General features: G+C 42.0%; 5 protein-coding genes across 6 annotated transcripts; 4 read left to right on the forward strand and 1 right to left on the reverse strand.

Annotated features, from left to right (window-relative positions):
- Positions 1-44549: 44549 nt before the first annotated feature.
- LOC129855428 (regulator of G-protein signaling 21-like) lies at positions 44550-48572 on the forward strand. Its single transcript, XM_055923080.1, has 5 exons — positions 44550-44900; positions 45580-45646; positions 45752-45843; positions 46595-46761; positions 46960-48572. Exons 2-5 carry the CDS (start codon positions 45636-45638, stop codon positions 47134-47136), a joined length of 447 nt encoding a protein of 148 aa, XP_055779055.1. The 5' UTR covers positions 44550-44900; positions 45580-45635; the 3' UTR covers positions 47137-48572.
- Positions 48573-58637: 10065 nt separating this feature from the next.
- On the forward strand, positions 58638-59767 carry si:ch211-117l17.6 (regulator of G-protein signaling 8). Its single transcript, XM_055923085.1, is given in 6 exon segments — positions 58638-58714; positions 58817-58912; positions 59031-59086; positions 59192-59358; positions 59589-59748; positions 59751-59767. Coding segments are annotated over 6 exon segments (573 nt in total).
- Positions 59768-62094: 2327 nt separating this feature from the next.
- On the forward strand, positions 62095-65004 carry LOC129855430 (regulator of G-protein signaling 21-like). Of its 2 annotated transcripts, none has more exons than XM_055923083.1 (5): positions 62095-62415; positions 62759-62818; positions 63185-63246; positions 63420-63586; positions 63829-65004. In XM_055923083.1, the coding sequence occupies exons 1-5, from the start codon at positions 62330-62332 to the stop codon at positions 64015-64017; spliced, it is 564 nt and encodes a 187-aa protein (XP_055779058.1). In that variant the 5' UTR covers positions 62095-62329; the 3' UTR covers positions 64018-65004. The 2 variants fall into 2 exon arrangements, with proteins under 2 accessions (XP_055779058.1, XP_055779057.1); XM_055923082.1 differs by having other exon boundaries at positions 62099-62415; positions 63182-63246.
- Positions 65005-76856: 11852 nt separating this feature from the next.
- Positions 76857-79134, forward strand: LOC129855432 (regulator of G-protein signaling 2-like). Its single transcript, XM_055923084.1, has 5 exons — positions 76857-77008; positions 77118-77201; positions 77435-77496; positions 77737-77903; positions 78100-79134. Exons 1-5 carry the CDS (start codon positions 76950-76952, stop codon positions 78292-78294), a joined length of 567 nt encoding a protein of 188 aa, XP_055779059.1. The 5' UTR covers positions 76857-76949; the 3' UTR covers positions 78295-79134.
- A 4144-nt stretch (positions 79135-83278) lies between these two features.
- Positions 83279-97302, reverse strand: uchl5 (ubiquitin carboxyl-terminal hydrolase L5). The gene is made up of 11 exons (XM_055923081.1): positions 97016-97302; positions 95873-95936; positions 95666-95771; positions 94917-95042; positions 94382-94443; positions 94019-94149; positions 93131-93194; positions 92875-92977; positions 91797-91910; positions 91557-91655; positions 83279-84179 (listed from the first exon to the last, which is right to left on the reverse strand). The coding sequence occupies exons 1-11, from the start codon at positions 97089-97091 to the stop codon at positions 84135-84137; spliced, it is 990 nt and encodes a 329-aa protein (XP_055779056.1). The 5' UTR covers positions 97092-97302; the 3' UTR covers positions 83279-84134.
- Positions 97303-136141: the final 38839 nt, after the last annotated feature.

Here is a 136141-nt window from a genome sequence, read left to right on the forward strand (position 1 = left end):
GAGGACCAAGGTGAAGCGTGGTAAGTATTCATAATACGTTATTTTAATAAATATGAACACTCTAACAAAACAACACCACGACAAACGAACAGTTCTGTAAGGTGACGAAAAACACTACACAGAAAATAATCACCCACAACTCAGTGGGAAAACAGGCTACCTAAATATGGTTCTCAATCAGAGACAACGATAGACAGCTGCCTCTGATTGAGAACCACACACAGTGTGTATGAATTTGTAGCCAATATTAGGAAGTATCAGTAAAGACAGCAGTGGGTTCAAAACTATCTGGATGTGAATCGATAAACGATAGTATTAAGGGCTTAAAGGCTCTCTCCCAGGTTGATGTGGTTTTTAGTGGACAATGTGGGCTAAACAATTGCCAGTGACTATGGCAATCGCCATGTCTGAAATCTGTCTGGCCTACTACTTACTAAAACTGCATACTGTGTACTAATCATACTACATACTATTGAGATGCTGTTAAGTAAAACTGTATGCAGTAAGCCACACATATCAATAAACTAGACTCATCCATGCTGAGAATGTGTCATCAAATGCGCAATTGCGTTGTTTCCCGCCATTTGTTCATTTTGGTACAGCGGGTCTCATTATCATTCAAATAGAAGTGGATCGGAAACAAGGGCTCTCTATCTCAATAGTGTGCAGCTAATCTCAGTTAACCCAGAAATTAAATATTGCGTAATTTGGTCGGCTGCGTGATTTAGTTCTGGGTCCATACTGTTAGAAATTGGGAGTTCCGCTTTGCGAAGTCTCCACCATTGCAAAAGGAAACGAAACGCAAGTACGGCTTTTCAGACACGGCCAATGACTATTCTCCTCATCTGATGTCCAAGGTGAACATTGTCATATCTGGGAGTGAGGTGGGCATTGATCAAGAATGGGACTGTCTGAAGTGTGTTAGATAAAAGCTACCTGCAGCTGGGCGAAGGGTGAACTGTAAAGCCCTTTCTGACAGGTTTTTGTTAAAAGTGTTAGATAAAGAAAATTGTGTTGCTTGATTGATCTTTGCCGTGTATTTCCGTGTAGCTGGGCCTAGGAACAAGTATTGTGATGTAGTGAAGGGCCACATTCTCAATCTCAAGTTAATGTAGCTGCAAAAACACCCTGATAGCCCATGGAGAATGGTAAAAGGAGTTGTCTATATTTCTCAATGTGTCCACTGTGGTTTCTTACAATGCCTTTCAACCAAAATTCCCCTATTCTTTTGTGCCTGACTGGACCTATATTCAATCTCCATTTCAGCTGTTTGTGTCAAATTGAGTTTTTCTGTGTCGATTAAGCTTTAAATGCCCACGAAACAAATTATTCTATAGCAGCAGTGTTCCCTTTACTGTGCATTACCTTTGTCCCTCTCTGTGTCTGAAGTTCCCTGCTGAGATTCACACAGTGGATAAAAGCTGTAGCTCTGACAGCCTTTCACCGCAAGTGGCAGACAGACAGGGGGTTTCTGAGAGGGCCGAAGGGCAGCTTGGAGGTCACTAAGAAAAAAAACTTCCTTCTTCTGCTTAAGTGAGCAGAGCGGGATCTGTATGTGAATGGCGATGGTACCATCGGAAATTAATTGGTGATTTGATTGCATTACATTACATTGCAGTCATTCACATGGCAGCCTACAATCAACAGAGTAGCTCTCTGAACTATGCAAAGAATGGATTTAAGCACTTTGTGTTTCCAGCACCAGGCTCCAAACAACCAAACCATTAGGACAGAAATGCTGAAGTAAACATCCATATTCATGCAATATGTAATTTATTTCCAAAGGGTTTATCTTAGCTTATTTCACATAGTGAAATACAAAAAAACATTACACAACAGATTTTCAGTCAGATTTGTAATTTAGTTACTAGTGTGCATCCGTCCCTTTCAGAGAAGATGAAAAAGCAGACTTTTGTTCATCGGTTTGCCCTTGTCAGTGCTCATCTTTCACTGAACTCTTTCTGTGGCTACCTGTCTGTTCAAAGCAGGCTGTCCTTGGCATCCACCCTGACAGGCAAAGCGTTGTCTTCAGTAGGGGTAATGCTACCGGCCATTGATGTTTACAAAAGAGAACAAAATGTTGCAAAGGTCAAAGTGAATCATTGAAATAAATATTTGAATAACTAAATGGATAGAGTGTGGAAATGTTCTGCTTAGCCAGAATGTACGAGCCCATAATCCATTTCTTTTACATAGAGGTGACAAGTTTTAAAGAGGCAAAACACAAATGTATTTGGTTAAAAAGCATATTCTAATCAATGTGTAATTCACTCATTTCTGCTAGCTTCATTGTACAGTATTTCCTGCCTAAACCTATTTGTGGATGTGGGGTAATTATTGTGAGTGGAATTGCAAAGGAAACACTATAGAAAAACAATTGGTGTTCCACAAAATGCCTCCATTTTATTTTTTTATTTTGCTCCTAAATTAACGGTTGTGAGGAGAATGTGTTTCAGGATGCAGCAATTAATGGTTTCTGACATTGACATCTTCAGAGCTGGACTCTCCTCTCCAGACACCAGCTACAGTGGCTTGCGAAAGTATTCACCCCTCTTGACATTTTTCCTATTGTGTTGCCTTACAATTTCGAATTAAAATTGATTTTGTTGGGGATTTGTATCATTTGATTTACACAATATGCCTACCACTGAAAATGCCAAATATGTTTTATTGTGAAACAAACAAGAAATAAGACAAAAAACAGAAAACTTGAGCGTGCATAACAATTCACCCCACGAAAGTCAATACTTTGTAGAGCCACCTTTTGCAGCAATTACAGCTGCAAGTCTCTTGAGGTATGTCTCTATACGTTTGGCACATCTAGCCACTGGGATTTTTACCCATTCTACAAGGCAAAACTGCTCCAACTCCTTCAAGTTGGATGGGTTCCACTGGTGTACAGCAATCTTTAAGTCATACCACCGATTCTCAATTGGATTGAGGTCTGGGCTTTGACTTGAACATTCCAAGACATTTACATTTTTCCCCTTAAACCACTCGAGTGTTGCTTTAGCAGTATGCTTAGGGTCATTGTCCTGCTGGAATGGTGAACCTCTGTTCCATTCTCAAATCTCTGGAAGACCGAAACAGAATGTCCCTGTATTTAGCGCCATCCATCATTCCTTCAATTCTGGACAGTTTCCCAGTCCCTGCTGATGAAAAACATCCCCACAGCATGATGCTGCCACCACCATGCTTCACTGTGGGGATGGTGTTCTCGGGTGATGAGAGGTGTTGGGTTTGTGCCAGACATAGAATTTTCCTTGATGGCGAAAAAACTAAATTGCAGTCTCATCTGACCAGAGTACCTTCTTCCATATGTTTGGGGGGTCTTCCACATGCTTTTTGCGAACACCAAATGTGTTTGCTTATTTTTTTCTTTAAGCAATGGCTTTTTTTTCTGGACACTCTTCTGTAAAGCCCAGCTCTGTGGAGTGTACCGCTTACAGTGGTACTATGGACAGATACTCCAATCTCCGCTGTGGAGCTTTGAAGCTGCTTCAGGGTTATCTTTGGTCTCTTTGTTGCCTCTCTGATTAATGCCCTCTTTGCCTGGTCCCTGAGTTTTGGTGGGAGGCCCTCTCTTGGCAGGTTTGTTGTGGTTCCATATTCTTTCCATTTTTTAATAATGGATTTACTGGTGCTCTGTGAGATGTTCAAAGTTTCAGATATTTTTTATAACCCAACCCTGATCTGTATATCTCCACAACTTTGTCCCTGACCTTTTTGGAGAGCTCCTTGGTCTTCATGGTGCCGCTTGCTTGGTGGTACTCCTTGCTTAGTGGTGTAGCTGACTCTGGGGCCTTTCAGAGCAGGTGTATAAATACTGAGATCATTTGACAGATCATGTGACACTTAGATTGCACACAGGTGGACTTTATTTCAAGTCTCTCACTGTTGCCGCCTGTTATAGACCCCCCTCAGCTCCTAGCTTTGCCCTGGACACCATATATTAATTGATTGCCCCCATCTACCTTCAGAGATAGTTCTGTTAGGTGACCTAAACTGGGATATGCTTAACACCCCGGTAGTCCCACAATCTAAGCTAGATGCCCTCAATCTCACATAAATTATCAAGGAATCCACCAGGTACAACCCTAAATCCGTAAACATGGGAACACTCATAGATATTATCCTGACCAACTTGCCCTTCAAATACACCTCTGCTGTTTTCAATCAGGATCTCAGGATCTCTCTCTATCCTTCCAATATCATGGAAGAATATTGACCTCATCCTGTCAGTAGAGGATGCCTGGTCGTTCTTTAAAAGTAATTACCTCAGCATCTTAACCTGTCTAGGATGAGGGTGCCGCTAGCGGCACTCCCCCCCCCCACCCCCACTGAAAAACCAGTGCCGCGAAATTCAAAAAAAATATTTTTTTTAAAATATTTAACTTTCACACATTAAAGTCCAATACAGCTAATGAAAGACACAGATCTTGTGAATCCAGCCAACATGTCCGATTTTTAAAATGTTTTACAGGGAAGACACAATATGTAAAGATGTACATCTATTACCTAAAAACACATTAGCATAATCCACCATCTTTTATTTGTCCACCAACACCAGTAGCTATCACCAATTCGGCTAAACTAAGATATTTATAGCCCCTAACCAAGGAAAAAACTCATCAGATGACAGTCTGATAACATATTTATGGTATGGGATAGGTTTTGTTAGAAAAAAGTGCATATTTCAGGTAGATGGCATAGGTTACAATTGCACCCACCGTCACAAATGGACTAGAAAAACTACATTGAGCAACGTGTTTACCTACTTACTAATCATCAAACATTTCGTAAAAATACACAGCATACACTAATCGAAAGACACAGATCCTGTGAATACAGACAATATTTCAGATTTTCTAAGTGTCTTATAGCGAAAACACAATAAATCGTTATATTAGCATAGCACATAGCACATAGCAGCCCAGCATTGATTCTAGCCAAAGTGAGCGATAAAAGTCAACATCGCCAAAATATATACATTTTTTCACTAACCTTCTCAGAATTCTTCAAATGACACTCCTGTAACATCATATTACACAATCCATATAGAGTTTGATCGAAAATGTTTATATTTAGCCACCAAAATCATGGTTAGACAGTGTGAAATGTAGCCAAGCTGGTGAGAAAATGTCCGTGCGCCACTTAGACAGTGATCTACTCTTATACATAAATACTCATAAACGTGACTAAAAAATATAGGGTGGACAGGGATTGATAGACAATTGAATTCTTAATACAATCACGGAATTACATTTTTTAATTTATCCTTACTTTTCAATACAGTTTGCGCCAAGCGAAGCTACGTCAAAAAACATGGCGTCCTAAGCCACTAACATTTTTCGACAGAAACACGATTTATCATAATAAAAATGTCCTACTTTGAGCTGTTCTTCCATCAGTATCTTGGGCAAAGGATCCTTTCTTGGGAGTAATCGTCTTTTGGTGGAAAGCTGTCCTCTTGCCATGTGGAAATGCCAACTGCGTTCGGGATGAACTGGAAGCGTGCCCAGCAATTCACAGCGTTTCAGAAATAAATGTCCCAAAATCGCACTAAACGGATATAAATTGCTATAAAACGCTTTAAATTAACTACCTTATGATGTTTTTAACTCCCATAACGAGTAGAAACATGACCCGAGTAATATTACTCCCTCCACTAATGCTTGGAACAGGTGCGGGTCGGTGTCCTCTAGGCGCATGACGCAGCTCCAAAAGAGTGACTAGCCTCAGGGTTTTTTAATTTGTAGTGCCTGTGAACGCGCAATCGACCCCATTCAAATCGTCATCACGTAAAGGCATCCAGGGGAAGACGTAAGCAGTGTCCGTATACTCATAGCAATAACAGTGCCCTTTTAACTGACTCCAGATCAGGGGCCAAAATTTCTGAAATCTGACTCCATGTCAGGGAAATTGCTGTAGAATGGGCTCTGTTCCACTTAGAGACAAAATTTCAACTCCTATAGAAACTGTAGACTGTTTTCTATCCAATAATAATAATAATAATATGCATATTGTACGATCAAGGATTTTGTGGGAAGCCGTTTCAAAAATTACACGATTAGCATAAATAGTCACAACAGCGCCCCCATCCTCAACAGGTTAAATAAGCATGCCCCTTTCAAAAAATGTAGAACTAAGAACAGATATAGCCATTGGTTCACACCGGACCTGAATGCCAGCACAAAAAACATCCTGTAGCGGACTGCACTAGCATCGAATAGTCCCCGTGATATGCATATTATCAAGGAAGTCAGGAACCAATACACACAGTCAGTTAGGAAAGCAAAGGCTAGCTTTTTCAAACAGAAATTTGCATCCTGTAGCTCTAACTCCAAAAAGTTTTGGGACACTGTAAAGTCCATGGAGAATAAGAGCACTTCTTCCCAGCTGCACACTGCACTGAGGCTAGGAAACACTGTCACCACCAATAAATCCACGATAATCGAAAATATCAATAAGCATTACTCAATGGCTGGCCATGGTTTCCTCCTGGCTACCCCAACCCCGACCAACTGCTCCGCAACCCTTGCAGCTACTTGCCCTGCAGCTACTTTCCCAAGCCTCCCAAGCTTCTCCTTCACCCAAATTCAGATAGCAGATGTTCTGAAAGAGCTGCAAAACCTGGACCGTAGAAATCAGTTGGGCTAGACAATCTGGACCCTCTCTTTCTAAAATTATACGCAGCCATTGTTGCAACCCCTATTACCAGTCTGTTCAATATCTCTTTTGTATCGTCCGAGGTTCCTAATGATTGGAAAGCTGCCGCGGTCATCCCCCTCTTCAAAGGGGGTGACACTCTAGACCCAAACTGTTACAGACCTACAGTTGAAGTCGGAAGTTTACATACACCTTAGCCAAATACATTTAAACAAAAAAAATCTAAATTCCTGACATTTAATCCTAGTAAATTCCTGTCTTAGGTCAGTTAGGATCGGCACTTTATTTTAAGAATGTGAAATGTCAGAATAATAGTAGAGCGAGAATGATTTATTTCAGCTTTTATTGTTTTAGTCACATTCCCAGTGGGTCAGAAGTTTACATACACTCAATTAGTATTTGGGATCATTGCCTTCAAATTGTTTAACTTGGGTCAAACGTTTCGGGTAGCCTTCCACAAGCTTCCCACAATAAGTTGGGTGAATTTTGGCCCATTCCTCCTGACAGAGCTGGTGTAACTGAGTCAGGTTTGTAGGCCTCCTTGCTCGCACACACATTTTCAGTTCTGCCCACAAATTTTCTATAGGATTGAGGACAGGGTTTAGGGATCGCAACTCCAATACCTTGACTTTGTTGTCCTTAAGCCATTTGTTCACAACTTTGGAAGTATGCTTGGGGTCATTATCCATTTGGAAGACCCATTTGCGACCAAGCTTTAAGTTCCTGACAGATGTATTGAGATGTTTCTTCAATATATCCACATAATTTTCCATCCTCGTGATGCCATCTAGTTTGTGAAGGGCACCAGTCCCTCCTGCAGAAAAGCACCCCCACAACATGATGCTGTTTTGGAGCAGTGGCTTCTTCCTTGCTGAGCGGCCTTTCAGGTTATGCTGATTTAGGACTCGTTTTACTGTGGATATAGAAATCTTTGTACCTGTTTCTGCCAGCATCTTCACAAGGCCCTTTGCTGTTGTTCTGGGATTGATTTGCATTTTTTGCACCAAAGTACGTTCATCTCTAGGAGACAGAATGCGTCTCCTTCCTGAGCAGTATAACGGCTGTGTGGTCCCATGGTGTTTATACTTGCATATTATTGTTTGTACAGATGAACGTGGTAACTTCAGGCATTTGTAAATTGCTCCCAAGGATGGACCAGACTTGTGGAGGTCTACAATTGTTTTTGGAGATCTTGGCTGATTTCTTTTGATTTTCCCATGATGTCAAGCAAAGAGGCACTGAGTTTGAAAGTAGGCCTTGAAATACATCCACAGGTACACCTCCAATTGACTCAAATTATGTCAATTGTTCTGGAATTTTACAAGCTGTTTAAAGTTAAAGGCACAGCCAACTTAGTGTTTGTAAACTTCTAACCCACTGGAATTATGATACAGTGAATTATAAGTGAAATAATCTGTCTGTAAACAATTTTTGGAAAAATTACTTGAAGTAAATGTCCTAACCGACTTGCCAAGACTAAGAAATTTGTGGAGTGGTTGAAAAACGAGTTTTAATGACTCCAACATAAGTGTTTGTAAACTTCCGACTACAACTGTATATCCTTCCTGCCCTGCCTTTCCAAAGACTTCGAATGCCAAACCCTAACCAAAACAGACAGATCACTGACCATTGTGAATCCCACCGTACCTCAATCCCGTTTCTGAGCTGGTCACGGGTGCACCTCAGCCAACGCTCAAGGTACTAAACGATATCATAACCGCCATCGATAAGAGACAGTACTGTGAGGCCCTCTTCATCGCCCTGGCCAAGGCTTTCGACTCTGTCAATCACCGTATTCTTATCGGCAGACTCAACAGCCTTGGTTTCTCAAATGACTGCCTCACCTGGTTCACCAACTACTTCTCTGATAGAGTTCAGTGTGTCAAATCAGAGGGCCTGTTGTCCTGTCCTCTGGCAGTCTCTATGGGGGTACCACTGGGTTCAATTCTCGGGCCGACTCTTTTCTCTGTATATATCAACGATGTCGCTCTTGCTGCGGGTGATTCCTTCGCAGCCAACACCATTCTGTATACATCTGGCCCGTCTTTGGACACTGTGTTAACAAACCTCCAAACAAGCTTCAATGCCATACAACACTCCATCTGTGGCCTCCAACTGCTCTTAAACGCTAGTAAAATTAAATGCATGCACTTCAACCGATCGCTGCCCGCACCCGCCCGCCCAACTAGCATCACTACTCTGGACAGTTCTGACATAGAATATGTGGACAACTACAAATACCTAGGTGTCTGGCTAGACTTTAAACTCTCCTTCCAGACTCATATTAAACATCTCCAATCCAAAATTAAGTCTAGAATCGGCTTCCTATTTCTCAACAAAGCCTCCTTCACTCACGCTGCCAAACATACCCTCGTAAAACTGACTATCCTACCGATCCTTGACTTTGGCGATGTAATTTACAAAATAGCCTCCAACACTCTACTCAGCAAACTGCCGTCTATCACAATGCCATCCGTTTTGACACAAAAGCCCCATATACCACCCATCACTGCAACCTGTATGCTCTCGTCGGCTGGCCCTCGCTACATATTTGGCGCCAGACCCACTGGCTTTAGGTCATCTATAAGTCTCTGCTAGGTAAAGCTCCGCCTTATCTCAGCTCACTGGTCACCATAACAACACCCACCCGTAACACGTGCTCCAGCAGGTATATCTCACTGGTCATCCCCAAAGCCTACACCTCTATGGCCGCCTTTCCTTCCAGTTCTCTGCTGCCAATGACTGGAACGAATTGCAAAAATCGCTGAAGTTGGAGACTTATTTCTCCCTCACTAACTTTAACCTGTTTGGCGTGCAAGCCCGACGTCGGTACATTTATGACAACAGCCACTTCAAGTGCAGGTCGCGAAATTCAAAAGATATTTTTTTTTTATATTTAACTTTCACACATTAACAAGTCCAGTACAGCATATGAAAGGTACACATATCGTGAATCCAGCCAACATGTCCGATTTTTAAAACGTTTTACAGGGAAGACAAAATATGTAAATCTATTAGCTAACCACGTTAGCAAAAGACTCCACTTTTACTCCATCAGTTTTTGACTCCATCAGTAGCTATCACAAATTCGGCCAAATAAAGATATAAATAGCCACTAACCAAGAAACAACCTCATCAGATGACAGTCTGATAACATATTTATTGTATAGCATATGTTTTTTTTTCGAAAAATGTGCATATTTCAGGTATAAATCATAGTTTACATTGCAGCTACATTCAGAAATTGCACCGAAAGCAGCCATAATATTTACAGACACCAACGTCAAATACCTAATTACTCATCATAAATCATTTCTGAAAAATACATAGTGTACAGCAAATGAAAGACAGGCATCTTGTGATGCCAGACAATATTTCCTATTTATTAAGTGTTTTACAGCGAAAACAAAATGTAGCATTATATTAGCTTAGCACAATAGCCAGAAACACTTGGGCGCCGGCGACTACGACAGATATATGAAATAACATCATAAATTGGGTCTTACTTTTGCTGATCTTTAATCAGAATGTTGAACAAGGTGTCCTTTGTCCAGATGAGTCGTTGTTTGGATTCAGAATGGCAACTTTCTCTCTCTATTTAGCAAGCGCGCTAGCCGGGTTGCACGGATCTCTCCATGTAAACAAACGGAAGAGAACGGAACACGGCAAAACTCCCGAAAAAATTTCAATAATCTGATGAAACTATATTGAAAAAACATACTTTACGATGATATGGTGACATGTATCAAATAAAATCAAAGCCGGAAATAATAGTCGCATATAACGTCAGCAAAACAAAAGGCAACCCCACTGTCCAAATTGCGTTCTTCAGAGTACCGGAAATTGGGTACACGTCATTCCAAGAGGATTTATTCCATCCCAGATCGAGATAATCACCTCATTTCTTCTCTCACAGCCTTCTTGACACCCAGAGGAAGGTGTATGACGTGTATGTATACTAATAGGTCTTGTGCCCATGTATAGGCGTGAAGAAGAACAGAGCATCGATTTCAGACGTTCCACTTCCTGGTCAGGAAAAGTGCTGCAGAATGAGTTCTGTTTCACTCAGAGAAATAATTCAAACGGTTTTAGAAACTAGAGAGTGTTTTCTATCCAATAGTAATAATAATATGCATATTGTACGAGCATGAATTGAGTACGAGGCCGTTTGAAATGGACACATTTTATCAGGCTACTCAATACTGCCCCTTGCAGCCATAAGAAGTTTTAAGCATCAGCTATCTGTGCAGCTTACCAATTGCTGCAGCTGTACACAGCCCATCTGTAAATAGCCCATCGAACTACCTACCTCATCCCCATATTGTTTTATTTACTTTTTTCCCTCTTTTGCACACCAGTATTTCTACCTGCGCATCATTATCTGCACATCTAACACTCCAGTGTTAATTTGCTAAATTGTAATTACTTCACTACTATGGCCTATTTATTGCCTTACCTCCTTACGCCATTTGCACACACTGTACATAGAATTTTTATATTGTGTTATTGACTGTACATTTGTTTATTCCATGTGTGTCCATGTGTAATGCTATTTCATGTGTGTTGTTGTTTGTGTCACACTGCTTTGCTTTATCTTGGCCAGGTCGCAGTTGTAAATGAGAACTTGTTCTCAACTGGCCTATCTGGTTAAATAAAGGTGAAATATATATATATATATATATATTAAATGTAACTAATTATGTGACTTCTGAAGGTAATTGGTTGCACCAGATCTTATTTAGGGGCTTCATAGCAAAGGGGGTGAAAATATATGCACGCACCACTTTTCCGTTTTATATTTTTTTAAACAAGTAATTTTTTCATTTCCCTTCACCAATTTGCACTATTTTGTGTATGTCCATTACATGAAATCTAAATAAAAATCAATTTAAATTACAGGTTGTATGCAACAAAATAGGAAAAACGCTAAGGGGGATGAATACTTTTGCAAGGTGCTGTATCCCTGGCACTTTGCTGCATTTTAATTCTCTCAGCTGACATCTGCCACACTCCCTGTTGGTAAACCACGAGGACTATTCTGAGATACAGAGAATGTGACAGGGCAATAAAGATAACAGCTTGACTTTTTGTTGAACACAGCGTCCACAGTGCTAAGTGTTTGAATGCTGTGACGATCGTGCTGCATTTTTCAATCTTTAAATAACTTTGTGTAGGAACAGCTGTATAGAGTGTTAGGGATGGTACAGTACAGGCTTCTGCTCCTGATAGGATACTTTAGATCATATGTATGCCTAATCTTACTGTAAGTCATTACACTGAAAGAAAGTAAGGAAGAGAAGTGGGGGGGCAGAAAGAGATACAGACAATGAAATTCTATTTATTTTATTTCACCTTTATTTAACTAGGCAAGTCAGTTAAGAACAAATTCTTATTTTCAATGACGGCCTAGGAATAGGTTAACTGCCTTGTTCAGGGGTAGAAGGACAGATTTGTACCTTGTCAGCTCGGGGATTTGAGCTTGCAACCTTTCGGGTACTAGTCCAACACTCTAACCATTAGGCTAGAATGAGAAAATTGTATTCAGCAGGAATTGATTTATAATTCAAGGCCTTTCAATGCTAGCATGTGCACCTGAGGATTGATGTAGTCAGAGAAGTATAGCACGATTCCAGTCTCTTATAATTATTTCTATACATTGAAACTTTTCAGTCTCCCTAAGACTTTTCATAAACTTGTGAATCAGTATGCACACTATTCAATACAATACCGTATGTATAACTGTGTGGCTCAGATTATGTCACTAAATCTTCTGCATTGTGGCAATGCTACCGCTACTGAGTTCCTGTGGAAAATAACAATGCCTGGAGCTATATGCAGGTATTCCAGGGAGGCAGCACATCTCCGATTTACATCAATTCTTGGGAAATTGTGTAAGGTGTCTATCAAAGAGTCACCCATGAGCTGTGGGCACCCATCACATCACACGCTATCTGTCACCCAGATCGCTTATCTGCAGAAGCAGAATTCTCTCTAGGCACCAAAAATTATTTGAAATTGAAAAAGTAGCAGTAAAATCAATTCAAACCAACTAAAGAAAAGCTACTGAACATGTATAGCTGTGGTTGTATTGATAGAAAAATGCAGACAATGTTGTAAAGGAACTGATAAGTAACAGTTCCCCGTAAATTCATGTCTGGTCCTGTATGGAACAGAGTGACAGATTCTATAGAGGAAAAAACGTTCACCTTTCGATAGTCTGCCAATGAATGAGATTGCCTTGACTTGGGATAAAGAGCATTTACCTCATCTAGCTCATCAATTATCAGAAGATATTAGGGTCATATTAGGGCATAAATTAAATGGCTAATGCTTAGATGTGTAGACTAATTGCTTTAAAATTGGGATGAACAATTTTAACTGTTCACCACTTGGGATGAACAGTTAATTAAGTATTTTTCACTTTGAAAACTGCAAAAAACAAAGAACTAGTTATGTTGGTGACAAAAAAAGCAGGCTAGAGTAGCTGTGAATCCCTGTCCATCTTATTCTGTCTCTCTGAGGGATTGGAGCTTGCACCATGATGTTGCCACCGCCGGTTTCCTCATAACCAATTGGAAGACACAGCGGGTATAAACAGTTTACAATCATAACAAGATGTTCATGTTGTGCAAACAGACAGACACACAGGTTTAAGGAACTGATAATGAGAACAGACCATTTATCTAAAAGCAGGCATATTATACCACAGATTATCAATAACTTTTGCCAAACATGCAGAACTGCTGGTAATACGTTTTGATACTTTCCCCCCATGTGTGTGGATTCGTGCTGAGTATTTTTAATAATCACGTGGGGGCTGAGGCAGGGGTAAATTGATTAGGGATACATTGAGTCTGAAACAGCAAGAGACACAGCTTGCCTCATTTCTCTGTGCATTTGTAAAGCAGAGAGAGAGAGAGAAACAACTGAATTTCCCCCGATGGAGGAGAAAAATGTATTGTATTATTTCCAAACTGTCAGCAGTTTAATATAATGCTATAAAACAAAATACAGCCACTGCAACAGCAGGAAGTAAATGCATCATGGGTAGCATGGTGGGTGGTAATAATTTTGTAGAGGCGGAACTCATACATTGAAATTCAGTCCATGAAAGAAACAGCCCCAGATTACAGTTTGATCACATATATTATCCCCCTCTCTCTCCCATATTGCAGTCGCCCACTCCCACCAGAGTGACTCAGAACCCAGGTGCCATTGTACTTATTCATCCCACTGGTTTATGCTTCAGCGTGGTGTAAACTCTTGTGTTATTAAAACACGTCCATAGGATATCATTTACTATGGCCCAGTGAACCTAGAGAAAGGCCAACGTGTTTAAATTCAGTTTCTTCGCTTGCCACCACTACAAGGTACATATAGTAGGGGTTGCAAGACCTGCCATAATTGGTACAGCAACCTCTGGCCCTCTCTCATTTTCATACATACTTCAGGGATGAAGCAATTGCTCTAAATATGGAAGCTAGGTCATGTTGCGTTGCCGTGCAGAGGGTTTGTGTCGTGTGTGTGTGTGTGTGTGTGTGTGTGTGTGTGTGTGTGTGTGTGTGTGTGTGTGTGTGTGTGTGTGTGTGTGTGTGTGTGTGTGTGTGTGTGTGTGTGTGTGTGTGTGTGTGTGTGTGTGTGTGTGTGTGTGTGTGGTAAATCTAGTGTGTGAAAAGAGAACGAGGGTGTGTGGCTTCCCTCCCGTCTGTTGCTGTTCAGTCCTGTTGGCCCTTGGGAATACACTGGTTCTGGGCAGGAGGCAGGGAGTGTCAGGAAGGAAATATGATTTAAATACTAGCAGTGAAATGGGCAATATCAGATTAGAAGCATAAAGTATATGTGTCCTAGCCCTTAAGACACAAGGGTTCACTCTGCCCAAGCTTTGATGTATTCTGGAGAATTGTTTATTGTTGTATTTTCCTCCCCTGACATGGGCATTAATATCATGCTCCCCATTGCCTTGTTTCTCTGCTCGTGACTCAGCGTGAGGAACAATCATGTTCCCATATCCTCCCAGGTCTGTTTGTTATTCCAGGTCAACTGGAGAAAATAGCTGGTGAATTATGGCTAAGCTTCCTGTGATGGATGAGGATTTGGTCCCATTTGAAAGACAGAGAAAAAAATCAATGTGCTTGATCATTTGCAGAGTGACTGAGGATGAAGTCTCATCAGCAGTGGACAGACCTGTCTGAAGTGAGCACAGTGTCGTGAGGTGCCGGGAAGAGATTAGGATTACCTATGAATCTCATCTCAAGTCTTGTGTGTGTCTGAGGAGGGCCAATCAAGATGGTTTAAGAGGTTTACACACTCCACCAGCCTCATGGATCTATCTATAAGCATAACTTGGAACTGTCATATATACAATGCAGATGTCCTCACTTGATGGATTTCCCATGTGGCTGAAACAATGGCACTATTTGGAAAGGATCCTTCCTTTCTTTCGCCCTTCCTCCATTCCTTACTTCCCTTCTTCCTTTCCATCCTTTACTTTTATTTTTTTTATTTCTTTGTTTAATCACTGATCTGTAGCTTGAGTCATAAAAGTGTCCAATTATTTTCCGAAAACTAAAATTCTTAACCACAATGTAAGTAACCAAATGTATGTCCCTCTAACTGCCCTAATTGCCTCTGCTGATCCCACAGCTATTGTATGCAGCAATCATGTGACTATGAACCAGAGTTCTGTTAGCACTGAGGTGGTGTGCCCTAGTACTAGTAACTCTACATATCTGGATAATACGTGTGAAATGCTTGATAATGTATGTGATATAAACAGAGAGGTATATTTTTTGTGTGATTTCAATATTGACTGGCTTTCATCAAACTGCCCACTCAAGAAAAAGCTTCAAACTGTAACCACTGCCTGCAACCTGGTTCAGGTTGTCAGTCAATCTACCAGGGTACTTACAAACAGCACAGGAATGAAATTATCAACATGTATTGATCACATCTTTACAAATGCTGCAGAAATTTGCTTTAAAGCAGTAACCAAATCCATCGGATGTATTGATCACAATATACACTCAGCAAAAAAAGAAACTACTGTCCCTGACAGTAAAAACACCAAAAGAAAGGTGCCCAGGGTCCCTGCTCATCTGCGTGAATGTGTCTTAGACATGCTGCAAGGAGGCATGAGGACTGCAGATGTTGCCAGGGCAATAAATTGCAATGTCCGTACTGTGAGACGCCTAAAACAGCGCTACAGGGAGACAGGATGGACAGCTGATGGTCCTCGCAGTGGCAGACCAGCACAGGATCACCTGCACAGGATCGTTACATCCGAACATCACACCTGCAGGACAGGTACAGGACGGCAACAACTGCCCGAGTTACACCAGGAACGCACAATCCCTCCATCAGGGCTCAGACTGTCCGCAATAGGCTGAGAGACTGGACTGAGGGCTTGTAGGCCTATGGGCACAAACCCACCGTCGCCGGACCAGACAGGACTGGCAAAAAGTGCTCTTCATTGACGAGTCACGGTTTTGTTTCACCAGGGGTGATGGTCGGATTTGCGTTTATCGTCGAAGGAATGAGCGTTACACCGAGGCCTGTACTCTGGAGCGGGATCGATTTGGAGGTGGAGAGCCCCTCATGGTCTGGGGCGGTGTGTCACAGCATCATCGGACTGAGCTTGTTGTCATTGCAGGAAACCTCAATTGTGCGTTACAGGGAAGACATCCTCCTCCTTCATGTGGTACCCTTCCTGCAGGATCATCCTGACATGACCTTCCATCATGACAATGCCACCAGCCATACTGCTCGTTCTATGCATGATTTCCTGCAAGACAGGAATGTCATTGTTCTGCTATGGCCAGCAAAGAGCCCAGATCTCAATCCCATTGAGCACGTCTGGGACCTGTTGGATCGGAGGGTTAGGGCTAGGGCCATTCCCCCCAGAAATGTCTGTGAACTTGCAGTTGCCTTGGTGGAAGAGTGGGGTAACATCTCACAGCAAGAATTATTCCATTCCAATGTGAGGAGTACTGGAAAGGTGTGACTCCAGGTTACAATAGGCCATATGTATACAGCAGATCGCCGATTGTCCTCACTTTGATTACGCTGTAATAACATAGACCGTGTACCATGACCAGGATCTCTATTAATTTAAGTGAGCAGATTACGGATTTCAGGAGGAACGTGAAATTGCGTGTCAATTCATAAACCATGTGCCATGGAATTGGTACATCGAAATCTTTTCCCAACTATTTTGCAATCTACATGGCACAGCTGTCAATTTTTTGGTCCTCTTAACCTCTACTTCATCACCCTCCCGGATCCGGGATCCTCCTCATCAAAAAAGCTGATTAGCATAGCCTAGCCTAACGGGACAGGGATATTATATAATTTTCATGACATCACAAGTCCAATACAGCAAATGAAAGATAAACATCTTGCAAATGAAAGATAAACATCTTGTGAATCCAGCCATCATTTCCGATTTTTTAAATGTTTTACAGCGAAAACACAATATGTATTTCTATTAGCTAACTACAATAGCCAAACACACAACCGCATATTTTCACCATGTTTCCACCGCATAGGTAGCTTTCACAAAACCCACAAAATAGAGATAAAATTAGTCACTAACCAAGAAACAACTTCATCAGATGACAGTCTTATAACATGTTATACAATACATTTATGTTTTGTTCGAAAATGTGCATATTTGAGGTATAAATCATAGTTTTACATTGCAGCCACCATCAAAAATAGCACCAAAGCAGCCAGAATAATTACAGAGAGCAACGTGAAATACATAAATACTCATCATAAAACATTTCTGATAAATACATGGTGTACAGCAAATGAAAGATAAACATCTTGTGAATCCAGCCAATATTTCAGATTTTTTTAAGTGTTTTACAGCAAAAACACAAAATAGAATTATATTAGCTTACCACAATAGCCAAACACACAACGGCATTTATTCACCGCAAAGGTAGATTTCGCAAAAACCAGCAAAAGATATAAAATGAATCACTAACCTTTGGAAAACTTCATCAGATGACAGTCTTATAAGATCATGTTATACAATACACTTATGTTTTGTTCGAAAATGTGCATATTTATAGCTACAAATCCTGGTTATACATTGTGAATACGTAGCAACGATTCACCAGAATCTCTGGAGATATTTTGGACACTCACCTAATCTGACCAAAGAACTCATAAACTTTACATAAAAATACTTGTTGTATGGCGAATGAAAGATACACTGGTTCTTAATGCAACCGCTGTGTTAGATTTTTTGAAATAACTTAATTTACCATAACATACAGCTTGCGTTATTGTGAGACAGTACTCACCAACACGGCGGAGAATAGGAGTCAACATTTTACACAGAAATACGAAATAACATCATAAATGTTTTCTTACTTTTGCTGAGCTTCCATCAGAATGTTGTACAAGGAGTCCTTGGTCCAGAATAAATCGTTGTTTGGTTTTAGAATGTCCATTTCTTCTGTCGAATTCGCGCCACAATGCTAGCCAAGGTTGCTAACATTACCATCCTCTTGGCGCAAAGAACGGAAAACTCCAAAAGTCCCAATAAACGTTGAATAAACTGATAAAACTCAGTTGAAAAAACCTACTTTATGATGTTATTATCATATGTATCAAATAAAATCAGAGCCGGAGATATTCGCCGTGTATTCCGAACGCTTTTCAGAAGACAATGTCGAGGTCTCTCGCAAGCCGTCGAAGACAAAGAAAATACCGGACCTGTCATTCCAAAAGCTTTTGTTTCGGCCTCAGATCAAGCTAGACAACCCATTCCACCTTCTACTGCCTGATGACATTGAGTGGAAGGCGTATGAAGTCCATGCATATCAATAAATAAAAGCCAGTTGAATAGGCAGGCCCTGAAACAGAGCCTCGTTTTCAGATTTTTCACTTCCTGTATGGACGTTTGCTGCCAAATGAGTTCTGTTTTACTCAGATATAATTCAAACAGTTTTAGAAACTTGAGAGTGTTTTCTATCCAATAGTAATAATAATATGCATGTTGTATGATCTAGAACAGAGTACGAGGCCGTTTCATTTGGGCACGATTTTTTTCCAAAGTGAAAACAGCGCCCCCGTATTTAACCTGTCTAGGATCAGCGTGCCGCTAGCGGCACCCCCCCCCCCCCCCCCCCACTGAAAAACCAGTGCCGCGAAATTCAAAAAAAATATTTTTTTTACATATTTAACTTTCACACATTAAAGTCCAATACAGCTAATGAAAGACACAGATCTTGTGAATCCAGTCAACATGTCCGATTTTTAAAATGTTTTACAGGGAAGACACAATATGTAAAGATGTACATCTATTACCTAAAAACACATTAGCATAATCCACCATCTTTTATTTGTCCACCAACACCAGTAGCCATCACCAATTCGGCTAAACTAAGATATTTATAGCCCCTAACCAACAAAAAAACTCATTAGATGACAGTCTGATAACATATTTATGGTATGGGATAGGTTTTGTTAGAAAAAAGTGCATATTTCAGGTAGATGGCATAGGTTACAATTGCACCCACCGTCACAAATGGAATAGAAAAACTACTTAGAGCAACGTGTTTACCTACTTACTAATCATCAAACATTTCGTAAAAATACACAGCATACACGAATCGAAAGACACAGATCCTGTGAATACAGACAATATTTCAGATTTTCTAAGTGTCTTACAGCGAAAACACAATAAATCGTTATATTAGCTTAGCACATAGCAATTAGCAGCCCAGCATTGATTCTAGCCAAAGTGAGCGATAAAAGTCAACATCGCCAAAAGATATTAATTTTTTCACTAACCTTCTCAGAATTCTTCCGATGACACTCCTGTAACATCACATTACAACATGCATATACAGTTTGATCGAAAATGTTTATATTTAGCCACCAAAATCCTGGTTAGACAATGTGAAATGTAGCTCAGCTGGTCAGAAAATGTCCTTGCGCCACTTAGACAGTGATCTACTCTTATACATAAATACTCATAAACGTGACTAAAAAATATAGGGTGGACAGGGATTGATAGACAATTTAATTCTTAATACAATTGCGGAATTACATTTTTTAATTTATCCTTACTTTTCAATACAGTTTGCGCCAAGCGAAGCTACGTCAAAAAACATGGCGTCCTAAGCCACTAAAATGTTTCGACAGAAACACGATTTATCATAATAAAAATGTCCTACTTTGAGCTGTTCTTCCATCAGTATCTTGGGCAAAGGATCCTTTCTTGGGAGTAATCGTCTTTTGGTGGAAAGCTGTCCTCTTGCCATGTGGAAATGCCAACTGCGTTCGGGATGAACTGAAAAGCGTGCCCAGCTATTCACATCGTTTCAAAAATAAATGTCCCAAAATCGCACTAAACGGATATAAATTGCTATAAAACGCTTTAAATTAACTACCTTATGATGTTTTCAACTCCTATAACGAGTGAAAAGATGACCGGAGAAATATAACAGGCTAAACTAACGCTTGGAACAGGAGCGGGTCGGTGTCCAGCACGCGCGTTACGCACCAAGGAAAGACTTGCTAGCTACAGGGTTTTTTAATTTATAGGGCCTGTGAACGCGCAATCGACCCCATTGGAATCGTCATCACGTAAAGGCATCCAGGGGAAGACGTAAGAAGTGTCCGTATAGTCATAACAATAACAGTGCCCTTTTAACTGACTTCAGAACAGTGGCCAACATTTCTGAAATCTGACTCCATGTCAGGGAAATTGCTGTAGAATGGGCTCTGTTCCACTTAGAGACAAAATTTCAACTCCTATAGAAACTATAGACTGTTTTCTATCCAATAATCATAATAATATGCATATTGTACGATCAAGGATTTTGTGGGAAGCCGTTTCAAAAATTACCCGATTAGCATAAATAGTCTAAACAGCGCCCCCATCCCCAACAGGTTAATCTGAGGCCGAATAAGAGCTTTTGGAGTGACAGGTCAGCCATTTTGTCAATTTTCCACGGCGCGCGAAGGAGCTCCACATTGTCTTCTGAAAAGCGTTCGGTATACACGGCGAATATCTCCGGCTCTGATTTTATTTGATACATATGAGAAAAACATCATAAAGTAGGATTTTTCAACCGAGTTTGATCAGTTTATTCAACGTTTATTGGGACTTTTGGAATTTTCCGTTCTTTGCGCCAAGAGAAGATGGGCATGTTCGCGCCACATGGCTATTCCAAGGTTGCTAATTCGACAGAAGAAATGGACATTCGAAAACCAAACAACGATTTATTCTGGACCAAGGACTCCTTGCACAACATTCTGATGGAAGCTCAGCAAAAGTAAGACACAATTTATGATGTTATTTCGTATTTCTGTGGAATATGTAGAATCCAACAGGGCGGAGAATATGTGAGCGCTGTCTCACAATAATGCATTTTGTATGTTGTAGTGAAGTTATTTAAAAAAATCTAACACAGTGGTTGCATTGAGAACCAGTGTATCTTTAATTTGCTGTACAACATGTATTTTTTAGTAAAGTTTATGATGAGTTCTTTGATTAGATTAGGTGACTGTCCAAAATATCTCCGGAGATTTTGATGAATTGTTGCTACGTATTCACAATGTATAACCACGATTTGCAGCTCTAAATATGCACATTTTCGAACAAAACATAAATGTATTGTATAACATGATGTTATAAGACTGTCATCTGATGAAGTTGTCCAAAGGTTAGTGATTAATTTTATCTATATTGCTGTTTTTGTGAAATGTATGCTGGCGGTGGATAAATAGCTTTGTGTGTTTGGCTATTGTGATGAGCTAATATAATTCTATATTGTGTTTTCGCTGTAAAACACTTCAAAAATCTGAAAATATTGTCTGGATTCACAAGATGTTTATCTTTCATTTGCTGTACACCATATTTTTCATAAATGTTTTATGATGAGTTTTTATGTATTTCACGTTGCTCTCTGTAATTATTCTGGCTGCTTTGGTGCTATTTGTGATGGTGGATAAAACCAGGATTTGTAGCTATAAATATGCACATTTTTGAACAAAACATAAATGTATTGTATAACATGATGTTATAAGACTGTCATCTGATGAAGTTGTTCTAGGTTAGTGATTAATTTTATCTCTATTTGTGGGTTTTGTGAAGGCTACCTATGCGGTGGAAACATGGTGAAAATATGCCGTTGTGTGTTTGGCTATTGTGGTTAGCTAATATAAATACATATTGTGTTTTCGCTGTAAAACATTTTAAAAATCAGAAATGATGGCTGGATTCACAAGATGTTTATCTTTCATTTGCTGTATTGGACTTGTGATTTCATTAAATTACATTATATAATATCCCTGTCCCGTTAGGCTAGGCTATGCTAGTCAGCTTTTTTGATGAGGATGCTCCCGGATCCAGGATGGGTATGAAGTAAAGGCTAGCTAACATTGAACCTGGTTGGTTAGCTACCTGCAGATTCATGTAGGGTGGTAACGTTATGAGTTGGGATTATGGTTCATTGTTTAGCTAGCTAGCTACATGTCTAAACTAAAGACTCCACTATGCAAGTAACCATTTCACTACACCTTCTGTATTGTGTGCATGTGACAAATAAACTTTGATTTTATTTGATATAGTATGTATTTACCAGAAATGGTAATGTGAAGAACATGATGAGCACAAAAGTCAAATTAGGATATAACGTTAGTTCAACAAGATAGTGTCCAAGTTCTAAAATTCTCCAGTAGAATGCCCTTCCTTTTATTTGATCACATTTACAACCGTAAGGTATTTTATGTAACTGGCTCGCCATTAACTTGTAAATTATGATCTTGTTGTGAGTTTATTTTCCTGTAATAATGATGACAAATTAGCTAAAGTGAAGACGTTGTCAGCTATATGATATGATCATTATTTGAACTGGCTAGCCAGTTAAGTTAACATTAGCTGGCTAGCTAACAAGTTAGAAACGAACCAAAACATTGTTTAGAAAGTTGCTTTTAGTTGCCTGGTTTGTATAAATTGACATGACATAGACATATTTATTTTTAAACAGGTGGGTTTATTGGTGTTAAAATACAGTAGTTATGCTATTTTGGATGACCAGGCTGCTGATGTCATGCAACCTGCAGTTTTTGTGTTAATACTTTTTCATAACGACAACGACAAGTTTGATGTCGGACGACATTAGAATGTTCATGATGTCACTGCGACAACTGTCGATAGACGTAGTATAAACCAGCCTTTAGTCTTTGGTTGTTTGCTCCACAGCCTCACATGTGAATGCTTAAAGAGATGAGTGGGGCTAAGGCTGAATGGGTGTAGACAAAGAAGGGCTCTCCAGTACGCCTACCAAAACATTTTCCTATAAGTGAGGTTTCAAGTTTATCAACTTTCAAAGCAGAATTACTTTCCCATTGTTCCTCAACTGTAGTGTATGATACAGTATATCATTTTCTAGCTCTGAGTCTCTACTTTTATCCAATGTAAAAAACACAATTTCAAAATGTTGCTACATAAGACCGAGTCGAGCTCGTCGGTCACATTATTTCATTTATTAACATAATACATGATACATATACTGTATCATAACTATTGCATAATAAATCCCTCACATTTTATGGCCATGATGAGTTCATATTCCCGAAGTTGCCGTACAAGATATTACCATCCTCATCTCTCATTTCATTGGGCCTATTAGATAGACTATTATAATTCCAATGCTCTGTGAAAGGGAGCACGGTTTATAACATACAGTAGAATTTAACAGGGGAACAGATAGTTGATCTTTTGCATTGAAGTGTGTAGGCTTACAACTGTAGTATAGCCTACTGTAGTTTTTTTTTTAAACAGTAAGCAATGTTTCAGATTTCGCTGGCAGTGCAGCATATTTAGGGTCGGGGGAAAAGTAAATGCAACATTATTGAATTCAAACTATTTGTTTACAAGTCCACAACAATTTTCAATTGTTTCTGTCTTTCAGAAATGGTCAGATAGGCTACCTAAAATGTCACTGCAAAAGAAAACATTCTGCCAAAACCTCCAAAGACATTCGATCAAGTTAGCCATTGCCATTTCCTTCAGATAATGTCTTGGCCTAATTCCAATACTTCCAAATTATACAGCAAATAAGGGCATTATTGTCGCCATAAAAGATGAATGATGGGAGTTTTTCAGGCAGAGTTTTAATGCTCGTTCACATGCTCACAGTTTTACGACATGTCTGATTTATAACGGGAAACATGTGCAAGTTTATAAATCTCCATGTTTTTGTGCATGCAGTCTTTTCAAAATGGCGCACGTAGATATAGTGTAAAATGTACACAACGGTTATAAATTTGGCCCTTGGGCACTGTCAGTAATATGTGTGTGCAAAACTGTATGTTAGTGTGTGTCTGACCTTCCATTCAGCTATACCATTAGTAGGGCTCTGTCAAACGGCTTACCAACAGAGGACCACAGTGCAGTGGGGAGGGCACAGGGCAATGGAGTGCAGAAAGCCAACCTGTGGTGCGTTCCAGACCGACGCACACACCTGCTGATCATTCTGACACCAACATGCAGGAGGCCTGTCAGAGATCCATGGCATGGTGCTCTGAATGTTTTTGCATTAAACACTGTAGGAAAGAGGTGGGCAACCCTGAAAACAAAAGCATGCATACATGCTGGCTGTCGCTGGCTAAGATTGTTCACCCCTGCTTTAAAGAATTGTGGCATAAAATAAATATACCTAGTGTCATGACGTTGGGTTGGGGGTAGGTTTACGACAGTCATGAATACCTCTTTCTCCCTTTTTCTCTCTCCCCACTATAACTGATGTGACATAAGGAAACCCATGGGTTAACATAGAGATTCTGGGTAACATCAGAAGTTGGGGGAAATGAACTATATTCTGGTAATCCAACCAACTTTACATATGCGGTGGTACTTAAGGTATATTATGTCAGTTCGGTTGCCCTCTGACACATTCTCATCAATGATAGAATGACATAAACGCTACTGTGAAAAGTCTAAACGTCAGAGGTATCGGATTCACATGGAATTGTTGTTTAATTCAAATGTTTGAATATGACATTGTTTGTGAAGAGGTGAAATGTAATTTTACCTTCCAAATGAGAGATCTGTGTTTTCATAAATTTGGCTTCTGTTCAACCAGGGGCCCGCCCCTGTGAAGAGACCTGGGTAATAAACCTTTCAGACACACCCCTCTCCTCCACTATAAAAGCCATTTTCCCAGAAGATAACTTCCTGTTCCGGGTACTCTAGGATGACGATCCAGGGTCAGAATGGTTCAGATAATCACTATAGATGAAGCCAACATCAGCATGGACTTTGATTGTGAATGGTATGAACTTTGAACTCGTATTCACTACAGAAGTGATATCTCCTAGCCTTTGAGTTAGCAACAGCTAAACGCAGGTTCGGAAGGACAGTCCAAGTATCCCGTCTAATACACACGTGTTCCCGTGACTACCAGAGACCATCTCCAAAGGACAGAGGACTCGGGTTGGCGATACGGCCTTCCATCTACCACCAACCTACTGAAGCGCAGCTCAGAGTAAATATGTATTGCATTTTCTTCTTCAAATGGGCGGTAATTTAGAATGCATAAGATACTATATTTACGAGAGCACAGCTTTTGCCCTGTTCCGAGTCTCCCGCGCTTTCACTAAGACTCAGCCCCTTTTCTTTGTGTAACAAGCTGCCATATCTACTCCGCCCGCTAGGGACGTTTTCTGTATGACGTAATTTGTGATCAAGTTATGATTTAATTGTATATGTGTGATTCTGTGTGATTAGTTAGGTATTTAGTAAATAAATAATTAAACCCAATTTTGTATTGCTGATTCAACTTGTTAGCCAGGATTCTTGCAGATAATCAAGGACTTACAACTTTCAGATGAGACTGAATGTAATGACGATTAATGTGACTGCTATTTAGTAAAATATTACTAAATCTTTAAGAGTTTATTCGAAAGATAACAGCTCTATAAATATTCTTTCGTGGTGTCCCTCTCTAGTTAATTAATATTTACATGATTAGTTCAATCAGGTAATATTAATTACGGAGAAATTATTTTATAGAATAGCATGTCATAGCAATCAATCTGGCATAGTCAAAGACACGACACTAGTGACGTGTGTTTTATCCTGTATATGAAAACAACAGCATATCTATTATTAAATCTGCTGCAACAGCTAACAGGTCCTGTATAGTTACCAATAGGATCAAGAGAGATCAAGAATCATGGCTATTCACCTCTAACATGTGACTAATTTCAGGAAACTTGGTGTACGTAGCATGTCACAACTTCACAGGAGAGTAATTTGAACGTTATTTTAAATGTTTTGGGGGGGTCTCTCGAGTGGAGCAGTGGTCTAAGTCACTGCACTGCAGTGCTAGCTGTGCCACTAGAGATCCTGGTTTGTCCAGGCTCTGTCGCAGCCGGCCATGACCGGGAGACCTATTGGGCGGCGCACAATTAGCCCAGCATCGTCCGGGTTAGGGGAGGGTTTGGCTGGCCGGGATGTCCTTGTCCCTTCGCGCTCTAGCAACTCCTGTGGCGGTCCAGGTGCTGACATGGTCGCCAGGTGTACGGTGTTTCCTCCAACACATTGGTGCGGCTGGCTTCCGGGTTAAGCGGGCATTGTGTCAAGAAGCAGTGCGGCTTGGCTGGGTTGTGTTTCAGAGGACGCACGGCTCTTGACCTTCGCCTCTCGCGAGTCTGTACGGGAGTTGCAGTGATGGGACGAGACTGTATCTACCAATTGGATCCCACGAAATTGGGGAGAAAAAGGGGTAAAAAATTATATGAGTTTGGATTGGTCTGCCATATAGCAGTGTTGTTGTCACGGAACAAGTTGACTGAGTTTTGAAATCAGTGGAATGTCTTGTAGAAGCAGAGAATGATAAGGAGATTAATATAATTCTTGCATTTGATTGCAAATGCAGAGGGAGTTGAAAAGAGAACACAGGCTGCTGTATAAAACACCTGTCTCCGGATTACATTTTCAAACTAAGGGTAACAATGGCATCAGTGACAGAGAGGGAAAAAGATCTGAGGATTCTTTTGGCATTGTACACGGTCAGTGTGAACCAGTGTGACTTGACACAACGGGCCAAGCAAGCTGTACAAACAAAATGGAAACGACACAGGATGTCTTATTTTAATGAAAGGGGTTGCAGTCTGCCATGAAGCGTTCATCCATGTATTCAGGTAAGAGTCTAGCTACAATTTCAGATATTATACATTTCTAATTTTGTCAGAAAGTTGTTTTCATTGCAAGTTAAAGCTTACTGTTAGCTAGCTGACGTTAGATGGGTGGCTCGCTAGCTAACATTATGTGTATATGATCTGTATGTAGTAACTAACTAGCTAACATTGAACCTATTTGGTTATTTTTAGCTAGCTATGACAATCGGTTTGTATTGCTAGTACTCAATGGATTGGGATTGGATGATGGATGGATGGATGGATAGATGCCTTTCACTGAGCTGTGTCAAGACAGACAGGAGTGAGACAATTAATTTATCTTAATGTGATTTTGTTGTTTGCAGGTGCACTACCACAGTCTGGACCTTCACTTCCTGATCACAGGCCACCAAGTTTGCCCCCGACTGGTGCTTCGGCCTCATCAAGCAGCACTTCAGAAAGACCAGAGTGAACACTTTGTCTGAGATGGCTGGCGTTGTGAAGGACAACACTGTGCATGGGGTCAACATCCCACAGCTGGTTGGACTGGAGGATGGTACGGTGCTGGTGGAAAGCGATGGCTGGCAACAACACCTGACTCTGTACTTCAGGCCTCTGCCACAGATCAAGCATTACCAGCACTTCAGGTGAATATCATTTTCATTGCATTGTATGAGGTTATACTTCTTATCTAAACTTGGGAGGTGAATTGATGTTGTGCAAGGTTGTAATGTATTCTCAATTTTCTTTGTTATATCCTGTTTTACAGCTTCGATGCTCTGGAGCCTGGTGATATTGTCACCTAGGAGCGTTCGGACTCAGTCGGGACCAGGTTTCAGCTGCTGCACAACGCTGACATATTTCCTCTCAAGCACCACCTGGACTGGACACAGCTAGACAAACGTATCTTTTTGAGAAGATCAGGGAGCTTTGTGACGAAGAGTCTATGGACATCACATATCCTGCACCAAAGTCAAGGGCAGGACAGAAACAGGCTCTCCGAATACAGATTCCCTTGTTCATGCGTGGTTTGGACAGACCAGTTCATCACTAGTAGCGAGTTCACAGTCATCAGCACTATCTTCAGTGCCTCTATTCAAATGAATCTCAGCTAACACACACACAATTTCTTTATCCTGCTGCTCAGCCACTTTACCCCTGATTGTATCTATATAACTACCTCATTTATCACTGATATCGTCATTGATATTGTTCTTGTACATACTGTATATTATTTTCTTACTATTGACATTATCTATTTCTGATATTGCTACTATGCAAGTAATCATTTCGCTGTACCGTTTACACCTTGTGTAGAGACAGATCCACTTAGCAAGATGTGGCTGGGGGTTATAGCATTTATTGAAAATGTGTCTGAGTAAGCGTCATCTAATATTTATGAAATATTTTCATCTGGACACATTTTGTTTGCCTGGAATTTTTCCATATTGTAGGCTACTACTTTTACCACTTTTAATCTTAAATATACTACTCACTGTTTAGCATATGACCTCACATGTGAATCCTTAAAAGATGGATGGGGCTGGCTTAAGAGGATGTGAACAATGCTGAATGGGTATAGACAAAGGAGAGCTCTCCAGTAGGTACCAAAACATTCAAAGGAACTTTGGTAAAAGTTTATCAATTTTTAAAGCAAAATTACTTTCCCATTGTTCCTCAAATGTAGTGTTTGATATAACATTTTGTAGCTCTGTATCTCTGCTTTTATCTAATGTATAAAACACAATTTCAAATTTTGCCAAATAACACCGAATCAAGGTGGTCAGTCACATATGTCTGTGTTGTTAGACCACAGAACACCCTGCTATGAGGGTCTGAATGAAAGAGAATATAATGTATTATTGCCTACATGTTATATCTTTTCTCTTCTCATCCATCTGTCTGCTGAATTACCCATTTAGACCCTAGTACAGTCCTTGTACTTGTCAAAAGGGAAGGGACCACAAAGCCTTTGTAATGTGAAGTCTACCATTAGCCCCCTCCACACTCTCTTATGTGTACTTAAGCTACAGTATATAGAGTACAAGTCAAAAGTTTAGACACACCTACTAATTGAAGGGATTTTCTTTATTTTTACTATTTTCTACATTGTAGAATAATAGTGAAGATATCAAAACTATGACATATGGAATCATGTAGTAACTAAAAAAATGTTTAACAAATCCAAATACATTTTATATTTTAGACCCCAATAGCTTTGCACCCTATTGGCATTCTCTCAACCAGCTCACCTGGAATGCTTTTCCAAAGTCTTGAAGTAGTTCCCACATATGCTGAGCACTTGTTTGGCTGCTTTTCCATCACTGCGGACCAACTCATCCCTAACCATCCCAATTTGGTTGAGGTTGGGTGATTGTGGAGGCCAGGTCATCTGATGCAGCACTCCATCACTCGCCTTGGTTAAGTAGCCCTTACACAGCCTGTATGTGTGTTTTGGGTCATTCCTCTGTTGAAAAACAAATTATAGTCCCACTAAGTGTAAACCAGATGGGATGGCGTATCGTTACAGAATGTTGTGGTAGCCATGCTGGTTAAGTGTGCCTTGAATTCAAAATAAATCACTGACAGTGTCACCAGCATAGATCCCCACACCATCACACCTCCTCCTCCATGCTTCACAGTGGGAACCATACATGCGGAGATCATCCGTTCAACAAAAATCTAAAATGTTGACTCATCAGTCCAAAGGACAGATTTCCACCAGTCTAATGTCCATTGCTCGTGTTTCTTGGCCCAAGCAAGTCTCTTCTTCTTATTGGTGTCGTTTAGTAGTGGTTTCTTTGCAGCAATTTGACCATATAGGCCGGATTCACGGTCTCTGAACAGTTGATGTTGAGATGTATCTGTTACTTGAACTCTGTGAAGCATTTATTTGGGCCTTATTGTGAGGTGCAGTTAACTCTAATGAACTTATACTCTGCAGCAGAGGTAACTCTGGGTCTTACTTTCCTGTGGCGGTCCTCAAGAGAGCCAGTTTCAGCATAGCGCTAAATGGCTTTTGCGACTGCACTTGAAGAAACTTTCAAAGTTCTTGAAATGTTCCTGATTGACTGACCGTCATGTCTTAAAGTAATGATGGACTGTTGTTTCTCTTTGCTTATTTGAGCTGTTCCCTGCCATAATATGGACTTGGTCTTTTACCAAATAGGGCTATCTTCTCTATACCACCCCTACCTTGTCACAACAACTGATTGGCTCAAACACATTAAAAAGGAGAAATTCCACAAATTAAGTTTTAACAAGGCACACCTGTTAATTGAAATGCATTCCAGGTGACTACTTCGTGAAGCTTTTTTTGAGAATGTTATCTTCTTAAAATTAGATTTTATACCTAATCCTACGTGTCTGGGAATGAGATTAGGTGTAATTTGACTAACATGACATCACTTTAGACAGTATTCCAATCCTTTGACCCAAAATGTCACCCTTTATAAAGCACATGTTTATATCATATTCAACACAGTGGGTTATGTCACATTTGACACAGTTATGCCACATCTATGAACCCTTTATAAACCTCATGACATAGGGTTACAGATACTTTATAACACGTTTATGTAGTGCTTATGAAGGCAATGTGAAGGCTTTATGAAGCCTTTACAAGCTGAACATCATTTAAAGCGGGAACCAACAATCTATGTTTTACAACAGCAAGAAATGAACAAACTCTATGCCCTGAGGCAAAATTTGCCTGATATTGCCTAACTACCCACTAAATGTGTTGCAGATGGCTACTGCAAGAACATTTCATCACTAAACTGTCTTTTAAGTAAGCCAAAAAATCTTTGACTATTGCTGTGCTTTTGTAAACGTTTAGAGAGAGACCTTCAGAATTTGTGTTGCTGCTTTTACTTCAGGATAAAAGAGCCCATTAGACATTCATTATTTCCTCATCCATTACGTATTACTCACGTACTTGATAACGTGGATTGTTAATGGAGTTACTCTTGTTGATGAAGAGTTTCTGCCCATTCTCTTCCACCAAGACATTCATCACACAGAGAACAACTTCTTATTTCTAGTAAGCTTCAGTGAGGAGGACGGAAGCAATGGCCGCTCTGACAAACTATACAAACTATACCATACAGACTAATATTTACACATGGCTCCATTAGATAAACTGGCGGCTAATTGTACCATTCCACAACTCATAACAACTAGTGGCCTCCATTAGCGCCAATGTAATTAGTTGTAATTTGCATCATTAAAGAGCAAACAATGGCCTAATCATTTATGAATACTCAATCAGAAGATAATTACCGTAACTTGATCTGCATCTTCAGGCGGCAGGCTGGAAAGGAGAGGAGGAGAGAACGTAGTCAGATTACAGGACATTATCTATCTCTCTCTCTCTCTGTGTGTGTGTGTTTGTGTCTCTCTCTGTGTGTGTGTGTGTGTCTCTCTTTCTCACAGCTGAAACAAACACACTCTAATTTAGTCACTGGGAAACAACTGTGTTTGTTCATGTCTGGTGGCTTGTCATGTGAAATTGTAAAAGATTCGTCCTTCTCATTCGAAAATCAATCAATCACATTTATATATAAAAGCCCTTTTTACAGCAGCAGATGTCAAAAACTGAAAACCAGCCTAAATCCCCAAACACCAAGCAATGCAGATGTAGAAGCACTGTGTCTAGGAAAAACTCCCTAAAGGCAGGAACCTAGGAAGAAACCTAGAGAGGAACCAGGCTCTGAGGGATGGCCAGTCCTCTTCTGGCTGTGCCGGGTGGACATTATAAGAGTACATGGCCATTAAGGCCAGACTGTTCTTCAAGATGTTCAAACATTTATAGACAACCAGCAGGGTCAAATAATAATCACAGGTTAGCACCTCAGGAGTAAATTTCAGTTGGCTTTTCATAGCCGACCATTCAGAGGTCGAGACAGCAGGTTCGGTAGAGAGAGAGAGAGAGAAGGAGAAAGAGAGAGGGAGTTGAAAATAGCAGGTCCCGGACGTCCGGTGAACAGGTCAGCGTTACATAGCCGCAGGCAGATCAGTTGAAACTGGGGCAGCAGCACGACCAGGAAGTCCTGAGGCATGGTCTTAGGGCTCAGGTCCTCCGGGAGGGGAGGGAGAGAGTGAGAATTAGAAGGAACCTATTTAAGTTCACACAGGACACCAGATAAGACAGGAGAATTATACCAGATGTACAGTAACATACTGTCCCTAGCCCCCCAGCACATATACTATTGCAGCATAGATACTGGAGGCTGAGACATGGAGGGTCGGGGACACTGTGGCCCCATCCGACGATACCCCCAACCAGGCAGGATATAACCTCACCCACTTTGCCAAATCAAAAAACCCTCCCGGAGGACATGAACCCTTCAGATGGTTTGGGATGAGTTGTACCGCAGAGTGAAGGAAAAGCAGCAAACAAGTGCTCAGCATATGTGGGAACTCCTTCAAGACTGTTGGAAAAGCAGTCCAGGTAACGCTGGTTGAGAGAATCCCAAGAGTGTGCAAAGCTGTCATCAAGGCAAAGTGTGGCTACTTTGAAGAATCTCGAAAATAAAATATATTTTGTTTTATTTAACAGTTTTTTTGGTAACTACATGATTCCATATGTGTTGTGTCATAGTTTTGATGTCTTCACTATTCTACAATGTAGAAAATAGTCAAAATAAAGAAAAACCCTTGAATGACTAAGTGTGTCCAACTGGATTCGGAAGGTATTCAGACCCCTTGACATTTTCCATGGTCACTCTGACAGCTCTAGAGTTCCTCTTTGGAGATGGGAGAACCTTCCAGAATGACAACCATCTTTGCAGCACTCCACCAATCAGGCCTTTATGGTAGAGTGGCCAGATGGAAGCCCGTCCTCAGTAAAAGGCACATGACAGCCAGCTTGGAGTTTGCCAAAAGGCACCTATAGGACTCTCAGACCATGAGAAACTTAATTCTCTGGTCTGATGAAACCAAGATTGAACTCTTTGGGCTGAATGCCAAGTGATACCTCTGAAGGAAACCTCGCACCATCCCTACGGTGAATCATGGTGGTGGCAGTATCATGCTGTGGGGATGTTTTTCAGGGGCAGGGATTGGGAGACTAGTCAGGATCGAGGGAAAGATGAATGGAGCAAAGTACAGAGAAATCCTTTATTAAAACTTGCTCCAGAGTACTCAGGACCTCAGACTGGGGGTGAAGGTTCCCCTTCCAACAGGACAAGGACCCTAAGCACACAGCCAAGAAAACGCAGGAGTGGCTTCGGGACTCTGAATGTCCTTGAGTGGCCTAGCCAGAGCCCGGACTTGAACCCAATCCAACATTTCTGGAGAGACCTGAAAATCGCTGTGCAGCGACACTCCCAATCCAACCTGACAGCTTGAGAGAATCTGCAGATAAATATGGGAGAAACTCCCCAAATACAGGTGTGCCAAGCAAAACAATCTAAAAACGTATTTTAAAAACGTATAATGGGATATTGTGTGTAGATTGATGAGGGAAAAAACTATTAAATCCATTTAAGAATAAGGCTATAACATAACAAAATGTGGAAAAAGTCAAGAGGTCTGAATACTTTCCAAATGCACCATATGTGTCACGATCATTGTTAGAAATGGACCAAGGTGCAGCGTGGTAGGTGTACATATTAATTTACTAAATGAACACCGAAAAAACAACAAATACAAAACGAAACATAACGTCTAGTAGGGCTAAACAGCACAGTACCAAAAACAAGATGCCACAATGCACAATGGGGAAATGGCTGCCTAAATATGATCCCCAATCAGAGACAACGATAAACAGTTGGCTCTGATTGGGAACCATACCAGGCCGACATAGATCCATATATTCACCTAGATAACCTACCCTAGTCACACCCCGACCTAACCAACATAGAGAATAAAAGCTCTCTATGGTCAGGGCGTGACAATATGTATGTACAGTTGAAGTCGGAAGTTTACATACACTTAGGTTGGAGTCATTAAAACTCGTTTTTCAACCCCTCCACAAATTTCTTGTGAACAAACTAGAATTTTGGCAAGTCAGCTAGGACATTTACTTTGTGCATGACACAAGTAATTTTTCCAACTATTGTTTACAGACAGATTATTTCACTTATAATTCACTGTATCACAATTCCAGTGGGTCAGAAGTTGACATACACTAGGTTGACTGTGCCTTTAAACAGCTTGGAAAATTCCAGAAAATGATGTCATGGCTTTAGAAGCTTCTGGTAGACTAATTGACACCATTTAAGTCAATTGGAGGTGTACCTGTGGATGTATTTCAAGGCCTACCTTCAAACTCAGTGCCTCTTTGCTTGACATCATAGGAAAATCAAAAGAAATCAGCCAAGACCTCAGAAAAGAAATTGTAGACCTCCACAAATCTGGTTCATCCTTGGGAGCAATTTCCAAACGCCTGAAGGTACCACGTTAATCTGTACAAACAATAGTACGCCTGTAAAAACCCCATGGGACCACCTAGCCGTCATACCGTTCAGGAAGGACACGCGTTCTGTCTCCTAGAGATGAACGTACTTTTGTACGAAAAGTGCAAATCAATCCCAGAACAACAGCAAAGGACCTTGTGAAGATGCTGGAGGATACAGGCCCAAAAGTATATGTATCCACAGTAAAACGAGTCCTATATCGACATAACCTGAAAGGACGCTCAGCAAAGCAGAAGCCACTGCTCCAAAACTGGCATAAAAAAAACATGAAAAAAAAAAAGCCAGACTACGGTTTACAACTGCACATGGGGACAAAGATCGTACCTTTTGGAGAAATGTCCTCTGGTCTGATGAAACAAAATAGAACTGTTTGGCCATAATGACCACCGTTATGTTTGGAGGAAAAAGGGGAAGACTTAAAAGCTGAAGAACAACATCCCAACCGTGAAGCACAGGGGTGGCAGAATCATGTTGTGGGGGTGCTTTGCTGCAGGAGGGACTAGTGCACTTCACAAAATAGATAGCATCATGAGGAAAGAAAATTATGTGGATATATTGAAGCAACATCTCAAGACATCAGTCAGGAAGTTAAAGCTTGGTCACAGATGGGTCTTCCAAATGGACAATGACCCCAAGCATACTTCCACAGTTGTGGCAAAATGGCCTAAGGACAACAAAGTCAAGGTATTGGAGTGGCCATCACAAAGCCCTGACCTCAATCCTATTGAAAATGTGTGGGCAGAACTGAAAAAGAGTGTGCGAGCAAGGAGGCCTACAAAACTGACTCAGTTACATCAGCTCTGTCAGGAGGAATGGGCCACAATTCACCCAACTTATTGTGGGAAGCTTGTGGAAGGCTACCCGAAACGTTTGACCCAAGTTAAACAATTTAACTTCTTAAGGCTAGGGGGTGCTGTTGTCACTATTTATGGTAATCGTGTAATTTTTGAAACGGCTTCCTACAAAATTCTTGATCGTACAATATGCATATTATTATTATTATTGGATAGAAAACAGTCTATAGTTTCTATAGGAGTTGAAATTTTGTCTCTAAGTGGAACAGAACTCATTCTACAGCAATTTCCCTGACATGGAGTCAGATTTCAGAAATGTTGGCCCCTGTTCTGGAGTCAGTTTTAAGGCCAATGTTATTCCTATGAGTATACGGACACTGCTTACGTCTTCCCCTGGATGCCTTTACGTGATGACGATTTGAATGGGGTCGATTGCGCAATCACAGGCACTATAAATAAAAAAAACCTGTAGCTAGTCACTCTTTTCTTGCTGCGTCATGCGCGCCTTTTCAGTGGGGGTGGGGGGGGTGTGCCGCTAGCGGAACGTGTGTCCTTGAAAGGTTAAAGGCAATGCTACCAAATACTAATTGAGTGTATGTAAACTTCTGACCCACTGGGAATGTGATGAAAGATATAAAAGCTGAAATAAATAATTCTCTCTACTATTATTCTGACATTTCACATTCTTAAAATAAAATGGTTATCCTATCTGACCTAAGACAGAGAATTTTTACTAGGATTACATGTCAGGAATTGTGAAAAACTGAGTTTAAATGTATTTGGCTAAGGTGTATGTAAACTTCTGACTTCAACTGTATGTATATATGAAGCATATTGTATTTACAGTTTTATTCACGTTTTCAAGTTCTGGTGACAAATATTACATTCTGATTATTGCATAAATTGACATGGATACCTATGATGTGTGTAAAATACTTTTTTGACGGTTGTACTGATTATAATGAGCTAATGCTAAGCTATTTGCCAGCTATGTGTGGCGCCATGTCTGTTGACATTATACATTGCATTCTGGGTGTCACATAAACGTCTGTCAGACCAAATATATTACAAGGAGGTGAAGGAATGGTTCACTCATCTTTCGAGTAAACTTCCGGAAGTGAATGAAGGGAAGTGAATGATTGTTGATGATACACCCCTTCAACATGCATACTGCAATCAGACCAAACCCATCTTGTCTCCTCTTATTAGCTTTGATTAACACAGAAAAAAACATTGCAGCGCGCACAAACTACCCATCGTCAGATTACTTTCGATTTCTAGAAAGTGTTTTACTCAATTATTTCGATCGATGTTGAGCTCACCCGTGATGTGATGAATTATAAATAGTAATTGCTGGTTTCTGTCAGCCGAGAGTACTCTAAATATGACCTCTTGTGTTACATCAATCTTTCCTCAGTCAGCGCTAGGACTAATGTAGCCAACATTGTCTGGTTTGGATGATTGTGTTATGCTGTCGCTACTTCTGTGAATGTCTGAACATTGCATCCAAAAATAAACTGGTCACATTCAGGACACAACTTTGTAAGGACTGTGTATGTGCAAATGTTTCTGTGGAAAAACAGTGTGGCCAGCTCAAATGTTGACTGTTGCGTCAATCGAGTAAGTAAGTGCTCTAATCACACCGGTTTGAGCTTACACTGCAAGGACCACTGTAGAATGATCACACCTGTATGTTGGTACTTGTGAAAAGGTTAAAGGTCGAGACCGAGTCTGCGTCTCTCAAATGGATAGGCAGACCATTCCAAAAAATGGAGCCCTGCCTCCAGCTCTTCGCTTAGAAATACTAGGTACAATAAGGAGGCCTGCGTCTTGTGACCGTAGCATTCATATAGGTATGTACGGCAGGATCAAATCAAAGAGATAGGTAGGAGCAAATCCATGAAATGCTTTGTAGGTTAGCAGTAAAACTTTGAAATCAGCCTTAACAGGGAGCCAGTGTATAGAGGCTGGCACTGGAGTAATATGATCACATTTTTGGGTTGTCTGAAACACAGGCATTCTGGGTGTCACATATATTTTGGGGCTTCACCATGTTTAATCGAAATGTACAGCTGTATTTCGTCCGCATAGCAGTAAAAGTTGACATTGTTTTTCTGAATGACATCCCCAAGAGGTAGAATATATAGTAAAAACAATAGTGGTCCTAAAACTGAACCTTGAGAAACCCCGAAACGTACAATTAATTTGTCAGAGGACAAACCATCCACAGAGACAAACTGATATCTTTCCGACAGATAAGATCTAAACCAGGCAAGAACTTGTCTGTGTAGACAATTAGGGTTTCAAATATCTCCAAAAGAATGTGGTGATCGATGGTGTTAAAAGCGGCACTAAGGTCTAGGAGCGTGAGGACAAATGCAGAGCCTTGGTATGACGCCAACACAACGTAATTTACCACCTTCACGAGTGTAGTCTCAGTATTATGATAGGGTCTAAAACCAGACTGAAGCGTTTCGTACACATTATTTTATCTTCACGAAGGCAGTGAATTGCTACGCAACAGCTTTTTCGAAAATGTTTTACTTCATCACCAAAAAGTAGAGGAATGGGAGATTTGATACATTTTCAGGATGAAGGTTTGATTTTTTCAGGAGAGGCTTTATTACTGCCATTTTTTGTGAGTTTGGTACACATCCGAAGGATAGGGAGCCATTTATTAAGTTCAACATAGGAGGGCCAAGCACAGGAAGTAGCTTTTTCAGTAGTTTAGTTGCAATAGGGTCCAGTAGGCAGCTGGAAGGTTTAGAGGCCATGACTATTTTCATGAATGTGTCGATAGATACAGGATTAAAACACCCGAGTGTCTCCATTGATCTCAGTTCCTGGCAATTCTGTGCAGATTCAGGACACTAAGCTTTGCAGAAATAGTCAGATTCAAAGAGGAGTCCGTAATTTTCTTTCTAATGTTTATAATGATCATGATCTTCTCATCGAAGAAGTTCATGAATTCATCACTGCTGAAGTAAAGGCCATCCTCTCTTGGGGAATGCTGCTTTTTAGTTAGCTTTGCGACAGTATCAAAAATACATTTTGGATTGTTCTTATTCTCCTCAATTAGGTTGGAAAAGTATGCTGATTGAGCAGCAGTGAGGGCTCTTTGATATTGCAAGGACTGTCTTTTCAAGCTATTCGAAAGACTTCCAGTTTGGTGAAGCGCCATTTCCATTCCAATTTGCAGGAAGCTTGCTTCAGGGTACTGGATTTTCTGTATACCAAGGAGCTAATTTCTTGTGACAAAAGTTTTTTATTTTTAGGGGTGTGACTGCATCTAGGGTATTATGCAAGGTTATATTTAGATCCTCAGTTACGTAATGATTTTTGTACTCTGAAGTCCTTGGGTAGGTGGAGGAAGTCTGGAAGTGCATCAAGGAATCTCTAGTTTGTCTGAGAATTTATAGCTCTGCTTTTGATAATGCTTGGTTTGGGTCTGAGCAGATTATTTGTTGCGATTGCCAACATAATAAGATGGTGGTCCGATAGTCCAGGATTATGAGGAAAAACATTTAGCTCCACAATATTTATTCCATGGGACAAAATTAGATCCAGGGTATGCCTGTGGCAACGCGTAGGTCCGGAGACATGTTGTACAAAACACACTGAGTTGATGATGGCTCCGAAGCCCTTTTGGAGTGGGTCTGTGGACTTTTCCATGTGAATATTGAAGTCACCAAAAAGTAGAATATTTTCTGCAATGACAACAAGATCTGATAAGAATTCAGGGAACTCAGAGAGAAACACTGTATACGGCCCAGGAGACCTGTAAACAGTAGCTATAAAAAGTGATTGAGTAGGCTGCAAACATTTCATGAATAGAGCTCAAAAGACAAAAACGCAGTCTTTTTTAAAAGAAATTATTGAAATTTGCTCTCATAAATATTAGCAACACCTCCACATTTGCGGTATGCGCGGGGGATATAATCACTAGTGTAACAAGAAGGAGAGGTCTCATTTAACACAGTAAATTCATGAGGCTTGAGCGATGTTTCAGTCAGGCCAATCACATCAAGGTTAAGATTAGTGATTAGTTAATTGACTATGAGTGCCTTGGAAGTGAGGGATCTAACATTAAGTAGTCCTATTTTGAGATGTGAGGTACAGTATTATCACAATCTCTTTCAATAATGACAGGAATGAAGGAGGTCTTTATTCCAGTGAGACTGCCAAGGCGAACACCGCCATGTTTAGTTTTGTCCAACCTAGATCGAGGCACAGACACGGTCTCAATGGGGAAAGCTGAGCTGACTACACTGACTGTGCTAGTGGCTAACAGCCTGCTGCCTGGCCTGCACCCTATATCATTGTGGCGCTAGAGGAGTTAGAGCCCTGTCTATGTTGATAGGTGAGATGAGAGCACCCCTCCAGCGTGGATGGAGTCAGTCAATCCTCAGCACACCAGGCTTGGTCCTGTTTGTGGGGGAGTCCCAGAAAGAGGCCCAGTTATCTACAAATTCTACCTTTTGGGGGGGTCAGAAAACAGTTTTCAACCAGTGATTGAGTTGTGCGAGTCTGCGGTAGAGCTCATCACTCCCCCTAACTGGAAAGGGGCCAGGGACAATTGCTCGATGACAACACATCTTTCTAGCTAAGTTACACACTGAATATATGTTGCACTTGGTGACCTCTGACTGTTTCATCCTAACATCGTTGGTGCTGACGTGGATAACGTTATTCCTATACCATCTACACTTGCCAGTTTAAGTCTCAGCCAGCAACATCTTCGGATTAGCCTTTACGTCGGTAGCCCTGCCCCCTGGTAAACAATGTATGATTGCTGGATGATTATTTTCAAGTCTAGTATTGTGGGTAATGGAGTCGGCTCGGTCTCCGATTCGTTGCTTAATTGGGAGAACCGGTTGAAAGTTTCTGTTGGCTGAATGAGCGACATTTTTCCAGAAGCCTTAAGAAAGTAGTCAGGCTGCGGATACTGTGCAGGGGGATTTATACTACTATCTGTACTTACTGGTGGCAAAGACACTGTTTCATCCTTTCCTACGCTTAAATTGTCCTAACGATTGCGTCTGAAGCTGGGCTTGCAACTCGCCTATCCTCACTATAAGGTGATAGTTCATAGCGTAGCATAGCGTTAATGTTTCTAATTCGTTTTTTTCTGGTCTGGTGGAACTCCTGTAGAACCATGTCCAGATAAAGTGTCTGGGGTGAAAATGTTGAACGAAAAAATTTGAGCGAGGAAAGAACTAAGACTTTGTTAAATATGTTAAATGAAGAGTTTTGATTAAATGGTTTAAAAAATTTAAGTTTGGCAGGGATCCAAGTAGCACAAACAGCACAGTACCACAGAGACAAAGGGCAAAATTATTAAATGAGATTACGGAGAACAAATACATAAACAGCAAAGACTATGTTGAATATGGATATTGTACAGCGGCTGTGAATGTAAGTGTTACTCTGGGGTGAGCCTGCAGACAGACTGATGTTATTGAGGATAAACGCAGACCCACTGAGACTGACAGATTACATATTACATACCTACAGCCAGACAGCAGCAGTAACCCAGACAGACAAAAAAACACATTAAATGGGAATCCTGAATGAGAAAAGGTTATAAGTATTTACATTGCTGTTCTCCATCGGAAGTGCCAATAAGGGAAACAATAAGGAAAGGACTTGTGGTTGAACACAATGAGTGCATCCAACTACATTAAACGTAGCCCTAACCAATAGGTGTGTCCTGCCACTGAGACACATAGAGCCAAACATTAAGACCATGGAGCAGTGGTAGCTGAGCTTTTAACATGAGCAGTAGCGGCCACAGCAACTCTGTGCTTGGCCAGACCCACTGTCAGAGGAGGAGGAGAGGGAGAAGGAGAGAGAGAGAGAGAGAGAAGGAGGATAGGGAGAGAAGCCTAATAGAGACAGAGCTCCCCACAGTGGCTGATAATATGTTGGTTATAGGATGTCAGCTGTGGATTTGGCGATGCATTCAATCAGGTACTATACTGTACACCAAATGGAAAAAAATGCATAGAGTGTATGTATGAGTGTGTCTGTGGGTCAGAGAGAATGAGAGAGAATGAGAGAGAAAGAGAGAGAGAGAGCTTTATGTAGAGCATCGACTGTTAGATGCATCCTCCGCTATGGTAATGTTTGAAACAGTGGAGAAAGGAACTCAGCCAGGCCGCCAACGTACCGGAGAACAAGCGCCCACGGGTGGACTATTCAGCCTCTACATCCATCCAGTCCAGATTTATATACCCCCCAGAATGATCCAATGGAGAGCCGCACCTTGAATTGCTTGTTGTGCCCCCTACCTGCTCGGAGAACGAGCGAGGCACATTGCTGTGGGTGGGTGAGTGTGTCTGTCTGCCCATGTGTCTGTGTCCGTCTGTCCGTCTGTGTTTTAGTGTGTCTCTGTGCACTGTGGCTGTGGCTGGCGCAACCTCGCCGCAACCATAACCCGAGCTCCTTGAAACGTCCCGCGGCTATGTTCCTCTGCATCACCATGTTGGCCCTCTTTGAGGGATTTGTTCGGCCTAAACACACTGAGGGAGACTGGGGGCAACAAGGAGCAACCAGCCCCTTTGCCAGCTAGTTTTCAACCAGCCAGCCTGCCCCTGTCCTTGTGTGTGAGAGAGGGAGAGAAGGATGGGGGGCGAGCAAGCAAATGAGCGAGTCAGGCCCTGGAGTTGAGCCCTCTCGGCAATCCTGTCCTGAGTCTGGAAATCCAGACACGCTCCCGCTTGCACCTCTGTGCCTGGGACCCCCCCGATTGTGTCCCAGCCCCGTCATCGGCAGGAAGGGTCGTGCTGCCTCAAGAAGTGCCCCACCAGCGGCGTATAGGTGTGCCTGTGCGTGGCGATGTTGTACAGGAGCTGAGCCATCCTCATCTGCATCGCGCCGCCTGTCTCCCCTATGTATGTCACGCCGCACAGGCGGCAGCGGATGCCGTACACACAGTTGGCCGTGTGGAGGACCATGGTGACGAGAAGCGGATTGGAAGCATGGCCCTCGTCGAGGCATAGAGGACGTTGAGCAGCTGGCGGAAGTGCTCCCCCGGCACCTCCCGCCAGCCGCTCATTAAGAAGCCTCAGATAGCTCCGCACCAGGAGATCCCGGAGGTCGGAGTTCTTCATATAGGCAGAGATCCTCCTATAGGCAGAGATCCCCCCGCCACCGCACCACCGGGAACGAGCACCTGGCCGACTGCAGGAAGCCCCGCTGCTGCGAGCAAGGTGTTGACCGCATGCTGGAAGTCGTCCTGTCGCTTACAGATGCAATGGAAACGCAGCAGCTGGGACTTGGCCAGGCCTCTGAAGGTGTGCCATGGGTGGTAGGTGGACAAGGGTTGCATTTAATTACATTTTGAGAGAGAGAAAGAGAGAGAGCGAGAGAGAGAGAGAGAAAAAGAAAGAAAGAGGATTTAGAAGGAAATAAAGTTGTTATTGTTACATTGGAAGTGAACAGGGATTTTTTCCCAGTACGCCTGGTGGTCAAATGCTATGTAATTAGGGAGTAGTGTTGCCACAGAGCAACCAGAACAGAACAGAGGAGAGAGAAGAAGAAGGCTGCTGGCTAATCAACTCTCCAATCAGTATGGGGTGCTAATCACCATGAGTCCATGTGAAAATGCAAATCAGATTAATTAAAAATGGATGTCCCAGTCCTGTTTCTCCTGTCATAACAAAAGATAATTAAAGTCCCAGTGCAGTCCAATTTTTTCCAGTGTTTTATAAATATTTCCACACTATGAGGTTGGAATAATACTGTAAAATTGTGATAATGCGCATTAGTGTAAGAGCTGTTTGAAAAGACCACATGAAATTTCTACCTGTTTTGATGGGATGCAGTTTAGGCCTGCCTGGTGACATCAATTATTTAATCAGCCAATAAGAAGGAGAGTTCCAAACCTCTCTACCAATAACAGTTAGTTCCCCTCTCCACTCAGACTACTCCCAGACAGTCCTAGCAAAATTATTGTTTGAGAAATTGCTCATTTTAATTGAAAACAATCACAGTAAGGTATTTCATTGTTACCCAGAAATGATTTGATATTGAGATAAAATCGGCTGCATTGGACCTTTAAGAAATAATAAATATATTAAAATCTATTGTTCGTATCCGCTCTCTCCATCTCTTTATGTTTCTCTCTGTTTTTCCATCTTTCTCTGTCTCTCATTTTCTCCCACTAGAGAATGGATTTGAGTGAATAGAGAGATTTGATTGAGAATCAGTGGAATGTTATTTTCTTCTTCTTATATAAATAAGTTCTCCTCAGGTTTGATTCCGTACACATGGAGAGCAGTGGTGGTTATTCAAATCAGGAGTTGAGCTGATTCAAACTTCTTCAGGGAGTCTATGTTGCCTCTGCAATAGAAGTTTACACACTGTTTACCTAAGGTGTCATTTACACTTGTGAAATCTTTGTAGCTCATTAAGAAATCTTGAATAACTTGACACAGTGTTGTAAAACATGCATTATCTACTGCAGAAGTCTGCTTCAAGGGCGTAGATGTTGCATATTTTACAGGCATCATTTATCACTCATGTACCTGGATAATTCCCAGCTGGACCACCTCTCATCTCCAGTGCAACCCTTCCCCTTTACTCAACATCTCTGCTCTCCTTCCACTGCAACCTTTCCCCTGGTCATTGTTGCATAGGAGTAATGTACTCTCAAATACATAACCTGGTGGGATGAAGGTCAATAAATAAAGGTAAAGAAATGATTTCATCACAAGCCTCAACAGGACTGAGTGTTCTCACCTTGTGAATGGATGAATAGAGGGAGGTTGGCTGGAAGATGAATGGCTGTTTCATTCAGCTTGGCAGAGGCACTGAGCCCAATGGATAAACTGGCCTTCACCTGCCCTTGTACACAGCAAAGCCATGGACATAGTTCAGAGGGAATTAATGCATGACAAATACATGACAAATAGGAAAAGGGCTAAGATGGGTTTTATGTCTGCTCCTGGACACAGACCAAGTGAAAGGCTGGGGGAAACCACATAGAAGAAGCATGGCAAATCATGACCATGGAGGCCAGCATGTGTGTAAAGGCTTTTGTAACATACCTGATTCAAGCACTATCCACCGAATACATGGTCTTAAACATTGTCCACGGTTAGTTGAATCAGGTGTGTAAGTGCTGGGCTGTAGAAATGCCTGCATACATTGTGGCACATAGCCTGTGCAAGATGAAGCACAGGCTCATATCTGACAGCTTTTGTTTGTGTAGTCAGGTTTCCAGCTGCAGCAGTCACAGAAGCAGTGTTTTTATAGCACCTGTTCTCATTCTCCCACAGCGTCTCATCGAGGGCTCACAAATCTGCCGAGAGGGGTGGACAGGTAGAGACACTCCGCTGCGTCTGTCCCCAAAGCTGTCGCTTGTCCCCCTTGCTCACTACACTGCCAGTTGTTCTGTCATCAGTCATTTTCATAGCCCTCGTAACTGAGGGACGACGGTATGTGTCCCCCCCCCTGTCTCCCTCACTCCTTCCTTCCTTTCTTCCTCCTTCTTACCCCCTCCTCTGCTGCCTGTCTTCATAGGAGAGTGATGGGCAAATGGTTTATCGTTGAACTGAGTCGAACATCTCTCAGATTTTTCAAGCTTCCTTGATTCCCACCTTGGGAATTCCAAAATGCACAGTAAAATCTCTGAATCACCTCTTAACCCTCCCATCTGCCAATCCTCCTCCCAGCCCAACATGTGGATACTTGTGTGTTTTAGCCAGAGGGGAATAGCAAACGGGGGAATAGAATAGGGAAGTCCAACTAGAAGTAGGAAAAAAATCAGACGTTGTTGAGCATATCGACCAGTGCTAATTTTTCAGGAGTACAAACTCATTTTCAGGGATTTTGAAGGGATTTTGGATAACTATATATATACATTGTAAGTACGAGCTTTCTACTTTTATTTTCCTGTATAGAGAAATAGAGAAAACCTGGGGTTGGGACCGTTCCTTTCACATTCCTTTAATTCTGTACTGAACATCAACTGCCTGACCTAAATTGTTTTGCTGCTTTTGTTTGCATTTCTAAGCACAAAGGAATTATGCTTCATTGTAAGTGATTAGCAGTTCATATATCGTGAGTCTGATACAGAACACTGATCACTGATAAATGGTCAAACATGACAGATTATTGCTTGTTTTAAACTATTTTGACATGGGGAATGCTCCTTACTTCCGTAGCAAACTGTTGGTTACTGATTTCGGAGTAATACTTGTTATCTATTAATGAATAAATAATCATAATGGATGATCAGTGTCTTCTGAAACATCAGCAGATTCTGTCAGCTGAAGTTTAGAGGTTTTCTTTTTCCGTCCCATAATTCATAGCGATACTGTCCGGTTGCTGTTCTGCTTCTGCATTTTTTGGCACAAAAACATCTTTGACTAGACAGGCTTCCTGTGCTCTGTTGCCTCTCTCTCTCCGTCTCTCTCTCTGTGTGTCTCTCTCTGTCTCTCTCTCCCCCCGTCTTTCTCTATCTCCCTCTCTCTCTTTCTCTCTCTCCCTCTCTCTCTTTCTCTCTCTCTTTCTCTTATTTCTCTGTCTATCTCTCATTTTAGATCAGCTGTTTCCATCCTCCATCTCTCATGTTAGGTCGAATATCAGGCACAGGGGCATGGACAGGAAGTAAGTCAACATCATGTTCTGCTTAAATGTAAACCATTGGAACATCATCATCATCATCATCAATATCACATTCATCATCAACAACAATCAATTAAGAGTCTCTAGGCTTTTTTGTTGTTTCTGTAGGGCCCCCAAGCCCCCGAACGATGAAGTTGTGTCATGGCGACAGTCCCTCAAAAAACTTCTGGAGTGTAAAAGTAAGACAATGTACTCTTCTTTACTCTCTCTCTTTCTCTACTGATACTGTTGATACAGTCCTACCAAAGCAAGTGCAGAGAAGTGGTGCCAGTATAAGTCTGAAGTCCTTGGAATAGGGGGGACAAGCTGGCTGCCATTGTACATATTTTGTCTTGTGTCGATTTAAGTCAGTTCTCCAGCTGTGATTTATGTAATGCAATTAGTGTGAGTAATGTTGGATCACGCAGTTTGTTGTTTGTTTGTGTTCCCAAAAGACTAATAACAATTGGCACAGCTGCACAGATCTTTAAGTAAGCTAAGCATTTTGAGAAGGCTACAGTAGGTTACAGGACACAAAGGACAACTATTCCCATATGACATCTAAAATAATGACTCACTTACATCTAAAACAACTGTAATGTTTTTTTGGCATTGTACATTTAACACCCTTATTCTGTTGTATATTAATTTACTGTAACAGCATTGGAGGTTGCAAAATAACAGTAGAGGACCATTTTAAAATGGAAACCCAGAACATCTGTTGTTGTGCTTGAGCAAACATATTCCTTTAATAAGTCTCTGTCATTTAGGGACTCACTCAAACTAAACCAGTTTGACAACTTCGTGGGCCAGCCTACTCTCTCTCTAAACCTGCAGGTCATGGGTAGTGGCCATGCTCACATGTGTGTGCCTGCCTGTGTGAATGTGAGTGTGATTCTGTCTGTAATTCTAATTTCACACCCTTCTCCTTTTTCTGTCTCTACTGTGTAGCAGGGCAGTTGGCCTTCAGAGAGTTCCTGAAGACAGAGTACAGCGAGGAGAACATCTTGTTTTGGCTGGTCTGTGAGGAGTACAAGACCATCACCTCCAACACTGAGATGGCTGAAGCAGCGAAGAGAATCTACACAGAGTTTGTACAGGTCGACGCCCCCAGACAGGTGCATAGAGACATCAGATGGAACATCTCTTTTGGTGTAACTTCATCTTCTTCCTTTCTGTCTTTCTGTCTTTCTTTCATTTTATCTCTCTAGCTCTCTCCCTATAGCTGTCTCTCGGTCTTTCTCTCTATCTCCCCCTTTCTCTGTCCAACATAATGGTTTCACAAAGACAATGTTTCATTCATTACTCAATTCCAGATAAACATCGACTGTGAGACCAGGCAGGAGATTACAAACAGCATGTCTCAGCCGACCCTGAGCTGCTTCGACAAGGCACAGAGAGTGATATACAAGCTGATGAAAAAGGACAGTTATCCCAGATTCCTGAAATCTGAAATCTATCAGGCTCTTTTAGAACCATCAGACGCCAGCTGAGGTTCCAGGACCAGGTGAAGAATAATACCTGTCTACATCCATCAGGCTGTGGGCTGACAGTGATTCAACTCTCTCTTCTCTAACTACCTGTCCATGTTAGTTCAGCGTGGTTTAACTTTGGGCTGGAGCACAAAACACAGGGCTCATGCTCAGCAGTCTCTCTAATGATAATTCATCATCTAGCTTAGTGGCTCCCAATCGTGTTCTATTATTGTCGGGATAATCTATCCATATAAAAATGCTATATATGATATGATTAAACATTTTATACTATAAAGACTTTATTTACAGTGTAGCGTGTTATGTATGTTTTATAACTTGTATTATTTTTTACAAGGTTAGTATTATCCATTGGTTATCCATTGATTGTTACTTTGCACATGAGCTGTAATTATTTATGGTATTTTCCCGCTGTCTATGTAAATTAGGATATGTCAGACTTGCCAGTAATGTACAAGACAACATTTCTGTTGATTTGTTCATTTCTGTGTTGTTTCTGTCTATGACAGGAATTCAACAGGCCAAACAATGCAATTTTGTGTGCGTGTGTGTGCATTTGTGTGTGTGCATGTGTAATTGCATTTCAAAAGGCCAAGCCAACACAATCAGTGCAGCATCAACTGAGGTCGTAGTCTCTGTCACTCAGTCGTACCCTCATGTTGTTCCTCTTTATCTCTCATAACCAGACCAACCCCAAACACTCTGCTCCCTAGGCCACCAGGCCAATGGGCCATCGTTTGAGACATCTCTCTCTCTCTTTCTCCCCCTCTGCTTTTCCCTTCTGTTTTCACACATTGTACAACGTGATTTCATGTTGTCTACATTAATCTAATATAGTGCTATGTCTAACACCAGTTCAGGTGTATAGTCCCTAACCAGCAGGAGTCTATGTACTGTGGAAGCATCAACCACCTTCCCACACTATAACACCCATGACATTCCCCTTTTTGCACACAGACCCCCTGCAAGGATACACACCTGGCGTCTTCCACTAGTAAACACGGATACATGCAAGTGTAGCATGTACAAACCTGCTCTGGGATACAATATCATGCTCACTTGAGTTACACATCAGTGTTCTCTCAGTGAGTTACACATGCACGCACCCACACACACACAAATGGGAACTTTAATTGTGTTTCTGGCCAAATCTACTACATGTGTTGCTGGTATACATCACTCTCTGCAGGAGGCTGTATCATGCTGAGAGGAAACAGCAAGGAATACTGAGACTAACACAGTCTGTTAGGTCCTGGACTGTAGTCTTATTACTGTCACTATGTCTTCCTATATGGCCCCCTGACGTCTTCCTCTCTCCAAAAGCTGTGACAGTTTTTAGTATACTTTTCCATTCATATCAACAAATCTAATCACTGTTCCAGCTGTATGTGCACATGGACATCTTTCCAATTGGCCATAATACATTAAAGCCCTGTCTCCACAAAGCTGTCTGAATCAGATGTACTGTAATCATTAGCTCTGGGATGTGATGTGGATTTCTGTTTTACAGATGGATGAAAGTAAGTAGAGTTAGGATTAGTATGTGGAATAGTGTTGCCTTTCCAGGAACACATTGGGAGAATTTGATGCTGATGTTTCTGCCAAAAGGCAGGAGGTTCAACAATGTAATTTGTTACTGTGTGTGTGTGTGTGTGTGTGTGTGTGTGTGTGTGTGTGTGTGTGTGTGTGTGTGTGTGTGTGTGTGTGTGTGTGTGTGTGTGTGTGTGTGTGTGTGTGTGTGTGCGCGTGTGTGTGTGTGTGTGTTTCTGTCTCACTACAGAGGACTGGAAAGTTCTCCAACCAAGACAGCATCTGACATTTGGGATATGAAACTTGAAGACAGTGTTAATAAGACAGTAGGGTGATGAATCTGAGATGAGACCTGTAACACAGCATTAAATCAACATAATACTCCACCAGGCAGGGATACAGCAGCGATTTAGGTGTTTGCCTCTACGAAACATACTATTACATTCAAATAATCTGTTCCTCTGTCTTCCTCTGTCTCCTTTTCCTGGGATGACAATACAAATGTGCCTGAACCAATACAAAGATTCTCAAGCCACATAAACACAATAATAGGACAGGGCATAAATACAATAACACTGCGTTCTGTACCTGGAAACAAAGAAACATTTCTTCAAGTTCCAAGTTTATCGTGAATTCATGTTCGGTAGCCTAGCTCAAGTTGGCATTACACAGAAAAACACTTTTCTGCGTTTATTCCTTTATACCCTGCTTATATAAACAACATAGAGCAGGTAGGGACAGACAACAACATTGTGTGTGAAATCTCACAACATGACTAGAGGCTTCATGCCATCCAAACCACAGATCCCTCTGGATTGGAAGAGGGCTGGGGACATTGGGAAGAAGTATAGTTTTGAAATGCTCTCTACCATCTCTCTCGGTGTTTGTGCATGCGTGTGTGTGAAGGACTAATGCCCTCCTGCCTATTTGTGAGAAGGCAGCAATCTTATTCCATTCCGTCACTATTCTGATCGACCCCTGTGAGGACTGGGTGCTAAGTTGGGAGGCAGGCAGGGAGGGGAGGGAGGGAGGTGGCGAGGCCCCAGCAGGTAGGACTACTCTGGGCTGCAGAGGAGGAGATTACTCCCTAGGACTTTGTGTCTGGCAAAGTAGCTCACGGAGGAAGGGAGATTAGGTGTCTGGGACTCTGCTGAGTCCCACAAATTGTCCCTGGTCCTGACTGGGTTTCTTTCACAGCTTAGCTCCTGTAGTACAGCTTCCAGCAACCTTAAACCAAGCTTTAAAGGTTTAGAAATGGGTTTCTTACATTATCTGGGAATGTACCTTATCCCAGGGGTTGGAACCGGTTCAGGGAACAGAACAGAAAACTGGAAAATAACTAAACATTTCAAGGAACAGAAACATTATTTTAAAACCATGGCAACCGGTTAATACCATTATTTTACATTCCAGGCATTTTTTTCTAGTCCCACAACAAAACACAACAAAGCGCCTATATGCAAAGTTTTCACTACCTCAAGCAGAAACTTATTCCAGTGTCTGCCTCAAGCTGACATTTTTTTCCTGTGCGTATTTAGGCTACCTGCCCCTCCCCACTCCGAAGCATAGGCTACTGTACTGATGTTACAAGCTTGATTCAGAAGACAGGGAGAGTGATATTTAATTAGCTTGAGAAGAGTGGATTCACTTTTTCCAATGCTAGTTAAGGATACTATAGGTCTAGTTATCACATTTCAAGTTGGATTTATTAACTACAAAAGGGTAAGAAGTGTTTTTAAGTCTGGTGCTGTTCTGCACAAACAAGCTTGTTAGCTAGCTAGCTCAAAGGACATTCAAAGTTCCTCTATATAAGCCGCTCCTCCTAGTACCTACTTCATATAATGCATGGCATAACACGATAACCAGCACTTCAAGCCTCCTCGCCAACCCTCTCTGGATCTCTCCCCCTCCCCCACCCACAACATTTCAGTCGCATCTGCGCCATAGGCTACACTTGTCTATCCATCACGCATGTAAATAACTAGCTTGTCCGCTCTATCCGCACTGATTGATGAAGTAATTTAATAAGCTAAATGTAAAAAAGATAGTTGATTTCACAGGTTAAAAAAAGGAACAGAAAATAACAATATAAACTGTTACTTTTTGCTGGTCGGAACAGTGTAACGAAATGGAAACAAAATCAGTTTCTGTTCAGAACAAAGTGATTGGAAAGTCATTTTGGTTCCAACCCCTGCCTTATCCCCAGTTCTTTCTGAACACTCCAGTCTGAACACATGCTTGTGCTCACACACACACCAACCTCACCTCTGATTCCCTCACTGCATATGTTGCGTTGTTACTGATCTGTTTGGATTGACTATGATGAAAGGTTTGCAGGTGTGTTTGGTCAGTGAGTATCTGAGGAAAGTTAGATTAGATTTTTGTCTATTTTTGTGAATCATATGTTCTCTGTTCTCAGCAGTACGCTGCTACTGAATGTACAGTACAGTACATCTCTCGGTTTCTTATTAATTCCACTAGATGGCAACAAAGACAACATTGCAAGTGCACGTTTCTGCCCTGTTACAGCAGCAACAATTTATCTTATGTTTCAAACTTTTCAGTACAATGATTAATCTAAAGTCAAGTTTTCAACACAAATTCAACTTCATGACCAAATAAATCATGGAACAACTTAAATTTAGATTTTTGTCTTCACCTAAACATTGAACAGGGACATGTATCTTTGAATAATACCATTGCATAAACTTCTTTCACTTATGTGAACAAGTAATTCAAGTCTCTTGCAACCAAGTCAACCAGGCACACATGAGGATTTGGAGCGTAATGCCTGAGCTGGTTTTTCTCTGAGGGGATTTCAGAAACCACACAATGTGAAACTGTCAGTCTGACTTCTGCCTGAAGCCCCTGTGTTTTCTTGGATGCCAAGCCGTTTCACTTCCACCTCAGTTCAGAGGAAGTTTGCGAGGGTTTCACTAAATGACTTGCAACACAGACTCCCACACTGTCCTCAGAGCTGTGGATAATGGTGCCCCTCATTCCAACACTCTGAAGCCTTGACAATGGGTGCCAGCTCTCTAGCACCCCCTACACACTCATACTCACACGTACGTGCACAGACACACACTTTTAGCTTCTTATTTCCTCAAGCACCACTCCCTCTTTTCCAATTTCTAAGTTAGATGCCAGTTATTATCAAATGTTTGCCGCCAACCGATACTTGGAATCAAATTGAATTAAGTTGAGCATTAAGAAACCCATAGATGTCCAACTCAATAGACAGGAGTTGTACTGAAACCAAGCCCAACTGGTTTCTGCTTCTGTTGTTTCCAGCTCTGTGCGACAGGATATCACTCTCTCCTGAAAGGCAAGTTCAGGCAAATTATCTGAGAGATCAGTCCCCTCATCCTCTCAGCTTTCACTCAGAGCATGGAGGCTGATTCTCAATAGTCTTAACTTGCTTCTTTTCCTCTATATGTACTGCCATCTATGAACTGGAAGCAAATTCTTAGCTGACATCCACCATATTGCTTTCAATCCACCAGGTTTCCGATTGCAGGTAAAGGAAAGAAGGGGAACAGGAAGCCACTTTAGACTATTGAGATGCACCTACAGTGTCCTGCATCAGTAAACTGTAATTCCCTCAACTATCCTAGGTGTGTACGTCATGAGAGACAGCAGAATAGGAAGTGTGTGCATGTCCACATGCTTTATAAGACAATAAAGCATCAGCAGCACACAGTCATGGTAATGTTGCTTTGCGTAGTTCGACAATATAATTGGCACCCATTAGATGAGATTGTCCTTGACATATTTGCACATTTTCCCAATATAGCTGCAATGCTTATCTGATAATAGGGCTCTTCACATTGTCTACTGTACCTCCATGTTGTAACACAATAGTAGTCTCCCCTCCTGTTCTAACACTATGTAAATAGTTATTATTGTAAATATAATTTGTTTGCTAAATACGAGGTGCTTGTGCACTGCAACAACTCCTGCTAGTAGGTCAGATATTATTGACAACAGTAAGAAAAGTAAGAAGAAGAATCAAAATAACTCAGAACTGAGGCAAGACAGTCTTCTTTCTGTTTGTTTGCAATATTGAAATACTGAATTTCACAATTTATGCTATGTTGCTTAAATGAGCTAAAATCAGTAGCACTTTTGCAATAGGGATTGCCAAACAAAGTGTAATTGGAGGAAATAAATGGTGACATTGACATCCTGAGGCGTTAGTTCACTCATGAGTGTGAGAAAAGTTATGTTTGCAGTCATATCAGAGGTGGTTAGGTGCAAGTTGATTTGAGTGCATTCTGTGTAAACCAAAATAATATTTTATCAACCACATCTAGGACCTCTTTCTTCGTACCACACCATCTCATTATCATTGAATTATCACTAAATTAAATTAGCCAGCTGTTTAAAGAGCTTCTAATTGGAGTCATAGGCTGAGGCTCCACTTCAGAGAGAGAGAGAGAGAGAAGCAGGGAGAGGGTTAGCTGCTCATTGAGGGTCTTTCTTTCCTGGTAGATACAATGGCACAGCATACTTCCGCTATACATTTAGGAATGTCCCATCAGCTTTCACAAGTAAGATCATTCCGTCAGGGTTTAACCTTGAGGTCATAGTCTACAAATATAAGTAATGGTAATTTGAGTGACATTTAGTTGTGATAATTAACTTTTATATGTGAAGTAAATAATTCAGTGAAGAAGATGTTAACTTTGAATGTAAAATAATCAAAACATTTGACTGAAGTCCAAGTGAGGGTGAAAATACAGATGGACCCATTTACAGTATTAATCATTTACTTTCAGTCATGTTTGCTTTGGACTACATGTCTGCATCCTATGATGCAACATCATGACTGACTGGTCGATACACATCCTGTGATGAAATCATCAAAAACTTGTAGCCCCACCCTTCAGACCTCACAGACACTACAGTGTTCTATCTTCCAATAGAATTCCGATGTGTCTGCAGGCATTTGTTCCAGCACAGCACAAACACCCGAGTCAGCTAATAAAGAGGTTGTTCATTAGTTGATTATATGTTGATTATTGATTTATTGATCAATCTAGCATGAGCACAATGCTCCATGTGTTGGTGGCCTCCTTCCCATCCTCAACTTCAGTTCCGTTACATACACCTGGACAAAGAGAGTGAATGGAAATAGAATAATGTCAAAACTAACAGGGGAAAGCACAATTACTTCTGTTTCGTTAAATCACATCAATAGACCTTGGATGAGCATCTGGATCACCCACAGTGATCTTTTCCACCCTGCTACCCAATCTTCAAAATGGAGCACCTGCTATTATAGCTGCTAAACTGATTTGATTTGGGGAGAAAAACAAAAAAACACACAGAGTCTTTGTATATAGAACAAAAATATGAAAGCAACATGTAATGTGTTGGTCCCATGTTTCATGAGCTGAAATAAAAGATCCCAGAAATATGCACAGAAAGCTTACTTCACTCCAGTTTAATGCACACATAATGCACACATTACATCCATGTTAATGAGCATTTCTACTTTGCCAAAATAATCAATCCACCTGACAGGTGTGGCGTATCAAGAAGCTGATTAAATTGTGCAGGGGACAATAAAAGGTCACTCTAAAATGTGAAGTTTTGTCACATAACACAATACCACAGATGTCTTATGTTTGAGGGAGCATGCAATGCTGACCTCAGGAATGTCCACCAGAGCTGTTGCCAGAGAATTGAATGTTAATTTCTCTACCATAAGCCCACCTCCAATGTCGTTTTGGAGAATTTGGCAGTACGTCCAACCGGCCTCACAACCGCAGACCACGTGTAACCTTGCCAGCCCAGGACATCCACATCCGGCTTCTTAACCTGCGGGATCATCTGAAACCAACCACCCAGACAACTGATGAAAATGTGGGTTTGCACAACTAAAGAATTTCTGCACAAACTGTCAGAAACCACCACAGGGAAGCTCATCTATGTGCTCGTTGTCCTCACTGCAGTTCGGCATTGTAACTGAGTTAAGTGGGCAAATGCTCACCTTTGATGGCCACTGGCATGCGTGCTCTTCACGGATGAATCCCGGTTTCAACTGTACCGGGTAGATGGCAGAAAGCCTGTATGGCATCGTGTGGACGAGCAGTTTGCTGATGTCAACATTGTGAACAGAGTGCCCCATGGTGGCGGTGGGATTATGGTATGGGCAGGCATAAACTACGGACAATGAACACAATTGCGTTTTATCGATGGCATTTGAATGCACCAGGATACCATGACGAGACCCTGAGGCCCATTGTCGTGCCATTAATCCGCCGCCATCACCTCATGTTTCAGCATAATAATGCACGGCCCCATGTCGCAAGGATCTGTACACAATTCCTGGAAACTAAAAATGTCCCAGTTCTTCCATGGCCTGCATACTCACCAGACATGTCACCCATTGAGCATGTTTGGGATGCTCTGGATGGACGTGTACGACAGTGTGTTCCGGTTCCCGCCAATAACCACCAACTTCGCACAGCCATTGAAGAGGAGTGGGACAACATTCCACAGGCCACGATTAACATCGATTAACATTCTATGAGAAGGAGATGTGTCGCGCTGCATGAGGCCAGCATCCTGGAGTCGCCTCTTCACTGTTGACGTTGAGATTGGTGTTTTGCAGGTACTATTTAATAAACCTGCCAGTTGAGGACTTGTGAGGCGTCTGTTTCTCAAACTTAACACTCTAATGTACTTGTCCTCCTGCTCAGTTGTGTACCGGGGCCTCCCACTCCTCTGTCTATTCTGGTTAGGGCCAGTTTGTGCTGTTGTGTGAAGGGAGTAGTAGACAGCGCTGTACGAGATCTTCAGTTTCTTGGCAATTTCTCACATGGATTAGCCTTCATTTGTCAGAACAAGAATAGACTGACGAGTTTCAGAAGAAAGTTATTTGTTTCTGGCCCTTTTGAGCCTGTAATCGAACCCACAAATGCTGATACTCCATATACTCAACCAGTCTAAAGAAGGCCAGTTTTATTGCTTCTCCTTTACTTAATATCCATCCCGGATCCGGGATCCCCCTCATCAAAAAAGCTGACTGGCATAGCCTAGCCTAACTGGACAGGGATATCATATAATATAATTTTCATGAAATCACAAGTCGAATACAGCAAATGAAAGATAAACATCTTGTGAGTCCAGCCATCAGTTCCGATTTTTTAAATGTTTTACAGCGAAAACACAATATGTATTTCTATTAGCTAACCACAATAGCCAAACACACAACCGCATATTTTCACCATGTTTCCACCGCATAGGTAGCTTTCACAAAACCGACAAAATAGAGATATAATTAGTCACTAACCAAGAAACAACTTCATCAGATGACAGTCTTATAACATGTGCATTTTTGAGGTATAAATCATAGTTTTACATTGCAGCTACCATCACAAATAGCACCGAAACAGCCAGAATAATTACAGAGAGCAACGTGAAATAAAGAAATACTCATCATAAAACATTTTTGAAAAATACATGGTGTACAGCAAATGAAAGATAAACATCTTGTGAATACAGCCAATATTTCCAATTTTATATGTGTTTTATAGCGAAAACACAATGTAGAATTATATTAGCTTACCACAATAGCCAAACACACAAACGCATTTATTCATTAGCAAAGGTAGCTTTCGCAAAAACCAGCAAAAGATATAAAATGAATCACTAACCTTTGGACAACTTCATCAGATGACAGTCTTATAACATCATGTTATACAATACACTTATGTTTTGTTCGAAAATGTGCAAATTTAGCGCTGCAATCGTGGTTATACATTGTGAATATGTAGCAACATTTTCCCAGAATGTCCGGAGATATTTTGGACACTCACCTAATCTGACCAAAGAACTCATCATAAACTTTACATAAAAATACTTGTGGTATGGCAAATGAAAGATACACTGGTTCTTAATGCAACTGCTGTGTTAGATTTTTTAAAATAACTTTACCATAACATACAGCTTGCGTTATTGTGAGACAGCACTCACCAACACGGCGGAGAATAGGAGTCAATATTTTACACAGAAATACGAAATAACATCATACATTTTTTTTTTACTTTTGCTGAGCTTCCATCAGAATGTTGTACAAGGAGTGCTTGGTCCAGAATAAATCGTTGTTTGGTTTTAGAATGTCCATTTCTTCTGTCGAATTCACGCCACAATGCTAGCCAAGGTTACTAACATTCCCATCCTCTCTTGGCGCAAAGAACGGAAAACTCCAAAAGTCCCAATAAACGTTGAATAAACTGATAAAACTCGGTTGAAAAAAACTACTTTATGATGTTATTATCAAATGTATCAAATAAAATCAGAGCCGGAGATATTCGCCGTGTATACCGAACGCTTTTCAGAAGACAATGTGGAGCTCCTTCGCGCGAAATGGAAAACTGACAAAATGGCTGACCTGTCACTCCAAAAGCTCTTGTTCGACCTCAGATCAAGCTAGACACCCCATTCCACCTTCCACTGCCTGTTGACATCTAGTGGAAGGCGTATGAAGTGCATGCATATCGATAAATATAAGGCAATTGAATAGGCAGGCCCTGAAACAGAGCCTCGTTTTCAGATTTTTCACTTCCTGTATGGAAGTTTGCTGCAAAATGAGTTCTGTTTTACTCACAGATATAATTCAAACAGTTTTAGAAACTTGAGAGTGTTTTCTATCCAATAGTAATAATAATATGCATATTGTATGATCTAGAATAGAGTACGAGGCTGTTTAAATTGGGCACGATTTTTTCCAAAGTGAAAACAGCGCCCCCCTATTGACAATAAGTTTTAATCAGAACAACAGTTTTCAGCTGTGCTAACATAATTGCAAAAGGGTTTTCTAATGATCAATTACCCTTTTAAAATGATAAACTTGGATTAACTAACACAACGTGCCATTGGAACACAGTGATGACATTACAAGTCTTTGTGTGTGTGTGTGTGTGTGTGTGTGTGTGTGTGTGTGTGTGTGTGTGTGTGTGTGTGTGTGTGTGTGTGTGTGTGTGTGTGTGTGTGTGTGTGTGTGTGTGTGTGTGTGTGTGTGTGTGTGTGTGTGTGTGTGTGTGTGTGTGTGTGTGTGAATAGGACTGGCCACCCCTCCGACCCGGGGTCCTCTCTAGGTTTCTTCCTAGGTTCCTGCCTTTCTAGGGAGTTTTTCTTAGCCACCGTGCTTCTACATCTGCATTGCTTGCTGTTTGGGGTTTTAGTGTGGTTTGCTGTATAAGCACTTTGTGACATCTGCTGATGTAAAAAAGGCTATAAATGCATAACTAGATTTCATTGATTGAATGAATGAATGAATGAGTGAGTTTGTGGGTGGGGGTGTGTGTGTGTGCGTGCGTGCATCTGCCCGCATGCGTGTTATGCGCACATGTTAACAGTACAACAATGTAACTAACGCCTACCCATTTAGATATTTGAGAGGAAATATATTGCCATGCCTCCTTTCCCCATTACATATTATTTGCCCTCCTATGTGATTTCTCTTTTTACTATTCACAGTAAATGAAAGATGTTCTCAGGAAATAGACTTGTGAAAGTGTGTAGCTGTGAGTAAACACTGAAGATTATATTAAGGTGGGCAGACAGACACTTCTCTCTTAACATCTGCTCCTTAACATGCAATGTCTTCAGAGGGAATTATTATCAAAACTGTCTTCATAAAGTGTGCTATTGTAATATATCTGTATATATCCTAAATATTAGGAAATATTTCTCAAAAAATTAAAAATTGGGGAAAAATGTGTAATAGGAATTTTACAGGAATGTAAATATCCATGAGTCAAAGATGTTACGTCCTAGGGGAGTTTCGGTAAGCTGTGCCAAGGCATCTAGGGGCCTGCACCAGCACACCGCAAACGTCACCATAACACACCTCTCTTGAGATGGTAAATACCTGCCCAGGATGGGCCTGGAATGTTTACTAAGACCATACGGTCTACATCTAATTCCTAGGAGGAATCGCTGTCAATGATGTGAAGATGCCCAACCTATTATTTTCAAAGATTCGGATCTATGAATTGAAGGATATACCGCAAAATAGAACACAGAGAAGAAGGTAAGTTAAATTATCTATCTAGGAAAGGGACCTTTATAGGCAGTTCATGATACATTTGTGTTATCATAATACATCGGATGATAATGCATTCTACTTCCACAGGATCGATATCCTTCTAAGCAGAAAAAGACAGAAAAAAGACATCCAGTGTATTCTGGCACAAAAGATAAATGATGAGTCCTTTTCTACAAAAATCAAGTAAGTATGGCAACAGTGGAGACTATTTCACAACAATAACATGTCAAATAGTTTACCAAGTAATATTGACTTACAAAACACATATAACCCCCCCCCCATTTTTTTCAATCTTTTTAAGTCCAGAGGACAATAGAAGAATTCAGCCAACTCTTGAGACCTTGTTGAAGGACGAAAGTAATGACAACTGTTTTAACTATGTTGGCCCAGAGTACATTCATTATCATCAATAGTACAGTCTGATTAGACCACCTTCTGACTTTAGCATTAATAATCCCCCAGGGGGCCTTGCAGCCTTCCGAGCTTTCCTGCGGTCCGAATTCAGTGAGGAGAATATTGAATTTTGGCTAGCATGCAGAGACTACAGAAAGACCACCTCACCGGCTGACCTGTCCTGGAAAGCAACAGAGATCTACCAGGAGTTCGTCCATCCCCAGGCCCAGAGAGAGGTCAGTTAGTCAGGCTATGCATCAGCATTCACCTTGGCAGTATCTGGATGCAGTTATCCAAAACATAATATAAGCTAAAGTAGCAGATATAGCTATAATTCCTAAGGTGTGACTATGTAATTCCATGTACTTTGCTGATGTGGGAAATGGACTATTTCAAAGATAACTTAGCCTATCATTAGAACTTGCCCTTGGCACTCATTGTAATGGTTTATGTTTCCCCCCTACAGATCAACGTTGACCACCACATCCACGAGAAGATCAACAGGTCCATGAAAGCTCCTGCTCTGTGCTGCTTTGACGAGGCAGTGAGACACGTGTACAAACTGATGGAGAGCGACTCGTACTCCAGGTTTCTCAGGTCAGATGCCTACCTGGGGCTCAGACGCAAGCCAGGACCTTCTGGTAGAGGTTAGGGGTCAAGAGTTTGTGAATCAAGATTCACCAAGTCCAAACAAGGAAGATTCCAAACGAGTCAGGGCAACATAAGACTATAGATCCTGAGGATAGAACTGGAAGATCCCCACAGGAAGTGACACATAATGACCGCAGGAAATTACTTATGAGTTGGAGAAGAAGAAGAAATGAGTATAGAGTATGGAGAAGCATTGAGTGATGTGTGGTGATGAGTAGTGTCAATGATTCAGAGTGCTAAACAGTACATTTATTCAAACATCTAGACTGACTGATGTATCAAAAGTGGCGTTGGTGTAAAAACATGTGCGTCTAGGGAATAGTTTTAGGTAAGAACAGAAGGTACAGAATGTCTAAATGGAAGGACTTACATTACAAATGGTTACAGAAATGCAGAACTAAAAGGCTTTTAAGTATTCCATTAATAAAGTGTTATTTGTTTCGGCAAAGGAAAAAATCTGTTTTTTCATTTCATGCTTATTTGACACCCATGATATGGATCTGTCAGCAATATGAAACATGAATACCTGTTATTCATTTAACTCTTAATACTAATATAGCATGGATGGACCCTGTCAGTTTAAATATACAGTATACTTCCATAAGTCAGGATGTAAATGTTGTCAGAGTGAAGGGTTATCTTTAATTTGTCCTGTGACACTGAGTAATCGTGTGTGGTCGGTCGGTGGGCAGGGAAAATCGGAGAAAATAATTTTCCACAGCCTGCTGACTGTAAGTCTGTTGTGATCACATGTCAGCTGTCTCAGCTAATTGCCCAGAGCCCACCCTGCGACAATGTATTGAAGCTGGAAAAATTTTGCCCTGTCACCGTTCATCCCACTCTATAGATGGCTTTATTTCTCAAAGTTGTCTTAAAAAGGTAATCTGGACGGCTCTAAGAATAACTTTGAGTTTGACCCAGAACTCCCACCAGTGGATTGGAGTCAGTGGATGCTCTGATGCATGGCAAATTGGCCTGAATGTGTCCCCTTGTTAGGGAAGTAATCTCATCACCAAGGAACAACTGTTCTGTGATGACTTTTGGCATCAGCATGGCACACTATGGACAAATGTCTGGAGGCTAGCACAGCATGATCTTCAATTGAGCATTGCTCAATGATTATGAGATGAACTCAATGTTTTTACTACATTCCATGTTATAAATAGACCCCAGGAAGAGTAGCTGCTGCTTCAGCAACAGCTAATGGGGATCCTAATAAAATACTAAATACTTAAAGCAGTCTTCAAAGGGAAGGTTTTATGTGAGAGTTGATATTTTCAAAGAGGACTATTGGGTAGAGTGAAGACCAGACAATAGCAACTTCTATTGCAATTTTTTGCTCGGTAAGTCAATAGTATAGTTGGTATGAAGGGATATTCTTGCTAGATGACAGAGATCTCGCCCCTCCTGCATCACGACAACATCACACCACTTTGTCCTTCACACAGAGTCTGACGCTGTTTTCCTTTGTCCCAAACGGTTGCCATGACAGCCGAGGGGAAGTGAGTAATGTGCAGTGTATTTCTGATACTGTCTGAGTTACTCAATACCGTCACTCAGGAACTTCTATAATGGATACTGTTCGAATTGGTGTAAAGCAGAAGTAGAAAGGAGATTCAGAAACTCTTGGGGGACAATGTAATTTAAATAAAAAATAAAAAACTTTTTTATGGTGTCAACCACACAGGTGATTGTGGTGTGTTCGTTTAAACCTCTGGTCAGTTTTTACTGTATGATGTAAAGGTAGTTGTGTGGTGGTGTGAAATTGAGGGCACAAGGCAGATTAACTGTATGTGGACATGTTTTGGTGTCACTTGGTTGTGCTTGACTGCTTGTGGCCATCTTTGGGTAAGTTGAGGAGAACCACATCAGTTACTGTGCAGAATGACAAGGGACAGGTCATTGGACATTGCTGCCTATAGTCACATTGGCCATGAGGTGTCTATATGACTCTGGCTAATGTATGCAAAGGCAATACACCCACAATCTACAAACTAAACAACTGACTGTCTATATTGGATTTAATCATCATATAATTTAGTAAAGATACACCTTGCCGCTGGATACAGTATAAGAAATTAAACATCCCAATGACATTTCAACAGGGTACCGAAACACACACCAAGCAAAGGTCATGATTTGCCTATCACTGTCACTGTCTCTGTCATTTGCATCTTAGCAGCCCAGACCAAAAATATTGTGGACATAAAGAGCACACTTTGAACGAGGAGCAGTTAGGCTGCCTGGAAAACCGGACAAAGAGAGAGAGAATGCACGAGAAAGAGAGGGGTATCCAGAGAGAGAGGGCGAGAGAGCATGACACAGAGAGAGGTTGAAAGAGAGTGTCGCAAAAAGACAGAGAGCGCATGTCACAGAGAGAGAGATAGAGAGAGAGCGTAGGGGCTTCCTCTCGTGCTACGGTTCACTGGGCTGAGTCTGTGTTTCACCTTCCAGCCCTGCATATAAAGGCCTGAGGTGGAGGGAGACCCCTCTATACAGAGAGTGATTCACCCCAGCATGAGCAGCAGCAGGGGACAGAGAGTGTGGAGTTAAAACATGCCCAGCCTAATCATCACAGAGACACTGATACAAACACAGCACTTCAATATGGAGCAGGACGACAGGAGGAGGAACAAGAACTTGTGAGTGTAGCTTCTAGCTTTTTTATACTCTCAACAGCTGGCGATGTCGGGAAAATGTATTGTGGAGTTTATATATATTTAGTCAATATTAGGCTATATTATCAATGTACTCTCGTAATACTATGGATGTGTCATATACTTTCTAAATACTAAAATGCTTGTACAAATGCTTTAGCGTCATACTACATACTTTAGGCCACACATTGTATATAAGCACTGCATATGTTTTACTAAACCTGTGAATACCTTCTACCAAGATACTACATACTGAGATGTCCTTATACAACAATGGAATACGTTGTTTTATCAGTCGATCATGACCGTTCTTTTTTTCTCTCCATAGGGGAAAGAACTTTATGTGCCGACTGCAATGCATGTTCTCACATTCATCCACCTCTGAGAGGTAAGGATTCTTACCCAGGCTTACTCTGCTACTCTGTGTTGATCCTAATGGTTATTATTATTATATGATTTTAAATGTATATAAAACATATATTACATTTTTGCATTACATTACATTTTTGTATTGTTCAAAATCAAATACCATATATGTTGTAGTGTCCATCTGTGGTAGTGTGTGTGAATTCAAATTAAACTTCAGAAAGCAGGCACGCACATAGGCACACACACACGCACCCATGTGCGGCTATAATTGTTTCCTAATTATGTTGGTTCTATGTGCCCTTTTGCCCTCACATCAAATACCAGTTTTATTTTTACCCAGATTTGATTCTAGTTGAGTAATCACCACACATTTTCTTCCTAGCAGGCTAAGTTTAGAAGACACCCAACAATGGTCTCAGTCACTGGAGAGGCTCCTCGAGTCTAAATGTGAGTTTCACTTTATCAAACGATCAAAATAGTTCAAGATAAATAGCTAAATTAGATAAAATATCTAACTGAAAACAGCAAGATAGAAATGTTGAACAAAAACAGCACGTGTTTCCAGGCTTGGGGCTTTATAATTGTTTCATGTCTTGGTGTGTTTTTATTCTTCCCCACAGATGGACTGGCGACCTTCAGAACCTTTCTGAAGTCTGAATTCAGCGATGAGAACATTGAGTTCTGGCTGACGTGTGAGGAGTACAAGAAAATCAAGTCTTCATTCAGAATGTCATCGAAGGCCAAAAAAATCTATGAGCATTTCATAAAGGCTGAGGCTCCTAAAGAGGTACGACTGTTATAGTTACAGTATTACAGTACATGGCTACATGCTACAGATTCAAATAGCTGCAGTGACATTTCTACAGAAAGCAACCCTGCATTTGAACTCTTTGTAACCTCATTGATGTTTCAATGTATTTCATCAACATCCTCTGGTTAATAAACCCCCCTCAAATGTTTATTTCCAAACATGCTATATGAAATCCATCTGTACTTCGTAAATCTAAATTAATCTTGCTCTTGTTCCAGATAAACATTGACTACCACACGAGGGAGCAGATCAAGAGGGCCGTGAAGAATCCTACACTCCAGTGCTTTGACGATGCCCAGAAGATTGTCTATGGGCTGATGGAGAGAGACTCGTACCCTCGCTTCCTGCGCTCAGACATTTACCGATCCCTCCTGGATTCCCTCGCCGCTGACGCCGTCAAGGGCTAATAGGAGCGGATTAGATGACAGGAAAACATGACAACAGAAACTGGAATGTTTTGGGTTCTACAGGATGGAAGGCTGGCCAAGCATAGAGAGACTGACAGGCCTGTGTCCCTACAAACCATGGTCGCCACAACACAAGACCACACCCTGAAACACTGCAAGTGGGATTCGCCAAGAGAAAAAGAAAGACAGAAGGAAAGGCAGACAGAAGGAAAGGCAGAGAGGATATGAGGAATGCTACAGCGCTGCGATTGCACTGGATGCTGCTGTCTTATCTGTAACTCTGGGAGTGACATATCATAGGTGATTAGATCGTCTTTGACAGTGAATGAATCACAGAGTGAATGACGATCGAACTGAAACACAACGTCAGCAACCATGCAGTCCCCACTCAACCGGAGGTGCTTCCTGTCCTAAAAAGATGGAGAAGAGAGTGTATGTGTGTTTGTGTGTGTGTATGTGCACAACAGGATGCCTATGATACTGTGATAAGATATGAGATGCAAGGTGGACTTTCACTAACAATACTAAAGTATGTGGTCTGGAGTGAAACAAAGGAGAGAGCACACATACAATGGATACCGGCCCGAAATACTATACTGTCCTTAATACTATTCACATTTCGTCTCTAAATTCAAACCAGTTTTTCAAAAGGCAGTTGAATCTTTAGATTTGCAAGGCAGTTAAAGACTTCTTACACTGTCTATCATTGAATAATTACCAAGTATGAAGTAGAGGTTAAGTTGTGTGAGTGCAATTGTAGACAGAAGGGTAGCCTATGTCCCACTTTGTATATTGAACTTTGAACTCCTACTTCTCTGATGCAGAATATTGTTTGATTGCTTACAAAGAAAGCACAATACAATGTTGATAAATTAAGATTAGAATGTTGTACTATTTATTACACAGTCACTGTTAGGATGCTGACTTATGCAATGCTTGTAAAAAAATGTTCACGATTAGATTATTAAATTACATTAAATTATTAAATTATTTGCAGACAAAATATTTATTGTCATTCACTCTCTTCTGGCTTATTCTCAATTAACAACTAAATTAAAAAACAACATTTCACTTTGCGGTTGCCCCTGTATGTGTAAGCCCTTAGATCGCAATATCTACTAGGTTAGCATATGGAATTGATTTAAGACAGTCATAAAGTTTATAATTTAGCCATTTGATTTTGATTTTGATTTTTTTTAACTTTATGACTGTCTTAAATCAATTCCATATGCTAGCCTAGTAGATATTGACCCCCACATACTATATATACAGTACCAGTCAAAGTTTGGACACACCTACTCATTCCAGGGTTTTTCTTTATTTTTTACTATTTTCTACATTGTAGAATAATAGTGAAGACATGAAAACTATGAAATAACACATATGGAATCATGATAGTGCTGTTAAGAAGGTAGAGCAGCATTTTATTATGGACATACAGTAGTAGTCAAATGTTTAAACACACCTACTCATTCAAGGATTTTTCTTTATTTTTACTATTTTCTCTTTTTTTATGTGTCTCAGATATAGGAAACCTCAAAACCTTGTCCTCATGATTGATTTTTTGACTGTCTTGTTTTGCCATGTACAAATGTGTTATTCAATGCATTTCTATGGCCCCCAAAAAAACTCAACCCCAACGTGTTTGGGACCCATGTTTGGTCACGTTATTCATGGCACATTTTACCCTCTGAAATTTTTGCACATTTTACATCCCGGTACTGGTTTACCTTGAGATGATTCCCCTGAATCATGTGTGTCTCCTCCTCTGAATGTCTCCTCTTTTGATATTGGTGACATATTAGTTTGTAGCTCCAATGGTTCAGTCTGGCCAGTCGGTTTTGTGAGAAGATCTCTTCAAAATGAAGTGGTTCGCAACAGAGAGTTCAGACACCTGCAGTACAGCTTGTGGATGACAAACAACCGATACTGTAGTATTCGTGAGTCTCATCTTTCGATGGTGGTGACTTATTAGTTTCTTTCTCACACAGTTTGGGTTTTACAGACGATTTCGTGACAATTGTCTTGTCCGGATCTTCTCATGTGAAAAAGGTCGCTTCAGAAGCCCTTTTATGGAATAGGCACAAACTTTAGATCGGCAGAAAGAGGGGATTGAGCTGCAGCCATTACAAGAAACAGTAAGTCTCTAGCTTGAACACATGGGGAGCTATTCAATATTCAAAATGACGTCACCGTGTGATGCATGGGTGCATCATACGATTCTAGGGGGTGCTATAACCCTAAAAGTCTATAGATCAAAAATTGGCTTTTCATTTATCTGACTTTAATTTATCTACATTAGACTCACTATGAATTGCTTTACCATTTTATTTTCCGGACAACCAGGGCTACAAGTAAAACACAAAACATTTTGACATAAACAATTGCATTCATGAGTTAAATTGATAAATGTAAATTTAAAAAAGAAGGCTCACCAAAGCAAAAACCTGGTAAAAAAAATGTATTTATATGAATGCTGTAAGTACAGAAATAGTATGCTCATTGGGAAATGAATATCCAACTAGTCAGTGATATTTGTGTGAAATTTGGAGTGTGACAGCAACTATGTGAGCGTATTAGAGTATTATAGACACCATGTCCTGGGATTTCCTATGATCTTCTATGTAGAAGAACCCCTTACCTTCTAACAACTATTATGTAACTTTTCATAGATAGCTTTTAATAGTTTGTAGCTCAAACCGTGTCCTTTTTACTGGGCCCCTTCAGGATCACCCTCGTCTCACAAACACTAGCTCGGTCCCCCTTAATCACACATGGTTGGTATCAATGGAGGCAAAAGAAATAGATGAATCCATTGGTATAACCTGGAAGTATTTAACACACAATGTTTTAAAGGGGTTAGAAGTACAAAACACACATGGTGGGACTGTAGGAGTTCAAGTTCACAGCTCAGTACAGAGGAAATGTCTCAAGATTCCATGATTTCTTACTACATTGTTTTACCAGCGAAACATAAGTATAACATAACCATTCCATGAAAAGTGGTATACAATTATAATTGTGTGGCAATAGTATTAACAAATAAATGACACGTGTTAAATTTGATCCCTTGACACACCTTATTCAAAGATATACATGGGAAGTAGTGAGAGGGCTATTACCACAAAGAAAATCACGTGACAGCATGATGAGTTTGAGTACACCTGATGGTCTTGAATGTACATAAAATCCTCTCAACGTACAAAAATACTATTTTTCAATAACAAGATATGCTACATGACCATAACTATGTGGACAGCTGCTTGTCGAACATCTCATTCCAAAATCATCTGCATTAATATGGATTTGGTCCCCCCTTAAGCTGCATTAACAGCATCCACTCTTCTGGAAAGGTTTTCCACTAGATCTTGGAACAATACTGCAGGGACTTGCTTCCATTCAGCCACAAGAGCATTAGTGAGGTCGTCCATCGGACTGCCAGATGGTGACGCATGACTCATCACTCCAGAGAGCACTTCCACTGCTCCAGAGTCCAATGGCGGCGAACTTTACACCACTCCAGCCGACGCTTGGCATTGTACATGGTGAACTTAGGCTTGTGTGCGGCTGCTCGGCCATCAAAACCGATTTCATGAAGCTCCCGATGAACAGTTATTGTGCTTACGTTGCTTCCAGAGGCAGTTTGGAACTCGTGGTGAGAGTTGTAACCGAAAGCAGACTTGGCAGTCCATTTCTGTGAGCCTCTGTGGCCTACCACTTTGTGGCTGAGTCGTTGTTGCTCCTAGACCTTTCCACTTCACAATAGCAGCACTTACAGTTGACCGGGGCAGCTCTAGCAGGGCAGAAATTTGACGAACTGACTTGTTGGAAAGGTGGCATCCTATGACGGTGCCACGTTGAAAGTCACTGAGCTCTTCAGTAAGGCCATTCTAGTGGCAATGTTTGTCTATAGAGATTGCATGGCTGTGTGCTTGATTGTATATACCTATCACCATGGGTGTGGCTGAAATAGCCAAATCCACTCATTTGAATGGGTGTCCACATACTTCTGTAAATATAGTGTGTCTCTTCATCATTGTGGTTAGATACTCCTTCATGCATTTGTCATTTATTTGAAAGACACATCTGCTGTCTTATTTCTAAGGTGTTTTTTCTACATAGTGAATAACATAGAGAAAGGAAGTTGTGAGTTTCAGTTTTTAACGACAAGGGGGTTTATGAGAAGTAATGTGTTATTACAGTAAATTGAAAGGTAAATAAACAATATGTGGCAAGAGACTATGATCCTTGAGATATTAAGAACCATGACTTGCAGTTGAAGGTGTTTCATCATCTCAATGACAGCGGGCCCTCCTCATCTGACAAAGACCTTCATGGCTGTTTCTCTCTGCTGTATGTTACAAACAAGGGGCATGATAAATTCTCCATTTGTTAGCATTTATACTGTCCAAGGTATGGCCCTCACCTAAACTGTTTCGGAGGCCCTCATGTAAACTACTTTACAAAGTCCAAAAACCTGTTATTTTGCATTGCTTGTAGTGGTTTGGAATGTGTTTAAAGGGTTTTAAGTGATCATTGTGTTCCATCCCATGCATTACACATTACTACCACTGCATTGTTTGCCAAGTTGTACAGTACACAGTCACTTTAAAGGGAAGGTTCACCCATTTTGAATGTTATATTGTTTTTGTGCATCTCTGAGTGATGTTCTATCGATTCCCTAGGTCATTTCATGTTTTCATGTGTATCTGAGTTACTGGCATTCAAGCAGTCAGAAATCCGTCCGGTAGGGCGTAGCCCCGTGACAAAGTCACTCTCACTACACTGGAAATTAATAGGAATATGACATTCAGATCACGAAAAAATCTATCATACATGTCAGATTTCAATACTGATCGCATCGATGTCATAACTCAGGAGGATGTCTTCTCTCGAAATGAGCAATTGATAATATTTTTGCGATATTCCTACCTTGAGAAATGTGTCATTTCATGGAAGGTCTAGCACATTTTTCCTATTTGTCTGCCTCTTTAGTCCAGTGTACATTGCAATGAATGCATAACGCCCCACCCAGCAGACTGTCGACCAATCGCATTCACATTGTCATGCTGCGTCAAGCAGTTGCTAAACTAATCTTAATGCAATCCCTTCTCAATGTCAGTGTATACTGTATGTTGAGAAATGTGCCTATTTTCCTTGAAATTATGTAATGTCACGTTTCCAAATCTATACGATACTACAAATAGTAAGTTAATTATCTCACATCTCAGAATTATGTTTTTATGTACTTCTTGTTGACGAAATTCATGCTAATGTTAGGTTTTTGAGCCAGCGTCCAGTAGACTCCCATTCACTCCTTGCAGGACAGTGCTCCTTGTGCCAGAATAGCCCAGAATGCACCGCTCGGACCATTGATGTAGCATGGGCAACATTTCCCATCTCCTCAAAAGTACTGTATATCTGCCGTTGCGAGTAATTTGAAGTACGTCGCTTTTATTTACCCTCAGAAACAACACAACAAAACACGCACATGCTGCAGGAGCACAACTTGTACTGTACGACTCTGGGATACTTAGGAATCCTAGTTGGGGACAAAATATGCTTCAGTGCTGGGAATTATGTGCTACTACTACGTAAAGCTTTTTGGAAGCATTAGTCTTGGTGGAAACTTGGCTCTGCTCCTTATTCACTTCGGAACAATCAGCTGCTTACACACTGTCTGCACATCATAATAAACAGAACAGACCAGCTGTTTTGTGGTCCTCAGCAGGCCTGGTGGTTTACCTGCTAGTGCCATTTCACAATGAGAATCACAACACAGAGATGCAGACGTACTGTACTAATAATGATCGAGTACAAAAATACCAAAGTGTTGGCTGCATGGCCTCTGCTCAAAGTTTGTCAAAGATGGATGGATGAATGGAGGCTGTGAGAGAAGACTGACTCATACCGTATTAGGAAGGATTATGTACATGTGACAGTTATTTTAAGGATAACAGACCCCTTGCCAAAATCAAAATGGCAGTCTAGCAAATCAACAGGGATGTAGTTTCTTAATGTGGCTAATGTCTTCCATTTGATCAGTTGAGTACATTATGCCTGGGCAGGATAATATGTGCCTTCAGAAGGTATTCACACCCATTGACTTTTTCAACATTTTGTTGTGTTACAAAGTGGGATTAAAATTGATTCAATTGTCATTGCAAGTCTCTAAGAGCTTTGCAAACCTTGATTGTACAATATTTGCCCATTATTCTTTGAAAACATTTTTCAAGCTCTGTCAAGTTGGTTGTTGTTCATTGCTAGACAGCCATTTTCAAGTTGTGCCATAGTTTTTCAAGCCGATTTAAGTCAAAACTGTAACTAGGCCACTCAGGAACATTCAAGGTGGTCATACTCCGGTGTATATTTGACCTTCCGTTTCAGGTTATTGTCTCGCTGAAAGGTGGATTTGTCTGCCACTGTCTGTTGGAAAGCATACTGAACCAGGTTTTCCTCTAGGACTTTGCCTGTCCTTAGCGCTATTCCTTTTCTTTGATCCTAAACAACTCCCATGACATGATGCAGCCAGCACCATGCTTGAAAATATGAAGAGTGGTACTTAGTGATGTGTCGTGTTGGATTTGGCCCAAACATAATGCTTTGTATTCAGGACAAAAAGTACATTTCTTTGCCACATTTTTTCAGTATTACTTTAGTGCCTTATTGTAAAAAAAAATATGCATGTTTTGGAATTTGTATTCTGTACAGACTTCCTTCTTTTCACTCTGTCATTTAGGTTAGTATTGGGGAGTAACTACAAGGTGTCACTGGTGTAGAGAGTAGGCAGGAGGCAGTCGCAGGTTTAGAACTACTGCATTTATTTAAGCATCATAGATCAACGCGGGACGAAACCCAAACGCTGTTGTGCTCAAAATACATCTTCACAAACAAAAAGTCACAGGGCGAACCCAAAGTGCAAAATATAAAGTACTCAGGAAATAGTAGGAGAGATTCCTTTCAGGAAAACAAGTAACATTGACAATGACCAAAAAATACAATTGGCAGAGGGAGTATATATACAGTGATAGAGTGGGGATTGGAACCAGGTGTGTGTAATGATGAAGAGATAAGTCCAGGGTTAGTGAGTGAAGGGCCTTTTCCAGCAGTAGGTTTGGCAGCAGCTAGAAGGCCGGCAACGCCGAACGCCTGAGCTGGACAGGAGGGAGAGCCAAAGCGAAGGCTGGTGTGACACAATGTTGTTGATCCATCCTCAGTTTTCTCCTATCGCAGCCATTTAACTCCGTAACTGGTTTAAAATCACCATTAGCCTCATGAGGAAATCCCTGAGCGGTTTCCTTCCTCACCGTTAACTGAGTTAGGAAGGACACCTACATTTTTGTAGTGACTGGGTGTACTGATACATCATCCAAAGTGTAATTAATAACTTCACCATGCTCAAAGGGATATCCAATGTCTGTAAGGGACCTTACAGATAATTGTATGTGTGGGGTACAGAGATGGGGTAGTCATTCAAAAATCATGTTAAACACCATTATTGCACATAGAGTTAGTCCATGCAACTTATTATCTGACTTGTTAAGGAAATGTTCACTCTGGAAGTTATTTAGGCTTGCCATAGCAAATGGAGTTGAATACTTAGTGATGCAAGACATTTAAGATTTTCATTTATATTCATTTGTAAAACCTTCTAAAAACATAATTCCACTTTGACATTATGGGGTATTGTATGTAGCTCTTACAGAGTTACCCAGAAAGTTTCACAGCTGTAATCGCTGCCAAATATGATTATTTTCTTATTTTCTCCTTACAGTGTGATTGCTTGCATGTGTGGCTGTCATCGATGACCACTGGAAAGCTGCAGCTCAACCCTAAAAAGCCTTAACAATGTCTTAAGACTCTTTCCCTTTCCTTCCCACGTCAAAGCCCTCAACAGCTCCACAGTTCCTTCCCAGGGATTCCGACCAGACAAAATCCTAGAGAACCGAATGGCCAATCTCAGTTCTACCGCTATCCCTCTGGTATTGCTCATACTACTTAGCCAATCTTTTCAGATCTATGAGAAGTCAAAGGGTAGCAGCTAGGGGTTGAGGTTGGACTGGGCCTACTATAAATGTGACCTTGGACAACCAATCAGAGCGGACATTAGAAGACCACTCATCCAATGGCAAGATCCCAACACATTCTGCCTACATGTGATACCAGCGACTGCCTATGACTTTGAGCACTAATTCAATGACACTGATATAAACGATACCACTTTGTATTTACGGAACATTTAAAACTTTGTTCCTGTATATGCAAATTCACAGATTTCCATTACCTCTTTGGTCATACCACACTGGCATACTGTACCTACAGGTAGCTGTAATTTCTGGGTGAGGACAAACATTAACATCATCCACCATGCATTTGCATGACGCCAATGGGTGAATGGAAAGATGCAGCACTACTGCCAAGGCAGGTGATTTGTGTGCTATTATATTATCTTGCTGGTGGGGTAAGAACCAGTCATTCAGGTTGGAGCGCTGCGATGATAACTCACATTATCAATCTGGGTCAGTTGAACATATACACAACTGTATTTTCTTTCATATGAAGACAGGAGATAATATTTGTTGAGTCTAGATCAGGGGTCTCGAACATGTCGATCATGAGCTACCAGTATCTCACAGCCCAGCTACGAGTAGCTTTACAAACAATTCTGAAAGTAAATGCAACTTTCATCATCTCAATGACAGTGGGCCCTCCTCATCTGACAAAGACCTTCATGGCTGTTTCTCTCTGCTGTATGTTACAAACAAGGTCTTGGTGCATGATGAATTCTCCATTTGTTAGATCGGCTGTACCGACTTCAGACGAGTCCCAAGACACTTGTGAGGGTTGTAGAGCAAAATGGAGAAAACCATTTTGTTTGTGAGGGTCTCATCTTTCCATAGAGGGGTCATAATAGTTTGTACCGTTCGAACGCTACAGGCAATTTTGTGAGAAGATACATTTTCGGGATGTCTCATGGTCTTACAAACACTGCTCTAGCTCTGTCAGCTTTCACAGCAGATGCGAAAGTGCGACATCAGCAGATACGGTGGACTGAGATGCAATCCATGTAAAAAAACATATCTCTATCTTAAACTGACTGATTTTTATGGTGACTTTTGTGTTATGCTAATTAGATCTTACGCGGGGTGCAGACATCGACCTTAGGGGCTTTTAAAGAGATTCGAGGTGAAAGGGTTTGGGTCATCTTTACAGAAAACAAACCGGCAGAAATGCTTGGAGATTGGCAGCTAAAGTAATTTATTTCCAACCACTTTTTTCCACCTTTCTATTTTTGCAACTAAGACTCTATTTATAGAGCATAAACAGGAATGTAAGAAAACGAGTTTGATGGGCTATGGCATTCCAATCAGTACGCATCTTACATCTTACTTTGTGTTGTCAAAAGGATATTGCATCATGTTAAGTCCTCATCATCATACTTTCCATGCATTATTTTTTTTGGCATCTCCCACTGCTTGAAAAGATCCGGTTGGATTAATTCATAAAATATATTTTTGTGTCTATAACAGGATCATTTTGCTATTTGATTTTGAATTAGAAGACCACTTGAAGTATAAAAAAATATATAAAAAAATGATTTGATAACATTTTATTTTGGCCTTACCGCTATTAACCCATTCAAACGCAATGGATAAGAGATTCACTACATGGAACAAAATATCCTAAAGGGTGTTTGTTCTGAAATGTCTGTCCTACAGTTGAAGTCGGAAGTTTACATACACTTAGGTTGGAGTCATTAAAACTAGTTTTTCAACCACTCCACAAATTTCTTGTTAACAAACTATAGTTTTGGCAAGTCGGTTAGGACATCTACTTTGTGCATGAACCAAGTAATTTTTCCAACATTTGTTCACAGACAGATTATTTCACTTATAATTCACTGTATCATAATTCCAGTGGGTCAGAAGTTTATATACACTAAATTGACTGTGCCTTTAAACAGCTTGGAAAAATCCAGAAAATTATGTCATGGTTTTAGAAGCTTCTGACAGGCTAATTGACATAATTTGAGTCAATTGAAGGTGTACCTGTGGATGTATTTCAAGGCCTACCTTCAAACTCACTGCCTCTTTGCTTGACATCATAGGAAAATCAAAAGAAATCAACCAAGATCTCAGAAAAAAAATTGTAGAGCTCCACAAGTCTGGTTCATCCTTGGAAGCAATTTCGAAACGCATGAAAGGTACCAAGTCCATCTGTAAAAACAATAGTACGCAAGTAAAAACCCCATGGGACCACGCAGCCATCATACCGGCCAGGAAGGAGACACGTTCTGTCTCCTAGAGATGAACGTACTTTGGTGCGAAAGTGCAAATCAATCCCAGAACAACAGCAAAGGACCTTGTGAAGATGCTGGAGGAAACAGGTACAAAAGTATCTATATCCACAGTAAAACGAGTCCTATATCGACATAACCTGAAAGGTCGCTCAGCAAGGAAGAAGCCACTGCTCCAAAACCGACATAAAAAAGCCAGACTACGGGTTGCAACTGCACATGGGGACAAAGATTGTACTTTTTGGAGAAATGTCCTCTGGTCTGATGAAACAAAAATAGAACTGTTTGGCCATAATGACCATCGTTATATTTGGAGGAAAAACGGTGAGGCTTGCAAGCCGAAGAACACCATCCCAACCGTGAAGCACGGGGGTGGCAGCATCGTGTTGTGGGGGTGCTTTGCTGCAGGAAGAACTGGTGCACTTCACAAAATAGATGGCATCATGAGGAGAGAAAATTATGTGGATATATTGAAGCAACATCTCAAGACATCAGTCAGGAAGTTAAAGCTTGGTCGCAAATGGGTCTTCCAAATGGACAATGACCCCAAGCATACTTCCAGAGTTGTGGCAAAATGGCTTAAGGACAACAAAGTCGAGGTATTAGAGTGGCCTCACAAAGCCCTGGCCTCAATCCTAAAGAGAATTTGTGGGCAGAACTGAAAAAGTGTGTGCAAGCAAGGAGGCCTACACACCTGACTCAGTTACAGCAGCTCTGTCAGGAGGAATGGGCCAAAATTCATCCAACTTATTGTGGGAAGCTTGGGGAAGGCTACTCGAAACGTTTGACCCATGTTAAACTATTTAAAGGCAATGTTACCAAATATTAATTGAGTGTATGTAAACTTCTGACCCACTGGGAATGTGATGAAAGATGAAATAAATCATTCTCGCAACTATTACTCTGACATTTCTCATTCATAAAATGAAGTGGTGATCGATCCTAACTGACCTAAAACAGGAAATTTTTACTTGGATTAAATGTCAAGAATTGTGAAAAATTTTGTTTAAATGTATTTGGATAAGGTGTATGTAAACTTCCGACTCCAACTTTATATCTGACAGATATAAGAAAGATCAGGAAACATTTTTTTACATATATTACATGTATTTAACCCCTTATGTATAAACAGTCTCCATATATACTTACATACATTTTTTCAACTGGTACTGGGGGACCATCAGACCATCAGACCATGTTCGGACGCTAAAGACAGAAGTTGGTAAATCGGCTGTACCGACTTCAGACGAGTCCCAAGACACTTGTGAGGGTTGTAGAGCATTGTGTTTATGAGGGTCTCATCTTTCCATATATGGGTCATAATAGTTTGTACCGTTCGGACGCTACAGGCGATTTTGTGAGAGGATCGATTTTTGGGATGTCTGAGGGTCTGACAAACACCGCTCTAGCTCTGTCACTTTTCACCACAGATGCGGAAGTGCGACATAGACGGATGCAGTGGATTGAGATGCAGCCCATGCAAAAAACATATCTCTAGCTTAAACTGACTGTCACGACTTCCGGTCGTCGTCACCGGCTTTCTAGCTGCCACCGATCCATGTTTCTTTTTCCATTTGTTATGTCTTGATTGTACACACCTGGTTCCCATTACGTTATTATTATTTCCCTATTTAACCCTCTGGTTCTCATTATGTTTTGTGCGTGATTGTTCCTGGTCTTGGGTTAGTCTTTTGTGTTAGGGTTTGTTATTTATTTTGGCTGATTTCTTTTTTCCGAGTAAAGTACGTTGTTTTACTCAGTTCTGTGTCCTGCGCCTGACTCCGTCCTCACCTCTGCACAACTGACACTTGACACTGACAGATTTTTATGATATGCTAATTATCTCTTCCGCGGGGTGCAGACATCGACCTTAGGGGCTTTTAAAGAGATTCGAGGTGAAAGGGTTTGGGTCATCTTTACAGAAAACAAACTGGCAGAAATGCTTGGAGATTGGCAGCTAAAGTAATTAGTTTCCAACCACTTCCTCCCACCTTACTATTTTTATAACTAAGACTCTATTTATAGAGCGTAAACAGGAATGTAGGAAAACGAGTTTGATGGGCTATGGCGTTCCAATCAGTACGAATCTTACATCTTACTTTGTGTTGTCAAGCAGATTGCATCAAGTTACTTTCTCCTCATCATACTTTCATGCATTATTTTCTTAACGTCTCCCACTGCTTGATAAGATCAGGTTGGATTAGTTCATAAAATATATTTGTCTCTATAAGAGCTGATGTGTGTGTGTGTGTGTGTGTGTGTAAGGGGGGGTCCTCTAAACTATGTTTTAGTTTTCGGTGGACTTGGTGCACCTCTATGTCATTGGCCTACCCGGAGATAAACTCTCAGTAGTGTAACCGTTTACACTAAACAACCAATCACATTCCCTAGCACTTCCTTTACTGCCGCAGGCTGTCACAGTCAGCGGATGGGCTAGCCAACTGTTCAGAGTGGGCCAATCAGGTTACAGATCTGTTAACTCTAGGCCGGCCTTCCTAGCATGACGATATCAGAAGGAAAATATAAAGTGCTCTGACTGCTCTAGAGGGAGGTAGATTCATTTGACTGCTGTAGTCAGTGCTATATTCAGTGTTTTACCACAGAATATTGAGAGTGTGTTGTATCAGAAAGAGACATGGCATGTACAGACTGTATGAAGGCGTCAGATTTCTCTATTGATAAAAAAGGAATCAAGTGAGTTAATTATTCTTGTTTGTGTTATTACAGCTGATTATCATGACCTTGTTAAGCAACGATAGCAGTCACATGGAATTTTACTAACAGAAAAAAAAAAAATTTTCAGGAAGAGAAACTGGAGGACAAGGATACGATATCTCTTGAAGATCACCTCTTCTTCAAAATCCATGACAAGAAGAAGATCTTACAGGTAAGGCTCAGGGGTCTGAATCATGTAGTATTATGGATGTAAATTATGGAGTACCATAAGGCTCCATATCCTAATAATGATCAACCTTAATATATGTATTTAAAAGCAGTAGTTACTACTACTTGTTTACAAGTAGTATATACAAGTAGTGGTATACAAGTAGTTTTTACTGCTTGTATACTGCTACTACTACTACTACAGGCCTCTAATGTGACTGTTCTCTCTTTCCTAAGGCCAACAGTGGATGAAGTCAACCAATGGGCACAGTCACTTGACAAACTCCTGAGTCACAAATGTAAATGCCACATCCTGTCTTTTATAGTTCATATGATATCAGCATGACTGTATGAAATGGACACAAATGTTATAGAGTGAAAATGTATATGAATGAAGTGAGTCATCTCGAAGTACAGCTGGATCTAAACTGCACCTCTGATTGGGTGATATTTGACCGTTCTCAACTCAGCTTGAAGAAATTCTACTGCTTGAGAGCTGCTTTGACATTGTCTCTCCTTCCCTCCCTCCTCTCCTGCAGATGGAAAGGCAGCATTTCGGATCTTCCTGAAGTCAGAGTTCTGTGAGGAGAATCTAGAGTTTTGGACAGCCTGTGAGGAGTTCAGGACCATCTCGGCTCTAGAGAAACTGTCGTCGAGGGCCAGAAGCATCTATGAAGAGTTCATCCGGTGTGATGCTCCTAAAGAGGTGAGTTTTCCTTTCACTACGTTCAGGAGTCTTTCTTAAAGTGCTGATATTAAGCAACAATCTTATAATACAAATATGGTAAAGATAAAGTGATAGTTATGTTTCTTATTTCCAAACAACTTATATCTAATGCCAATGTGTGATCACTCTGATTGTGCAAAGACTTATTGGTGTTCTTGTCTCTATTTGGTTGCAGATCAACCTGGACTACCAAACGAAAGATGCTATCGCCCAGAGCCTGTGTCTGCCCAGCCTGACGTGTTTCCTGTTGGCCCAAAAGAAGGTGTTCAGCCTGATGGAGAACAACGCGTACCCTCGTTTCATCCACTCTGAGCTCTACAAGGAACTTTGTGCCGTTGCCAGGGGAGAGGGGCAATATCTCAAGTCTTAATAAGCTGAACCACTTTGAAGGATTGTCTATGCAGTCACACTGACACCATGTAGTTACATGGAATGTAAAACCATTTCACATTTGAGCCATGCGGTCAAGGGCAATGCTGCAGTGCACTATTTATAAACAGTACTGTAATGTAGGAAGTACAGTGAATGACTAAATAGCTTTTCGTTTACATTTTAAAAATGTAAATTCAACATTGTGCATCCTGCTTTTAAAGATTGAGAAAAAACAATGCAGATCAGACGTAAAGTCATTTTGATATTGGCTTAAAATGGAACTGCCCATCCTGTTGTGTTTGAATATGCAGTTGAGTTAGTTTCACCAAACACCAGTACCGGTAAATAACTGTCTAATAACTATTTGCAACTATATGATGTGAGTAAGCACTTTCTGGGATCAGTGGTATAGGTTTAAATTGGTAACTGTTTTGCTGGAGAGCTGAATGGAGGTGAATGTTTTGCATCGCATAAAGGTGTTTACACTAAATATTGTAGCGGATGTTGCTTCAAACCAGGGACGGGCAGACTTTTTGGTTCGTGGCCCACATCGGGATTCCGAAATTCCACGGAGGGCCGTACTGATATATATTTTCTTACAGAAAAAGGTCAGTTATTTGAAAATATATAGGTCCATTATACTTTCTACATATTTTCTATGTAGTTTATTTTTTTAACCCCCTGCAGTTCATTGTGGGTGAACTTACTGTAAATAAAACAATAGACATAGAGGCAAAGGTATGGTGGCAGCTGGACTGCAATACTGTGGTTCTTTTTTTATTTTGTTGAATACATACATGTCCAATGTCAAGTCTAATAAAATATTGAATTCAGAACATTTCCAGTTATTGGGCCCTGAAGGCTTTAACACTGTGTTTTTAATTATAAAAAGACACTTCAGATCCAATTCAAATTGAACTCCAAGTCATAACAAACCATCAGGTCAACGAAAGTGAATGAAGTCCATGACAGGATCAACTATACAGTACTTTTTACCTTGCAACTTCACAGCAGTACCTTGAGGCAGCTGAGGAAGGGGATGTTTTGGTGTAAAGAGATGACATATATGAGGCCTTCCCAGTCTGCTCCCTTCCAGACCAAATATTTACTCAAACACAAAATGTCAAAGATATAAATACCTGCATCATATCAATTCCCGTTCCTCACAACTCCTGGATGAAATCTATCTACTGTACTCTACCAGAGAAATTGTCTGCACAACATCATCTGCACAACACATCATTTGGCTTCCAGTGGAACAGTGCTCACACATCGGAATGGGCTCATGTCAATAAGAGGTTCCAGTAAAAATGGTGCTGTGTTCCCGAAAAAAAGATCACGACTGACGCAACGTACAATATCTCTGTGGCTCTGACTATGGGGATGTGCAGACTTTGTGTTAATCCCCTGACATGACAAAGTGTTGTTGGTACAGATGAGCAGGAACTCATAATAAAAGCTGACACTGAGAAGACAGCTCTCCTCTCTGACAGCTGTCCGGTAGTACTAGGACCCATGGCCTCTGTAATGATATTTGACAGGGCAACTATAGGACCATTTCTCACCTTACACATCTCAAGCCAAACAGACCCAACATAACTCCATACACTCCTAACATGCAGGCATAATAAGACATACATCTAACACATTATCCCAAATAGACCAAACATAGCTCAATATGTTTCTTAGAAGCAGGCTAAATGTTTTGCAAAGGGCAAGTTTTTTCACACTGAACTTCCAGTCAAAACTTTGCAAGAACTATTGTGGTTGGTTTTGGTCATTTAATTTGACACAAACAGTTTTTCCATCCTAAAAATTACCACTTAGACTGCCCGCCGAAGAATTTCATACACAGCAGAAAAAAACCTATAATTAACACCAATGACTGTAATTTTCTCAATTTGAAAGGGAAAGTATATATTTTGGTAATGAAGCAATATACACTGCTCGAAAAAATAAAGGGAACACTTAAAGAACACAATGTAACTCCAAGTCAATCACACTTCTGTGAAATCAAACTGTCCACTTAGGAAGCAACACTGATTGACAATAAATTTCACATGCTGTTGTGCAAATGGAATAGACAAAAGGTGGAAATTATAGGCAATTAGCAAGACACCCCCAATAAAGGAGTGGTTCTGCAGGTGGTGACCACAGACCACTTCTCAGTTCCTATGCTTCCTGGCTGATGTTTTGGTCACTTTTGAATGCTGGCAGTGCTTTCACTCTAGTGGTAGCATGAGACGGAGTCTACAACCCACACAAGTGGCTTAGGTAGTGCAGCTCATCCAGGATAGCACATCAATGCGAGCTGTGGCAAGAAGGTTTGCTGTGTCTGTCAGAGTAGTGTCCAGAGCATGGAGGCGCTACCAGGAGACAGGCCAGTACATCAGGAGACGTGGAGGAGGCCGTAAGAGGGCAACAACCCAGTAGCAGGAACGCTACCTCCGCCTTTGTGCAAGGAGGAGCACTGCCAGAGCCCTGCAAAATGACCTCCAGCAGGCCACAAATGTGCATGTGTCTGCTCAAACGGTCAGAACGCCTGAAGGTACCACGTTCATCTGTACAAACAATAGTACGCAAATTGAAACACCATGGGACTACACAGCCGTCATACCTGGTGCTCTTCCATGCCATCCCTAGGAGGGTTGAGTCACTTGAGTGGGTTGAGTCACCGACGTGATCTTTCTGTCCGGGTTGGCGCCCCCCCCTTGGGTTGTGCCGTGGGGGAGATCTTTGTGGGTGTAACAGTATAACTTTACGGCGTCCCCTCGCCCCGACACGGGCGCGAACCAGAAACCCTCTGCACACATCAACAACAGTCATCCACGAAGCGTCGTTACCCATCGCTCCACAAAAGCCGCGGCCTTTTGCAGAGCAAGGGGCAACCCTACTTCAGGTCTCAGAGCAAGTGACGTAACCGATTGAAATGCTATTAGCGCGTACCCGCTAACTAGCTAGCCATTTCACATCCGTTACACTCACCCCCCTTTCAACTTCCTCCTTTTCCGCAGCAACCAGTGATCCGGGTCACGGCACCAATGCAACAGTATAACTTTACGGCGTCCCCTCGCCCCGACACGGGCGCGAACCAGAAACCCTCTGCACACATCAACAACAGTCACCCACGAAGCGTCGTTACCGATAGCTCCACAAAAGCCGCGGGGCAACCCTACTTGAGGCAACCCTACTTCAGGTCTCAGAGCAAGTGATGTAACCGATTGAAATGCTATTAGCGCGTACCCGCTAACTAGCTCGCCATTTCACATCCATTACATGGGCTATACTCGGCCTTGTCTCAGGATGGTAAGTTGGTGGTTGGCGATATCTCTCTAGTGGTGTGGGGGCTGTGCTTTGGCAAAGTGGGTGGGGTTATATCCTGCCCATTTGGCCCTATCCGGGGGTATCGTCGGACGGAGCCACAGTTTCTCCTGACCCCTCCTGTCTCAGCCTCCAATACTTATGCTGCAATAGTTTGTGTCGGGGGGCTAGGGTCAGTCTGTTATATCTGGAGTATTTCTCCTGTCTTATACAGTGTCCTGTGTGAATTTAAGTATGCTCCCTCTAATTCCCTCTCTCTCGGAGGACCTGAGCCCTAGGACCATGCCTCAGGACTACCTGGCCTGATGTCTCCTTGCTGTCCCCAGTCCACCTGGTCATGCTGCTGCTCCAGTTTGAACTGTTCTGCATGCGTCTATGGAACCCTGACCTGTTCACCGGACGTGCTACCTGTCTCAGACCTGCTGATTTCAATTCTCTAGAGACAGCAGGAGCGGTAAGAGATACTCTGAATGATCGGCTATGAAAAGCCAACTGACATTTCCTCCTGGAGGTGCTGACCTGTTGTACCCTCTACAACCACTGTGATTATTATTATTTGACCCTGCTGGATATCTATGAACATTTGAACATCTTGGCCATGTTCTGTTATAATCTCCAACCAGCCCAGCCAGAAGAGGACTGGCTACCCCTCATAGCTTGGTTCCTCTAGGTTTCTTCCTAGGTTCTGGTCTTTCTAGGGAGTTTTCCTAGCCACCGTGCTTCTGCATTGCTTGCTGTTTGGGGTTTTAGGCTGCGTTCTGTACAGCACTTCGTGACATCAACTGATGTTAAGAAGAGCTTCATAAAATACACTGCTCAAAAAAATAAAGGGAACACTTAAACAACACAATGTAACTCTAAGTCAATCACACTTCTGTGAAATCAAACTGTCCACTTAGGAAGCAACACTGATTGACAATAAATTTCACATGCTGTTGTGCAAATGGAATAGACAAAAGGTGGAAATTATAGGCAATTAGCAAGACACCCCCAAAAAAGGAGTGATTCTGCAGGTGGTGACCACAGACCACTTCTCAGTTCCTATGCTTCCTGGCTGATGTTTTGGTCACTTTTGAATGCTGGCGGTGCTCTCACTCTAGTGGTAGCATGAGACGGAGTCTACAACCCACATAAGTGGCTCAGGTAGTGCAGCTCATCCAGGATGGCACATTAATGCGAGCTGTGGCAAGAAGGTTTGCTGTGTCTGTCAGCGTAGTGTCCAGAGCATGGAGGCGCTACCAGGAGACAGGCCAGTACATCAGGAGACGTGGAGGAGGCCGTAGGAGGGCAACAACCCAGCAGCAGGACCGCTACCTCCGCCTTTGTGCAAGGAGGTGCACTGCCAGCGCCCTGCAAAATGACCTCCAGCAGGCCACAAATGTGCATAAACACGGTTGGCAACCACTGATCTAAAGCATTTTAACTTGGTGTGGTGGTAGGCTCATTTAAAGACCAGTGGTGGAAAAAGCACCCAATTATCAAACTTGAGTAAAAGTAAAAGATACGAGTAATTTTCTATTAAAGTAAGTGGAAGTCACCCAGTAAAATGATACTTGAGTAAAGTCTAAAACTATTGGGTTTTAAATATACTTAAGTATCAAAAGTAAATGTCGTTTCTAAAATATACTTAAGTATCAAAAAGTAAAATAATGAAGACTACACAATTCTTGTTTTTTTTAATTTACGCAAAGCCAAGGTCACATTCCACCAGTCAGACATAATTTACAAATAAAGCATGTGTTTAGTGAGTCCGCCAGATCAGAGGCAGTAGGGATGACCAGGGATGTTCTCCTGATAAGTGTATGAATTGGACCATTTTACAATCCTGCTAAGCATTCAAAATGTAACAAGTACTTTTGGGTGTCAGAGAAAATGTACGAAGTAAAAATTACATTATTTTCATTGGGAATGTAGTTGTCAAAAATATAAATAGTAAAGTACTGATACCCCCAAAAACAAATTTAAAGTATTTTTACTCCACTGTTTAAGACTGAGTGGCACTTGTTAATCTCAAGATAGGGGGAGCTTATATTTGTCATGTTTCAAACATGTACACTCCAATGGTTAAGGACAGGGATCAGACAGTATTGACAGCGACCCTGGAGCAATTAGGGTTAAGTGTCTTGCTCAAGGGCAGATTGACCGAGTCAGTTCAGGGATTCAAACTAGCAACCTTTCAGTTACTGGCCCAATGGTCTAACCGCTAGGCTACCCAACAACTATTAAAAACAACACACTTGACCATGTAGGCAACAATGATGAAATGTATTTAACAATAAAACTACAGCATGTTTGAACATCTAAACATTTTATTATGAAAATAAGACAAGCCCATTTAAACATATCTTTCCAGGCATGCATTACAGCTGAAGGGTAGAGCTGGGTGGGACAGTGAACACAGTTCTGTCCCACCGCCTGTGCTCGTGTCTGGCGGGGGACACAGGATACAATTGTGGGGAGAGGGTCCATGGCCTTTCACATGAATAAGATGACTGACAAGTGCGTGTGTTTGTGGGGTCACTTTGCTTCCTGGACTTTTTTGGCACTCTGCTTCTCTTTTGCCTGGGGAGCAGAACACACGAATACATTAAATAGTTTAGCGCCAGTGAGCAGGTGTCTCTGATAGGTTAATACTACCCTCTAGTGGGAATCAGTTGTATATCAAGAACTACACTCAAATTGGTTCAGAACAGGGGTTTGAAAGGTAATTATTAACCGTTACATTCTGAACCGGTTCGAACCACAAAAGGTTCATATTTTTTTCATATTAAAATGCACTCCACCAATTAGCACAGAAGCTCGCTGTGAAACAGGTAAGATAGTCGTTTAGATATTTGATTGGTGAGAAAAGCGCAGGCGCAAGATGCGACTGAAATTCCATGGGTGGGGAGAGAGCGAGAGGGAGGGGTGGACATTGAGGGGGCTTGGCATGAAGCGCTGAACATCATGGAGTGAATTGGAAAGTGTTTAGACTACTACTACTAGTGTTTAGACTGCAATATAACGTCACCAAATTACAAACAAGACATTAGGAATATTTTTGGAACTAAAAATGACATTACCAGTTCTCAAGACTGGAGTGGTGCCATGAAAATAACCTCTCCGTCAACAAAACAAAGGAGCCGATTGTTGACTACAGCATATAGAGGGAGCACACACCCCCCCCCCAATCCATATGGTCAAAAGCTTCAAGTTCCTTGACGTGCACATCACTGACGGCCTGAAATGGTCCCACCACACAGACACTGTGGTGAAGGTAGAGCAACAGCGCCTCTTCAACCTCAGGCAGCTGAAAGAAATTAGGCATGGCCCCTAATACCCAGTGTTAAAGGAAGCCCAAGAAGATCATTAAGGACCTCAGCCACCCGATCCAATGTCTGATCACTCTGCTAGCAGAGAGAGAAGGTAAAGGTGCATCAGAGCCAGGAACAAGACACTGAGAAACAGCTTCTATCACCAGGCCATCAGACTGTTGAACAGCCATCACTAACCAGCTACGTGTCCAGTACTCTGCCCTACACCTTTTGTATTTATTAGGGATCACCATTAGCTGTCGCCAAGGCAGCAGCTACTCCTCCTGGGGTCCAAACACACTAAGGCACTTACATTACACATAAAACACCACATAATTACACCACTACATATCTACAAAATGTATAAAACCACAATACAACAATATACATGTGTGTAGAGTGTGTGTGCAAGCTTATATGGGCGTGTTTTTCTCTTCACAGTCCCTGCTGTTCCATGAGGTGTATTTATTAGTCGGATTCCACGACTTGCATCGCTTACCTGATCATTGACTACAGCTCAGCGTTCAACAATATAGTGCCCTCAAAGCTCTCCACTAAGCTAAGGACTCTGGGACTAAACACCTCCCTCTCCAACTGGATCCTGGACTTCCTGATGGGCCGCCCCAAAGTGGTGAGGGTAGGTAACAACACATCTGCCATGCTGATCTTCAACACGGGTGCCCCTCAAGGGTGCGTGCTCAGCCCCCTCCTGTACTCCCTGTTCACCCATAACTGCATTGCCAGGCACGACTCCAACGCAATCATTAAGTTTGACGACACAACAGCGGTAGGCCTGATCACCGACAATGATGAGACAGCCTATAAGGAGGTCAGAGACTTGGCCGTGTGGTGCCAGGATTAGAGGTCGGCCGATTATAATTTTTCAGCGCCGATACCGATTATTGGAGGACCAAAAAAGCCGATACCAATTAATCGGACGATTTTTTACATTTATTTGTAATGACAATTACAACAATACTGAATGAACAGTTATTTGAACTTAATATAATACATCAATAAAATCAATTTAGCCTCAAATAAATAATGAAACATGTTCAATTTGGTTTAAATAATGCAAAAACAAAGTGTTGGAGAAGTAAAAGTGCAATATGTGCCATGTAAAAAAGCTAACGTTTAAGTTCCTTGCGCAGAACATATGAAAGCTGGTGGTTCCTTCTAACATGAATCTTCAATATTCCCAGGTAAGAAGTTTTAGGTTATAGTCAAAGGAATTATAGGACTATTTCTCTCTATACAATTTGTATTTCATATACCTTTGACTATTGGATGTTCTTATAGGCACTTTAGTATTGCCAGTGTAACAGTATAGCTTCCATCCCTCTCCTCGCTCCTACCTGAACCTGGAACACATCGACAACAGCCACCCTCGAAGCAGCGTTACCCATGCAGAGCATGGGGAACAACTACTCCAAGTCTCAGAGCGAGTGACGTTTGAAACGCTATTAGCACGCACCCTGCTAACTAGCTAGCAATTTCACATCGGTTACACCAGCCTAATCTTGGGAATTGATAGGCTTGAAGTCATAAACAACGCAATGCTTAAAGCATTGCGAAGAGCTGCTGGCAAAACGCACGAAAGTGCTCTTTGAATGAATGCTCACGAGTCTGCTGGTGCCTACCATCGCTCAGTCAGACTGCTCTATCAAATCATAGAATTAATTATAAACACACAGAAATACGAGCCTTAGGTCATTAATATGGTCGAATCCGGAAACTATCATCTCAAAAACAAAACGTTTATTCTTTCAGTGAAATACGGAACCGTTCCGTATTTTATCTAACGGGTGGCATCCATAAGTCTAAATATTCCTGTTACATTGCACAACCTTCAATGTTATGTCATAATTATGTAAAATTCTGGCAAATTAGTTCGTAGAGCCAGGTGGCCCAAACTGTTGCATATACCCTGACTAGGTGCAATGAACGCAAGAGAAGTGACACAATTTCACCTGGTTAATATTGCCTGCTAACCTGGATTTATTTTAACTAAATATGCAGGTTAAAAAATATATACGTGTATATTAATTTTAAGAAAGGCATTGATGTTTATGGTTAGGTACACGTTGGAGCAACGACAGTCCTTTTTCGCAAATGCGCACCGATTATATGCAACGCAGGACACGCTAGATAAACTAGTAATATCATCTACCATGTGTAGTTATAACTAGTGATTATGATTGATTGATTGTTTTTATAAGATAAGTTTAATGATAGCTAGCAACTTACCTTGGCTTCTTACTGCATACACAGGCAGGCTCCTCGTGAGGCAGGTGGTTAGAGCGTTGGACTAGTTAACCGTAAGGTTGCAAGATTGAATCCCTGAGCTGACAAGGTAAAATCTGTCTGCCCCTGAACAAGGCAGTTAACCCACCGTTCCTAGGCCGTCATTGAAAATAAGAATGTGTTCTTAACTGACTTGCCTAGTTAAATAAAGGTGAAAAAAAAAAGGCTAAATCAGCATCCAAAAGATGATTGTGGACTGCAGGAAAAGGAGGACCAAGCACAGCCCCATTCTCATCGACGGGGCTGTAGTGGAGCAGGTTGAGAGCTTCAAGTTCCTTGGTGTCCACATCAAACTATCATGGTCCAAAGACAGTTGTGAAGAGGGCACGACAAAGCCTATTTCCCCTAAGGAAACTGAAAAGATTTTGCATGGGTCCTCAGATCCTCAAAAAGACCTACAGCTGCACCAGAGTGCATCCTGACTGGTGGCATCACTGCCGGGTATGGCAACTGCTCGGCCTCCGACCGCAAGGCACTACAGAGAGTAGTACATATGGCCCAGGACATCACTGGGGACAAGCTTCCTGCCATCCAGGATCTCTATACCAGATGGTATCAGAGGAAGGCCCTAAAAATTGTCAGAGTCCAGCCACCCTAGTCATAGACTGTACTCTCTGCTACCGCACGGCAAGTGTAGGTCCAAAAGGCTTCTTAACAGCTGTGTGTGCAAGCTACCCAGACTATGTGCATTGTTGTCCCCCACCCCCTCTTTTACGCTGCTGCTAATCTGGTTATTATCTATGCATAGTTACTTTAATAACTCAACCTACATATTACCTCAATTACCTCAACTAACCTGTGCCCGCGCACATTGACTCTGTACTGGTACCCCCTGTATATTGCTTCGATACTGTTATTTTACTGCTGCTCTTTAATTATTTTATTTTTATTACTTAACTTTTTTTCTTAAAACTGCATTGTTGGTTAAGGGCTTGAAAGTAAACATTTCACTGTAAGGTCTACACCTGTTGTATTCGGCGCAAGTGATAAATAAAATAATTTGATGTGGAATAGAGTTCCATGTAGTCATGGCTCTATGTAGTACTGTGTGCCTCCCATAGTCTGTTCTTGACTTGGGGATTGTGAAGAAACCTCTGGTGGCATGTCTTGTGGGGTATGCATGAGTGTCCGAGCTGTGTGCTAGTAGTTTAAAAAACAGACACCTTGGTGCATTCAGCATGTCAACACTTCTTAAAAAAACAAGTAGTGATTATGTCAATCTCTCCTCCACTTTGAGCCATGAGAGATTTACATGCATATTATTATTGTTAAATCTCCGTGTACATTTAAAGGCCAGCCGTGCTGCCCTGTTCTGAGCCAATTGTAATTTTCAGATGTCCCTCTGTGGCACCTGACCACACGATTGAACAGTAATCCTGGTAAGAAAACTAGGGCCTGTTGGACCCGTCTTGTTGATATTGTTGTTAAGAAGCTTTATAATGGACTGACTTCTCCCCATCCTAGCTACTGTTGTATCAATCAGTGGCGGTCAGTGCCGTTTAAGACGAGGGCGGACAAAAATAATAAATTCACGAGCATAGCCTTATATCTATTACAGCATACTGGATAACAGCCATTTATATTCCATACACCCAGTTCAATGCAACAGCGATAGATTTAGGCTACTAAATGATAATCAAATTTTCCCTATACCCATCATGAGGTTGCTACAACCTAGCCTTTGAAAGCTTCAAACGTAAAGTTTACACACAGGTCGAGAGACAGATTTGAAGTGAGACAGTGACATTCAATACCGCCTTGCACACTCTTGCCTGCATCTAGCTGATACAGGGTGTAAATCATCAGTCCAACAGTTGCAAACAATAGTTTCTATTGGACAAATTCAGGTATGTTTATCCCCATTTTGTTCCGTTTAAGAAACATTTATCAGAAATCGGGCGAATGAATACACCCCTGATCACACTTAAAAACAGAGTTCACTCTCATAACAGCCACGTTGTATTCCTTTTCTTCCCTTGTTGACTTCAGTGCACAACAACTCAGCTGTATTTGACCAGGAAACAACAAAGAATTCCAAGCCAAACCTCTACAAACAGCCTATATCGTTGTCACCATAGAACGTGTTAGTAAACCCTCTACAATCATGGAGTAACATTAGTGCACAGTCAGTAAGTAGTTATACCGGTAGGCCCCGGTGGCAATAAATTAGTAATACCAAAAGCTTACCTTGACTTGGAAGTTCCAGTGTTGTTAGATAGCCAGCTAGCTAACATAGCTAGTTTAGCCTACTCAAACAGAGGGATGCTATCTACATTTGCTAGGTAAGTGAAACAAAACAAATTAGAAATATCATTTTCTCTTGCTTCTCCTTCATTTTGGAAGAATTCAATTCTCTCAAAACTGTTAAACTATTGTTTAACAGTTCACTCTGTCCAAGTCAACTAAACACCACGTTGTATACAGTGCTAGCTAGCTGTAGCTCATGCTTTCAGTACTAGATTAATTATCTGATCCTTTGATTGGGCGGACAACATGTCAGTTCATGCTGTAGAGCTCTGATAGGCTGGAGAACTTCCGGAGGACGTCCTCCAGCCTGTCATAATTACTGTGTAAGTCTATCAAGGGGGTGAGAACCGTGAGCCTCCTAGGTTTTGTATTGAAGTCAATGTACCCAGGGAAGGATGGAAGCTAGGTGTCGTCCGGCTACACCATGGTGCTACCCTACAGAGTACTGTAGACATTTGCAAAATAGTGTGTTATAAAATCAGTAATTTGGTGACGTGATTATATTTATTATAGTTTTATCTAAAAAAGGACAACTTCGAATGTTTTAGAATTTAACTTCACTGAGGATGGTCCTTCCCTTCCACCTCTGAGGAGCCTCCAATGATATTTACATGGTTTTGACCATGCCAGTTTATAATCCAGGGTTACTCCAAGCAGTTTAGTCACCTCTACTTGCTCAATTTCCACATTATTCACTACAAGATTTTGTTGAGGTGAATGATTTGTCCCAAATACAATGCTTTAAGTTTTTGAAATATTTAGGACTAACTTATTCCTTGCCACCCATTCTGAAACTAACTGCAGAACATTGTTAAGTGTGGCAGTCATTTCAGCCACTGTAGTAGCTGACATGTATAGTGCCGAGTCATCCGCATATATGGACACTCTGGCTTTTCTCAAAGCCAGTGGCATGTCATTAGTAATGTTTGAAAAAAAATAAAGGGCCTAGAAAGCAGCTATGGGGAATTCCTGATTCTACCTGGATTATGTTGGAGGCTTTCATTAAAGAACACACTGTTCTGGTAGACAGGTAACTCTTTATCCACAATATAGCAGCGGGTGTAAATCCATAACGCATAAGGTTTTCAAGCAGCAGACTATGGTCGATAATGTAAAAAGCGGCACTGACTCCTAACAAAACACCCCCACAATATTTTTTAGCATCAATCTCTCTTAGCCAGTCAGTCATTTGTGTAAGTGCCCTGCTTGTTGAATGTCCTTCCCTATAAGCTTGCTGAATGTCTGTTTAAAGTAAACTGGCATTGTATCTGGTCAAACACAATTATTTCCCACATTTTTACTAAGGGTTGGTAGCAGGCTGATTGGTCAGCTATTTGAGCCAGTTAAGGGGGCTTTACTATTCTTGGGTAGCAGAATGACTTTTGCTTCCCTCCAGACCTGAGGGCACACACTTTCTAGTAGGCTTAGATTGAAGATACGGCAAATAGGAGTGGCAATATCATCTGCTATTATCCTCAGTAATCCAAGTTGTGAAAAACAAGTTGTCTATCAACAAATACAAGCCAACATAGACAACTTATTTTTCACCGCTTCCACAACAACTTCAGAATTTAAAATTACAATACTTGTCTTTCATAATTTGATCAGTTATACTTGGATGTGGTGTCACATTGAACACTGGTCACTTCACATACTGTTGTTTACTTACTGTGTATGTATGCATACTGTATTCTCAATGTAGGTCATCTTAATATACCTCCTACTGTGCATACAATTTTGAATTCCAAATTATATATATTTATAATTTATCGTTCAGGCATTTCTTGATTTGATTTGTACTTGCTAGACATTCTGTTGCACTGTTGGAACTAGTAACATAACCATTTCGCTGCACCTGCTATAATACCTGCAAATCTTTTTATGCAACCAATAAACTTGATTTGAAAATAAAAGGTACTGTTTCATTCACGGTTCCATTTCTCAAAAAAAAAGTGTTCTTGTTCAGTTTTGTTCCCCTGGTACAGAACTCAAAATTGTGCATTTAACACAACGGTTTGTAGAGTACCTTCAAATATCATAACATAAAATAATATTATACACCAAAATCACGTTCCTGGACTCAGCTGTTCCTCACCTTTTCCACCAATGGTATCAACTGCTGGTATTCTGCCAGTGTCTTCAGTAGTTCCATGATGAAGGGTAGGTAGTTGTGCTTTCGTCGGATGTTTTCGATCTACAACAAAAAATATGTATACACACACACAAAATGTTCAAGAAAAACATCAAGCGTTATAATATAGTATTGAAATGACTGCATATCTTCTAAAATGCCCATATTATCTGACGGTTATAGACCCACGGTCAGCGAGCCCACCTTGTATCGTTGGAGCTTCTGATTCTCCTCATCGATCAGCAGCTGATATTTTGCGATTTCTGATTGGAGGGAGCTGAGGAGGGTGCTGCTCTGGTCTGTGTCCATTGGCTCTTCCTGGAGAAAGGGTGAGATAGAATTTCAATTCGGTCAAATGTCAAACCAGATTTTAGTTTGCCGGACAAATGCGAGATTTATCAGCCATATCAAATAGAAACCCATCTGACTACCACCACGTGTAGGGTAATGTGTTTTGAGGAGTGTCCACTGCAACCACATGGAAGAGACTGTAGTTATTATGCAAGAAAGATTGTTAGCCGACGAAGTGAATGGTAGCTCCTAGAACAATGCACGTCTCCCTCTGTCCATCTGGCTTGTAAAAATCGTCAGTTTCTGTATAAATTTATATTTCCACATGCATGTGCCTTCATCCTGTATACAGTTGCTAGTTAACCAGCTAGCTTGATTTGTACTGTTTTGGGCATTTTTAAGCTAGCTGCTCAACCAGGCTTTAGACTAGAGGAAGAGAAGGAAGCAATATCACTTCATCTAAATACTCCTCCTTGGTGGACATTTCTGTAAATTGTCTTTAAGGGAGATGAATCTAGCAAAACGTCACAAAATACCTGAACATTTGTCACAGACTCACTTGTGCCGGGAAACTTTGCGGGCGCTACCATGATACAATGTTGCAAGTGTGTCAGTGAGAGCGCAAATTCAAGACAAGACAGGCAGAGAAGACCGGCATAGCAGACAAATGACACGAATGAAATACAACCTCCCCGTGCATAGCTAATTTGATTCATAGAGAATATTTATCTCATCCAAATTATTACAATGTCGGTTTTTATGTATTTATATCAGCAAAAAGCAGGCAATAACCGGCTAACGGAAATTCTGGGATGACACCAACATTACTTAACACAGATAGGATAGATGTTTCTTTCATCATAAGCAGACATTTTAAAGGACTTGATCAATGGCAGTGACATGGGTGGAAGTCTATTCATGGCCTTGGTGGCAGGTAATTGTATAGTCCTGGCCTGAGGGCTGCACCATGAATAACTGCAACACCACTTACCTCTGTTAGCTGGATCTGTAGTTCGGCTATCTTCCTCTCGTAAATCATCTTCCTGTCGGACACAATGGCCATCAGGTTGAAGCGGATCTCTCCCTCACTGTACCTGATACCAGGGATGGAAGATGCAGTTGTTTTATATATTATTTTCCTGAAAAATGAGTCAGTTAGAAGTTGCGTAGCACAATGAGCAACACAAACAGCAAACATATATGACACTTATTTAACATGGTATATTTACTTGTGAAAAAATATTTACTTCTGTATTCTTTTCTCAATCACTGGCCGAACTGCGTTGATCCAATCGTCCTGGTTGCATACACCTGAAACACAAAACAAGCATAAAGTGTAGATCAGAAATCAACCATCAACTAGATTTAGCCACGGGACAATTTTTCTTGAGCAGATGGTCAGGGGGCCAGAACATAATGACAAATCATTTGTAGACTGCAAATTGACTGCAAGAAGCCCAAACAGATATCATATTTGACTAAAACATAATTTCAAACCTTGCTTAAATTTGTATACGATGTTGGGGCGGCAGGTAGCCTAGTGGTTAGAGTGTTGGGCCAGTAACCGAAAGGTTGCTCGATCAAATCCCTGAGTTGACATGGTAAAAATCTGTCGTTCTGCCCCTGAACAGTTCAGACTGTTCCTAGGCCATCATTGTAAATAAGAATTTGTTCTTAAAACTTACTTGCCTAGTTAAATAAACTGTACATTATGTGTAGGAAAACTTTGGAACAGATTCCAAAATTAAAATCATTTGGAGCTGATTTGCTTGTGTTTTTAAAGTATTTTATGTCCAACAATAAAATAAAAAACACACCAGTTGGGGAACCCTGGTGTAGATAATCATCAAGGGTGTTTCTGAAGAATGTGTCAGGTTCAAGACGAGATTAACTGCACTACTGGCCACACAGTCACAATTCACTGGAAAAAATGTAAATAAAACACTTAAAAGCTAAAAGAATATATATAAAACCTAAAGGAATCTGAAACATCAGCTTATTTCAAATTCACGAAGCTAACTAAAACTGCTACTATGAAACACTACAAACATTTAAACTGTAGTAAAATTATGTGTAGAACAAAACAGCAACTTTATATCTCTATCAAGCTAAATATATGACCGGTATGTGCGTACCGAGGTCGATGGGTCCTTCACGTAGGCCGTCCAGCTCATAGAGCCTGCCGTTGACAGGGACGTAGCTCACAAAATGGAACGCATCCTCATCCTTTGCTGAAGACTTGGCGTCAAACTCAAACATCTGCTGTCTGAAAACAATGAAACACAATAAATATGACAGTTTTAGCTCTCATTAGCAGATAAACTAACATGGTATTAAAACTAAAGCCTTTATTCTCTTCATTTTCAGCTCTGTGGGTAATGTCTTATGAAAAACATTCAATCAGAAATGGCAGTTTGTCGACTTAGAGCCAAGCCTTCGATTAATCTAGTGACATTAGCAGTGATAAACTATCCCGCTGAAATGAAAAGTCAACTCACCTGGCAAAGCTGTTGTGAACTTGTCGAATAACTTCAGAGTTGCTGAGAGCCAGACCTTTCATCTTTATAGAAGAGAGAATATCATCAGTGTGAGTTTTATGTAGTCTCCTGACTTTGGGGTCTGTTTAATGTCTGCATGATGCATCAATAATGAAGATGCCTGGGATTTTACTGTGGATGGTTCTCCTCTGTTTCGCTCACTCAATAAAATACATATACAGCCACACGCATTTCCCGAGCGACGCCCCCTTCCCTTACAACGGTTGCATTTTCAAATCCAAACACGAGTTCTCAGACCACCTCAGAACTTTAGAGAGAACCAAATCAAAAGTCTCTCAATGTCTGGGCAAATATTATACCAACAAATTGCCTCCGGTCCAGACCAGTACGTCAAAGCTCTTCTTCGCTGTGTACCACGTGGGTCACGTCAACCAGGCTAGGTGTTATGCACATCTCAAGGACAAAAAACACAGACTGAGGGGAAAAAAAGGCCTGCAAAAACTAAACAGTGCCCCAGTAATCAGAATCAACTTACAGCTGCATCAAAGCTGAGGGAAAACTCTCTGAACTCTGTAAGTGTCTCTCCCAACAGCATGTCAGAGTGGGTACAGTTCAGCAGCACGCTCACAATGGCCTGGGTAGCACATGCATTGTTTATCACCTGAAACAGCACACATAGCAGGTTGACAGCAGGTTATTTACATTGATTGTCATGCGTCTTTCCCTAGAGGAAGAACTGAGAAGTTTCCACTGAATGGGCCAGCTGCAAAGACAATATTGGCTAGATTGTAAAAATTCGTGAAAACAAAAATGTGCTTTTTGGTATTAAACTTAAGGTTTGGCATTAGGCTTAGCAGTGTGGTTAAGGGTAGGTTTAAAAATTGTTCTTTATAACTTTGCGGCTGTGCCAGCTAGTGACCACTCTCCAGAGCTGCCTCCAGTACATGAGTCATCTCAATAAATGCCAACCTGCACGCACACACACACACACACACACACACACACACACACAGGAGAGACAGACATCAAATGAGATCCTGTAATTTTACATTTTAGTCATTAAGCAGACATTCTTATCCAAAGCAGACTTAGTAAACACATTGAACTTGAAGTTTTAAAAAACAACCACATCACAATAATAATGCACAGGTAGACTCTTCGAAATAGCCGCTATCAGCAGAATCTGTGCCAGGGAGAAAAACAAGAGACTTCTGAGAGCAATTTGGATATGTTCTAACTATGCAATACATACAATGAATACAGATGTAAAACCAAACCATGTACCTGCTTGGCAAAGAAGATGTTGTCAAGCCTTGAATCCTGAACGATAGATCCTCCTGGCTCCTCACCTGGTTGCCACTTGAACAGGAAGATCAACCCATGAACTGGTCTTGAAGGAACAAAGAGAAACCTAGTACCACTGCAATACTATGAACTTATAAAAGTAAAGTGTTTAGAAGTAAAGAGATTAGGGCATGGGCAATGGCTTACTTGAGGTTTTCAAAGTTCTCTGGTTCCATACTCCATATTTCTTCCACCTGAGCTCCTTTACAACCTGGGTTAGTAGAAAGGAGAAAGCTGGGTTAACTACTACATACTTACATAAACCAGGGAAGGGCAAACTGGCCCCTCTTTTGGGATGGGCAAAATAGCCCCTCTTTTGTAGGTCCAAGAACACCAAAATATTTTATCAGTCATGGTCTCAACTTACTGTTGAGGGTTATTATAACAGAATACACAAGGTGCAATTTCGAAATTTGGTTGTGCATCAGCAGTCACTAAAGTCAGCAAATGTTTTTTTAGATTGTCTAGCGGCCAGGTAATTTACCAGTCTAAACTTGTAGTAAGCAAGGTTGAATGAATTACCGACCGGGGTGGGGCCCATTGATCATCAGTTGTCATTAAAAACTGGAAACATTTGCCTCTGCCCTATAGCAAAATGAGTAAAATTGCATTAAATGATTTATAAAATTGCAAAATCTTCTCCACCCAATGGCAAAATGTGTAGAATTGCAGGAAATGAACTTTAAAAATGAAATGCATCTTAGCTGTCACGGGGGGATATGGATATGAAGACCGACTGCGGCCTCATGACGAGTTCCGTTTTTTTTGTGGCCCCCACCTCCATCAAAGTTGCCCATCTATGACATAAGTTAAACCATTAGTTAGTGGACAGGACTCTCCATCTAACGTTAGTTTGCCATTTGAATTGGCAGAGAACTGCACCAACAAGCTATGTTTATCCATCGAGTTGATCATATTGCGTACAATATTCAATCAAAAGGCATGCAGTAAAATTGATTTGTCAGTTTCTAAAGGAATCTCAATAGTGTCAGCTAGCTAAACTAGTAACCGCCGATACATACACACCTAAGTGTCGTGGTAGCATGCTAAATCTCTCATAATTATCCCGTAATGGAATCAACGACGCCACCTGGCTAGCATGTTCGCTGTAGCAGATAACTAGGGTGTGTTGAATCTGGTTCGCAAATAGAATCATGAAATTTGCTGGACTGCAAACTAACACCAATCATTTATGTGCATAGCCAATGCTGCACAGACTTGGCTAGAGCTTGTTGGCAATCGAGTTAGCGAGTAATAGTAGACTAGCTAGTTAGCATACAGCACACTCACCAAAACCTTTGATCAATTCTGTGAAAACACCAGGATCACTTTCCATAAGACACCATTCTCCTGCGCTTCCAGACATTACTATGTTATGATTTCAAAAAAGACTGTAGGGCATGTGATTGCACTGCAATCTAATATTCGTAGTGGTTAGTTAGCTTAGCTAGCTACCTAGCTAACAAAATGAATCAATATGTCACGTAAATCGAAGTATTATAAGAACTGGATACCGCATCCAAGATGTCCGCCCGTTGTTTGCAAGAAAATCTAATCACGTACGCATACGCCGATTCATGGACCGCCTATATCCGGGTTGTATCCGGTTTAGACGGACTAACAGCACATGCGCACAGGGAAAAGCATGATCAGAGATGATGTCATCACTTCAAACAGAAACAAGGCAGACATTGGATGAATATAAAACGTTAATATCTTCGATTCTGAGTGATGAAAAAATGATCGGCCTCAGCTACAATTATTTAAATAATTCAATTCATGTTTTGTAAGGGTGTGGACAAAACAATAATCGTAACGATATGGGACATTTTCTGGATGTAATTATGATCTGAGTATTTTTTGCCGGAGTCGCCTCTTCACTGTTGACGTTGAGACTGCTGTTTTGCAGGTACTATTTAATGAAGCTGACAGTTGAGGACTCGTGATGTGTCTATTTAACTAGAAATAGCTAGAAACTCTATAACTAGAAACTCTAATGTACTTGTTCCTTTGCTCAGTTGTGCACCGGGGCCTCCCACTTCTTTCTATTCTGGTTAGAGCCAGTTTTCCCTGTGAAGGGAATAGTACACAGTGTTGTATGAGATCTTCAGTTTCTTGGCATTTTCTCACATGGAATAGCCTTCATTTCTCAGAACAAGAATAGACTGACGAGTTTCAGAAGAAAGTTATTTGTTTCTGGCCATTTTGAGCCTGTAATCGAACCCACAAATGCTGATGCTCCAGATACTCAACTAGTCTAAAGAAGGCCAGTTGTATTGCTTCTTTAAAGAGCACAACAGTTTTTGACTGTGCTAACATAATTGCAAAAGGGTTTTCTAATGATCAATTACCCTTTTAAAATGATAAACTTGGATTAGCTAATACAATGTGCCATTGGAACACAGGAGTGATGGTTGCTGATAATCTGCCTTTGTACGCCTATGTAGATATTCCATTAAAAATCAGCCGTTTCCATGTTGTCATTTACAACATTAACAATGTCTGCACTGTATTTCTGATGATTTTGATGTTATTTTAATGGACAAAAAAATGTGCTTGTCTTTAAAAAACAAGGACATTTCATAGTGACCCCAAACTTTTTAACAGTAGTGTACCAAAGCCACAAAGTCATAAGGCCTGCCTACTAGACCAATCAGATGAGGGAGTGTGATGACACGTATGCCGGTTTACCGTTCTCGGGCAACGACCAATCAGAGTAGGTGGTGAGATGACACGTACAGTTGAAGTCGGAAGTTTACATACACCTTAGCCAAATACATTAAAACTCAGTTTTTCATAATTCCTGACATTTAATCTTAGTAAAAATTCCCTGTTTTAGGTCAGTTATGATCACCACTTAATTTTAAGAATGTGAAATGTCAGAATAATAGTAGAGAGAATGATTAATTTCAGCTTTTATTTATTTCATCACATTCCCAGTGGGTCAGAAGTTTACATACACTCAATTAGTATTTGGTAGCATTGCCTTTAAATTGTTTAACATGGGTCAAACGTTTCGGGTAGCCTTCCACAAGCTTCCCACAATAAGTTGGTTGAATTTTGGCCCATTCCTCCTGACAGCGCTGGTGTAACTGAGTCAGGTTTGTAGGCCTCCTTGCTCGCACATGCTTTTTCAGTTCTGCCCACAAATTTTCTATAAGATTGAGGTCAGGGCTTTGTGATGGCCACTCCAATACCTTGACTTTGTTGTTCTTAAGGCATTTTGCCACAACTTTGGAAGCATGCTTGGGGTCATTGTCCATTTGGAAGACCCATTTGCGACCAAGCTTTAACTTCCTGACTGATGTCTTGAGATGTTGCTTCAATATAGCCACATAATTTTCTCTCCTCATGATGCCATCTATTTTGTGAAGTGCACCAGTATCTCCTGCAGCAAAGCACCCTCACAACATGATTCTGCCACCCCCGTGCTTCACAGTTGGGATGGTATTCTTCAGCTTGCAAGCCTCACCCTTTTTCCTCCATAGATAACGATGGTCATTATGGCCAAACTGTTCTATTTTTGTTTCATCAGACCAGACGACATTTCTCCAAAAGTACGATCTTTGTCCCCATGTGCAGTTGCAAACCATAGTCTGTTTTTTTTATGGTGGTTTTGGAGCAGTGGCTTTTTCCTTGCTGAGCAGCCTTTCAGGTTATGTCGATATAGCACTCATTTTACTGTGGATATAGATACTTTTGTATCTGTTTCCTCCAGCATCTTCACAAGGTCCTTTGCTGTTGTTCTGGGATTGATTTGCACTTTTCGCTGGATTGAATCCCCGAGCTGACAAGGTAAAAATCTGTTGTTCTAAGCAAGGCAGTTAAACCACTGTTCCCCGGGCGCCGAAGACGTGAATGTCGATAATGGCCGCCCTCCCCAACACCTCTCTGATTCAGAGTGGTTGGGCTAAATGCAGAAGACACATTTCAGTTGAAGGCCTTCAGTTGTACAACTGACTAGGTACCACCCTTTCCCTTAATCTATAGATTTCACAGGACTGGGCAGGGGCGCAGCCAAAGGCCCACCCACTTGGGAGCATGGTTGGGTAGGTTACCTGTCCAAAATTGTTATCAGTAATGTAATCTGATTACCTTCCACTTAAGAAGAATTAGACGAAGACAAAAATGTATGTTACCAATTGAACGACATCTATTGCAGGATAAATCAATGTTAAAGATTACATATCTGGCCATATATGGATGTTACATTTTACTTTATGGGTTGGTTATGTAGGCTTCTTCTAACCCATCGCTCTGTACTACATATAATAATACGATTAAATTATATCTTTACATTAATAAACAAAGTCAATCAGAATTCTAGTCATTCCAATAAATATTACACTCCTTGATCTTCAAGAATAGGACTTTGAAGTATAGATTAGCCAAATTGTTTTACCTGAGCATAACCTCAAAACCAAGGACTTACTAGCCAGCCCTACTTTGTTGTTTATATATTTTGTTGTCATGGAGGACTGATAGGCCTGGAGAAGCTGAGGGATGGGCCTGGAGAAATGTAACCACTCTCAGATTAATAGACAAAGCTATGGATGCAAGGATTGACAATCCATGATATCAAAAGTATTGTTTTAACCATGTTATGAGGCTATACAGTGGTTGTTTACATTTACAATGTTTACAAACATTGGAGAAAAACAAGTTTATATTTTGGGTTCTCATGGAGTGTGACAGTTAAACTAGGCTCATGAGGCATTTATAATTTAGAATTCTTCAAGAACCAATGGATATATATATAATTCATAAATCCAAAAATGGATGTAGCAATTACAGATTGAAACTTTAAGTCTATCAAAACGATGCGAGTTTAAGCATGTGTCCATTAGGCCTATGGAGTTATTTATTTTATCAGCATGAATTAGATTGAGCAATAATAGCCCCACTTTTATTCCCTAGGCTGGGATCCGCACTATGCTGCTGTTGCAAGAAGGCATTTTTCCCTGGCTGTCCACTGGTTTCAAAAACAATGATTGACAGGCAGCTTCAACTTCTTGAATTGAACCATCATAGGGTTCAAATACACATGTAGATTTGTAAACAGCCACCAACAACAACCTCAATCCGTGAGGCGCAAATAGCTAAATGAGAGAGCAGCAATGTGATTCACATCAATGCGCTAAGTAGATATCAATAATAAATCATATCCGTGTGACCGTAGGCTACACCACTGCTGTCATCCTTACCTCCAAGCGTTTATTCAAGTTGGATAATATTTGGATGCCAACAGCAGTCGTACCATTAAAAGACATAGCTTGGACTGTAGCCTACAAAAGCCTATTCCTGCTCTTGTCCAGAAATTGATCAAACACATTTGGTGTGTCACAGTGGTCTCTGACTTGTGGTCAGACTCGCTCAGGTGGAACAAACTTAAACTTGCACCTTTTTTCAATGCTAATTTGAATGTCAATAAGAAAGCAGAGAAGGTCAAAGATTTCTTCGCAGGCATCCTTTCTGAATTTTAAAAAATCCTCGAAGTAACCATCTAGTTTTTCAAAAGTATCAGTAATCTGATTACAATATTTGTGATGGTAACGGATTACAGTTCCAATTTTTTTGTAATCCCTTACATGTAATTACATGTAATCCGTTACTCACCGACACTGCTTGGGAGCCAGGCCCACCCACTGGGCAGCCAGGCCCAGCCAATCAGAATGAATTGTTCCCCACAAAAGGGCTTTATTACAGACATAAATACTCCTCAGTTTCATCAGCTGTCTGGGTGGCTGGTCTCAGACGATCCCACAGGTGAAGAGCTGGATGTGGAGGTCCTGGGCTGGCGTAGTTACTAGTGGTCTGCGGTTGTGAGGCCGGTTGGACGTACTGCCAAATTCCCTAAAATGACGTTGGAGGCGGCTAATGGTAGAGAAATCAAATTAAATTATCTGGACACAGCTCTGGCGGACATTCCTGCAGTCAGCATGCATATTGCACGCTTCCTCAAAACTTCAGACATCTGTGGCATTGTGTTGTGTGACAAAACTGCACATTTTAGAGTGGCTTTTTATTGTCTTCAGCACAAAGTCCCATAAGTTGGTAAAGGGTAACATACTCAGCATTCTTATATACACTACCGGTCAAAAGTTTTAGGACACCTACTCATTCAAGGGTTTTTCTTTATCTTTACTATTTTCTACATTGCTGTTCTTGCCATAATATGGACCTGTCTTTTACCAAAATGGGCTATCTTGTGTATACCCCCTACCTTGTCACCACACAACTGATTGGCTCAAACGCATTAAGAAGTAAAGAAATTCCACAAATTAACTTTTCACAAGGCACACCTGTTAATTGAAGTGCATTCCAGGAGACTACCTCGTGAAGTTGGTTGAGAGAATGTCAAGAGATGTGCAAAGCTGTCATTAAGGCTATTTAAAGAATCTCAAATATAAAATATATTGTAATTTGTTTAACACTTTTTTTGGTTACTACATGATTCCATATGTGTTATTTCATAGTTTTGATGTCTTCACTATTATTCTACAATGTAGAAAACACACTGCTCAAAAAAATAAAGGTAACACTTAAACAACACAATATAACTCCAAGTTAATCACACTTCTGTGAAATCAAACTGTCCACTTAGGAAGCAACACTGATTGACAATAAATTTCACATGCTGTTGTGCAAATGTAATAGACAAAAGGTGGAAATTATAGGCAATTAGTAAGACACCCCCAATAAAGGAATGGTTCTGCAGGTGGTGACCACAGACCACTTCTCAGTTCCTATGCTTCCTGGCTGATGTTTTGGTTACTTTTGAATGCTGGCGGTGCTTTCACTCTAGTGGTAGCATGAGACGGAGTCTACAACACACACAAGTGGCTCAGGTAGTGCAGTTCATCCAGGATGGCACATCAATGCGAGCTGTGGCAAAAAGGTTTGCTGTGTCTGTCAGCGTAGTGTCCAGAGCATGGAGGCGCTACCAGGAGATAGGCCAGTACATCAGGAGACGTGGAGGAGGCCGTAGGAGGGCAACAACCCAGCAGCAGGACCTCTACCTCCGCCTTTGTGCAAGGAGGTGCACTGCCAGAGCCCTGAAAAATGACCTCCAGCAGGCCACAAATGTGCATGTGTCTGCTCAAACGGTCAGAAACAGACTCCATGAGGGTGGTATGAGGGCCCGACGTCCACAGGTGGGGGTTGTGCTTACAGCCCAACACCGTGCAGGACGTTTGGCATTTGCCAGAGAACACCAAGATTGGCAATTTCGCCACTGGTGCCCTGTGCTCTTCACAGATGAAAGCAGGTTCACACTGAGCACATGAGCACATGTGACAGACATGACAGAGTCTGGAGACGCCGTGGAGAACGTTCTGCTGCCTGCAACCTCCTCCAGCATGACCGGTTTGGCGGTGGGTCAGTCATGGTGTGGGGTGGCATTTCTTTGTGGGGCCGCACAGCCCTCCATGTGCTCGCCAGAGGTAGCCTGACTGCCATTAGGTACCGAGATGAGATCCTCAGACCCCTTGCACATTTGTGGCCTGCTGGAGGTCATTTTGCAGGGCTCTGGCAGTGCAACTCCTTGCACAAAGGCGGAGGTAGCGGTCCTGCTGCTGGGTTGTTGCCCTCCTACGACCTCCTCCACGTCTCCTGATGTACTGGCCTATCTCCTGGTAGTGCCTCCATGCTCTGGACACTACGCTGACAGACACAGCAAACCGTTTTGCCACAGCTCACATTGATGTGCCATCCTGGATGAACTGCACTACCTGAGCCACTTGTGTGGGTTGTAGACTCCGTCTCATGCTACCACTAGAGTAAAAGCACCGCCAGCATTCAAAAGTGATCAAAACATCAGCCAGGAAGCATAGGAACTGAGAAGTGGTCTGTGGTCACCACCTGCAGAACCATTCCTTTATTGGGGGTGTCTTACTAATTGCCTATAATTTCCACCTTTTGTCTATTCCATTTGCACAACAGCATGTGAAATTTATTGTCAATCAGTGTTGCTTCCTAAGTGGACAGTTTGATTTCACGGAAGTGTGATTGACTTGGAGTTACATTGTGTTGTTTAAGTGTTCCCTTTATTTTTTGAGCAGTGTAGAACAAATAAAGAAAAACCCTTGAATTAGTTGGTGTTCGAAAACTTTTGACTGGAAGTGTTCTTCTTATATATACACTCGCTCATCTGAAAAACATATATTTATTTACCTGGGTGAGAGCGGAGGTGGATTGGTCCCAGCTGTAAAGGCTGTCGTAGTCGTTCTCCTCCTCAGACGAGGAGGAGCATGGATCGGACCAAGATGCGGATTGGTAAGTATTCATGATTTAATGGCAAACCAACAAAACACTACAAATTAACAAAACAACAAACGTGACTAACCTGCAACAGTCCTGTGTGGCCCAAACGCTGACACAAGAACAAACACCCACAAAACACCAGTGAAACCCTAGCTGCCTTAGTATGACTCCCAATCAGAGACAAACGATACACACCTGTCTCTGATTGAGAATCATACCAGGCCGAACACAAAAACCCAACATAGAAATAGAAACCTAGACCAACCCACCCAACTCACGCCCTGACCAACTAAATCAAATACATAACAAAGGAAAACAGGTCAGGAACGTGACAGAACCCCCCCCCTTAAGGTGCGAACTCCGGGCGCACCAGCACAAAGTCTAGGGGAGGGTCTGGGTGGGCGTCTGTCCACGGTGGCGGCTCTGGCGCTGGGCGAGGTCCCCACCCCACCATAGTCACTCCCCGCTTCCGTATCCCCCTCCCAATGACCACCCTCCAACTAAACCCACCTAAATGAAGGGGCAGCATCGGGATAAGGGGCAGCACTGGGATAAGGGCCAGCAGCTCCGGGCTGAGGGACGGCAGCTCCTGGCTGAGGGACTCTGGCAGGTCCTGGCTGAGGGACTCTGGCAGGTCCTGGCTGAGGGACTCTGGCAGGTCCTGGCTGAGGGACTCTGGCAGGTCCTGGCTGAGGGACTCTGGCAGGTCCTGGCTGGACGGCTCTGGCAGGTCCTGGCTGGACGGCTCTGGCAGGTCCTGGCTGGACGGCTCTGGCAGGTCCTGGCTGAACGGCTCTGGCAGGTCCTGGCTGGACGGCTCTGGCTGGTCCTGGCTGGACGGCTCTGGCTGGTCCTGGCTGGACGGCTCTGGCTGGTCCTGGCTGGACGGCTCTGGCTGGTCCTGGCTGGACGGCTCTGGCTGGTCCTGGCTGGACGGCTCTGGCTGGTCCTGGCTGGACGGCTCTGAAGGCTCGGGACAGACGGGCAGCGCTGGGCAGGCAGACAGTTCAGACCACGCTGGGCAGGCAGGCAGTTCAGACAGCGCTGGGAAGGCAGACAGTTCGGGCAGCGCTGAGCAGGCAAGCAGCGCAGGCGGCGTTGGGCAGACGGCCGACTCTGACCTGCTGAGGCGCACAGTAGGCCTGGTGCGTGGTGCCGGAACTGGAGGCACTGGGCTGGAGACATGCACCACAGGGAGAGTGCGTGGAGGAGGAACAGGGCTCTGGAAACGCACTGGAAGCCTGGTGCGTGGAGTAGGCACTGGTGGTACTGAGCTGGGGTGGGAAGGTGGCGCCGGATATACCGGACCGTGAAGGAGGACACGTGCGCTTGAGCACCGAGCCTCCCCAACCCTACCAGGTTGAATGGTCCCCGTAGCCCTGCCAGTGCGGCGAGGTGGAATAGCCCGCACTGGGCTATGCAGGCGAACCGGGGACACCACCTGTAAGGCTGGTGCCATGTACGCCGGGCCGAGGAGACGTACTGGAGGCCAGATACGTTGGGCCGGCTTCAAGACATCCGGCTCGATGCCCAACCTAGCCCTCCCAGTGCGGCAAGGTGGAATAGCCCGCACTGGGCTAAGCACGCGTACTGGGGACACCGTGCGCTTTACCGCATAACACGGTATCTGACCAGTACGACGTCCTCTCACTCCACGGTAAGCCCGGGGAGTTGGCTCAGGTAACCAACCCGGCTTCGCCACACTCCCCTTTAGCCTCCCCCCAAGAAATGTTTGGGTGAGCCTCTCGGGCTTCCAGCCTCTCTTACGTGCTGCCTCCTCATACCAGCGCTCCTGGGCTGTGGCTGCCTCCTTCTCCTCCCGAGAGCGGCGATTCTCTCCCACCTTAGCCCAGGGTCCTTCTCCGTTGAATATTTGCTCCCATGTCCATTCCTCTTCTCTCCATTGCTTTTGTTCTTGCCGTCCTTCTCCAATCCGCTTGGTCCTGGTTTGGTGGGTGTTTCTGTAAAGGCTGTCGTTGTCGTTCTCCTCCTCAGACGAGGAGGAGCATGGATCGGACCAAGATGCGGATTGGTAAGTATTCATGATTTGATGGTAAACCAACAAAACACTACAAATTAACAAAACAACAAACGTGACTAACCTGCAACAGTCCTGTGTGGCCCAAACGCTGACACAAGAACAAACACCCACAAAACACCAGTGAAACCCTAGCTGCCTTAGTATGACTCCCAATCAGAGACAAACGATACACACCTGTCTCTGATTGAGAATCATACCAGGCCGAACACAAAAACCCAACATAGAAATAGAAACCTAGACCAACCCACCCAACTCACGCCCTGACCAACTAAAACAAATACATAACAAAGGAAAACAGGTCAGGAACGTGACACCAGCCTACGTCCAGGGTGCAGCTGCAATGTTTCCTGGCATTGCCAACTTTTATCGCCACTTTATCCAGGGTTACAGCACCCTGGCATCCCCCCTGTCTGCACTCACCTCTCCCAAGGTTCAGTTCACGTGGTCCCCAGCTGCTGACCGGGCGTTCCGGGATCTCAAACACCGCTTCACCACAGCTCCTATCTTGGTTCATCCTAACCCATCCCGCCAGTTAGTGGTGGTTTCCGACGCTTCATATGTTGGAGCGGGGGCTGTCCTGCCCCAGCGTTCTGCCCTGTACTTCAAGTTACATCCCTGCACCACCTTCTCCCACCGCCTAAATGCCATGGAGAGGAACTACGATTTGGGGAATCGTGAGCTTCTCGAGGTGAAGATGGCATTGGAGGAATGAGGTCGACTGGCCACAAGAACCTGGCATGTCTCTGCATATCTCTGCTGTTCGTCTTCTGTTGCCCCGTACCCTCCATATGCATCCCACTGTTCATGTTTCCAGAATTAAACCCATGTCTCACAGCCCTTTGTCTCCTGTTTCCCCTGAGACTGCCTGCCATTCTGGACCTTTTGCACCCTATCTGGATTACTGACCTCTGCCTGCCCTTTACCTGTCGTTTTGCCTGCCCCTGAACTAGTAATACATGGTTGTTACTTTGACACTGCCTGGGTGTTATAGTACTAGTTTCTGTCTTTGTACAAAGCCATGGCCTTCAAGCTAGGGAAGATGGCAAAACATTTAATAATAATAACTGATTGGACTTACATGGCACTTTTCTAGATACCCAAAGCTCTTTACAGTGTATGGTGAACCTTACCCCACTTAAATACTCTTGCAATAAGTGCCATGGGATTTTTAGTGACCACAGAGTTCGAACACCCATTTAAAGTCCGATCTTACCTTTTTATGAGAAATTCCAAATGTTAGTAATTCAACATTATTAAATCAAATTCATGTTGTAGAAGTGTATTGTATAAATTACCGGTAGCGGTGCGTGGATAAAAACACTAGGTAAGCCAATCCAGAAAAAAAGCCATATTACAACCTGTGTTGTGATAATTGCATTATTTGCTCTATAATTAGTTCATATGCCTTGTACTTCACATCGTTATATATAGGCCTAAGGCCGAGACAATAAGAAGACAGTGACATTCAACCACATTTGTTTCATTACAAAAACCAGAGGGTAACATCTGTCCGGGGAAGTCCACAAAAGATATTGCGTCTAACAAACACATGACCTACAGCATGGTCAAGCAAGGTAATGTTTCCAACATTTTCGGACTACTAAACAACTATTGATTTAGAACCATTTAACAGGAGCTGCCTCCATTATTCCAGCACCATTTCAACTTCAACATTTCAATATCGAATCACCTATGCTTAGTCTAATACACTGATAACTAAAAAATACCAATCAACGTAAGCTAAATATGATGTGGCTGTCCATGGTACTGATTTCTGTGTGTGTGTGTGTGTGTGTGTGTGTGTGTGTGTGTGTGTGTGTGTGTGTGTGTGTGTGTGTGTGTGTGTGTGTGTGTGTGTGTGTGTGTGTGTGTGTGTGTGTGTGTGTGTGTGTGTGTGTGTGTTTGTGCAAGTTGAAAAAACATGTTCACTCTCCCTACTTAGAGAAACGCCAATGCCATCCTCTTTCATATTGTTTAAATGGTCTATGACTCATCCAGTCATAGACCATTTAATGTCATACAGTACATGCTTTTATTTTTTATTGTCCTAGGCTACCTGGGTAAAATATTTGCTCTAGCCTAACATCCATTCATGCGCAAGGTTAGCTAATTAACCTTAGCCTTCTACATCTAGCTACAAAACTCTTCTGGGAAAGCACTCTTCTGGGAAAGCTATCCACTAGATATTGGAACATTGCTGTGGGGAGTTGCTTCCATTCAGCCACAAGAGGCTAAGGGGCCTAGCCCAAACCATGAAGAATAGCCCCAGACCATTATTCCTCATTCACCAAACTTGACAGTTGGCACTATGCATTGGGGCAGGTAGCGTTCTCCTAGCAGTCGCCAAACCCAGATTTGTCCATCGGACTGCCAGATGGTGAAGCGTTTCCACTGCTCAAGAGTCCAATGGCGGCGAGCTTTACACCACTCCAGCCGATGCTTGGCATTGCGCACGGTGATCTTAGGCTTGGAAACCATGGAAACCCATTTCATGAAGCTCCTGACGAACAGTTCTTGTGCTGACAGTTCTTGTGCTGACGTTGCTTCCAGGGGCAGTTTGGAACTCGGTAGTGAGTGTTGCAGCTGAGGAAAGACTATTTATACACGGTATGCACTTCAGCACTCAGCGGCCCTGTCTGTGTGTAAGAACCGATGCAGATGATGAGAAGCAGGTACAGGAAGTGAACATTTAATTAAGAACAGACATGGAAGAGAACAGGAACAGCGTCAGAACAAGGTAACAAAACGACATACGACAATAAATGCAGGCGCGGGGAACAGGGCTGGGGAACAGACAGTTTTAGGGGAGGAAATACACAGGTGATTGAGTCCAGGTGAGTCCAATGAATTGCTGATGCACATGACGAGGGAAGTAGGTGTGCGTAATGATGGTGGCAGGAGTGCGTAGTGCAGGGCAGCCTGGTGCCCTCGAGCACCAGGGAGGGAGAGCGGGAGCAGGTGTGACACTGTGAGTTTGTATGGCCTACCACTTCGCAGCTGAGCCGGGGCAGCTCTAGCGAGGTAGAAATTTGACAAACTGACTTGTTGGAAAGGTGGCATCTAATGACGTTGCCACGTTGAAAGTCACTTCAGCACCGGCCATTCTACTGTCAATGTTTGTCTATGGAGATTGCATGTGTGTGCTCAATTTTATACACCTGTAAGTGAGGAGTGTGGTTGAAATAGCCAAATCCACTAATTTGACGGGGTGTTCACATCTCTTTGGCCATGTAGTGTATCTGTCATAAGACGACGGTGGGCAAGGATATCATTGCTACTTAATTAACACAGATCCAAGTTCAGTTTTGAGATCCAAAGGTGTCATTAGCATAGAGTTAGCTGGACATATCTGACTGGTCTTGGAACTGTGGCAATGGGTAGCCTCTCTATCCCAACCTCTGTGATATGTAGTGTTTTTGCCAACACAGCCATATATGTAGGGAAGGGGGTAGCTGCAGTATGGGCGAGTGGGTGTGTCGAAAGGAAAGTAGTGGATGTGTGGAAAGGAATGGGTGTGTCAAGTGCTCTGCTATAGGTTAGAAGGTTTTGATTGAGCTGTGTTTTTTTTCTTCCGTTTCTTACCACGCAACTACTGTACATTGAGCTCATCTACTCGGAGAGTTTGGACTTCTGTTTTTAAGCCAGAGGATGAGTCTAAGTCGTATTTCACTGTTAGTTTTACACAAATAGTTAAAAATATTCAGTTATAAAACTGACAGTTGTTTATTTTTTATTAAAACTTCTTGACGCACGGATCCCATTAGCGGGATCATTTTCGTAAACAACCGCTGAATTGTAGACCGCCAAATTCCCCAAAAATTGCTACAAATATTTATATTCATGAAATCACAAGTGCAATATAACAAAACACAGCTTAGCTTGTTGTTAATCCACCTGTCGTGTCAGATTTAGAAAATATGCTTTACAGCGAAAACAATCCAAGCGTTTGTGTGAGTTTATCGATCACTAGACAAAACATTAAGAACACCCAGCAGCAATGTATATTGGTCATGAAAGCCAGAAAAGCAATACAATTCATCGCTTACCTTTGATGATCTTCGGATGTTTGCACTCACGAGACTCCCAGTTACACAATAAATGTTCCTTTTGTTCAATAAAGATTATTTTTATATCAAAAAACCTCCATTTGTTTGAAGCGTTATGTTCAGTATTCCACAGCCTTAGGCAGCTCATCTAACGTTTCCAAAACTGTCAAAATATTGTCTGTGAGTTTAACAGAACTGATTTTGACGAAAATTCCAAAAGGTATCCGTAAAAGCTTGAAACTATGTCTAAAGACTGTTCACACCATAAGGAAGCCATTGGAAACGGAATCTGGTTGATATCCCTTTAACTGGACGAAAGGCAGGCAATGGAACAGTGATTTTTCAAAATAAGAGTCACTTCCGGGTTGGATTTCCTCAGATTTTCACCTGCAAAATCAGTTCTGTTATACTCACAGACAATATTTTGACAGTTTTGGAAAGTTTGGAGTGTTTTCTATCCTACTCTGTCAATTATATGCATATTCTAGTATCTGGACCTGAGAAATAGGCAGCTTACATTGGGAACGTTATTTTTCCAAACATAAAAATTCTGCCCCCTAGCTTCAAGAGGTTAAACGTATTTATGATGGGTGTAGGCCTACTGTTACTTCATGCGTTGTATGCATGTACTGTTGTGGAACTATACAGTCAATCATATTTCTCAAATACCGGAGCCTGTGAGTTCAAATATACTTTTATTACAGCATAATAAAAGCCGAGCTGGTTCATGAAACAACTAACTTTCCAGTCTTGGCACATACTTCTAAAATACTTTTCCTCCTTACGTCACACCCATAGTAACTCCTCTTAATGACTCATCCCCTCTGGCATTTAGCCACCGTTATCTTATTGCCTTGCACTACGTTTAGTTTGGTTTCATATTAGTGCATGGAAACTGTAGAGCCACACAAATAGTTAAAAAATACAATCATGTACCCGCCTTAAGACAGGTTCATGCATGCATGTTTACTGGCTAAAGTTAGAATTTAGCTAACCACGGTTGATGGTCATCAGCTATCCTTTAGCTCGAAAAGCTATCGCCAGTTTTGTTCAACGCGACTCAGACCAGAACATACCGGACTTATTTTTCTCTCCATATCCCCGGATTTCTACCGCAAGCTCTGGACATCTGATGTTTGCTCCGGGATTGACGTAAGCCAATTATTCCGGAACTAGCCAGCTGAAGAGTTCCATCAGCCACTCGTGGGCTACAATCACCTATCCGGACCCGTTTTACTGCCGATGCGGAGCCCCACCGGGCCTTCACGACTGGACTACCGACGTTATCTGCACGAGGGAGTTATCCAACTGGCCCCTCCGTCCCGACGTTACCTGAACGCCCATCTGCGGCCCGCTAATCGTTAGCTGTCTAATCGATTGCTATCTGAATAGTTCTATCGAACAATTTTTCTTGGGTCACTATAACTACATCTATTTTGCCAATTGGATTGATCCCCTCTACCACACGGAACCCACTAATCTACCGACGGAAACGCACGAGGTGGCTAAAAACAGACTTCCATCCTATGCTAGCTTGCTACCGGTGGCCCGGCTAGCTGTCTGAATCGCCGTTACCCCAACCAACCTCACTACTAACTGGACCCTTATGATCACTCGACTAAGCATGCCTCTCCTTAATTTCAGTATGCCTTGTCCATTGCTATTCTGGTTAGTGTTTCTTGGCTTATTTCACTGTAGAGCCTCTAGCCCTGCTCATTATACCTAATCCAACCTTTCAGTTCCACCACCCACACATGCGATGTCATCACCTGGTTTCAATTATGTTTCTAGAGACAATATCTCTCTCATCATCACTCAATACCTAGGTTTACCTGGACTGTATTCACATCCTACCATACCTTTGTCTGTACATTATACCTTGAAGCTATTTTATCGCCCCCTCCTTTTACTCTCTGTTCCGGACGTTCTAGACGACCAATTCTCATAGCTTTTAGCCGTACCCTTATCCTACTCTTCCTCTGTTCCTTTGGTGATGTAGAGGTGAATCCAGAGCCTGCAGTGCCTAGCTCCACTCCTATTCCCCAGGCGCTCTATTTTGATGACTTCTGTAACCGTAATAGCCTTGGTTACATGCATGTTAACATTAGAAGCCTCCTCCCTAAGTTAGTTTTATTCACTGCTTTATCACACTCTGCCAACCCGGATGTTCTAGCCGTGTCTGAATCCTGGCTTAGGAAGACCACCAAAAATTCTGAAATCTCCATTCCTAACTATAACATTTTCAGACAACAAAGAACGACCAAAGGGGGCGGTGATGCAATCTACTGCAGAGACAGCCTGCAGAGTTCTGTCCCACTATCCAGGTCTGTACCCAAACAATTTGAACTTCTACTTCTAAAAATCCACCTCTCTAAAAACAAGTCTCTCACCGTTGCCGCCTGCTATAGACCACCCTCTGCCCCCAGCTGTGCTCTGAACACCATATGTGAACTGATTGCCCCCATCTATCTTCAGAGCTCGTGCTGCTAGGTGACCTAAACTGGAACATGCTTAACACCCCAGCCATCCTACAATCTAAGCTTGATGCCCTCAATCTGACACAAATTACCAATGAACCTACCAGGTACCACCCCAAAGCCGTAAACATGGGCACCCTCATAGATATCATCCTAACCAACTTGCCCTCTAAATACACCTCTGCTGATTTCAACCAAGATCTCAGTGATCACTGCCTCATTGCCTGCATCCGTAATGGGTCAGCGGTCAAACGACCTCCACTCATCACTGTTCACTGCTCCCTGAAACACTTCAGCGAGCAGGCCTTTCAAATCGACCTGGCCGGGGTATCCTGGAAGGATATTGATCTTATCCCGTCAGTAGAGGATGCCTGGTTGTTTTAAAAAAATGCCTTCCTCACCATCTTAAATAAGCATGCCCCATTCAAGAAATGTAGAACCAGGAACAGATATAGCCCTTGATTCTCTCCAGACCTGACTGCCCTTAATGCCCTTAACCAACACAAAAACATCCTATGGCGTTCTGCATAAGCATCGAACAGCCCCCGTGATATGCAACTTTTCAGGGGACCTAGAAACCAATATACACAGGCAGTTAGAAAAGCCAAGGCTAGCTTTTTCAAGCAGAAATTTGCTTCCTGCAACACAAACTCAAAAGTTCTGGGACACTGTAAAGTCCATGGAGAATAAGAACACCTCCTCCCAGCTGTCCACTGCACTGAAGATAGGAAACTCTGTCACCACCGATAAATCCACTATAATTGAGAATTTCAATAAGCATTTTTCTACGGCTGGCCATGCTTTCAACCTGGCTACCCCTACCCCGGTCAACAGCACTGCACCCCCCACAGCAACTCACCCTAGCCTTCCCCATTTCTCCTTCTCCCAAATCCAGTCATGCTGATGTTCTGAAAGAGCTGCAAAATCTGGACCCCTACAAATCAGCCGGGCTAGACAATCTGGACCCGTTCTTTCTAAATATTATCTGCCGAAATTGTTGCAACCTCTATTACTAGCCTGTGTAACCTCTCTTTCGTGTCGTCTGAGATTCCCAAAGATTGGAAAGCAGCTGCGGTCATCCCCCTCTTCAAAGGGGGGACACTCTTGATCCAAACTGCTACAGACCTATATCTATCCTACCCTGTCTTTCTAAGGTCTTCAAAAGCCAAGTCAACAGATTACCGACCATTTCGAATCCCACCATACCTTCTCCGCTATGCAATCTGGTTTCAGAGCTGGTCATGGGTGCACCTCAGCCACGCTCAAGGTCCTAAACAATATCTTAACCGCCATCGATAAGAAACGATACTGTACAGCCGTATTCATTGACCTGGCCAAGGCGTTCGACTCTGTCAATCACCACATCCTCATCGGCAGACTCGATAGCCTTGGTTATTCAAATGATTGCCTCGCCTGGTTCACCAACTACTTCTCTGATAGAGTTCAGTGTGTCAAATCGGAGGGCCTGTTGTCCGGGCCTCTGGCAGTCTCTATGGGGGTGCCACAGGGTTCAATTCTTGGACTGACTCTCTTCTCTGTATACATCAATGATGTCGCTCTTGCTGTTGGTGAGTCTCTGATCCACCTCTATGCAGACTACACTATTCTGCATACTTCAGGCCCTTCTTTGGACACTGTGTTAACAACCCTCCAGACAAGCTTCAATGCCATACAACTCTCCTTCCGTGGCCTCCAATTGCTTAAATACAAGTAAATCTAAATGCATGCTCTTCAACCGATCGCTGCCTGCACCTGCCCGCCCGTCCAACATCACTACTCTGGACGGTTCTGACTTAGAATATGTGGACAACTACAAATACCTAGGTGTCTGGTTAGACTGTAAACTCTCCTTCCAGACTCACATCAAACATCTCCAATCCAAAGTTAAATCTAGAATTGGCTTCCTATTTCGCAACAAAGCATCCTTCACTCATGCTGCCAAACATACCCTTGTAAAACTGACCATCCTACCGATCCTCGACTTCGGCGATGTCATTTACAAAATAGCCTCCAATACCCTACTCAATAAATTGGATGCAGTCTATCACAGTGCCATCCGTTTTGTCACCAAAGCCCCATGTACTACCCACCACTGCGACCTGTACGCTCTCGTTGGCTGGCCCTCGCTTCATACTCGTCGCCAAACCCACTGGCTCCAGGTCATCTACAAGACCCTGCTAGGTAAAGTCCCCCCTTATCTCAGCTCGCTGGTCACAATAGCAGCACCCACCTGTAGCACGCGCTCCAGCAGGTATATCTCTCTGGTCACCCCCAAAACCAATTCTTCCTTTGGCCGCATCTCTTTCTAGTTCTCTGCTGCCAATGATTGGAACGAACTACAAAAATCTCTGAAACTGGAAACACTTATCTCCCTCACTAGCTTTAAGCACCAGCTGTCAGAGCAGCTCACAGATTACTGCATCTGTACATAGCCCATCTATAATTTAGCCCAAACAACTACCTCTCCCCCTACTGTATTTATTTATTTTGCTCCTTTGCACCCCATTATTTCTATCTCTACTTTGCACATTCGTCCACTGCAAATCTACCATTCCAGTGTTTTTACTTGCTATATTGTATTTACTTCGCCACCATGGCCTTTTTTTGCCTTTACCTCCCTTATCTCACCTCATTTGCTCACATTGTATATAGACTTATTTTTCTACTGTATTATTGACTGTATGTTTGTTTTACTCCATGTGTAACTCTGTGTTGTTGTATGTGTCGAACTGCTTTTCTTTATCTTGGCCAGGTCGCAATTGTAAATGAGAACTTGTTCTCAACTTGCCTACCTGGTTAAATAAAGGTGAAATAAAATAAAAATGTAGGACCATAGCAACAGTCCTTGGCACTTTATAGAAATAACCAAACATGTCATCCTTCTAACTCCTCTGAAAGGGACACCTATGTTCTGGAAAAGACCCAAGAGGTGTAATTATAGCAACAGTACATATTAGGCCATAACACAGTTACAGGAATAACCAGTCGTGTCCACTTCCCAGACAGGTGCATGTCTAATGGTGTCTTATGAACCAGAGCACAGATAGAGAGCCCTAGTTTTGCTGATTATCCTGAAATGTATAATGGCCACACATGTTTTGGAAAATTCTCAATAGTACTTACTGTAACTCATACTGATATTGGCCACTAGGTATCTACATTCCACCCTGTTGCCGGACAGTAGTGCTTGTTAAGAGTGAGAAAAGGGCACTGTTACTCGTAGTTGGCGTTCATGCCCTCCCCATTGAGTAGTAGACTGTATGTAGGCTATGTGTCAAGGTGACATTTAGATGGTTATCCCTATTAGTTCAATCGAGCACAGGATTAACTGAATGACAACAGAAGTAGAATACCAAATGGAAGTTTATTGAATAGTTTGTGGTAGACTTCGTCTCAGAGGATTGCTCCTCAGAGCCAGATGCTGATGACAGGTTGCCCTGTGTCGGGCAGCTGGCACCGAACCCCCCCCCCAACTGGGAGAACAGGGATCTGATGACGGGCCTTCAGGTTATATATGCTGGTGGTGGCGGAGAGGTCGAATGTTGTTGGAAGACTGTTGCTGCAAAACAAAGTGAGACAAGGGGTGAGCTGACATACAGTATAAATACTCCCCTAGATTTATGCTCATTGGTTGGCAGAAAGGGAAGTGATAATTGCACGAGGGAGCCCATAGTTTACTCAGCAAGCGTGGTGGAAATGCCTTAGTGTGCCATGCTCATTGGCTGAAGTTAATAGGTAAATTACATTCTGCCCACTTGCTAATGGTAAAGAAGAGGAGAGATGAGACGCTATCCTGAAAAGGTAACATTATTAACACAACCATATAAATACCTGCTTTGCTGATGGGGTAACATGGACACTCCTATATCAATACATGCTATGCTTATGAGGTACCATTATAAAACATTACTATGGATACCTGCTATGCTAATGAGGTACCATTATAAACACTACCATATAAATACCTGCTATGCTGATACGATAACATAAAAACTACCTTATAAATACTAGCTATACTGATGAGATAACGTTAATGACACTACATTATAAGTACCTGATATTCTGATGAGGTATCATTAAAACCACTAAAATACAAATACCTGCTATGCTGGTGAGTGAGATAGGAAGTGATGTGAATTAATGAATGAAATGACGATCCATTCTGACCATCCTTACTGATTAACTTTAGTAACTACATGTATTTCTTGTGTTGGCTGATATCTTATTTGAAATAAAACCGTGTAAGAGAAAGAAATGTTCACGTAAGCGATCGCCGGCGACATGACAGTGATACCCAGTAGGAAGCACTTCAAGTCGCCAGGCAGGCCGTAACAACACCGGTGCACTGATCGCTGGCTCATCGACTCGTTGTGCAGCCTAATCAACCATGCAAAACGTTCTTGAGTGGCAACAAATCTGCACAATTAGCTGATTCTCTTTCCATACACCCCCGGTCGCCATATTGGGCTGCAGCTACCCATACTTGGATATGTACACAGTCTTGTACCCAGGGGAAAAAGTAACTGGCACGACGACCAGGCAAAATAAATAGTGGGGGTACGCCGTACTGTTTATATTAGCCCTCTGATTACAATGAAGAGCAAGACGTGCCACTCTGTTCTGGGCCAGCTGCAGCTTCTTAATAGGGGGCGCTGTTTTCACTTTGGGGAAAAATTGTGCCCAATTAAAACGGCCTCGTACTCTGTTCTAGATCATACAATATACATATACATATTATTTTATATTATTATATTTATATTTATATATTTATATAAATTTATATATTTATATTATATATTATTATTATATTATTATTATTATTATCATTATTATGCATATTATTATTACTATTGGATAGAAAACACTCTGAAGTTTCTAAAACTGTTTGAATTATATCTGTGAGTAAAACAGAACTAATTTGGTAGCAAACTTCCAGACAGGAAGTGAACATTCTGAAAATGGGGCTCTGTGTCAGGGCCTGCCTATTCAACTGGCTTATATTTATGGATCTGTATGCACTTCATACGCCTTCCACTAGATGTCAACAGGCAGTAGAAGGTTGAATGGGGTGTCTAGCTTGATGTGAGGCCGAATGAGAGCTTTTGGAGTGACAGGTCCGTTCTTTTGTCAGTTTTCAACGGCGCACAGGGGAACTCCACATTGTCTTCTGAAATGCGTTACGTATACACGACGAAATGCTCCGGCTCTGATTTTATTGGATAAATATGAGAAAAACATCATAAAGTAGGATTTTCAACCGAGTTTGACCAGTTTATTCGACGTTTATTGGGAATTTTGGAATTTTTCGTTCCAGGCGCAACGATTTCTTGGACACGTGAGCTCCACGTGGCTAGCCAAAGTTACTAATTCGACAGAAGAAATGGACATTCTAAAACCAAACAACGATTTATTCTGGAACTAGGACTCCTTGCACAACATTCTGATGGAAGATCATCAAAAGTAAGAGAATATTTATGATGTTATTTCGTATTTTTGTGTTTTATGTTGGCTCCAAAAAGGCGGAGAATTGTAGGGCGCTGTCTCATAATATTGCATGCTGTATGTTATACTAAAGTTATTTAAAAAAAATCTAACACAGCGGTTGCATTAAGAACCAGTGTATCTTTCATTTGCTGCACAACATGTATTTTTTAGTAAAGTTTATGATGAGTTCTTTGGTTAGATTAGGTGACTGTCCAAAATATCTCCGGACATTTTGGTGCATTGTGGCTACGTATTCACAATGTAAAACCACGAGTTGCAGCTCTAAATATGCACATTTTCGAACAAAACATAAATGTATTGTATAACATGATGTTATAAGACTGTCATCTGATGAAGTTGTCCAAAGGTTAGTGATTAATTTTATCTCTATTTCTGGGTTTTGTGAAAGCTATGTTGGCGGTGAATAAATGGCGTTGTGTGTTTGGCTATTGTGGTGAGCTAATAGAAATATATATTGTGTTTTCGCTGTAAAACACTTAAAAAAATCGGAAATATTGGCTGGATTCACAAGATGTTTATCTTTCATTTGCTGTACACCATGTATTTTTCATAATGTTTTATGATGAGTATTTATGTATTTCACGTTGCTCTCTGTAATTATTTTGGCTGTTTTGGTGCTATTTGTGATGGTGGCTGCAATGTAAAACGATTTATACCTCAAATATGCACATTTTCGAACAAAACATAAATGTATTGTATAACATGATATTATAAGACTGTCATCTCATGAAGTTGTTCAAGGTTAGTGATTAATTGTGTCTCTATTTGTGGGTTTTGTGAAAGCTACCTATGCAGTGGAAACATGGTGAAAACATGGCGTTGTGTGTTTGGCTTTTGTGGTGAGCTAATATAAATACATATTGTGTTTTCGCTGTAAAACATTTTTAAAAACGGAAATGATGGCTGGATTCACAAGATGTTTATCTTTCATTTGCTGTATTGGACTTGTGATTTCATGAAATTGTATTATATGATATCCCTGTCCTGTTAGGCTAGGCTATGCTAGTCAGCTTTTTGGATGAGGAGGATCCCGGATCCGGTAGGGTGACTCGTTAGAGGTTAACTAGGTCTTTCTTAGCAGCACCTGACCACATGGCTGGACAGTAATCAAGATAAGACAAAACTAGAGCCTGCAGGACTTGCTTTATGGAGTGTGGTGTCAAAAAAGCAGGACATCTCTTTATTACAGACAGACCTCTCCCCATCTTTACAACCATTAAAACTATATTTTTTCACCATGACAGTTGACAATCTCAGGTAACACCAAGTAATGTAGTGTCCTCAACTTGTACCAAATACAATGCTTTTAATTTTAGAGATGTTCAGGACCAGTTTATTAGTGGCCACCCTTTCCAAAACTGACTGCAACTCCTTGTTAAGGGTTTCAGTGACTTCATTAGCTGTGGTTGCTGACACGTATATGGTTGAATCATCAGCATACATGGACACACAGGCTTTGTTTAATGCCAGTGGCATGTCATTGGTAAAATAGAAAAAAGTAGAGAGCCTAGAGAACTGCCCTGCAGTACCCCACACCCTACATATTTGACATTAGAGAAGCTTTCATTAAAGAAAACCCTCTGAGTTCTACTAGATAGATACACCTGTTCGTCAAACATCTCATTCCAAAATCATGGGCAGTAATATGTAGTTGGTCCCTCCGTTGCTGCTATAACGGCCTCCACTCTTCTGGGAAGGTTTTCAACTAGATAATGGGACATTGCTGCGGGGACTTGCTTCCATTCAGCCACATGAACATTAGTGAGGTCGGGCACTGATGTTGTGCGATTAGGGCTGGCTTGCAGTCTGCGTTCCAATTCATCACAAAGGTGTTTGATGATGTTAAGGTTAGGGCTCTGTGGAGGCCAGTCAAGTTCTTCCACACCGATCTCAACAAACCATTTCTGTATGGACCTCACTTTGTGCCCGGGGCATTGTCATGCTGAAAGAGGAAAGGGCCTTCCCCAAGCTGTTGCCACAAAGTTGGAAGCACAGAATCATCTAGAATGCCATTGTATGCTGTAGCGTTAATAGTTCCCTTCACTGGAACTAAGGGGCATAGTCCGAACCATGAAAAACATCCCCAGACCATTATTCCTCCACCACCAAACTTAACGGTTGGCACTGTGCATTCTCCTGGTGAAGAGTGATTCTTCACTACAGAAAACGTGTTTCCACTGCTCCATGGTGGAGATCTTAGGCTTGTGTGCAGCTGCTCGACCATGAAAACCTATTTCATGAAGCTCCTGACGAACAGTTCTTGTGCTGATGTTGCTTCCAGAGGCATTTTGGAACTTGAAAGTGAGTGTTGCAACCAAGGACAGATTATTTTTTATGCGCCACACACTTCAGCACTCGGCGGTCCCGTTATGTGAGCTTGTGTGGCCTACCACTTCGGGGCTGAGTTGTTGTTGCTCCTAAACATTTCCACTTCACAATAACAGCACTTACAGTTGATCGGGGCAGCTCTAGCAGGGCAGAAATTTGAGATGTGATGGTGTGGGGGGGGTGTGGCTTTGCTGGTGACACAGCTTTGCTGGTGACACTGTCAGTGATTTATTTAGAATTCAAAGCACACTTAACCAGCATGGCTACCACAGCATTCTGCAGCGATACGCCATCCCATCTGGTTTGCACTTAGTGGGACTATCATTTGTTTTTCAACAGGACAATAAACCAACACACCTACAGGCTGTGTAAGGTCTATTTGACCAAAAGGAGAGTGATGACCTGACCTCCACAATCACCCGACTTCAACCCAATTGAGATGGTTTGGGATGAGTTGGACCGCAGAGTGAAGTAAAAGCAGCCAACAAGTGCTCAGCATTTGTGGGAACTCCTCCAAGAATGTTGGAAAAGCATTCCAGGTCAAATCAAATCTTATTAGTCACTTGCGCTGAATACAACAGATGTAGACCCTACAGTGAAATACTTACTTACGAGCCCCTAACCAACAGGGCAGTTAAAAAAAATACAGATAAGAATAAGAGATAAAAGTAACAAGTAATTAAAGAGGAGCAGTAAAAAATAACAATATATACAGGGGGGTGCCGGTACAGAGTCAATGTGTGGGGGCACTGGTGACAACAGAGGCGGCAATGGTGTGGAGAGGGGAGGGCAATGTGAATAGTCTGAGTAGCCATTTGACTAGATAATCAGGAGTCTATTGGCTTGGGGGTAGAAGCTGTTTAGAAGCCTCTTGGCCTTTTGGACCAAGACTTGGCGCTCCGGTACCGCTTGCCGTGCGGTAGCAGAGAGGATGGTCTATGACTAGGGTGGCTTCAACACTGAGTAATGGCACTCAAGCTGCTTGATTTGGATTACAGGCACATTTTGTCTGAATTTAAGGACTGTGGATCTCAAGCCTAAACCTCCTGCACCCTGCTCTCTACCCCCACTCATTTGGGCTGCTCAATTGGCCTACTCAGTTATTGAAGGTGGATTACTGCCATCTGCTGGAACATAAAAATACTGTCGCTGTACTTCATTACATTTCCACTCCTGTAAATGTACTGTTGATCATAAACAGTCATATTTAGTATCCATCAAAGCAACATTCGCAATGGAAATTAAGGGCATTCCATTAATTTGGACATTTTCTCCGTACTTGAAGGGTGTCATTTCCAATGCTACCGAGTTGCAAACACTGATTGGCTGGTGAGTGTTGAGACATTATCTTCTCTGTATCAATCTGAAAATCCAGAGGTATTTGGGAGTAGGTCCTCTGTTATCCTGGTCAAAAATATTCTGGTAGAAAATTTCCATTACTGTATCCTATGGGAGCAGCCAGAACATTTTGGTACTGAAGTTGAAAATAGGTGTAAAAATATGACTGAGTTTCCGAAACAGGGGCACAAATGAGCAAGATTTACTACCAAAAAAATAGCAAACATAACACATTTGTACACTTTGTTGAAATTAAGAGATGGAATGGTGTGTTTTACTTTGTTTAACCCAGAGCCAAAAAAAACTACTGGCAGCGTGGGATTGGTGGGATAGGTGCCAACAGCAAAGCAACTTCCCCTAATGTATCATGGCGAGAAAGACAGAGCATGTGGCAGTGGAGGAATCATTCAAATTATGTGAAAGGGACGCACTATTCTAACACACAGGTAGCAAGTAAATAGCCTGAAGTGGACACCAATTTAGAGGCAAACTATGTGAAAGTGTCTAGGAGTCATCTATAGGCAATATACCACACAACATGACAAAGAGACACAGCTTGAGATCATCATGCCAAACAGGAAGTGTAAAGTAGGTGCTTTCCTTGAAAGACTGGGAAGGAGAGGTGAGTATCAACCGAGGTCCAAGCATTCTGATATGTTCTGTCCAGTTGTCCCTCAAACAGAGCTGTAGGTGCCATCACCCAGCCTACTGGCTGAGTGAGTGAAATGTGAGCATGGCAGAGAGAGAAAGAGAGATCATTGCATCACTGTTCAGCATTTTATTTTAAAAATGGTGTAATACTGTTCTAGAGTTTGATTGTCTCAGCATGGCAGGGTACTGCAGGGTAAGAAAGATATGCAAATTGCAGTCATCAGGCCAGGCTTTTTGCTTCTCATCAGGGTGTTGTAGGAGGAAGTAGTGTAGGACCTTGAGAGTTTCTGGATAGGGCTGAGTGACTGGAGAGAGGAGAGAGTGTAGGGGGAATCCGTAATCAAGTAATATCAGACTGGATCTGTAAAATTGATTATCAGCCCCCTGAAAGGTGGTATGTATACACTCAGAAAAGAAGGTCAATTGTCCTAGCGATTCATGCAGTATCCTCACACATAGCCTTTTCTATATCTGCCTTTCTGTAAGCAGGCAAGGAGGTTTGTGAATTCTACCCACACCAATAAAAAAGCTGATTTTAAAAACTTACTGCATTGGCTGATGTAACTGAATGATGTTCATGATGATCTGTTCAGATGCCATACTGTGCTCTTCTCCTGCGGGCATATTATGAACCCACACACACAATATCAGCATTGAATGTAGTTTAACTGGATATTGTTGTCTTTTATGTGAAAGAAATATGCAAAGGCCCAGACAGGTAACCATTTACAGTAACTGCAGTTAATTATTAACTTACTCAGTTAATAAGCACCAACATCAGCCAGCAAGAAGATCTAGTGAAGTTAGCTGCAAAAAGTAATGTAGAAATATCACCTTTCTGCAGCAGGTACACCTCTGGCTGGGCAGCTTCATCTTGTAGCAGGTTGAGGGACAAATTGACTTTCACTAGCTAGCATAATGATAGACAGAAGCCAAGTAGGGCTGGCTAGCCAGCCTGCTAGCTAGTCGGTTAGCCAGCTTGCTAGCTAGTCAGTTAGCCGGCTAATGGTAACGTAAACTCACTCACTTTTGTACATTGCCTTGGTCCGTACAATTGACCTTATTTTAGCGCCCCAAAAACATAATACTTCCAGATCAACTGTAATGTCAATACCATTGTAAAGCACAATTTCTCCTCTTTCAAACAGAATCAATTACATGACCCCACGCTGCCCGTTTCTGCATGATTCAAGAAGGCAATGAGCCCCGTCGGGTCTTTTTAAAAATGGCGGGTGGGGAAGCGAAACTAAGCGTGATAGTGAGAAGGAGAGATGTTGTGTGGGAAAACTGCTTTTTTTCACTTGGTCTGTCCAACTAATCACCTTATCGCCTCTAAAATGTAAATAAAACACTATAAAGAGTTTATATAATGTGTCATTACATACCTATTTGAAGGTTTGTGTCGAATTTGAATCGGGTTTTTAGGGCGGTGCTAAAGTGATCTTAGAAGTAAACAGCGGCTTTGAGAATGATGATCGCACGCAATGATGACGCAAAAAATGACTATCCCCCTTACCCCCATCACTGTCCATTTCTTGTTTTTAAAGGATGAGAGAAGTGCTACGCCTGGTGGAGAGAGATTGTAAGACAGAAATATATGCTTTATGCGTGCTGTACGTTACGGCCTGACACGTCACGATGTAACGGAAGGTCCGTTTTTTTTCAACTTTTCCCAAATACTATAGAGCCATTACCATGTCGATCAACGCTTGAATAGAAACGTAGTCCACACCCCCGATTTTGAAGTCAACACAGTCGCTACAGTCCCATTAGTTTTCTTTGTAGCCTCGTTTGAATGTTGCGATTGCGCACATTTGTATGGAATGGGGTGAGTTTACGTTAGCTAGCCAGGTAGTGCAAGCCAACTTTGTTCAGTTGTTGTTGAGTTATACGTATTTATCTTAGCTAATGTTCCAATTTGTATCATCCTGTCACACAATTGTCTAATCCAACATTGCAGCTTAACCCAGACTGTAACCAAACACCCATTATGCACAATCAATATTCTATTAGAGGGCATGTACTGTATGAACAGAATGGAAAACAAAATATGGGATATATTTTGTCGCTATTTGTTTTCTCTTAATCAATGCCACATTTGCACACCATAAACGAGAAAACTAGTTGATTTCTAAAACCAAACACAATACATTACCCATTTTTCCACTGATTTGAATGGAATAACCAATGAATGGACAATACACAGACCTTTCCACCAGACACTGGAAGATGAATTCCCCTTTTAGCAGGACAATAAGACCTGAAAATTAGCAAGACAATAAGACCTGAAAATGGTTCTCTAGCAATGATCAACAACCAATTGTACATAGCTTGAAGAATTTTGAAAATAATAAATGGGAAAATGTTGCACAATCCAGGTGCGGAAAGCTCAGAGCCTAACCCAGAAAAACTCACAGCTCCCAACAGTGATTCTACCAACTATTGCCTCTGAGGTGTGAATACTTATGTAAATTAAATATTTCTGTATTTAATTTTCAATAAGTGTGCAAAAATGTCTAAAAACATGTTTTCACTTTGTCATTATTGCTTATTGTGTGTAGATGGGTGATATTATATATTTTTTATACATGTTTAATTCAGGCTGTAACGCAACAAAATGTGAAATAAGTCAAGGGGTATAAATACTTTCTGAAGGCACTGTAAACCTTTTTTCTCCACTTCCTGTCTGAATGACGTGCCCAAAGTAAACTGCCTGTAGCTCAGGCCCTGAAGCCAGGATATGCATATAATTGGTACCATTAGAAAGAAAACACTTTGAAGTTTTTAGAAATGTTAAAATGATGTAGGAGACTGTAACACAATAGATTTGGTAGGAGAAAATCCAAAGAAAAACCAACCAAACTCTTTTTTTTGTTGTTGAGAGACCGTCCTCTTAGAAATGCAAGAGAAAGGTCATATTGATTATTAGCTCCCTAGATGCAATTCCTATGGATTCCACAGGATGTCAGCAGTCTATGTTCAACGTTTCAGGCGTATAACTTCAAAAACGCATAAGAAATATCAGTTTTAGTAGAGGGACACATTCTTGGAAATTCGTGTTTGCGGGCGCCATGAAGACATTATGTACCTGCTGAAATCGGTTTCCTATTTCAACATACTTCTTTCCAAAATAAATATTATAACTTGATGACATTTTAGGGTATCTGAGGAATAAATAGAAACTTATTTTGACTTGTTGAAATAAAGTTTAGCGGTAGATTTTCAGATTCCTTTCTCTGTGAGTTCAGCAAGTGGATTACTCAAATCGATGGCACCAACTAAACTGACTTTTTGGGATATAAAGAAGGATTTATCTAACAAAACGACACTACATGTTATAGCTGGGACCCTTTGGATGACAAATCAGAGGAAGATTTTCAAAAAGTAAGTGAATATTTAATCATTATATGTGAATGTATGAAACCTGTGCCGTTATGGGACACCTAGCCCTAAGCACTGTAAGATAGAAAACAACTGAAGTCAAAAACCTAAAGATGGTTAGGTAAAGATGTAATCTCTTCATTTGTGTCCTATTTCCTTCCCATCGATGTATGCTCTAGGGCCCACATAGTAAGTTCTCTTTCCCTCCTTGTGGGCGCTCTCCACAAGAGGCCAAAGAGCGGCTCTGGCCTTTTTGTCCATTATGGTTAGATCCAGCAGGTGGAGGGGGGAGGGGGGGGTATTTTACTCCGCTAATAACAGAAGTAATAAAGGACTTTTCTGATTGTTTTTGTATTCTTTGAGGAGAGCTCTCATATCACATCTGACATAGTCGTCATCATCATGGCAAACCTCAGTTGGAAAAATATCAAATTATTGTTGCTAGGCTACCAGTTACAGTGCTTATAGCTTGCGGATTGATCACACCTTTAAAAATTATGCCTAGTGTCTGCAAGAAAGATATGGATTTAATATTTGTCAAATTATTGTGCATGTCCTCAAAACTCAAATAAGCATCAGGAATTGTTCTTATTTAGCATATAAATATCCTGATATGGACCTCAGTCACGCTTTCTGCCATCCAGGACCAATTTAAAAGGCAGTGTCAGAGGAAAGCCCATAAAATTGTCAGAGACTCCAGTCACCCAAGTCATAGACTGTTTTCTGTGCTATCGCATGGCAAGCGGTGCCGGAACGCCAAGTCTAGGACCAAAAGGCTCCTTAACAGCTTTTACCCCCAAGCCATGAGACTGCTGAACAATTAATCAAATGGCCACCGGAGTATCTACATTGATCCCCCCCCCCCCCCCCACCCCCCACCTCCGTTTGTTTTGTACGCTGCTGCTATTCGCTGTTTATTATCATGCATAGTCACTTCACCCCTACATACATGTACAAATTACCTCAACTAACCTGTACCCCCGCACATTGACTCGGTACTGGAACCCCCTGTATATAGCCTCGTTATTGTTATGTTATTGTGTTACTTTTTTTTTTTTTTTTTTACATTAGTTTATTTGGTAAATATTTTCTTAACTCTTCTTGAACTGCACTGTTGGTTAAGGGCTTCTAAGTAAGCATTTCACGGTAAGTTCTACACTTGTTGTATTCGGCGCATGTGACAAATAAAGTTTGATTTGAAATGTACATAGAAGCTATTCCTAAGGATGTGTCTGAGACTCCTTTTGCGTCTGTACAGGCAGACGAGACCACTGACATCTCCTGTAAATCACTGATGGTAATAGTGCTGCGCTACATGTTACCGGACAACAGTGTGTGTGATAGGTTTTTGTAGAGGTGAAGGACAAAACTGGTGTTGGCCTTTCCAACACCATCAAACAAGTCCTAGCGCCACTGAATGTCAAGGAGAAGCTGATTGTACAAACCTACGACAGAGCAGCGATGATGAGTGGTAGTGTACGTGGTGTCCAAACACTACAGAAGGATTTCGTTCCGACCACAGAACTCCAGTGTGCTACCATGCCAAGGCCTGTGGGCAACCAGGAGAAGATGAAAAGGAAGCTGCTCACTGTCTGCCGGCATCCTGAGCTGCACACTGGAAACACAGCACTTTCTTTATTGAAATCACTCTATGAGAACAACCTGCAGGAGGCCTTGTCGATGACACTCCGATGACAACCGCAGAGTCAGATATAAACTTTTCCACCTTTAAAAGGATAAAAACCTTCATACACAACTCCATGGGACAGAAAAGGTTAAATGCATTGGCCTTGCTGTCAATCCAGCATGACTTCATCCAGAGAATGCCAGACTTTGATGACAAAGTCATGGAGAAGTTTGTTCACAAGAAGGCCCGCCATGTCAACTTCCTGTTCAAGTGAGCACAGCACAACAATGGTAAGTCCATAAATATGTCTAGTATGCTGCTGCATAAGTGATGTAATATTCCAGAGATTTCAAATATACTGTAGCTAAGAAATCATGCAGCGCCGTGTGTCACAATCGCAGATTTTAGAGAAACAACAAATGTCGGTACATATAAGTGTCTTATATCGGCTGAAAGCTTAAATTCTTGTTAATATAACTGCACTGTCCAATTTACATTAGCTATTACTGCGAAAAAATGCCATGCTATTGTTTGAGGAGAGCTCCTAACAACAAAACACTTTTTTCACCGCAATAGGTTTGATAAATTCACCTCTGAAGGTGAAATGTGTGCTTACATTCTGAAATCTTGCTCTGATTTATCATCCCAGGGGTCCCAGAGATAACATGAAGTGTCGTTTTGTTAGATAAAATCCTTTTTCATATCCTAAAAAAGGTCCATATAGAATGCACGATCGTCTTTGTATTTCCACTCGTTCAATTTGCAAAGAAAGGAATCTGTGAAAATCTAACCCTACACGTTGTTTCAACCAGTCAAATTACGTTCATATTTATTCCTCAGAGATCCTAGAACGTAACCAGACTTCACTATATCATTAGGAGTGTAGTATATCCTGTAGGACACCAACTTTGGTCAGGGAGCGACACCTTCATGGCGTGCCGATGACAAGGGCGGTCTTCACTTGATTGACTGTAACTTTGTCAAATAAGCACCAATCGGAGTCAAACCTAGCTATGAGCTGGGCTTTACGGGAGTATGCGGAAACCCCATATCCGTCGCAAAATTTTGCTGCTAACCTTGTGCGAAAGCAAGCCTTTTCCTTTTGGACAAAAATTGCAAGAACATGGAGAGTTATGAAGTTATTAAAACTGGGTGTTTTGCAAATCTTGAACTTACAATGTGGCTACTAATACTGGAAAAGCTAAATCAAAGTCCAAGTATAAAAAAATGTAATGTAAATATGTCCTTCACGATTTCCTCAAATGTACCTGGGTGAGTTGACACTAAATGTCATGTAGCTTGCTCATATTTCAAGTTATCAGTCTGAAACACAATCGGAATTACAACCAGAGTGATGGCTAGATTTGGGACCTTTCTGTTGCATTTCAAAGATGGTGGTAGAAAAAACAAATAGAAAAACTTTATTATTTTTTTGCATTTTCTTCTACCAGATCTATTGTGTTATATTCTCCTACATTCTATTCACATTTCCACAAACTTCAAAGTGTTTCCTTTCAAATGGTACCAAGAATATGCATATCCTTGCTTCAGGGCCTGAGCTACAGGCAGTTAGATTTGTCATTTTAGGCTACTTTTTTTTTTTTAAAGGGGGCTATCCCTAAGAAGTTTTAATTTAGCCTACTCTTCGGACTTGGTGTACAGGGAGAATACTATAAGAAGGCCCATTTTCTGAATTACGTTGCTGTCCATTTCAAAAGTTCTGAACGAATAGGCATATAGCCTACTTTTCGGACTTGGTTGTGCACTTCTAGCCTATATCCAGTTTTAGAGAAATGTAATAATTGAATATTGTAACAGCTTCCAATCCTAAAAAACTGAAATGAGTTACCTCGTGTTCTATGGGAAAAAAATGAATGTGGAAGGAATAGGGCTTTGGGATAACCACCAAAAAAAAGGTCTGAGGTTAACACAGGTGTCACGCCCTGACCATAGTTTGCGTTGTTTGTTTCTATGTTTTGTTTGGTCAGGGTGTGATATGAGTGGGTATTCTATGTTGTATGTCTAGTTTGTCTGTTTCTATGTGTTTGGCCTGATATGGTTCTCAATCAGAGGCAGGTGTTTCTCGTTGTCTCTGATTGTGAACCATATTTAGGTAGCCTGTTTTGTATTGTGGGTTGTGGGTTATTGTTCCTGTTTTATGTGTACTTGTGTTCACATTACGGGACTGTTTCGTCGTCGTTTGTTTGTTTGTTTTTTTGTTTTTGTTTTGTTCAAGTATTCTATTAAAATGAATACTCACCATGCTGCATCTTGGTCCTCCTCTCTTTCGCCCGACGAAGATCGTGACAGAATAACCCACCACAACCGGACCAAGCAGCGTGGTAACGGGCAGCAGCAGCAGCAGCGGCCGAAATCTCAGGACTCCTGGACATGGGAGGAGATTTTAAACGGAGAAGGACCCTGGGCTCAGGTTGGTGAATATCGCCACCCCAAAGCCGAGCTGGAGACAGCGAAAGCTGAGAGGCGGTGGTATGAGGAGGCAGCACGAAAGCGCGGTTGGAAGCCCAAGAGGCAGCCCCAATAATTAATTGGGGGGTGGAACACGGGGTGTGTGGTTAAGTCAGGTAGGAGACCTGAGCCAACTCCCCGTGCTTACCGTGGAGAGAGGGGGACCGGGCAGGCACCGTGTTATGCCGTGAGGCGCACGGTGTCCCCGGTGCGTAGGCAGATTCCGGTGCGGTACATAGCAGCGCCTCGTATCGGCCGGGCTAGAGTGGGCATCGAGCCAGGTGCCATGAAGCCGGCTCAGCGCATCTGGTCTCCAGTGCGTCTCCTCGGGCCGGGGTACATGGCACCAGCCCTACGCATGGTGTCCCCGGTTCGCCAGCACAGCCCAGTGCGGGCTATTCCACCTCGCCGCACTGGCCTGGCTACGGGGAGCATTCAGCCAGGTAGGGTTTGGCAAGCTTGGTGCTCGAGACCTCCAGTGAGCCTCCACGGTCCGGTTTATCCGGTGCCTCCTCCACGTACCAGACCTCCGGTGGCAGCCCCACGCACCAGGCTGTCTCTCCGTTTCCTTCCTCCAGGTGCTCCCATCTGTCCAGCGCCGCCTGAGCCGCCCTCCTGTCCAGCGCCGCCTGAGCCGCCCTCCTGTCCAGCGCCGCCTGAGCCGCCCTCCTGTCCAGCGCCGCCTGAGCCGCCCTCCTGTCCAGCGCCGCCTGAGCCGCCCTCCTGTCCTGAGCCGCCCGAGCCGCCCGTCTGTCCTGAGCCGTCCGTCAGCCTGAAGCTGCCAGAGCCGCCCGCCAGTCAGGAGCTGCCAGAGCCGCCCGCCAGTCAGGAGCTGCCAGAGCCGCCCGCCAGTCAGGGGCTCCCAGAGCCGCCCGCCAGTCAGGGGCTCCCAGAGCCGCCCGCCAGTCAGGAGCTGCCAGAGCCGCCCGCCAGTCAGGAGCTGCCAGAGCCACCCGCCAGTCAGGGGCTGCCAGAGCCGCCCTCCAGTCAGGAGCTGCCAGAGCCGCCCGCCAGTCAGGAGCTGCCAGAGCCGCCCGCCAGTCCGGAGCTGCCAGAGCCGCCCGCCAGTCAGGAGCTGCCAGAGCCGCCCGCCAGTCCGGAGCCGCCCGCCAGTCAGGAGCTGCCAGAGCCGCCCGCCAGTCCGGAGCCGCCCGCCAGTCCGGAGCCGCCCCTTAGTCCGGAGCCGCCCCTCAGTCCGGAGCCGCCCTTCAGTCCGGAGCCGCCCCTCAGTCCGGAGCCGCCCCTCAGTCCGGAGCCGCTCCTCAGTCCGGAGCTGCCCCTCAGTCCGGAGCTGCCCCTCAGTCCAGAGGCGTCCCTCAGTCCAGAGGCGCTCCTCAGTCCAGTGGGGCCTTTTATTACGATCCTCGGTCCAAGGTCAGAGGCGAGGGTCGCCGCTCTAAAGAGGCCAATGAAGAGGGCAATGACTATGGTGGAATTGGGGTCCACGTCCCACGCTAGAGCCGCCACCGCGGACAGATGCCCACCCAGACCCTCCCCTATAGGTTTAGGTTTATCGGCCGGAGTCCGCACCGTGGGGGGGGGGGGGGTTGGGGGGGGCGGTTCTGTCACGCCCTGACCATAGTTTACGTTGTTTCTTTCTATGTTTTGTTTGGTCAGGGTGTGATATGATTGGGCATTCTATGTTATATGTCTAGTTTGTCTGTTTCTATGTGTTTGGCCTGATATGGTTCTCAATCAGAGGCAGGTGTTTCTCGTTGTCTCTGATTGTGAACCATATTTAGGTAACCTGTTTTGTATTGTGGGTTGTGGGTTATTGTTCCTGTTTTATGTGTACTTGTGTTCACGTTACGGGACTGTTTCGTCGTCGTTTGTTTGTTGTTTTTTTTGTTTTTGTTTTGTTCAAGTATTCTATTAAAATGAATACTCACCACGCTGCATCTTGGTCCTCCTCTATTTCGCCTGACGAAGATCGTGACAACAAGCTTAGGAGATCTTATACGTTTTGTTCCATGAGATAATTAATATCAGTCAGTTAACATAACCTTTATGAATTATGAAGCCTTTGTGCTTTTTTTGATTACATCAATGCTTCAAAATTCACACAAATATATTTAGCTGATGGAGATTCTCATAGAACAAAACTTCTAAGATTTCCTTAGCCTGTATTTACCACAGACCTTATTTTCTGAGTTTATCTAAAAACTACAAAAAATGTATTTTCCGATAGGCTTTGTCCAACAAACCATAGCAGAGTTAGTGTTTACAAAAATACGCCATTACTATTTTCCTCTATAGTAGTGTTGTATTAACTAGGCTCTATGCCCCTGTCCTATGTGTGTATGAACCAGTGATGATTCACTCACCCCCTACGATATGTCAGCTGACCAGGAGAAGAGCTAAGCTGCCCTGACTCGCTACCCCCGAGACTCTCTAGTGGGTAAGATACAATATACAGGTCTCTCCATGGGTGGGAGATGGACATTTTAGCGTATTAACGCTCTATTTATTTTACTGACTTGTTGAATGATTGATCCATTCATCCTTCCATCCCTCTCGCTCTCCCCAGCCTTCCTCTCCTCTGAGGACCCAGTGAGGGTGGAGCTCAGTCAGAGAGCTGTCTACAGCTAGAGAGGTGAGATGTCACACATGGTTTAGATTACAAATATCCATATCCCCTTAGCGAAGCGTTTCCCAAACTCGGTCTTCAGGACCCCAAGATGTGCACGTTTTGGTTTTTGCCCTAACACTACACAGCTGATTCAAATGATCAAAGCTAGATGATTAGTTGATTATTTGAATCAGTTGTGTAGTGCTAGGGCAAAACAACTAAACGTGCACCCCTTGGGGTCCCGAGAACTGAGTTATGGAAACACTGCCTTAGCGGTTCATCGCGTAAGCAAAAGGGAATATGTTCCATTATCTATGTTAATTTACATCGGTGCAAAATGTTCACTGATATTCATGTAATTTCTCACCCCTTTTCACTTTATGAAAGTTTATTTACCCTCAGGCACACACATTTGTTCTTTGTTATTATGAAAGTAATTTGTTTAGAATGTACTTTTCCCCACTCATCCACCCCATCTCTTTATATTGCTTATGCATATTCAGTGGCCTGATTGCGTCCAGACCGTCAAACTCCAAACACAATGCCCAATACCAAGTCCTGGCAAATCTGAACCTAATGTGAGCAGAATGTGACTTTCGTGCCTCCAGAACTAATGCAGCTTGGCGTGATCGGATGACAGAAGTCGCATTTAAGTGCCGGGTGTAACAGAGGCCATAGATGAGCCCTATCCATTACTTTGACAGTTTTATATAATATAACTAAATGTGTTTATTTTTGTGTTGCAGAGGCAGCTGTGGGAGACCACCTCAACCATGCCCCTGGTAGAGCAGGGGCTGGTGTTTACCATGTCACCTTCAGCAGGCTTGAAAAGTGGCACTGTTTGTCTTTGTTTGATCCATTTGTTTGTTTCATTTTTCAGCTGTTGAATCCTTTGAAGTGTTGCTGATTTCCAAAAATGTAATGTTCAACAAAAATACATTTGATTGGTTGAAAATACTAAACTTACATACCATGCACAAACTTGACATACTGTTTTTCATACTAAGATGGACCAAGATATGTGTTGTGTGGATTGGATATGTGATTTGACGCAGGCAGTGAGAAAAGACAGCCTGCTCAGGTACTCCCTCTCCTTCCCAAAGGCCAAGAAGGGTGGCTACACAATTCAGCCAGTGAAGACTAAAACCACCTACGGTAAGATTTCTTTGTATTCTATCAAGTCATTATTTTTATTTTTTTTAAGTCTACCAATATTGCTGAAATTCCTGTTAATTATTTGTATCTTTACAGACTACGCTGCCAAAATAGTTAAAGCTATGGTTTGGCCCCCTGGAGGAGGAGTCAGACCCCAAGATCCTGGAATCACCTCACCACTCTGTAGCCAGTTTCAGCATCCCATGAAGGACCAGGCAGTGAGGGAGTATGTACGTTGTTTTAAGGCTGCTGGCACACCATGAGCACCTGTCTTCACACATTTTAAATGACATTCGAGTCATTGAGCAGACGTAGTTCTCCAGACCGACTTACATTAGTGAGTGCTAAGATTGTTTTCTTACTTTTTCATACTGGAATTTCGAGTCTTCGGCTGAAATGTAGCAGTTTGCACTAATCGTACAGTGGGTGCAGTGATGTCTTTATTGATTCGTCTGGCTTTGTGGATGGTTCTGTATTTGTGGAGTGATGAGATGCCTTGGCACTTGACACTGCAGACCTTGCTCGAAATGTTGACTGTTTTGTGAATTGTTGGTGTTCGTTATTGACAGTGAACCATACCAGTTGTAGCATCCTGTCCTCGTCCCTTCTACTTGTCCTGCCTGTGTGACTGAGCCCCTGATTCATCACGGAGTACCTCCACGTGTGGGGAATGCTGATTGGTAATATGGTGTCGTGGAAATTCACAACTAAGGACTCAATCTCAATATAAATGAATCAATCTTTATTATCACGGCCGGAGAGGTTCACAAACTCAATCCAAGCTTATTAATGAAAACACTGAAAAGGGTGTTCCCTCTCAGTCCTTTTATACTGCTATACAAACAAGTCATATAAGCATGATATACATTATTCATTATTAGCGTTGGTTCCTGCATGTGACTGAACAATGTTATGGGCGTACTGCCAATTGGTCTGAGGAGGAGGTCACATTCACCTACACGAACCAAGGAGATGCTGTTTGCAATTCAATGCTAGCTCTTCAGACAACATTTTCCCCCACAATGACTTGCTATTTTGCTACTGAGAATACACATCTGCCAGAGTAGATCTGTACTTGCCATTCGTTTTTTTTGTTTTTACACAGAGTTCCCCCTCTGCTCATGTTTACTACCCATTACTGAGCTGAGATAATTGGATAAAAGTAAGGAGCACTTTTATTCTGTAACAGGACATTGGGCTCCTTGAGCCTTCTCACACCAATCGCTGCACGTCTCTGCTGCTGCGCCAAGCCTTCAGTGGAACTTGTTCATCCATAAAGAAAATGTTTAAAAAAAAAATTTATACAATTATTGTATTTCTAAATGTTAGTTAATATACAATAACAATAAAAATATCATTATTATGGGTACTGTGACCACTAAGTGAAATGTGACAGACCAATGACTAAAGTGATGCACCAGTATTGGTATAACCTATATATTTAAAAAACTTTCTTGAAAAACATTCTTGAATTATTTTTATGGTACTTGAATCCCATATAGGGCATGTTATCCTAATTTGGGAACCTATTTCTTATCCCATTGACTGCACACACTGGAATTGGCACATGGTTGTACCACCCCAGATAGCCCCAATTCCAGCTGATGAACTGCCTGAAGGCAACTGTCTGAACTTTATAAAAAGGGAAAAGTGTACTACTATTGGTAGGGGGAGTGGTGTAACATTATTTGATTTCATTATTGCATTAGATTTGTGAAGATTCTATTTATAAATGAATTAACTTGTGTTGAGTATGGAATGTCAGGTTCTTGGGTGTAGTCCTGCCGGTATGTATTGTAGGCTGTGTGCAGCACATTGACATCCAGACAGACCGTGGGGAAGCTAGAATATTGCTTTATGAAACCCTCTCCTTCCTCTGTCATCGTGGACCTGGTATTCCTGACAGTACACAGACTCTATGGCTGTTGGCATGGCAATATACCTGCTGCACGAGCACCTACAACAAGTTATTTTTACATGATTCAGCCGTAGTTATGAAGGACGTGACATTATAGGGTGTATTCTCAGTAGCAAACTAGCTAGCCATTTTACCAATAAACAATCCCTACATGTGGAGCTGCATCCTACACTACAAGTTCAGCACCAGCGCTAGTCTTCACTGATGTAAGGTTAGCTGGCTAGGCTAGCTAACTGACTCAAATGGCTAATGTTAACTGGTTGGCTAAGATAACGTTAACTGCATATAACCTAATGGTTAGATGTGGCTATGTATTTCCATAAGTTTACTTTAATGTAACTGTTAGCTAGGTGTTGATAGCACTTCATGAGTTGGCCAGTTGCTAACGTACCAAGAAATGAAGAGCGACACCACGGCTGTCTTTTTGGCTTTCATGTTGATCTGCAGTAGTATTGTGAAAGACAGGACAGGAACACATCAGTCTCCAATGCACCATGTGACAAGTTGTTCTTTCTCTCTGTGTTTTTTCAGACACAAATCACATTCATACTGTAACGGTCCTGACCTGTTTTATGTTGTTTTTTATGTGTTTATGGTCAGGGCATGTGTTTTGGGTGGGCAGTCTATGTTATCTGTTTCTATGTTGGTT

Source organism: Salvelinus fontinalis, chromosome 5 (genome assembly GCF_029448725.1).
Source record: "Salvelinus fontinalis isolate EN_2023a chromosome 5, ASM2944872v1, whole genome shotgun sequence".
Taxonomy (NCBI): Eukaryota; Metazoa; Chordata; class Actinopteri; order Salmoniformes; family Salmonidae; genus Salvelinus; species Salvelinus fontinalis.

Bases quoted from the DNA above. Each gene is read 5' to 3' on its own strand.
- LOC129855430 (XM_055923082.1), top strand. From the start codon at position 62,330: ATGCCCAGCCTAATCATCACAGAGACACTGATACAAACACAGCACTTC. The intron at 62,819-63,181 runs GTAAGGATTCTT...TTTTCTTCCTAG, and splicing joins CATTCATCCACCTCTGAGAG to CAGGCTAAGTTTAGAAGACA. The intron at 63,247-63,419 runs GTGAGTTTCACT...TCTTCCCCACAG, and splicing joins GAGGCTCCTCGAGTCTAAAT to ATGGACTGGCGACCTTCAGA.
- LOC129855428 (XM_055923080.1), top strand. The intron at 45,844-46,594 runs GTAAGACAATGT...TCTACTGTGTAG, and splicing joins AAAACTTCTGGAGTGTAAAA to CAGGGCAGTTGGCCTTCAGA. The intron at 46,762-46,959 runs GTGCATAGAGAC...ACTCAATTCCAG, and splicing joins AGGTCGACGCCCCCAGACAG to ATAAACATCGACTGTGAGAC.
- LOC129855432 (XM_055923084.1), top strand. From the start codon at position 76,950: ATGGCATGTACAGACTGTATGAAGGCGTCAGATTTCTCTATTGATAAA. The intron at 77,202-77,434 runs GTAAGGCTCAGG...CTCTTTCCTAAG, and splicing joins ACAAGAAGAAGATCTTACAG to GCCAACAGTGGATGAAGTCA. The intron at 77,904-78,099 runs GTGAGTTTTCCT...ATTTGGTTGCAG, and splicing joins GGTGTGATGCTCCTAAAGAG to ATCAACCTGGACTACCAAAC.
- uchl5 (XM_055923081.1), bottom strand. From the start codon at position 97,091: ATGTCTGGAAGCGCAGGAGAATGGTGTCTTATGGAAAGTGATCCTGGT. The intron at 94,444-94,916 runs GTAAGTTGATTC...TCTTCTATAAAG, and splicing joins CCCTCAGCTTTGATGCAGCT to ATGAAAGGTCTGGCTCTCAG. The intron at 94,150-94,381 runs GTGAGTTGACTT...CATTGTTTTCAG, and splicing joins GTTCACAACAGCTTTGCCAG to ACAGCAGATGTTTGAGTTTG.